A 144,179-nucleotide genomic window follows, 5' to 3' on the forward strand; every position below is an offset into this window, starting at 1 on the left:
TTTTGCCTAGTTGAAAAAGTTAAAATATATAAAATAAAGTTATTGATAATTAATTTATTATAATTCAATAACTTAAAAAGCATGAGGTGCTGCAAGAGTTGCGTAGACGGTGATCAGGGAAAAGCATAATAACTCATTTTATGAGCAGGAAGGCAGTATAGGGTAATTGGAAGGGTTGCCAGATTTAGCAAATAAAAATACAGGAGTTCATGTTACTTTCATGAATTTTAAAAGCAAAGAATAACTTTTTTAGTATAGGTATGCCCCATGCAATACTTTGGGCGTACTTATACTAAAAAATTCATGATTTATCTGAAATTCAAATTTAACTGGGTACCTGTATTTACCTGGTAACCCTAGGTAGCACTTATGAACATTGTCTCTGAGACCAGAAACCTGGGTTCCATTTCTGTGTCTTCCACCTCTTACCAATAAATTAGTTTATGAGTCTATTATGCAGTGATAGGGGAGTCTAGGGGAAAATGCTGACTAGTATCCACAGAATGTGTCATCCCATCTAGTTAATTATCAAATTATTATTAAAATCCTCCTCTGCTGAGGGAGATCTATTCACATACATCTTCCCTAGATGTTTTTGTCATTAATTTTCCAAGCTTCCATTGTTTAAGCCCCTGACCATTCCCCAAAACCACTGGCCACGGTACATGAATAGGTATATAATTGAACATCTGGCCATTTCTCCTTCTAAGCAAAATAAACAGCCAGGTGCACTGCTTGAAGTTCTGCTCACTGGGAAATTTTCCTTTCATCACTGTTCATCAGGGATGCCCCAGAAAGAGGCTTTGGCGCTGTAGCTGTTCACTTCCACGTGGTGCCTGAACATCACAGGACCATCAGTAAGCCAGACCTAAGCTTTTTTTCTTCTTCTGTCAGCTGATTGTAGGAAACTCCCCACGAGGCTATAGTGCAGGTGGGAGAGGGAAGGCAGTATAGATGAGGCACAGACCATGAGCTTTGGGGCCCCTTCTTTAAGTAATTGACTTGTGCTATAGGGCCTGTTCAAGTCCAGTCTGGTATATAGCACTTCCATTTGATGATGGAGTGCTACAGTGCACACACAACTTCATAATTTGGTGGGTCAAATAACACCCAGTTCACGACAGGTTTACTTCCCCTGTGGCTCAGTTTCTACAGTGTGGAATGGAGAAAATGGCACCTACATGTTAGGTTTTTTTTTTTTTTTTTTTAATTATTATTAAATTAGCACCTAGTATATTGCTTGACAATAATGATAAGCTAAAATAATTTTAAATATTGTAAAATGATTATATGAACTGAGCAATGTACAAATATAAGATGAATAATTGCCTAATGATTTATCTACTTTGTTGTTGCTGCTGAATCAGTACTGACTAGAGATGCACATATAGGCTGTGAAACTCTAAAGAAAATACAGAAAAATGGCTACCTTTAATGGGGCAGGAGGGGGCTGTAATGGTAAAGACACCTGCAGAAAGTGCTCCTAGGGCAATGGCACTATTCTCTTTCAGGATATAGTGTAACATTGGTGTTTGCTTTATAATTATTTAAAATTGCTTGTTAAACTCTACATTTATGTGTATATGTGTGTGTATATACCCACATTCATGTCACAAAAAATGTTAAAGCGTGCTCACCAAGTTCCTACTATTGTGTCAGGCACTGAACTTGTCCCTGGCAATAAAACCATTAATAAGACAGAGACATTCTGTGACCTCAGGGATCTTATGTGTTCTTGGAGGTATACTGGCATTGAAAAATAATTGCCCAATTAATTTCTTACCATTGCATATGTCCTACAGAGGACAATATATAGGGGGATGAGACTCAGAATGACGTGGTTGAGATTAAAGTCAGACTTTATGCCCTAATTAAATATCTAAATCTGGAACTGACAAAAAAATAGCTTAAATGTTCATCTCTCTCCATGACTTTACTTGATGTACACTTACACATAATTTTTTGACATATTACTATTTCTCTTTATGAAAAAAATACATTATGGAGACATTTAAGTGTTCAGAAATAGACCACAATGGATAAGCCAATAACGATAACTTTTCATAGAAACAAATAATATGATTCTGTTTAATACTCTATTTTATCATGGGAACAGACACTTTATATTTTCCTTAGGGCTAGATTATCGATATTAGAGATGGAAAAAACCAGAGTTTGCCACAAAATGTCAATTCTCTGTACTTAAGGAAATGTTTCAATCTCCAGGAGAGCCTTCCTGACCTCCTCATTTTGGTCCAGCATTTTAGATTGATTGCATCAGATTTCTAATTGTGTCGGGCAGAGATAAGCACTCCTAAGTGTACATGACAGGAGGTAGCCATGGTGGCATAGGCTCTTTGCAAAGCTGTGTGATTGTCTGGAGTACTTCTTTGGGCTGCCCAGCCACTGCTGCTCTGATTACTTCCTTCTCCACGTTTTCATCTTGAGTTCCTTTAGCTAAAAGTTAGCTTCATTTTTTGAAAGTCTCTGAACTCTTGATTTCTTAAATGAATGTAAGTGGCTTCAGTATCTACAACCTCATTATATGCCGTACCAAATCTATTAATAAATTAACCATAATTCAGTTTGCTTCTGTATAATGGAGTTTTTGCTGGAGGTGCTGTAATTAGAAGAACACCACCAATTGCTTGTTATTTAATCAAGTGATTTATACAGATTTTTTAAATGCATATAATAGGAAACCAATTAGCATTAGTTGGGAGATTTATTTCTCAACTTATTTTTGGACTCAAATAATTAAACACAGCTACCTGAAATAACTGGTAATGAGCTGCAACTAGATGAAACTGTAAGTTATTAATTGACTCATCAACTCATATGACACAAACTGTTCAGTTAACATTTTTAGGGATTAAACAAATTTCTTTGGGGGAGAAGGATAGACAGTGGTCCTAACCGTAGGCAAGAAACTATAATTTTCTCTTTCAGTATAAACTTTGTGAATAGTTTTAAGCTCAAAATATCTAAAATTCAAAAACCGACTTCGATAAGGGTGGCATGTGCTGGAAGCCTGTGGTGTTAACAATGCAGGGAGATTTTGTCAAGCCATGCGATTTGATCACAAAAGCTCATGTCTTGCAAAGGAGGGCAGGTTTCCACGTTTATCTTTGGGTCAGCTCTTTGCATTGTTGATTGATTCCCTGTAATGCTGTTGTCAGTATTTTATCAATAGTCAGATAGATCCCATGACTGGCATTTTGCCTTTTTAAAACCATCCTCTTTGCCATTACAGAGAATTGAAACCTCGAAGCCAGCTGGGAATAGCTAGCAGGCTTTTAATTATTATTTATGAATTCATCAGAAAGAAATATTGACTTCTAATTAAAGGCAGAAAATTACTCCTGGAATAAATTGATAAAGGTCAGTTTCTTTGCAAAGAACTTCTCTATGTGTCTCTATGTGTCTTGTGTTATCACTATTATAAATGAGGCAGCATTCAATCTGTCTGTAAGAATAGGTGAAGATAACTAATTGTTATATTAGTTCTTGCTTTTGGTATTGAATTTCAATTAAACTTTTCTATTGCATTTCCTTTTCTTAGTATTTTTCTCTTCTGAGGCTGAGAAAAACTGCTCTGTTTTAAAAACAATTAGAATGTACCTTTTTTTTTTTTTCCCTGAGAAAAATGATTTGTGTGTTTTTGGTCTAAGAGAATTAAAATGGTAAAAATGCTTTTGAATCCTATTTCCTAACAAAAGAGAAAGTCTTTCACCGATTATAGAAAGTTCTAGGAAAAGCACTGGTCTATTTTGGATTAGGAAACTCAAAGTAAATCAAAATACTACAATAATCAAAAGAAATAATCAAAGAAATAGCCTCATTTGAGATTTTGGCACAGTGGATAGATAGTTAAATATTTAACAACTCTTTTTATCTCTACCTGTTCACATGTCATACACAGGGAGTTGGAATGAAATAAAAAAGCTGCCTATTGACTTTGAAATTAAAGTAGGTATTATGCCCAGATTTTGAATAATTTCCCTTCTGTCTGTCAGAATGCTCTGCTCTCAGTTTTCCTGGGGTTAAATATTAATTGTGTGCCAAGGCAGTGTTTATTAAGTTGTATTGATGCTATATATGTTCACTCATATTTTTAGGCTATTGATCAAGTTTTGAAATCCATCAACCTTGAAAAAATTTCTCTGGGGTGATTTCTGGGACCTTGTTTATCAAATTTCATAAGAAATTTAAAAATCAAAATCTTTCTAAATTAAGCATTTAGATTGACGTTTGCAAACAGGGATGATTTTAGCAATGACTGAAGATGTTTTGGTTGTCACAAATGTGGAGGCAGGTGCTACTGATATCTCGTAGGCCCAGGATGCTACTAAACACCTTAAAAGCTACAAGGCCACCCTCAACAAGAAAAAATTATCTACCCTCAAATATTAATAATACAGGAGTCAGGAAACACTAATTTAGAGAAATATGATAAAGTGTTGCTCAATGGTAATGGTGACTCAACACTAAATCTTCACACTGGGAAAAAGAAATTAAAATAACAATGAGATGCCTTTTCCCCTCAGAGCGGCAAAAATGAAAGGAAGTGATAACATCCAGTTCTGGCTGAGATGGTAGGAAGTAAACACCTTCACTGGCCAAAGTAATCTGGCAATTTTTATTATCCATGTAACTTTGACTCAGCAGTCTCCCATTTAAAATATCAGTATACAAAGAGCTTTTTTATTGTGTTTTAAAAAATACTGAATGGCTGGGCAGAGGCTCATACCTATTATCTCAGCCCCTTTAGGAGACCCAGGCAGGAGGATTGCTTGAACCCAGGAGTTTAAGACTAGCTTGGGCAGCATAGCAAGACTCAGTCTCTAAAAAAATTTAAAAAAATTAGCCGAGTATGGCAGCACATGCCTGTAGTCCCAGCTACTTGGGAGGCTGAGGTGAGAGAATTGCTTGAGTCCAAGAGGTTGAGGCTGGACTGAGCCATGATTGTGCCATGGTACTCCAACACAGGTGATAAAGAAAGACCCAGTCTCTAATATATATGTGTATATATATATATATATATATATATATGTGGAAAAAACCTCAATTTTAATAAATTGGGGAATAGTTTGTGGGGGTTCTATAATATAGATTATTATGCATTTATTAAAGTGAGCTTGATCTATATCTAGTGACTGTGAAGGATATCTATGATGTTTTTCTGGGTGAAAAAAATCAGTTTCACAATAACATGTATATTTTAAGCTCATTTTTATAAAACGAACAGCAAACATTTCTGTATGTATGTGTATATATTATTGCATTTTTTTTTTTTTTGAGACAGAGTCTTGCTTTGTCTCCCAGGCTGGAGTGCAGTGGCTTGATCTTGGCTTACTGCAACCTCTGCCTCCTGGGTTCAAGTGATTCTGCTGCCTCAGCCTCCCAATTAGCTGGGATTAAAGGCACCCGCCATCATACCTGGCTAATTTTTGTATTTTTAGCAGAGATGAGATTTCACCATGTTGGCCAGGATGTTCTCAAACTCCTGACTCCAGATGATCCATCTACCTCGGCCTCCCAAAATGCTGGGATTACAGGCGTGAGCCACCGCGCCCAGCCACTATTGCATATTTTAAGTGAGCATGCAGAAGACAACTTGGCCGATGTTTAATTTGGTTACCTCATTGGAAGAGAAGAATGAAGATCACTGGGAGTTAATCATTAACATTTCTCTTTTTTGATTTCCTTTTCCATTTCCAATTTTACTTTTCTATATTATCTTTGTGTATACAAACAATGTAACAAAGAAAAGCTTAGGAAAAGTTTGTATCACTCTTGAGCACGTATTTTACGCTTAGTATTATTGTCTGTGAACCTCACAGAAATTTATACCTTGCTTAGTGTAATTACAAGAAGGGTAGTTAGGCTTTGGTTTTGGATTTGTTTTTCTCTTTGTTGGTGGATAACGCTAAAACTTTAGGTATTGAAAAACGTGTATCTATATGTACTTTGTAACATACATGGCATGTACTTTAGATATAGTGTACAAAATAGACTTCATATGGTAAAAATAGCTACGATGATGGCATAGAACAAAGAGATGCAATCAGACCTGCAGAGCCACTTCCTGGCATGTACTCATGACCATCCACTGAGAACTGCCCAGAGACCTGTTGAGGAAAGGACATTGTTGTTTTCCTTGATGTCAACCTTAAAGGTTAGGAACCTTTCCTGAATCTTTTATTATGTCCATGTTTTGGATAGTTTTGTTACCTCAATAATGTAGAAATTGGCGAAATTTATGAGAATAGTGATGAAATAATTTTATCTTGAAAATCACCTGTGAACACTTTGGTCCATAAATTATAGTTAAAATATGTCATGGGCTATGTCAGCAAAGGAAAAGAACAGTGAGAAAACTTAAGGGTCAGCAGTCTTTTCAGACTTTAATTAGGCTGGATACAGAAACCACAACAGAAAAGTGTTTACTGATCCTGTTATCTTGGCCCCAGCCTACCCCACAAAACCAGCCAGCATTACTGAGTCCAAATTATGTCTCTGATCTTACTCTGCTCAGTTCATGAAACTTGATTATTTTAGTCTTAATGACAACGAGAGTGTGCTATTTTTGTCCTTATTTTTTAAAAGAGAAAAGAGACACAGAGAGGCTAGGCAACTTGCCCAAAGTCACATAATTACCATGGGACAGCCAGAGCCAGAACTTCAGCCAAGGAAGATTGACTCCAGGAATGGCATAAGTAGAGTGAACATTTAATACTATGGAAATTGAAGCATCTTATTATTTTCTTCCATGAATGATTTTACAAAATAAACAAAAAGGCCTGGAACAGTGGCTCACACCTATAATCCCAGCACTTTGGGAGGCTGAGGTGGGCAGATCATCTGAGGTTGGGAGTTTGAGACCAGCCTGACCAACATGGAGAAACCCCATCTCTATTAAAAAATTAAAAAACTAGCTGGGCATGGTAGCACGTATCTGTAATCCCAACTACTCAGCAGCCTGAGGCAGGAGAATAGCTTGAACATGGGAGGTAGAGGTTGCAGTGAGCCAAGATCTTGCCATTGCACTCAGCCTGGGCAACAAAAGCAAAACTCCATTAAAAAAAAAAAAAAATTAGTGCATCCTAATTCAAAAAATTCTTGGCCTTAGTAATAGGTGAATTTGGTTAAGAGGACCGTTATGGATTAATTTAAGAATTGGTATCACCTACTATGATATTAACATTTGATGTTTATGTAGAAACTGCTCAGAATTCTAGATAATGTTGTTTATTTGGGCCCAGTAAATAAATAATATAATGTATTCAGCTTCTCCTCTTCTTTCAAATGAGTAGATGCATATGCATATGTTTGTGTAATTGATTTGGAGATTAGTTTATAGGCAACACAGTCTCCTATAAATAAAAATATTGAAAGTTTAAACCATTTGGGTCATAGACCTGCTTTACTGGCCTGATGATCTTGTGTCTGTGTTAATAATGAATGCAGGTCTATTACCATTTAATATCTCTTTCGACTGAATTGTGACACCAATACATCACAGAATGTAGGTTACTAGATGAATAAAAATAAATAGTTTGGAGTGCTTTCTCACATTTGAGGTTTAATTCTCTCTCTGCTGGGAGTGTTATATTGAGAAGGACATATTTTACAGATCTTACAGCCTTTGCAATTTCAGTCCTCAATTTCTGTACTTTTTCCCCTTTATAATTTCCATGTTCCTATGCAATTCTTCAGTCATAAAGCCTACCACTACATTACTGGCTTTGGGGGGTAAATTTTGTGTCTAAGTTTTCTTGTAACTAGTGAGTATTTTTTCCCTTCTCGTTTTATTACATAGATTTTTCACATAACACGTAAAGCATATGTCCTAAAGTGAAAACACTAGGTATAGTCCATTTTTAAGAATCTGACCCTCCCGTGCCCCCTGCTTTTTTGCCCCAGGGAGGAGAAAACTCAAGACATGAAAAACTGTAACAACTTATCCACTGGTTTTGATGAACAAACATTTGTACTGACAAGGTGAAAAAATATATAAGTGTGAAGATCTTTGACAAGAAGATTTCTGACAGTTGAGGTTATCTGAGCTGGGAATGAACAAAGGGGTGCGTGGGAGGGTGGGGAGGAAGAGAAGTGGTGGTGTCTTTCATTTCTAGAGAGGACAGTGACACGGCCAACTGCACTAAGGTCAGGCTCCCTAAGGGATAATTCTTCGTGATGGCACCTAGCTTGATGGAGGATGGGTGGAGTAATATCTGCTATTCCTTCTTCGTGCTTTCCTAAAAACAAAATCAAATAATGTAACTACCCTGACGAAAAATCAACACAACCGTATTAATTAATATATCATGGGGTTCTCTTTAAATGGGAGTGATAATTTTGGGCACAATGTATCCTATTGAACTAGCATACTTCCCTTTTGTTCATCATAACCATCTCTTAGCTACTAGATATGGTCTTTTGTAGAGGACAAAGTGAAATAAAAAATGGTTCCTGCCCCTAGGGATACATGATCAACCTATCATGTAGACAAGCATTCCCGGAACTTATCTAGAACAAGTCAGATTGAAGTAAGAGCTATTATAAAGTATATGAGTTATGTGAGATTGAAAAACAGACAATGAGAGATTAATTGTAATCAAGGATGAGAAATCTAGGAAGACTTCATGGAGGAGGTAGTATGTGAGCAGGGCTCTACAGAAAGGTTAGGACTTTGGCAGGAAAAAAGTGAGAGCTAAGTAGAAGGAACAAAGTCAGAAGAATGCAAATTGTGCCAACTGACTACTTCAAGATGGTTGAAGTGGAGGCTATCAGAGGGGCTGTAGTGAGATATATTGGGGATCTGGTTAAAGGGCTCTTAGCACTACTTTACAGACAACATGGAACTGCTGAAGATTCTTCAGGAAGGAAGTACATGATTGTATTTTGCTTTAGAATATAATTTTGTTTGCTCTCTAGAATAGGACATTAGAATCCAGATACAGCCTCTTCACTTTGGAATATAGCAACTATCATTTCTCTTAATTAACCCCTTGGTTAGTAGCCATTCCTTTTTAGCCTCCTTCATGAACTTCCCTTGCTCTGTCGGTGTCTGACATGTTTGTTTCTAAAGCTCTGTCCTTGGCCCTCTTCTTTTCATTGTTTTCTCTGGGTCAGTGAATATATCATAATATGCAATAGCTTCAGCTATTGCAACATGGCTTCAGCTACCATAATATGCTAATGCTTTCCCAAAACACATTTCCATGTCCCTTGCCTTTCAAATGCCCCAAACCTGTATTTCCAGTTTACTCTAGATGACTTGGTATTTTCAGCTGTGTCCCCAAATCTAAATTTGTATCTTTTTCCCAATACCTGTTCTTCTTTTGTGCATCTACACAAGTGGCATCATTGCCATCTACCCAGCTGTCCAGTGAAAATGTTGAAATATCCTCAATTTTGTTCCCGCCTATAGGTGACAATTGTATCCAATTAATCATCAGTCATAAAGTCTATCTGCTAAATATCTCTGATAGCCGTCTTCCTTCACATCCCCAAAACCATATCTGTAGTTTAGACCAGTGCTTCTCAGCCTTTAGCATGCATAGGATCACTTGGAAAGTTTATTAAAATGTACATCATGATTTTGTAAGTGTAGGGTGGGGCCTGAGAGCCAGCTTGCCTGCCTGTCTGCCTGCCTTCCTTCCTTCCTTCCTTCCTTCCTTCCTTCCTTCCTTCCTTCCTTCCTTCCTTCTTCCCTCCCTCCCTTCCTTCCTTCCTCTCTTCATCCCTTCCTCCCTTCCTGCCTTCCTTCCTTCCTTTCTTCCTTTTTTTTTTTTTGCCCATCTGCCACCTGAGAATGTACCTTTCTAACAAGCTCCCAGGTGGTGTTGGTACTTGTATTAGTTCGTTCTCACACTGCTATAAAGAACTGCCTGAGACTGGATAATTTATAAAGAAAAGAGGTTTAATTGACTCACAGTTCCTCATGGTTGGGAATGCCCCAGGAAACTTAAAATCATGGCGGAAGGGGAAGCAGGCATGTCTTACATGGCAGCAGGTGAGACAGAGCAAGTGAAGGGTGAAGAGCCCCTTATGAAACCATCAGACCTCATGAGAACTCACTCACTATTAGGAGAACAGCATGAGGGAAACTGCCCCCATGATCCAATCACCTCCAACCAGGTCCGGTCCTTGACATGTGGGGATTATGGAGATTATGGGGATTGCAATATGAGATGAGATTTGAGTGGGGACACAGAGCCAAACCATATCAGCACTGCTGTTCCCAGGTTCATACTTTGAGTTGCAGAGGTTTAGATAACATATAACTTTTGTCTGGGCTACTGAAATAGTTTCCAGTCTTTTTGGCTTCTGGCTCATTTCTGCAAATTGACAGATTCCTCCACTTCAGAATCTTAACGGTTTTTTGTTTTCTAAAGCAGGTGTTGACAAACTTTTTTGTGAAGGGTCAGATGATAAAGACTTTAAACTTTGTATAGCACATGGTCTTTGTAGCAACTACACAACACTGCTGTTGTAGGGACTAAGGAGCTATAAATGAATGAATTGGATTTTGCCCATTTGTTATAGTTTGCCTATCTTTTTCCCAGATGAGGTTTAAATTTCCTAATGTGACTTGCAAGTTCCTTTAATTGGCCCTAACCTAGAATCCAGCCTAATTGTCTCTCTTCCCCATGAAACTGTTGTTCTTTGCACAAAAAACACTCTGTGATGGGTCACATTTCCATGCCTTTGCAGGTGCTGTCCCATTTGCCTGGGATGCAACCTCAGAGTTTAAACTCTAGTTTCACCATCACCTCCAATCTGACAGCTTCCTTAACCGATGGAGTCTCTTCCTCCTTTGTAATCCTGAAGTACTCTGTGCATATCTTTATTTTGGCACTTGGTGCATTTCAATCATTTGCTTTCATTCTTACTTGAATCTGAGACTTCCTTAAGGGAAAGAAATATCTTTGCATAATGCATTGCCCAACACTGAAGAGATGCTTAATATATGTTTTTGAATAAATGATCAGTTCTCAGTAACCGAAAGAGTTAATTTCAATCTAGTGTATGCTTAAGTTTTTTTGGCAATAGTAACTTTCATCCACTGTCGTTGTGAATTTCCATCATTAATCCGGTTCTAGGCAGTATGGGTTCTGATTTTAAATCTTATGCAAAATGAAACATTGCTTTGTGACACAGCATTATGCACATGGTTGTAAATATAGAATGAGTGGCACTTAACTACAATGGGATTAACACAGACCTTCCATTTGTTTGGCCAATTTGAAGGAAACAAAACACTTCTGCATCCAGCAGTGCTACCCCCAAACACTATAACTCTTGGCATTTAAAAAAACTGATTACAGAAGCCTTGACTACTCCATCTTTTTCATCCTTTCCATCTTGGACATTGGATTGTAGGGGAGTCAGCCTTTGAATAAGGTGAAACAAATCACGTCAGAGTGATTGATGGAGGCTGTGTTTGGCACACCCCAGGTGATTGTGTTGGGTGGAAGAGTCATCAATTTGCTCCCCCAAAAGGATGTATGGTGGGGTCATAAATATTTCACAAAATGTGGGGTGACATCTGTTTTCTTGTTTACTGAGAACAATGCCTGCTAGAACATTCCTCCTCCAGACAGTTGTTCCAGTTCTGATCTATCAAAGACTAATTTACCTGCTGATGGGAAGTGTTGCTCTTCCTTACATTTTCCTTTGAGTTTTCATTTTGATTTTTGATAGCTGTATATTCTCCAGAGGCTGAGCTATTTTTTTATTATACATTTTGTGGGAGGCAAAAGAAAATCTACATTCTTGGTTACAGGTTTGAAATAGCAGCAGTTTCTAAAGGGCAGGGCCATTTGTCACTATTGGTATTTTGTGATTAGAGAAAAAGAAGCTGAGTTCTTATAACATTACAATCAAGAGAGAGATCAGCATGCACTTTGGAATTTTGGTTGAACTTCTGTTACTGCTTGTAAGTATTCATAACACTTTATATTTTGCAAGGTACTTTCATATGCATAACCTCCTATGATCATCACCAAAGCCCTGGAATCAGGGAAGAAAGTAAAAAAGAAAAAAATTTCAGAGAGGAATAAACAAAACCTCAGATAGGTTAAGACACTTGCCTGAGTCTATACAACTAGTTAGTAGCAGACCTGACATTAGAATAATGACTTTCTTTCAATAAAGTTCTTACATATGCATAAAAGGGTGTCTTCCAAATGGTACGTCTTTTTGTTCTGGCATATATGGACCATTCAAGAGTCAGTAAGGGTTTAAAATCATAGCTGGAAATAGATTTTATTTATGTTACTTTGCCCTCTTTGCTGTTAAGAGAAATTGGGCTGAGAGCAGGTGGAAGTGAGTGATTTGTTGAGGTCATGAAACAAGTCACTACAGTCACTATGGGGAAGTGACAAGACTCCATGATTTTGTAAGTTCAGCTCAGTCTGGTCATGTTGCCATTGAAGTCTCTTCCTCTTCATCCAGATAATGAAACTGCAAAGGTGACAGTGAATGTGTGATCATGCGGTGGGTCTATATATGAACTGCAGTGTCCTTTTCCCCTGCTGTCATTGTTATGTCCTGGAAATGCATCTCCCCCGCTTAGTGAAGGATTCCAGCCTTTGTTAAAAGTACTATAATCATCAGTTACTGAAAGGCCAGGCTGCATTCAGTGCTGCTTCCAGTAGAGGTAAGTTGCTATCAGGTTCCTGAGTGTACGCACTAGCAATTTGGTTTTTCTTTTAAAAAGTTCAAAATAAACACTGGAAATGGTTTTGAAATGTAACTTAATGAGATTTCCATGGTAGCTAAGCATCAAAATGGGCACAAATCTGAGGTTGTTTGATTTTAATATTGCCCCTACTTTTGGGGCAATATTAAAAGTACTAAAACAATAAACCCATCCAAAAGTGGGTGAAGGATATGAACAGACACTTTTCAAAGGAAGACATATATGAGGCCAACAAACATAAGAAAAATGCTCACCATCACTGGTCGTTAGAGAAATGCAAATCAAAACCACATTGAGATATCACCTCATGCCAGTTAGAATGGTGATTATTAAAAAACCTGGAGACAACAGATGCTGGAGAGGATGTGGAGAAATAGAAACACTTTTACACTGTTGGTGGGAATGTAAACTAGTTCAACCATTGTGGAAGACACTGTGGCACTTCCTCAAGGACCTAGAAATAGAAATTCCATTTGACCCAGCAATCCCATTACTGGCTATATACCCAAAGGATGATGAATCATTCTATTATAAAGACGCATGCACATGTATGTTCATAGTGGCACTGTTTATGATAGCAAAGACCTAGAACCAACCGAAATGTCCATTGACAATAGACTGGATAAGGAAAATGTGGCACATATACACCATGGAACACTATGCAGCCATAAAAAATGATGAATTTGTGCCCTTTGTAGGGAGATAGATGAATCTGGAAACCATAATTCTCAGCAAACTGACACAAGAATAGAAAATCAAACACTGCATATTCTCACTCATAGGCAGGTGTTGAACAATGAGAACAAATGGACACAGGGTGGACAGCATCACACACTGGGGTCTGTTGGGGGTGCCAAGGGAGGAACGGTGCAGGGGCGTGCAGAAGTCGGGGAGGGATAACATGGGGAGAAATGCCAGATGTATTTTGGGGGGATGGAGGCAGCAAACCACATTGCCTGCCATGTGTGTATCTATGCAACAATCCTGCATGATCTGCACATGTACCCCAGAACCTAAAGTACAACAAAAAAAAATTAAATTACTTTCATACATATAAACAAAATGCAGCTTATGGTGTTTTTTTTTAATTAAAAATTGAGAGGGGCATAATACTGAGAGGGGATAATGTAAAACATCATTCATGAAGTATAGATTTTAATTTTCTCTGCCTTTGTGGTTATAGGCATGTATCTGTCACCATTTACACTTTAAGAAGGTATTCAGTCATGTCAGTGTTTATTTCTGCTTGGATTGTTTTGTCTATGGTATTAATGGGGATGTATTCCAAGTCATAAATGGGACTTGGAGGATGAAGAGACAGTGCCAGCCAGAGAGGCTTATTCTTGAGGATAGCAAGAAAAAATAAGCCTAGACTAGGTTTGGATAACTTACCCATCTCTGCCCTCCCCATTCATCATTATAAAAATAAACCAGTGCACAGGCCAAGGTGTTGATGCCCCGAGGGACACTGCAGAGCTGAACAAAGAAACAAAGGCAAGTGTGTCCCAGTGCCAATGATTCCATAAAGCCACACCTGAAGCCAGAATTACCCATTGCTTCTCGTCGAAAGAAGCTGTTGGCATAACTTTCCCATTTTTTAAATCATTTGGGGTATATTTTATTGTCTTGTACTTGCTGATACCACTGATGACCGGAGTTCTTTCTGTGTCTGTCTATAATTGTGAAACTTACTAGGTGGTAACATTTCCCTACAAGAGGACATCTTTTTCTTTTTCCAGCTCTCTATTTCTGGTGCAAGAGAGAGTACATGGAGGTTGATGACTTGGCTGTTGACAGCTCTTGATGACTACTCTCCCCAAGATGTGATTCATTTCTCTGGGTTAATTTTGCAATTTGCATTTGAGTTAGTCAAGAAAAATAGTATTCTACCAACGGCCACTCACTTATTTCCTCCTTTTCTCTTAAAAGGACGCAATTTTCCTCAAGAGAACTAGGTTTCATGCTTCAGGATGTTGTAAACTCTTCTGAAAATACTTACCCCCACCTCTCACCCCAACACACTTTCGTCTTCCTCTCTAACAACCTATTCTCTGGCCTTTGGCAAAAACTACCTCTTGCACTAGGTTTGCTTGGTCCTACTTCCTATAATTCCTCTTTTCTTCTATTTTATATAGCATTGGTACGACAATAACATGTACCTGTACCTGTACATTGTTTTAGAAATTGGTTTAATTTTTATGGACTTACTGGAATATCCTTAAGATTGGTAGCTTTATCTTGTATTTACTTTATATTCCTTCCTTCCTTGTGTGGCAAAATCTTGACCTCAATTCATTAACAGCATTGATCATTTGAAATGAAAAAGTAAATAAAATTGTGTTTGTGTAGTGATTATGATTGCAGACTCTGGATCACCCCAGATAGCCTGAGTTCAAATTCTGGCTACTTGTTGACTCTATGACCCAAGACATATTATTTTTGCCTCTCTGGACCTCAGTGTTCTCACCTATAAAATGGGAATAATTGGCTGGGCACAGTGGTTCACGCCTGTAATCCCAGCATTTTGGGAGCCTGAGGTGGGTGGATCACCTGAGGTCGGGAGTTTGAGACTAGCCTGACAAACATTGAGAAACCCCATCTCTACTAGAACTACAAAATTTGCTGGGTGTGGTGGCACATGCCCGTAATATCAGCTACTTGGGGGGCTGAGGTGGAGAATCACTTGAACCCAGGAGGCAGAGATTGCGGTGAGCCGAGATCACACCATCGCATTCCGGCTTGGGCAATAAGAACGAAACTCCGTCTCAAAAAAAAAAAAAAAGAGAATATTTTTAGTATCCACATCAGAGGGTCGTGATGGGGGTGAAAGAGGTAAAAAGAGCAAGAGTATAAGAGTTCTACCTTATACCAACATATAAGCTAGAACAGTGCCTTATACATAATAATTGCTGAAGAAACAGGCTACTATTAATAATGTTCTGTGCTTGATTGACTTTCAACCAACTTTAAAGATTGTTAGAGGGCCTTTAAAATGTCTACTTCTTCAGTGGTTGCTAACCCTTGAAAAACAGAAACATTCCAAAATAAATGTTAAATGCTTTCTGTTTCAAGGACATCTCTTATCTTACATTCTTTTCACATTTATGTATATATGTACATACACATCTGCATACACAAATTGTTTTTATAGATCAAAGCTAAAAGACAGTCATCATATAGACTTTGCTCAATAAAATAATAGACATATACCATTCTTACACAAAGAAATGAGTTTGGAATGCATAATGTTGAAAGCCAGGGAACTAAAATTAAATATATTTTTGTTATTTTATTATGTTTAAAAACTGTACACTTTGATCATTTACGAATTATATGATTTTATTCTCCCCCAGAAAATATGTGAATAGCAAGTACTATATTTAATTTTTTTTCCCCCAGTGAAGAAACTGACGGATTAAAAAACCGGCATTGGGAGGAACTTGCCTAAGGTCCGATGTAAACAGCTGGCCTGGATGACTCCTATTCACTGCCCTTGTTCCCAACCACTTTGTGATTCTTACTTAGTTGGGTATTCTTGTTCACAATGCTTTTGTAGTATGGTTGGCCGAGTTTTCTCACACCTCCACAAAATCTAAACCAACTGAGACTATTCCAGGATTGGGGCCGATTAAAATTTTGAGGGCAAGAGAGGGCTCACCATGTAGGAAACTCCTATGAACCAGGCACTGTGTGGGACACACTTCATTCCTAATATGCACAGTACTCATGTGATGTAGGCATTATTACCTGTGTTTCACAAGGAAATGAGGAAACTGGAGTGCAGTATTGTAACATAATATATTTGAGGTTGAATAGCGAGCTGGTTTTTGACCCAGAGCTGGGATTTGAACTCCTTGTCAGTATCAAGCCTACCCCCTTTGTCTTGCACAATTCTGCTTCCAATGCCTATAAAAAAGGATCATGTAAGACCTATTCTCAGCATTCCCATACACTTCTAAGGGGTTAGGAGAGATTATGTAAAGAGATTTGGCAATTGTAAAATCTGATCCTACGCCATAGAGAGAGAGAAAAAAATTCCACCACAGAAACTATTTCTACTGCTTTTTAACCTGTATGCAATTTTAAAAATATAGTGGGCCAAAAAAGAGAGAAACTTTTCTAATATTCCTTTGAAATCTACATATTCAGCAAATTCTCTTTTAAGTAGAATATGATTAATTTAGCCTCTCAATCTGAGGAATTAAAAAGTGCCGTTTCTCTTGCTTGTTCAACATTCGTGAATAGCCAACAGCAAGTATGTTAAGGGCAGAAAAAAAAAAGTGACTGATCAGCCAGGTTCTTATTAAAGAGCAAGGAGCTTACTTGGATGATTCTGGAAAGAAGCCTGTGACATTTGCTCTGATGACTTATTTGGGCATATACCCCAGTTTTTAAAATCTCTACTTTATAGTTACTACTGCAGTCCAGTGGCTTAGGAAGCAAACGGGACTAAAACTTGTCGTATGACTGTGAACAAGTCATTTCTAGTCTCTGAAGACTTGTTTCTGCCTCTGAAATGACACATAATTATGCTCACAAAGGGCTTGGGGGAAGATTCATTAAGGAAATTACCAGTTATTTAGAAAATTGCTGCTCAAGTTCATAAAATGTTTCCCTTGTGGGCTGATTGAGCACATGGCCCTCCTCAAGGTGAATGAATCACTTCCGTTACTCTGAGGAGGGACTTTTCTTTTCTTCTAACCTCAATTCTTGACTCAGTGTGTCCAGGACTAACAATTTGGTTTTCTTAGGAAGAACATTGACCTATTTGCCCAATCTGTAAAAGGAGCTTTGTTTCTTTAAATCCATCTGGTTTGCTCTGAATATTTTCTTCCAGTTCATTCTAGAGTTATGAACATGGGGGATTTAGAAAATGGCCCACACAAAGCGGCATTAAGACAAGCCCCCTTGATGTTTCCACAGTCAGGAGTGATTATTCACTCCTGTAATTTTCAGATATGATTAGTCAGGAACTACTTTGTGCTGAATGGATTTATAAAGGCACATAAGAGTGGCACGCGAGACAGTTCAACAATCTCACCCACTGTTAAGAATTTTATAACCTCCTGCTCTCAAGTCATCAATGATGACTCGAAACAAAATGCCAATGACAGCCTGACTTGTTCAGTAATCAGGCGGGTAGTTGAAGATGGCTGGTCAAAATCCTCCATGAATATTTGACAGTATGAACAAAATGATGAAGTAGACATTGCTATTATATTGGAGCTGATGGATGGAAAGACCAGAACATTTGCAACTTGTCTTTTTTTTTTTTTTTTTTTTTTCCCTGTTCACTGATAACTTCAGGCTTCAACCATACTCCATTCCACATTCTCCTCTTGAAAGAGAAAACACATAAATTATTCTGATTGACTGGGAACGCTGGCTGATAGAATATTGTTCTTCTCTTCTATTTCTAGCTCTGCTTGTCCATCACATAATGATCACTGAAATCAAGGACTGGGCTGGCAAACACTGTAAGCAGAGACTCCTCCGGCGAAGCCTCTGTGTGATAAAAAATTTTGCCTTCATCTTTTCATTGATTTGGGAGCCCTCCTGCAGTTGGCTGGAGGCTCTCAGTAGGACCTATAAAACCAAACCCCAGGTGGCTTTGCACACCTGCAGAGTCAGCTTCTTAGGTATATTTTTCCTAATTTTAGCCTTTCTTGTGTTATATAAAATTCATAGGAGGCCATTGGTTTGGTCTGAGCTCCTGCACTAGGCCCAACAGACTAAACCAAAATGGACTTACGCATGCTAAAGTTCCATATCACGAAACTGAAACTAAGTTATTTATCTGATCTTCCAAGAAATCAAGGCGGGGGAAGAGAGAGACAGAGAGAGAGAGAGAGAGAGAATGAGAATAGCCAAATCCCCAATTTAGTCAGCTTGATAGGGAAGTCCCCTCTACTTTAACCTCTACACGGAAAGCCACTTTGAAACAACCGATGCACTTACTGTTTTTTGTTTCTGCTTTCCTCAGTCTTTCTCTATTTCTAAAACCAAACTCCTCTGCTCAGCTCATTATGTTCATCCGTTCTATTTTATAGGTGAGGTTTTGCCCAATTCTAGAACAAAAATAAAAGCCAGTTAAGATCTTTAGACTTAATGTCTTGTAATGTTGTCTTCTGACACTTGATATTTCTCTTATCATATTCCAAACTCAAATATGAGGAAATATGAGTCCATTTATTAATGCATCCCCAAAAGAGGGTTTCATTGACACTTTCTATATGGTGATATCTATATGACCCTGTCTGTATAATAAATATCTGTATTGATTGAGGGGAATGGAAAAGATGTGGTTTATGAGACCCAGTTCTTTCACTTCACTAAGAAGCAGAGTCACAGAGGGGTGTGTGTGTGTGTGTATGTGTGTGTGTGTGTGTGTGTGTTGGGAATGGGGGAGCAGGGACAGTGACCAAAGCCTTAGAGAGACATTGGGCAGTTTGTCTCTTCATTGAATAAATATTTGTTTTATGTATTGAAGAAATGATGGTGACAGGGTCTCTGCTGTCATTCTGCTTTCATTGAGTTGATAGTGTGAAAGGATAATAAATCTTGGGACCCCCAAATCACTAAGCTAAAGGGAAAAGTCAAGCTGGGAACTGCTTAAGGCAAACCTGCCTTCCATTCTATTCAGTCATCCCTCTGCTCTTTGAGATAAATGCCTATCTGACTGCTTCTTTGGAAAGGCTAATCAGAAACTCAAAAGAATGCCATTGTTTGTCTTCTATCTACCTATGACCTGGAAGCCACCTCCCTGCTTCGAGTTGTCACCCCTTTCCAGACTGAACCGTTGTACATCTTATATACATTGATTGATGTCTCATGTTTCCCTAAAATGTATAAAACCAAGCTATGCCCCAACCACTTTAGACACATGTCATCAGGACCTCCTGAGGCTGTGTCACAGGCACATCCTTAACTTTGGTGAAATAAACTTCCTAAATTGACTGAGACCTGTTACACATATTTTGAGTTCACAATAGATTGTTTGGAAAATTCTACTTTAGAAAATTTACTTAGGTTATTTCAGTGATATTCCCCTGCTTGATAAGTAATGGAGGTTCGTGAAGGTCTTGGATGGCTTGGAGACCAGGGAAGAGGGGAGAAAGAAGTAAAGACTAATTTATCCTGTGCCTCCTGCATGCCAGGACCCTGCCAGGTGCCTTCATTGCTGTCATCTAAAGGCTTCCACAACCGTGCAGGGTAGGTTGAATTCTGCATGATTTAGTGACAAGACATCCTCAGAGAAGTAATTTAGCTTCTGTGAAAGAGGAAGGAAAAGAAAGAGGAACTACCCACATCCCAAAAGGTATGTCATAATTTACAAGTGCTTCTGGATCTTGGCTGCACTTTAGAATCACCTGGGGAAACTTTAAAAATCCTTGATGTCTAACCGCATCCAGACCAATTAATTCAGACTCTGAGGGTGTAGCCCACCGTCAGTAGTTTCTAAAGCTTCCCAGGTGATTGTAGTTACAGCTAATGTTGAGAATGACTGTATTAGTAGTATTTAAGGTAAATTACAGTGTATATGCTGGCTTCGACGTTCAAAATCAAGGAATACTAAGGCAGGAAAGAACCCTAAAATCACCTAATCTAATTGCTTAATTATGTGAAGAAAGATACTATGGGTGAGATGAGTAAGGTGACTGACAAAATTTATATAGGCTAATCAGGACCAGAGCTGTGTGTCCTCCTTTAAATTTGACTTGCTGACTCAAGAAAGGCTAAAGAACATCCATAGAGTTAATCCAAGTGGTTTCTGTTGGAGCTTTATTACAAATTGCTCTTGAATTTTCTTTTTTACTTGTGGGAACTATTTCTGAACACACACCTATGTACTAATACTGTATCTTAGTATTTTAGTATCTGTTTTGATAGGATTTGGGGAGGTTGTTATTGTTATTATGATCTTTTCCACCCAAACAAAGAATGTCCAGAAGGCTATGGCTAGAAAAGTAATTTAAATTTTATCAAGTTTTTGCATAACTGGTGTATCTTTGCTGTCTCAGAAAAGGACTGGGGAATCAGAGGTCAACTTGAAGCTTCTCATTTATATGATAATTACCAGTAAGCAGTGGCCACTGATTCATGATACAAATCATTTGTACCTCTGGGACTTGTATGTTTACTGGGCAGGAAGTATGTGATTATGTCGTACTAATTAGTTTCTAGGTGACAGAGAGACTGTAGCACAATTGAGACTAAGTTTGGTAATTGTGTGCTGTTTAGTTTCTTTATTTACTTGTTATGGCAGGGTTTTTAATTTAATTTTTAATCCACAGGAAGTCTCCCAGTGAATACGCACCTGAATGACTAGATACTAACCTTTGTATTATCACTTTCATAGTTTATAACATGCTTTAATATGCTGATCTTATGTAATCTTAGCACCAGTCCTCGGAGGCACATATGATTATTGTTATAAAACTCCCTTTACATGCTAACAAACTGAAGGCAGAGATGTTGCAGTAAACTTGAAGATCCTACAGCTAGAAGTGTAGCACATAACTTGAAATTCACATCTCCTATGATTAATAATGATGAGGAATGGTAATGAACCACCAGAAATGAACTTGATTTTCCTGATTTTCTCAACTATTAGGAAAAAGGCTGTGAAGATAGAAGATAGTGGGAAACCTTTGTTTTAGGGGTGGGAAATAAAAATAACATAGATCTTGGTAGGAGGAGAATAAATTCAGAGGTCATGTTTTCACAACAAAGTAAAAGAGCCTCAGTGGGGGAAAGCTGAATGAAAAACAATGGAATGTTATTTGTAGTCTGGCAAAAAAGAGGTCTGAGAAAAAGGAGGAGGTGGTAAGAGCAGGCTTTAGAACAAAGCCCCACAAAGAACAATAACAAGGAATAGACAAGGAAGGACAGAAGAAAGTGAAAAATAATGAGCAAATGTAGTGAAAAAGAAGTCTGTCATTAAACCAAGGCAAGATGGGAAATTAGAATTAGATGAATCATAAGTTTGGTTTTTAGTGATTTTTTAAATGTTCCAGCAGTCCAGAAATACTTATTTAAAGAGTAGGCAGAAGTCATTATGATCTGTAATGAAACAAGGAGAATGGATAGGAACCACTTCTACCTACAGCATACTGTTCACTGCATTTGTCTTCCAGGCAAATGCTTCCTGAATATGTATGACAGAGCCTTTCTGACAATAATGCAGACAGTTATATTACCTGAAATACAGAAGAAACACTAGGTAGCATGGAATCCAAAGGCCCTCAGATATAGGTGATGTCGAAAGAATATTATCTCTGAGACAGCATATTTCGCTATGCTCATAAAAAGCCTTGGGCAAAATGTAGCTATTACAAGAATCCAAGATTATCATTCCATAGGTGAAGATTTCCACAATCTGATAGGCAAAATGTCGCTCCCATAGAGGAATAAAATTCACAAACTCAAAGAGCATCAAGTTTGATGTAATGCCTTTTTAAATCTCCAAATACTTTTCTGAAGAATATTTTCATAAATTCCCAGTCAAAAAATAATTTGGGCCAAAGGTATGCTATGTATTGCTACCTGCTAGGTCTCTATAAATAACCTTCCATCATCGTAGGCCCTGAGGTGGCTCATGATGAGGAAATCAGAAATCAGAAATAACTAGTGCATTAGTCAGGGCTTTCCAGAGAAGCAGAACCAACAGGAAGTGTGTGTGGATATAGACCTAGATCGATCTATCTATCTATCTATCTATCTATCTATCTATCTATCTATCTATCATCTATCTATCTATCTATCTATCTATCTATCTATCTATCTATCTATCTAGAGAGAGACAGAGAGAGAGAGAGAGATTTATTTTAAGGAATTGGCTCATGCAATTATGGAGGCTGGAAGGTCCCACATCTGCAGGGTGAGCTGGCAGGCTGGAGACTCGGGAAAAGCCAGCATTGCAATAAAACCTGAAGGCTGTCCAATGGCAGAATTCCCTCTTATACTGATAAAATGAGGCCCACTCACGTTGTGGCTCATCAAGTCCACTTTATTCAAAGTTTACTGATTGTCATAAAAATATCAAAACACCCTCAAAGAAATATCCAGATAATATTTGATCAAATATCTGGGCACTGTGGTCCAGTCAAGCTGACACATAAAATTAACCATCACAACTATACTGGTGAGATTTTATATTCATTGCCTCTTCCACTACCTGTATTCTCTTAGATTAGCTCTATAAGGGGTGTGCGTGTGTGTGTGATCACTTTATTCCCAAAAGAAAGAGAGACATTGACTGACAAGATAAATTAAAAGTAGAATTTGACTTTTTATTGGTGTGTCTGGAAGCCCTAGAATGAATATGAGGAGCAGGACACAACTTTTGACAACAGATCCCAGTAGCTTTGGATGAGGTTATCTATAGAAATTACTATACACACATGTAGCATAAAGATATGCATTCCCATTTCAACAGAACAATCTTCAGGCATGCATAATTATGGAGAGTTATAAAACTCAAAAGATGTTTCAAAGAATGGGACTTGAGTCAAAAGAGATGTACATTCTCACCATTGGCTTATGAAGTAATAACACTAATAATCATGGCTGAGTGCTTTACATGCATGTTCATTATCTAATACTCAAACAGCCATTCTTACAGATGAGGAAACTGAGACACAGAATAGCTGATGAATTTGCTCAAGGTCAAACTTCAGCAAGCGTTGGGAAAGTTTTTGGGTAAGGAGGGACTTTATCGATGGTGGGTTGCTCTTGAACCCAGTGCCCAAGTCCTTTTAAAAGACCTGGAAGATGGCCGACCTGCTTTTGTCCAACATCTACAGAGACTAGTTACTGTTTGTATCATTTTTGTAAATCAAGAAAGAACTGCACTGAGATGCTTGTTTGTGAGTGATGACCTACATTTCCTTCTAAATCCTCCAGCTACAGTTAGGCCCACCATGATACTTGGCCATCATGTTTCTCATCTCTGGCTGGGGGCTTTCCCCACTCCCTCAATTGCTATTTTGAACCTTCACCATGCTCCTCAAGGCACCTTGCTATCCTTGGTCAATCAAGGATAATGATTTATTCACTGACTGCCTCACTGATAATCTAGGGGCCAGTGGACCTTCAGTCTCAAGGCTTACCCCCTCTTCATCCCAAAATCGTCCCCAATTTTACTCATCATCCTTCTTTTCATTCCTTAGTCACTTAGGACCTTTACTCCATGCTGATCAGTTCAGGGCAATCCAGGATGCAGTTAGGTATTTCATATGGAGATGAGAGAAGGAATGCTCAGTGAATACTTTCTGCTCAAGCTAACTCTCTATTTTTTTAATTTTTGTTTTATTTTTTATTTTGTTGATAATACAAAGGCCTTGTCCTCCCAAAGTGTTGAGATTACATGTGTGAGCCGTAGTCCCTTATAAAGTCTTGAACTTTCCAATACACACTTTTCAAACTTTACCCACCCTATTTTTGTATTTCTTGATTTAAAACTATTTATCCTATTTATACTCATTCTTCAGATTTCATGCACAGGTTTTTGTTTTATTATAATTTTGGCTTCTTTCCAATCATAGTGATGACTTGCCTTCCAGAAATTCTTGTTAGAATATCTAGAATAGAATGTTGGCTACATAATAATAATAGTTAACACTTACTAAATGTTTACCATATGGCAGATACTATTTTAAGTGCTTTGCAGGATCTTCCTCATATAAACACACTTAACCTATTTTCTGTCACTAACTCCTTTGAGAATCTGGATCTTTCCCCCGACTCCCCCCCAAAAAAAATTGCTGTCAGGAGCACCCACATATTCTATGTTTTGTCATTTCTTACTGTGAAACAAACCATCAGATCCAAACGCAAAACAACAACAATGTTTTGTTTTGCTTTTTCTTAATTTACCATGATTTTCTGGGTTGACAGGTGATTCTTTTGCTTCATCTGGTTTCAGCGGGGACTCTGGGGCATTTGGAAATTCCTAAATGGCCTCACTTGCATGGCTGGCCATGGGTGCTGGCTGCTGGCTCTTGGCCAAGGGCTTCAGTTATCTTCTCCATGGGCCTCTCCATGTGGCTACTTGGACTTTCCAACAGCCTAGTGGTCTCAGAGTGGTTGGAGTTTTCACATGGCAGCTGGCCTTCCTCAGTGCATAAAATCTTAAGACTTGAGCCAGAACAAGGAGGAATCTACACATGGGCATGACTATTGAAAGCATGGTTCATTGCAGGCCACCAAAATTATAGCCTACCAAATACACAGGCAATTTTGTATAATTTCAAGAGGTATACACCCCATCAATGCAATGTAAGGATGCTAATAAGGATATAAACTTTAGGTTGAAAACTCATGACTGAGGATGAAGCTAGGGAAACCCTTTAGCTCAATAGGCATAGTATAGAGAACAGGGACCACCCTTACTGTAAAGGGAATTGCACACACATGAGTACATTGATGGGGCAGTACATGGCATGTTCCAGGGACAAAGAGAGATCAGTTATCTATAAGACTAAGAATGAGGACTGGAATCAGATTATGTAATATTTTAAAAGGCAGCCTGTGGAGCTTGAACTTCATTCAGTAGGCACTGGGGAGCAATTGCAAATTTTCTTTTAAAACAGGAGTAACAAACACAAATGCTGAAATAATTCAGGAGAATTACAAGAATTAAGAAATAAGGAGAATGGTGTAGAGGGAATTACGTTTGGGAGCTTCATGAGGTTGTGTAGTTTCAGCTCAGATACCGGTTTTAAAGTCAGGACTAACAAAATCAGGCTAATAAGGAATGAAAGCATAAACATCTACTGTAGCAAAGGGTGTTGTAGTGCATCATGCAACAAATATATAACAATATAGGAAGCATTATATACTAGTATCATTTTGTTTGATTGGAGTAACGAAGAGCTCTTTCAGCCTTTATGGCTTTAGCTGATATGAAAAAAAATTTCAAGCAGGGAATTTTTGGAATTACTTTCCACCCAGAGTTAATAGAGTTCTTGAGTATGATTATAAAGGATAGCGAGTCTAGAACTAAGACATTCTCATTTGGGTCTCTAAGAATTAAAAAGAAGCCTCTAGGCTCAGAGCCATTCCTGGATGTTAGCAGGTTACTTCGCACTGAGGGAGACTGTAAAAACCTACAGCAAAAATCCCAACGAGTGGAAAATCATAGTAATTGTCCAATTTCTGTTTGTTCTCCCACTTTCCCTAAAATGACAGCTGCAGTGGTATTTAGAGGATATATATCAGGGCTTGGGTGGGGGGGCATAAAAGCTCATGTTCACTTCAGGGGTAAATTGGTTTCTTGCTTTCTGAAGCCAAACTCTGTTGGTTTTCTTTCGCATTAGGCTTTTGACTCCCTTGGGACTTGGAATGGCTCTGCCAAGTGAAGGGATAAATCCTTGTTGGTCTGTGCACCTTGACATTGGAGCTTCATTAGGTCTACCGGCCACTATTGAGGGATTGTACGGGATGGAGCTGGGAGTACCATCTAGGGGTATGGAACTAATCAAAATCAATGAGGCCACAGGGATTTCTCAATACCAGCGGTTTCTCAAACTTAAGGAAAAAAAAAAGTATGTGCGTCTTACCCCAATAAATGTTCATTTAATTTACCTGGGATGCAGCCTCAGAATGAGAAATTTTAAAAGCCTGACCAGATGATTCTAATGGGCAGCTGCTATGAAGAACCACTGCTCGATACTCTTTGCTTGTTAGTATTAGGTTCTTACCTATGGTGCTAACCAGCCATGGTTCTTGATTTTATGAGTATTAAAATCACTTGAGATGAACTGTTCTCAAGCAACCATTAGGAAACGCTGGATGGCAATAATAAGTACTGTATCCATGACATCCAAAGTTATGGGTATGGGAAATGCAGATAACACTGAAACATTGTCTTAGAGGATTTTTAGCTTTCTGCTTTCCTAACAGGTTTCCGTGGTGGATGCCACACAAAAACCAACCGGGGAAATTCAGTGGCAATAACACTTGATCAAGAATAAAAGAGAATGAAGAGCAAAGCCCCCACAGCTGTCTGATTTTATACTTCATGTGCCCTAGGGTTGGTGGAGTTTATGTCTTGTCCTCTTGTGCATGCATGATTCAGGGAGTTCCAGCTTCTCGTCTCAGTGGTACATTATCACTTCTGGATTTTCATCCTCTCTTTAGCTGTTTGTAATTATCACTTCCTTATTGCAATGCATAGTTTCTGACCCTCAATCTGCTAATTGTACTTTTAAGCTCTTATTCCAGTTTGGCTGTTCTGCACTGAATCTCGCCTTTCACCCCTCAAATCTGTGTTCTCAACACCTCTCAGCTAGCATTGTAATCAACCAGTTTCTCCCTCAATCCCCTCCCCTTGATAATCCCATTTCATCTCCCCTTTTCTTCTGGCCACCTAAATACAACCTCTCAGGCAAAAGTCACATTCAATAACTTTATGTTTCTATTTTCTATATTAGGGAACACATTTTTTTTCTCATCTCAACAGCAATAGTCTCTATGCTGACATAGCAAGAAGTTTGTTCTCAGTATAGGAAGAGCTATAGGTAAATGTATGTGTCTGTATGCACAGACATACTGGGAGAGGGAAAGAGAGAAAGAGTTTATCAGCTGAAATATGGGAAAAGAGAACACAGTCTTTGCTGGGCTTGAAAACTAGTTGGACAATCTGTCTTGACTTTGGTTGAAAACTTTTCGTATTGAATTGCCCTCTTGGGGTTTGAATCTATTCAAATTGATCTTTTCTATGAGTAGGCACATCATTTTAGAAATATTTCTGTGAAGATGTGCTGTTTTCATGCTTAGGGAAGCACACTGCGTGCTGAGTGAGACCGAAGGAAATGCCAAATTAATTCATTCTTTCCGTGGCAATGTTCTTTTCCCAGGAAAGGGCTGCTTTAATAAGGCAGGTGGCTATGTGTGCCGTGGCATGCCTGCCTCTGTAGGAAGCTTGGTAATCCTCGCCCTGGAAAACACAGCCCTGGTGTTTGTTGTTTGAGGCTCTTGAATGTAATATTAGTTTACAGTCCCATTCCTGGCCATATTATATAAACAGTGGGAGAAGAATGACAATGGAAATTATGGCAGAGAATGCTTTATTTAAGCCTTTCAAAATGGACGTTGTTGCACATGGCTGTGGGTCTGTTGTCAGCACCCTGCCTGAATGAGTGAATGGTTGCTGCTTGCAGCCAAATGCAGGCGACAGTGGGGCCTCTTCAAACTATCAGTGCGACAATGTTATCAAGCGGCTGAGTCCCTGCTTCTTGTCAGTAAGCCATCATTATTCCTCATGAGCCAACTGCAGGAGAGGGCCACTGCGACAAATACACTATTATGTTGCATTTTAATGTGTGACAATCAGCTTAATTCTAGCCCTGACATTCCTCTCAGGTACTGCTCTTTTCTACCACAGCTGCCTGATTGCATCCTTCATTTACAGTTCCAGAAGTTTCTATAAGTGTGAATAGGCACTGTGAGCAGTCACCTCCAAAGAAATAGAAAGGAACTCAGCCCGTGGGATGGTTGAGCTTTTTCCAATTAAGCTTCATGATATATTTCAAAGTACTGTAAACCTTGGTGGCTGAACGATCCTCACGTTCACTGGTATATTTGGAGATCCAATACTAAGACATCTATCCACCCATAATGAACCTCCATTGTCAGAGTTTGCCAAAGAGTCTGTTGGTTTTTAGAGACTTTCAGGTCCTGTGAGGGCTTAATTTTGTTCTTTAGGGAGGGATGTAAAGTGTGGTTGTGATATTTGCCATCACTTGACATTTTAGGTTTGGATTTGGAGCCTCCAGAGATTGGTTATTTCCTCAGAGGTCTCATAACTTGATCTAAGGTGGCCACTGTGTGTGTAGTGGTGTGATACCTCTGGGTCCCAGCAACCTGCCTTCCTAGGAGAAGAGATATCTGGGTCGGTGATCCTAGCATTTCTGTCCAAACCATGACTGTTCTGTGGGGGAATGGAGAAGAATTTCATTAAAATGTCTGAGCCTGACAGTTACTATGTTTTAAAAGTCTGAATGTATACTTCAAAATAAGGCTGAAGGAAACACACAGACTCTGGTAAACTTATCTTTAGCTAGTGTCATTGATACATCTGGACTTTATAGAGAAACAATTCACCTTGAATTTCCTAAATGAGATAGGACTTCCTTGGGATATTCTAGGCAGTCTTCTGTCAAAAGTCTTTTAGGTCTTGCTCTACTGGGACGTCCCTTTAGCCCAGGGTTTTCAAATGGTGTGATGAACTACAAAGAAGAGAGAATAATATGGACAACATAGTGAACATTTCTTAAGAATAGCTTACTTGAAATTAAAGTTATGTTATTTAATTTTGAAATTATTATTTTTCTGTTGAGGTTGAGTTCTTTCTCTATAAAATATGATGATGGTATACAGTGATTTTTACTTGTTTATTTTATGTTCTTGCTTGGCAAAATAAAGTTTACTGTCTGTGGCAGTATATTCAATCTACCTATTCATTCAACTAGCTATTTTTGTTTTTGAATTTTCATTTTTCATGGTTCTTAACATCCGGAAGTCTAGTAGCTACTGTTTCACCAAATGAATCACAAATTCTTAAGAGATTTAAAATGTCTACAGCCTCCTTCAACTGCCAAATAGAAACAAAACAAAACAGTGAGCCAATTAGGTAGTAATACAAGATGCAAACCTGCAGAAGAGTCAGATTTTTTTTTTTCTTAATTAGCAACCTCTGTTCACTGGCTTCTCAATCTCTTCAGTCTTCTCTCTTATTAAGTATCTAGCTAATAGAGTTCACCAATTAATATGCATCAAATACAATTCTCATACTTAGGCCTGAAATGATCATCATAGTGTTGTATGTAGCTTTAGCAACTCTTAAAATATGTGGGCTTTGACAGAGACATCTGACATAGACTCTTAAGAAGTGATCAAATTCCAAGCCTATTTTAGATTTTAGTCTTTGAATGCTGGGGCCAAGGTTTTAAACAAAATTATAATGAGTTTTTAAATGATGACTATCTATACTTTTAAACTTCTACCAGATGTCACATAAGACATTTTTAATGTCTCCAGCATTATTACATGAGCTTCCATGGCAAGTGAGAGCCCACAGTGAATATTTCGATTACAAGGGTAATTCTTTTGACTGTTACATCTTAATGTCAGCCATTGAAAGTCTCATAAAAATACTTCTTTAACATCCCATGTATGTTATCCATTGCTATCTAACAAATAACTAAAACTTAGTGGCTGGAGACAACATACGTCATCTCACAGTTTCTTTGGGTCAGAAACTTTGCTGGCTTTGCTAGGTCCTCTGCTTCAGAATCTCTCACAGGGCTGCCATCCAGGTTTCAATCAGGGCTGGATCTCATCTGAAGGCTCAACAGGAGAAGGATCTGCTTCCAAGCTCATTTGTTTGTTGGCAGAACTCCATGTCTGCAGGGCTATGGGACTGAGGGCCTCAGCTCCTAGATTACTGTTGGCTGAAGGCTACCCTAGTTCTTTGCCATGTGGGCCTCTCCAAAATGACCACTTGCTTTCTCAAAGCCTGCAAGCCGAGAAGGCAAAAGAGAATCAGGAAGTAAGACAGAGTTCCAATCATATATAATATAATTATGGAAGTGACATCCTATCCCTGTGCCATAGTCTACTGGTTAGAGGCAGATCACTAGTCCTGTCTACAGTCAAGGGACCAGGAGTAAACAAAGGCATGGATGTCAAAAGTCAGGGATAATTGGGGCAGCCTTAGAGCCTGTATGCCACACACACTTCTAGACTTTGGGAATTTGAAACCTCAGAGTTAAGCTTAGTTCTTCACTTCCATCCCTTCTTGGAGAAAAGAAGCCTTTGAGATCATTTGAGGAAAGGTAGTCTGAAATGGTGAAAGATTGTAATTGTAGAATAATATAAAAATGCAATTGTGCTGCTTATTGTAGAGAATATCTTAAAATGAATGCAAATAAAGTATTATCAAGGAAAGGTCCTATGTGGCTTTCTTTAAAAACTGTATTATATCCATTTATAATCATCATTTTGTTTTCGTTCTAAGCAATAATTGAGGAAGCATGTCATGTGTTTCTAGTGCATAATAAATGTGGCAGGGAATGTAAATTAATATTAAGACAAGGTTTGTTCTCTTAAGAGATTTATATTTAGAAGCAAGGGTGGTGAGCGAAGTACAAAACATACACAATTGTAACAGGGAACAAAATAAAATTATACAATGAAGTGCTAAATGCATTTAATTACACCCTCAACTCTGGTACAGAAAAGAGAGAGAGGGATCAATGTTGGATGAAGTTACTAAAAGCCTCAGGGGAAGTAGAACTTGAAAGATAAGTGAAGGTAGGATGAGAAGTGAGAGAGAAAGTTAGGAGAATATAAACAGAAAATAAAAGAAGGCAGAAAGAGTCTGGAATGCATAGAAAAGAATAAAGAGGCTGTCTTCAGTGAAGGGAATGGAGAGCAACAAAAAGTTAACATTAGCAGCCAGGCGGCACGGTGGCTCATGCCTGTAATCCCAGCGCTTTGGGAGGCCAAGGCAGGCAGATCACTTGAGGTCAGGAGTTTCAGCCTGGCCAACATGGTGAAAATCACCTGTCTTTACTAAGAATACAAAATATTATCCAGGTGTAGTGGTATGTACCTATAGTACTAGCTACTCAGGAGGCTGAGGCAGGAGAATTGTTTGAACCTGGGAGGCAAACGATGCAATGAGCTGGGGTCACACCACTGCACTTCCAGCCTGGGTGACAGAGCGAGACTCTTTCTTGGGGAAAGAAAAGGTAATATTAGATGGATATGGCTTTTGGAGGGTATTCAATGCTGGGCTGAATATAGTGACTTGATAGGCAATGGAGAACCATTCTAGATTCTTCAACAGAGGATAAATGTATTTGGGAAAATATGTTCTGGTGGGTATGTGCATGTTAGATAATAAAAAGAGGTCTTAGAAGAGAGTGTCTTGGAGTGACAAAAATCTGGGCTAGGCTGGTAGTAGTGGAAATGATACACTGGAAAATATTTATAATGAAGAATCAACAGTGTGGAGAGACTGACTGGATATCCCAATAGCAGCAGAGTGTCTGCTCATTCCTTTGTCTCCATTTGAAATGGGCAGCAACAAGGTACTATTGGTTTAGGTGGGATTCCCATTGATCAGCTGGCTGCACTACCTATTTGATATCTCTTGGCTTTAAATGTTTAATTCTTGGAATATTTGTTTATTGATAAAGGCCTCAAAAGTTTAACTTATGAACTACAGTGTATATGTAGATGACACCCAAATGCTTATATGCCAAGCAAAACTATTATAAAACTTATGTAAGAGCTGTTGAGGTTTTAGGTATTACGACAAGGATCAGAAGGGACCTTTATATATCCCTTAAATCAGCCAGACATGTGATCACATGTCACTGCAACTGTGCTTTCTAAGGTGCTCCTCCAGAGTTCCATAATATTTAACTGTTTTTTTTTTTGAAAACAAAACAAAAAAAAAACAAAATTGTATGTATGCTGTGAAAAAGTCCATGGTCAAATAAATTTGGGAAACCCTTGGGTTAAAAATTTAAAAACTCAAGTTCCAATGTTAGTGAACCACCAAGTGGAGTGTGGGAGGAGGTATAATCAAAAGTGTTTCCCAAACCTTTTTACTCTTTGATGATGAAACCTGTGTGTGTGTGTGTGTGTGAGTGTGTGTGTGTGTGTGTGTGTGTGTGTGTGTGTAGTGTGTATGCACACCATCTTTAGAACTATTTGCCCATTACTCTTAGACAAATACCATTGTTAAAAAATAATGCATTTCAGTGAAGGACGTAGTAAGTCAGGAATTCATTTTTTGGCTTGTGGATCATCAGTTTTCTTGTCAGAACTTTCTTTGATGTTTTATAAAACTGCATTTTAAAGCTATTTCCTTTCCAGTAGTACCTGTGGCAGAAATTGGGCAAGAAAAAAAAAAAAAAAAAAGAAACACAGACCAACTCTTCTGCTTGATGTTTCTTGTGTTTTAAGAAAAGGGTATAGAAAGGGAATAATCCAAGCTAAGGCTGCTACTCGCCTGGGATATCAAGCTGTCCAACTTCCAAAGTATCTTTGCTTTCTTCCACCTTCCCATACTCAATGGACAAACCTGGTTTAAGTATTGCCTTGATTATTCTCCAGCTGTGGGTTGCTGGATAAGTTACCTAACCTCTTTATTCCTTCTATCTTTTTCTGTTTTTTTTTTTTTTTTTAACATTAATTTATCCTTTTCTACTTTGTGAACTTTGCTTTTTAGAAGACAGGTTTCTTAGAAAGGGCAAATAACCCTGTAAGCCCATAATTTGGAATGTACTTAAAGTTTTAGAAACTTTAGCTATTTATAGTCTTACTAAATTTGGGTTCCAGATTATTTTATTAGTTCTAGAATGCTATCTATGAGAAACAGTTATGAGAATGGGTGGTTGGTAAATAGATTGATGTTGGCCTAAAGTGCTCAATGGGCTTATTTTATTAAATATATTCTTATCTGCTTTTGTCATTCAAAATGTACTATTTTGTTTTGCAAGGTTGGTGTCATAGTCAAACATGCTTTTTATGCCTGTGTCACATCATGTTTGTGCTTCATCACAAGATTTGCAAGGTTTCTAACATGATTTAGGTTATTTGACTCCTTTGTATGTGTCTAGATAACATGTACAGAGAAAGAGAGACAGAGAAAGACAGAGAGAGAGGAGAAACTGCTATTGGTAGAATACTAAAATATTTGTGACTTACGGTTCTAATTTCCATGTCCTACACAAAAACTCAGTGAATGCTATATAACAAAATACATAGCAAAATATTGCTAAAATTTTTCTACAAAATTCTCCCTGCAAAACCTACATAATGTGTGTTACCACAGTCACTGGAATTAATTTATTTTCATCATTTGGATGTTCCATAAATATTTAAAAAAAGGAGAGCTCATCAGTGGTGTTCCTATAATAGTTTTGCTTGGGACATAAGCATTTGGAGGTCATCTACAATTACGTTGTACTTAAAACCATGAGGAGAAAGAAGTTGCCCAAGGAGAGTGTGTACTTGCATGTTGAATATAAGTTCTGGGAATATTAGTTTTCTATGACATTCCTGGTTCAAGATTTTTTAGTTAGCCATATTTGTTAATACCATGAGAGAGCAATCCTGACACACGAAATCTGAGCTCAAGAAATAATAGCTTTTATCATCATAATTTATTGAGCACCTTCTAGATGCAAGGTGATGAGAATGCAACTGAGAACAAAGGCACTAGATACAATAACACTGGTCTAGGTCCGAGAACAAGGCGGGAATGCTGTTTCCTCAAAGACACACACACGAGATTCTTACTCATCTTTAAAATGCTGACTTTCAAGGCATCTAGCTACCCAAGCCCTAAGGTTGACTCTGCAGGACTCTGTCTTCCCATGATAGAAGTTCTTTAATTATAAGCCACTGAAAGGACAATGTACTTTATCCATTTCTTTTTGAGTGCCCTTTCCTCTCGCAATTCCTCCTGATTGTGGAATTAGCTACTAATGAGAATTAGCTGCCTGTTAAAATTCTCTAGTTTAAGGTTTCTGTGTGCCTCCCATTCCGAGCCTTTTAATTTTGGTTAAAATGCACCTTAACCTTTACATTTCTAATTGACACAGTTCAAATTGTGTCATTTTATGATACTGCCTGTGTGAAATTTTCACTGACCTTGCACCCACCACAGATGGAGCCAGCGACTCTCTCCACTGTTCTCTGTCTCTATTATACCCCTATTACATGATGTTTAGATGTTTAGCTCCTGGAACACAGAAAATATACCTTAATGATCTCTGTGTTACTATCACCTAGCACAGAATCTAGATCATAATTATTAGTTGAATTGAACTGAACAGGCACCAAAAAATAACACTGCCATGGATCACAGGTAGGAATGAGTTTCTGGTCAACCTTTACCTTACCTCCGGGGAACCATATTCATAGGTGGGGAGGGAACCAGGTAAGTGAAAACATATTCAAGAAATTCCAGTGAGTGTAGCCATGGCTATTAGAAGAGAGAATGTTCTTTTCTTGCTTCTTTTGGTAAACACTTATGAGAAAACCTTAACAGGCATCAGTTTCCAAGGGCTCAACAAAGGTAAGGCATTTTAAATACACTTAGTGGCTTGTAAATATTTATTTTTAAAGGACATGAAGACAGAAGTGGAATCTGAATGTGTATGCTAAGGAAGTGGAGAATTTGCTCTCTGACAACCTGCTATAAATATTAACAATATTTGAAATATTTTGTTGCTAATTAGCCAATTTGATATTTGGCTGCTGCCTTAGGGACTTTACAATGACCTGTCAACAATTTAACACTAGGCCAATTAGGTAAAGACTTCAGCTTCCTAGAAATGCCTAAGTATGTGACAGAAGGAAAGAATGACACCATGCTTAGGTAGTTGGAGATTAACCAGTCCCACATAGGAGGTCTGAATAAGCTTCCCAAGGACCACAATTCCATGACTCATTGTGCATTTCTGTCCTCCATCTGGCTGGGAGTGATGGTGGAGGAATGGGAGTAGAGGGGAATGGTAGGGGTGGGCTTACTTGTTTCTGCAACTCTTTCTTTCTTCTTCCACCTACCACTCCCACAGTCACTCATGCTGCCAATCCAAACTGCATGCAGCCCAATTTCTTCCTTGGCTTCTTAAAATGTCTACTTGTACTTGAGTTTAGTAACTTTATCAAAGAGTCAGAGAATGGGGTACGGAATAAATAAAAGGTTAAGTCATAGGCGATATGTCTTGGTCTGTTCAGAAAACTATAACAAAATGCCATAATTTGTGTGGCTTACAAACAACAAAAATTTACTTCTCACAGTTATGGAGACAGGGAAGTCCAAGAACTAGATGCCAACAGATTCGGGGTCTGCTAGAGGCCCCTTTCCTGGTTCACATATGGAGACTTCTTGCTGCGTCCTCAGGTGGTGGCTCTCTGGAACCTTTTTGATAAGGGCACTAATCTCATTCATGAGGGTTCCACCCCCATGATCTAATAACCTACAAAAGTCCCATCTCCTAATCCTATCACCTTGGGGGTTAGGATTTCCACATACAAATTTTTGGTGACATGCACATTCAGATCATAGCAAAATGTGAATATCTGCCTTCTCATTACCACCCCCTGCCACTTGTTGACCTCTGTTACATCTTCATTACAACTGAGTATTTCCCTTTCCCTCACAAGAAAAGTCCTATCAACATTCAGAACTCATATCTACTCTAAGGTGGCTCATCAAAGTCTCTTCCCAACAATGATAAGGCTTTTCTGGAAATGAGTTCAAGAAACAGTGGTTACATTTTTTCCCATATTGTTATTCCTATAGTATTTTAAAAATAAGTTTGTGTTGGTCTAGTTTTTTTTTTTTTTTTTCATTGTACTCTCAGGTATTTGTGTCTTATACCATTTGCCTTGCTTTGTGTTGGCCTAGTTTAAAAGCTATAACTTGCACTTTGGGAGGCAGAGGTGGGTGGATCACGAGGTCAAGTTATCGAGACCATCCTGGTCAACATGGTGAAACCCCGTCTCTACTAAAAATACAAAAAACTAGCTGGGCATGGTGGCGCATGCCTGTAATCCCAGCTACTCAGGAGGCTGAGGCAGGAGAATTGCCTGAACCCAGGAGGTGGAGGTTGCGGTGAGCTGAGATCGGGCCATTGCACTCCAGCCTGGGTAACAAGAGCGAAACTCCGTCTCAAAAAAAAAAAAAGCTATACCTTGGATTTTCTTGCACTTGTAAGTCATTTGGGGTAGGGCTGACGTAGGGGGATTACTCAAGTTCTGCAATCAGCATTGCTCTGAGCTCCATACTACCCAATGAAGTATCTTTTTTTTTTTTTTTTTATCTTTTTGACAAACCATTTATGAGTACCACTGGATGGCATGTGTCAGTCAGGACTCAACCGGAGAAGAACCAGTATATATATCTTATATATATTTAATAAATCTCCTCATATATATATTAAGAGATTTATTTCAAGGAATTGGCTTACATGAATGTGGGGGCTGACTAAGCAATCTGAAATCTGTGAAGCTGAAACTCACAGGTATGGGCCAAAGCTTTTATTCACAGACAGACTGTCTTCTCCTTTTGGGACAAGCTTCAGCCTCACTTTTTAAGTATTCTCACTGATTGAATCAGTCCTACCCATAATATCCAAATATAAATCCTGATTTTTTTTTTTAGACTTAGCAAATTCAACTGGTTGTGGACTGAATTACATCTGCAAAATGTCATCACAGAAACACCTGGATTATCATTTAATTGAGTAACTGGGGGCTATAGCCTAGCCAAGTTAACATATCAAAGAAAGTCATTGCAGATGCGTGAGTTGAATAAAATTTTTACCAAAGATGATGTTTAGCATGCATTTCAACAAAATGTTCAATATTTAATTTCAAAAAAGGAAATATACATACCTACAAACTTCCTCCCTACTGTATTAAACTTTCCACCAAAGCATTTTCTGAATGAAACATTTAAAGGTATTGATGACAATTGTATAAATAAAAGGGTTATTCTGATTAGTATTGAGAGAAATAATGCTCATTTTATTTATTACACTTGGAGAGCTCTAAATAAGTTTGTAATTATGGCCTGAGAAAGAAAAAAGCATTAATTTCCTTTTTAAATGGACAATTAAGATTTTTTCATAATATTGAACTCATTAGGCCAAAAAATGCATTCATTTGAGCTTATTTAAATGAGTTAATTCATTCAACAGATATATAATTGAAACATGGTATATGGAAGACATTGTGCTAGATTCTGAGGATAAAATGGTGAATAAAACCAAAACTGACCCTGCCTTCAGTAGTTTTATGATTTAATCATGGAAAAAATACATTAATCAAATACAGACACAAAAAATTTTCACAAACTGACATAGTTGCAATGAGTCTGTGTTCAATGATTCTTGACTTTTTCTGTGTGTCAGAAAGCTTATCTGAGGAGCTGGGATTTAAAGAATGAGCAGAAGGTACTTGAGTAAAGAACAAGAGGAAGATATTTCCAGGCAATGGAAGAAGCTTACCAAGGCCAGGGAGGCTAGAACACAGAAAGTGACAGGGAACATGGCAAAAGACTATGCTAAAGTAGTTGGCAGGAGCTAACACTCTGAAAACCACATTAAGAACTCTCTTTGGTTTTTATCCTAAGAGCAATGGGAGGTATTAAAGGATTTTAAGGTTTTGAGCAAAGGAGTGACATAATCAATATATAACTTCTAGTAGGACTTTGCCAGATAGAAGTTCTACGTTAGCCACTAAGGCAGAGATAGCAAAAATTCAGCATCAGAATCAGTGAGTCTTTGTGCCTTGTCCGTGGCAGACATCACTAATCAATCATGGCCATTTTTTTTTTTTCCCTGACTGAACCAGACTTGACAGTCTCATAACATCTCTGACAGCCAATACCGATCTAATTTGGCACTTAAGACAAACTCTGTGTCACCAGATTTTTTCACTTTTCCCAATAAAATACAACATTGCTTGAAATGCAGCTGCCAGATAGAATTTGGGACATCCAATTAAATTTGAATTTCAAATGAACAAATAATTTTTTTAGTATAAGCATATCTCATGTAATATTTGAAACATGCACTAAAACTTATTTGTTGTTTAGATAAAATTCGTATTTAACTGGTTATTTGCTAGACCTGGCAACCCTAGTTTGGGGGAATTTACTGAAGTATCAAAGGTTAAAAAAGCCCACAGCACAGCATCATGATAAAGACATGTCAGTGTATAAGACGAACCAAACAACTCACAATAAACTACCTTGATAAAGGAAAAAAAACACCAAATAGTTATTTTAAATTCAAAATGTATAATACTAGCTATTCAAATCATGACCAACTCAAGAAAATTTCTAATACAATGAAAACAAATCACCCCTCCAGAATTTTGTGGGATTTTCAGTGCTCCTATGCAATAGAAGTTTTTCATCCCTGCCAAGCACCATGCAGTAGACATCTTAGAAGAGTACTGAATCATATTCCTCAACAAATCCTAGGAGCTGCCTAGTTTTAGTTCATGATCACCAAATTTCAGTAACCATTAACAACTAGTTTAGGAATTTACCAGAAAATAAACCTTGGCTGTTTATATAAACTAAAGCCTATGGATTTATGCATAATTCACCCAAAAGAACCAATGCAGACAGTTGCAATTACAGATCAGCCTGAGGGTCATTAAGTGGCCCCATGTAGTCCACGCTTTGAAAATTACTCCTCTGGGCAGAGATGGTATCTTTTTCTGACATTTGAATGCTGAACTAGGTGGTAGATATTACAATATCTTGATTTATAAATGTATGTAAATCTTATGTAACAGAAACAATAACTTAAGCCTTCTAATTTTATCACCAGGCATTGGGGAAAATATGGGTTAGTAAAACATTCCAGGGCACTTGAACCTATTGGGTCCGAAATACACTATAAAGGCACATTATCTGTTTTATCTCTAATTAATTGTAATATCTTAGTGTCTCTAAGTTGGCTAGAATCAGCATTCCCTTTCTTTTGAAATAATTTATATTATAAGCTTAACTACCATCTTTCTTCATGGGATTTGTCCTTGGTTGACCATATTCATATTATATTTAAGATGGATATTCTTCTAGCTCCTTTGTGGGCTCGCCCAGATCCTTTTCAATAAGGGTCCTGTAATTAAGGTTGGAAGGCGTGGTTGTTGACTGAGTACCCTGCAGATTGCTCATTAACATGCCATCTGAACAATTTAATAACCTTTTTAATTAATCTAAAATTGGCATGTCCCTCTTCAGGCTACAGTGCAGCTTTTGCAAATGTTGGTCTCTTGGTAGTTCTCAATTTAGCTTATTATTTGAAACCTAAATCTGCCCAGGCTAATAAGCATGACCAATTCCTCTTACCAAAACCACGTAGGAATCTCCATCTGTACTTCACTAAAGGATGAGAGGAACAGATGTCTTCGGGTGGTATTCTTGTTCTTGGCTTTTAAAAGAAATTCCTCTCAGTCTAGAAATGAAAGAAAATAATTTAGAGTGACTGAAAGCTTACTTTTTGCTTTCACCTTCTTTTTAAAGAAATTATTATTACTATTTACTTTCAATTTTGATGCTTTAGAACCTTCATTCTCAATTTGTTATTCAAACTTCGGTGCTAGACATAATATGAAAAAATTTAATAGTTTTTAGTAATCTGATATTGTGTACCTTAGTATTCCTAAATAAAATGGCTATCATCATGGATTTAAAATCTATTACATTTTGGGCAAGGTTGAGCTTGTACTTATTTATTTACTTATTTAACTTGTAAAGACAGGAGTAAGGAGCATTCATGCTTTAAAGCTGAAAAAGATTGTGTGTGTGTGTGCACATGTGTGTGTATGTGAACGTGTGTGTGTGTGTGTGTGTGTGTGTGTGTGTGTGTGTGTGTATTTCACCTGGCCACAGTCTCCAATGCTTGAACAACTTTCACCGGCACACACAGACTACCCCTAGTTGTTTCTGGGGACCCAAAAAGAAATGCTTCCCATAGGTCTCCTCTCTGGCCTGTCAGTTTCATTCCTTATGCTCTATGCACTCTCTTTTTTTCCACTTTCAGACTTACTTACTTCTGCCTGAGACAGAAGCTCCCAGCTGCCATTGCTGAGAATCCCAACCATTCATTCTCACCACAAACATTAGTTGGGTACTAATATATGCAGGCACAATGCTAGGAATTCGTGAAAATCCAGAGTCTTTGCCTAGGCTGTTATTTCCATACATTTACCAAAAGCCTCTCCTTGAGGTAGGGTCGTGGAGCTGCAGTCCATATAGAGAGATAGAATGTCCTCTTCCCAATCTGATGGTCCCTGTTGATACCAGAACTTTAAAGCAGGTTGGCACTTGCTGGCACACACATAAAAGTCTCTTAAAAATAGCACCCACTCCTTGCAAAACAAAGGAAGTTTTGAAATACACGTTTTCCAAGTTATACTCCCTCCTTCAAAGGCTCTGAGATTTAAGTATGAGCGTTGCCTCCCTTTAAGCTTCAGGCATCTTCCTGGGCAGCCATCTATGTGAGAAGAAAACTTATCAGGAACACTGCCAGGAAATGGAAGCTTAACCCTGTGATATGGAAGTGGGAGGTCTGCTTCTCTGACTCATATCAATTAACTTGAATATAAAATATTTTGCATCTGGAAGTGCCAAGTTCTATCAGAGTTTGCCCTGGTCTAGTCATGCACTGTTACATTTCGCTCAACAGGATCAACAATGGAGAAGGTAGCTGTCCTGGCTCTGGTGGTTGGCCATTTCACTCTTTCAGCATATGGAGGTCCCAGCCACCATAATGCCTGGATTTCTGTTTCCAAGTACAAGTGTGGATGCATTTCACAGAAGGTGAATGAAGACCAAGCTCAGCTATTGGTGAACTGGGTGGTGGAGCTTACCGCTACTCAGAAATGGGAGGTTGGAGCTTGATTCCACCTGAACCCTACTGAAGCTTGGAGTATCTGTTTTATGTTATGTGAGATTATTTTCTTGGTGCTTGAAAACCCTGAAGAGGAAACTGCCACTCTTAAAAATATATCAAATGGACTCACAGGCCAACAGATTGCCTGTATTTCACATCAGCTCCAAGTGAAGAACCACATTTCTTTCAGCCACACTCCACACTGCTCATTGCCACTTCCATGCGTGTCGTATTAATATGAATGAGGGGCTCCGTCCCATCATTGGGGGACTTCTTGTAAAATGTTGCTGTGGGGTGGTTCTCCTTTCTGGTGAATTCCTCTATTCTGTCTGTGAATGGAGAGTGAGCCATGTAACTGACAGCAGAAAGCGCTAAAGGGTGTGTTCTGTAAAAAAGATAAATATACAGAAGAGATCCTTTTGGCATATCTTTTTAATTAGAAGGAAAGGTAGGCTTTTGAGTGACCATATTTGCTAGCTGTTTCTAAATACAGCAGCTTTAAAAAGCCAGAGAGGCAACAGGTATATGGAAAAACGTATGGGCGTTGAATCTTTAGTACATAAGATTTGTCCTTGGCTGAAATATTTAAGCTCTGATTCACAGCAGCTCCATCTATAACAATAAGAGCATTGGTCTGTTGAAGAATTAATTATGATAAAGTACATGATTCATAAGAAATACAGTTCCCTTCTTCCTTCATCCTTTAAATGCTAGAAAGAGAAGGAAAGAAAACGTACGACAAAGGGCTTACCATTGATCTCCATGACTCCTGCACAAGAATTTGTGCATAGAAATGTTTTCTAAATTGTGCATGGTGAGAAGATCTGTGCTTTTTCTCTTTCAATCCTTTCCTCACTGCCCCCTCTCAGAAACTTATTGATTAAAATCTACTTCTTGGTGTGGGAGAGGAGACAGGAGGGGCCGCACTTGGCAGAATGTCAAGCTGACTTCTGTGCCCCTGTTTTTGTCGGCAGAAGCTCCGCTTGGGCAAGCTCCACTCTGCGGAGTGTTTTTCTGTCATTTTTAAAAGGAGAACAGCAAAGATGCAAATTGTCGAGCCTACTCCAGGAGACGGGCACACAAAGAGCCAATTCAGGCGGACAAGCGTGCAGGGAGGGCGGGTGGCAGAGCGGGGAGCATGCAGAGGCGGCATGACTCTGGACACTGGCCTGCAAGGAGGGGGGGCAGAGGCAGGGCACATTCTTCAGGTCCTTTCTTCCAGTCTTTGTTAGCAGATTTATTGGACTTGTTAAGAACTAAGGAAACCCTGTGAGGCTCGGTGGCCTCTGAGCCTGGGAGGCCGTTCACAATTCCAGACTCCAGGCATCTTGGGGCTCTTCCCCTCTGGGATCCCCTGAGAATGCTAGAGATGGGCTCTGTAGAAATGCAGAGATGAATAACACCTTTGCCTAAGGTGGCAGGAATATGGCACTGTACATTACACAGGCAGGTGAAAGTCACATCCTCCTAGCGGCTGAGACAGCCACTCCTAACCCTGCCATCCCCCGCTCTGTCCCTCCCCATTCCCATCCCAGACTTCTTTCTCAGCTCTTGGCCTCCTCCTGAAACTGGACTGTGCCTCCTGAAAGAAATTCCCACCCAAGCTGCTCAGAGTAAAAACACAATTCTTGCCATAGCCTTTTTTTCCCCTTCACCTGACCTTAAGTGCATGCCCTCTGGCGGGTGGGTTTTGATTCTAGCAGAGGCAGAGCACTGTGGTGGCCTGAGATCTGGGTTCCAGTCCCATCCCTAATTGGCATTGTAACTGGGAGCTCTCCCCCTCCGGGCCTCAGTTGCCTCTTCTGTAAAATGAGGGGGTTGGGCGAGGGGGTCTTCAGAGCCCTGTCCTGCTCTGACAGTCTCAAACTCAGGGGCTCTAATTGCCTCATTAGAACACCAGGGAATGCCTTTCTAGTAATTGTCTTCCTGGCTCCTGTCTCACCCACTCCCTACTGGGTTCTGCCTCTAAGGAAACAAAAGCAGCTGCTCTCTCCTCTGGGCTTTCCTCCGCATCCGCGAGCCCTTCTTGATAGCATATGTGGACAGGCATTCTCTGTCTATCTTCCCTACTCAGTCTGAGGCCTATTTCTGAGGGCCAGGGAGGGCAGGTGGTGCCTCTTTCAAGCCCGACTCCTTTCTTTTCTGATTGTTTTGCTAGCGTGGCTGGCCTCTATCCCAGGTGAGATTAAAGTTTCATTTGTGACTTGCCACCCCACCCCTGGATTTGGTGAGAGCACTTTACAAGCAACCATGTGTATTGTGGCTGTGATCAAAGCGCTCAGAATCCAGGGGAAGGCTGAGAGGTCTCCAGAGCAAATGGCAGTGAACGGATGGAGAAGGTTAATCTCACATAACTGTCTCTGAAGAAATACACATTCAGGGATTTGACAGCTGCCCTTTAGAGATGGCCTCTTTGCTATGAGCCAGGAGATTTCATTTCCTGTGTATTAAAAAGCAGGCACAATCAGAGTTGATAATGCAGCTTAAAAATTAGCCAAACGAGCTCTCTCTTACGAAACTCTTAATATGTTTAGGAGTGTGTTGGGCTTCTCAGGAGTCAGGAAACAATTTCTGTGCACTCATCTGGGCATGCACAATGCTGACCAGGCAAGAGATCAGACATGTGGGAGAGACCTGGTAGAAAACTCAGGTCTAGTCAGAAACCAAAGAAATAAAGTCTGGAGGGATCCAGAATGTCAGAGGTCTAAACACGGAGAGACTGAGACAGCCACAGAGGGAAGGGTCAAGCATGATTGGGGAGGTCTTGGCAGGTGGCATCTAGGGACCAGCAAGGCAGAGACTGTGGCCCCAGCAGACAGGAGACACTGTAGTGATCTCTGATCCTGGAGAAGAGCAATTGCTGTCTACCCTTCTCAACTTCCCTATGGCAGGTGGGTGGTCATGGTTGGTGGGTTTGTATTCAAAGTCAGAGCTTTGTGGGTTATAGCTGCTCCTGACTTATTCAATAGCCTTTGTTCAGCCCTGTCATGTAAAGTTGAAGAGCATGGGTTCTGGCATTAGAAGGAAGGGTTCAAATCCCTGATCTGCCAATTTGCTAGACGTTACCCTGTTCCTCAATTTCCTCATCTGGAAATAACAACTGCCTCCAATGGTGATGGAGAGGATTAAAAGTGCCTGTAGTATTCCTAATGCATTGGGGGATTCAACAATTATCAAATACCGTTAATTTATTTGGCATTTATTTATTAAGATATGGAATAAAAGCCAGAGGACAGAAAGATTCTTGACGTTCTTTAGCAGGCCTGAGAATCACCTGGAGGACTTGTTCAAACACAGATTGCTGGGCCCCAGCCCCAGAGTTTCTAATACACTGGATGTGGGATGAGGTCTGTGGAACATACTTTGAGAACCACTGCTGTATATCCTATACACAAGACATGTGTATAAAAAAGAGGCCATTATTTATTTAACAAGCACGTAACTAGCACATACCCTGTGCCAGACTTTGAACATCCACACAATATATACTAATAGAAATATCGACTCATTTACTTCTTAGAGCAACCCTATCAGGCAGTTCCTATTATGCCCACTTTATAGAAGAGAAAACTGAGGCACAGAGAGATTAAACAATTTGCCCAGACACTCTCACATGGCAAGTGAGTATGTTATAAAACTAAATAAATGCCACCAGAGATACAGACCCTTTGATGGGAAGCACAGAGATTTCAGGGTTTCCAGGCAGTGTCAGTCTCCCGGGTTTCAGATTTGAACAGCTAACCTCTGCACACTGGCTTAGGTCCTAATCAAACCCCCTGTTTAAGGTTCAGTAAAAGGAGCAGAGACTCTGGAGCCAAAACAGATTAGATTCCCAGTGCTACCCTGTGAGAGCTGTGTGCCTTAAGCAGGAGGATTCAGCTTTCTGTGCCACATCCGTTAACTAAAAGAAGAGAAAAGGATGAAAATAGTAACTTCTCACTACCAGAGGTTTTGCCAGGAACAAAATGAGGAAGCTCAGACTAAGTCCTTGAAAGAGAGCAGATGCTTATGGAAAGAAGGTTAGTCTTTTTCATGTTTTTCTCAACTCACTGGCCCATCATCTTCTGTGCCATCAATAAAGGCTTTTGGTTGATGGTGACAAGTATTAATTTCACCCAGATTATCTTGTCCTCTACCTGATTTCAGTGTCTCTGTATCAATTTAAAGCATCTTAGGATGTTGGAATTCAAAAATATCTTAGATCATTTATTCCTGGCTGTGTATCCAAGTCACCTGGGGTAAAAAAAATTACCATTTTTTGGCATCCTGTGGTAGAATGGATTATTCTTCAAAAATATTCACTCCTTTCTACTAACTTCCTTGGGAAGAACATACTTCCTCCCTCTAATATTAGCTTAGGCACTGTTTTGGCCAACTGGATGTTAAGACATGATGTAGTAGAGGCATGCAATGAGCTCGTGAATTAAAGCTGGCTCTTTTGCACCTCCACTGTTGCCATGAGAAGATGTGCCCAATCTAGCATGTTGGTCCCTACAGTAGGGTAAGATACATATATTTGAGTGGAGCTACTCCAGCAGAACCCAGCTCTCATCAGACAACAACTGACCCCTAGATGATTGAGCCAGCCAAGACCAGCAGAGCCACCTGGCCCAGGCAAGGTGAGTAGATGTCTGCAAGTCCACAGACTTGTGGCCTAAATGCTTGTGGATGTAGGCCACTATGATATTGTGGCTTTTCGTTAAGGGCTTGATGTTGGCTCCATCCTTAGATATTCTGAGTAACGGGTTGGAAACCCAGAAATCTGTTTCTCTAAAAGTTCCCCAGGCTTCTAATATTCAGCTAGATTTGGAAACCGCTGATGTCATTGAATGCCCTCCTTTTTTAGAGGGAGAATCTTAGCTCCAGAGAAGGAAATTGACTTGCCCAAAGTCTGCAATACCTGGCAGGGTTAGTATTAGATCCTTGATATCTGTCCTTGATATTTTGGATTAGTTCTCTTAGATTCAATATTTCCTTGATATTTTAGATTAGTTCTGTTTCTGCTATATCACACTGTTCCCATTAAAAAAATTAACATGTAAGAAGGAACTTTTTATGTTCCTATAACTTAGATGCTTTGGGTAGGATCATTTCAACCCCACACTGATGCCAACACTTTGAAACCCATTGATGAAAGGAAATGTGTGACAAAGTATATAGACTTTGGTTGTAATTGTATTTACTATGCCAAACGATTCAGCTGAAGTGAAAATGCGGTCACTAGATCATGATCTTTAGAGGGAATTTAAAGTACAGTATTCTTTTTCAACTTGGGAAAGTTTATGCTACTTCTAGGCAATTATTTCCTGTAGGAATGAGAATATGTGTTACTCTTTCATCCTCTTCCTCTTGCCGCAGTTTCTCCTCATTAGTGGCCTCTTCCTCTGGAGCTGCAGTAATACCCTCAAAGTACTGAATCTATTATAGCTGAAGTTTGTCTTATAGACCTGACAGAAATACAGATCGGGAAGCTGAAATGTCTATCTCGATTCAGACTCAGATTCAGACTAATATTTGTTGAGCACCTGCTATGTGCCCAGCTCTATGGAAACTGCTTTCACGTACATTATTTTATTAAATCTCCAGGAATTGCAAGGAGTGGGTGGATATATGCAGACCGTGCAGAAGGAAAAGACAAGAAAAGAGACACCAGTGGCTTGAGGCTGTTATTGCAGACTCCTTTTGTGACATTTCTCTATTTGCCAACACTCTCTTGTTTAATCTCCCCCATCTGTTAAGTAGTGAAGACTCATCTCTTTCTCATATCAGCCCTCTAGCCTAAACATCACCTTTTCCTACTCTGTTTACTATCCCAGGGACTACTTAAGTAAATAAAGCCAGAAAAGGTGCGAAATATTTCTTGGCTGAGCCAGGCAGGAACAGGGATTCTCCTGCTTCCTGTGTGGGTCATTACCCTGTCCTCCCCACTCTTCTTGCTACCTGTTTCTCTCCTGCATAATCTCTCTTACCCAATTCAGCTTTAAAAATGCCGTATCCCCAGGACCACAGCTCTTGAGGGGAGTCATTCACTGTTTATCCTTTACTGAATTTCCAGACTCTCACAAAACTCCCCCACTGTGCTCTGAACAATGCTTCAGTTGCTCCTGTCTTATTTTTCCTTCCTGACTGGGACTACACACACACACACACATATACACACACAGATGTGTGTGTGCACACGGTCCCACACACCCACACATGTCATGGTAATCCCTGCTTTCATGCCTTTCCTCATGCTTTCTTCCCTAAGTCCACATTTAGATGGGTGTGAGCGCTAGGGAATGGTGGGGAGCATGACAAACTGGAGATGGCACGTGAGGCCTAAATGGTATGGCCACCTCCAGGCCCTTGTGATTGGACACTGCCATGTCACAGGGTGGCCCAGTCTTGGTATATCTTCTGCATTTTTAGATGCTAGGAATCCAGATTTTATGTAAACTGCCTAAATCTTTTAAGGCTGTGGAAGAAAATTAAAATAAAAGCCAAGAAAAACTTTGTGTATCAAATAAGACAAATCCTGCTGTGTACGTTTTGCCATTCAAATCCTACCAAACCATAGCGCCCAGCCTAGGCCTCATGTCTCCCTGAAACCTTCCTTGATTAACCTGACTGCTGTGTTCTTCCCTAATTCCTCCAAAAAGAGATAGTTGGATGGTTATAAGCACAGGGTCTGGAAGCAGAGCACCTGGAAGCAAAACCACCTACTTGCTGTGTAGCCTTAGGCAAGCTAATTAACCTCTCTGAGCTCAATGTTCTTATCTCCAAAAGAGTGATTAGCTATAATATCTATTTCACAGACATATATTAAAGATCAAAAGAGATTAGGGATATAAAGTATTCAGCATGATGCCTGACACATAGTAAGCTCCCCAATGAAAGTTAGCTATATTTATTTATGCTCTGTAGCCACAGGCATCATCGCAAAATGGTTAAAAGAGAGGGTTCTAGAGCCTGTATTCCAAGGTTAAAAACCAAGTTTCACCATTTTACAGCTTTTGATTGAAGGCAAGTTACTTAACCTCTCTGTGACTTAGTTATATCATCTGTAAAATGTGGACAAGAAGACCTACTGACTAATTATGAGGACTAAGTTAGTAAAAGTTAGTAAATATTTGTAAGTCCTAGAATAGTGTCTGGCACATATTACCTTGTAAATGATAAAGTAAACAAAATGTATTCAGTTGGTACAAAAGTTACTGCAGTTTTTACCATTAAAAATGCTAATTGTGATAGACTGGAAAAAGAAAATGTGGCACATATATACCTTGGAATACTGTGCACCCATAAAAAATGATGAGTTTGTGTCCTTTGTAGGGACATGGATGAATCTGGAAACCATCATTTTCCGCAAACTGACACAAGAACAGAAAACCAAATACCACATGTTCTCGCTCATAGGCAGGTGTTGAACAATGAGAACACATGAGCACAGGGAGGGGAACATCACATACTGGGGCCTGTCAGGGGTTTCTAGAGGAGGGACAGTGTGGGGGTGGGAAGATTGGGGAGGGATAACATGGGGAGAAATGCCAGATATAGGTGACGGGGATGGAGGCAGCAAACCACCTTGCCATGTGTGTACCTATGCAACAATCCTCCATGATCTGCATGTGTACTCCAGAACCTAAAATACAATAAAAAAAGAAAGAAAAAAGAAAAATGCTAATAATAACATCATGCATTGCTCTGGAACTGCTTCCTGTGTATCAGTTTTGTTTATACCAGTGGCCTATACACTACAGCTTTCAGAGCAAATTTGGCCCTTTGCTTGTTTTTGTAAATAAAGTTTTACTGGGACACAATATCTATTTGTTTAGATATTGTCTATGGCTGCTTTTGCACTTTAGTGGTAGAGAAGTGTGACAAAGAATGACCTGCAAAGCCTAAAAATGCCCTATATGGTCCAGAGCAGAAAGGGTTTGCTGACCCCTGGTCCATGCTACTGGAGTGTGAGTTTTCAGAGGTAGAGATGTGAAATAGTCTGTTTATATTCCTCAAAGTATCAATGAGAGGGATGAATAGAAAGGACAATTATAGAATCTTATAGTTGGTAATAAACTTGAAGTCATGTGGTCAACATTTCTGCCCAAAGCAAGAATATGTTCAGCAGTTTTCTCTCACAGGTTAATAGGTATATAGGTTTACTATTGTCAAACTAGGCAAACCTCAGTGGTTTAAACAACATTCTCATGCATGAGTTTGGAGGTTGGCTAGGTGGCTCTGGTTCACATATCTCTTATGCTCCTGTTGGGACCCGTGGGCTAATCAAGGCTTTTTCTTCCCATGGAGATGACAGAAATACAAAAGGGTACAGCCAGCCATGCAAGCACAATTCAAGCCCAAGCAGAAGTTGTCTTACATTTACCAGCTTCCAACTGGCCAAAGAAAGTCACATAATTAGGCCCAAATTCAAGAAGCAGGGAAGTAACTCTGTTCAATATGAGGTCATGGCTGGAAGGCAAATGCAGTGTTGGGTAAAGAACTGGGGTCGATTATGCATTCTGCTGTGTTAGGTCATGGCAGAATGACCTAGTCAATTACGTCAATTATGGAGGATACCATCTTGGCCTTATTTCTAGCATTTTAGCTGCATCCATGTAGCAGCATCTTCTCTTGGAGTGTCAGGGACACATTTTAGCTCAAATACTTTCTCTCATCATTTGCTCTGCCTGACAGCTATATGTGATATCTACCCTTCATTGAGCACCCACTAATTTTAAGGTACCATGCTTAGTGTTTTGTATAATATATTGCTTGTAAAACTTGCAACCAGCCTTCAAGGTAGATATTATTAATCCTACTTCTACCTGACAAAAGTGAGATTCAGAGAGGCAAAGTTACTTACCCAGTTACACCACTTAAAAGTGGCAGAGCCTGAACTCTAAGTCTGTTTAACTCCAAAGCCATCATACCATGTTGTCAATGTCATATATTGGTGAGGATTTTATCAAGGGAAGGATGGTTATATGTGGAATATGGAAAGACAAGCTATAGTTTATCAAGAGAAGAACACTCCAATGTCATGTGTTCCACTTTGTAGTCTTTGAGCCTGGGTACCCTACCTTGTACCCAGTAGGTGCTTAATTATAAGTTCAGACCTCTGAAGGATTACATCTGTCTTGGAAAATTCTGTGCCTCTTGAGTCATTTTTATTCAGCTCCAGTTGCATTTTTTTTTCTTCTTTTAAAGTGTCTCACTCTGTCACCCAGGCTGGAGTACAGTGGTGTGATCTCGGCTTACTGCAACCTCTACCTCCTTGGTTCAAACGATTCTCCTGCCTTAGCCTCCTGAGTAGCTGGAATTACAGGCATGCACTGCCACAGCTTGCTAATTTTTATATTTTTAGTAGAGTTGGGGTTTCACCATATTGGCCAGGCTGGTCTTGAACTCCTGGCTTCAAGCCATCCACCCTCCTCGGCCTCCCAAAGTGCTTGGATTACAGGCATGAGCCACTGTGTCTGGACTAGTTAAAATTCTGCTCTTTCTAACCTTGTGTCGGTTATCAGTGTATTGGCTGCCAGCTCCAATTTCAGCCTTCTGTTTCTCTTCTGACATTATGGACTGGGGCACTATTTCTCCTTTTCAGAGAGCATGATGTTAACCTTTGCCCGTAGAGGGTGCTGGAGGGACCCTGTGGGAGGAGGGGGCTTCTGGTTCTGGTAAGTCTCTTCCTTCTTACCGCTTGCTGATGCATGGCTGATCAGCAGTGGTGTAGGGGCGGGAGTGGGATTGGTGGTTTGGGGTACATATGTAGTTCAGCTCTGTCCTAACTAGCCATGTGTGCCCAGAGTGTGCAGTTTGTTGGCCAACTTGTAGCCCTGGCTTGGGCCTGGTAACCACCTTGCTGTGGCCCTCCCAATGTAACTTTGTCCACTTAAGGCTCATATTGGGTGCCCTACCTACCTCTGTGTGCCTGCCCCAAGTATCAACTCACCTGCTCCCTGGAGGGTTGTGTCCTGCTTAATCCACAACTGTGAGCCAACTCTGACCCTTGGAACCCAGCAGAACTTCTTGACATTCATTTCTTCCAGTGAGATTCATTCCCGCCGTGGGCACCCTCCCTCAGCCCTAGGTATGGTACCCTTCAGAGTGCTCTTTACATCTTTGTATTTACTCTCTTATCAGTAGTTTAATCATTTTTATATTAAACTTTTTGTTTAAATTACTATGCAATTTCTGTCTCCTCATTAAACCCAGACTGTTACATACCTTGAGTCTAAACCTCCTCTTTGGTAACTCAGATATTCTGGTTATGTTGTTTTCTCTGTCTCTCTCTCTCTCTCTCTCTCTCTCTCTCTCTCTCTCTCTCTATATATATATATATATATATATATATACACATATATATATACACATTATATTTGTTTCCTTTCCTATCAACATGCCATTTGGCATTTAAGAAGTACTTGTTGAGATGACTTGAGATCACAGACAGCCTGGATAGATGTGTGTTTGCAAAGCCTTTTTACTTAAAGAAATTATGTGGGTTGTGAACTAGACTGTTGCTTCTCAACATGCTATATGTGCGAAAGGATCCTTTTTTAAATCTAATTTCTAAATCTGTCATAACCAATGGCTTTGTAATCATAATAAAAATAAAGTGCAAGAAAAATGGAATTTTAAAATGACATAGAACAGCAGCTCATTTCTTTTTCTTTTTTTTTAGTATTAGACTCAACAAACATATAATTACTCTATCAAACTGCTATACAAGTTCCTAAATGTTTACCCTCAGTTTCTGTACTCATGTTGCCATGGGCTGGTAATACAGTGTGTGGACAACACCTTCTACAGCACCCATCAGGGCTGTCCCACCAATGCCAGGAGTCATACTGTGTTCTACACCCTGATTCTCAAATCTAATCCTCTTGTTGCACCTTGCTTGCCAATGGAGGGGTTGCTTTACAACTTCACAGAGACAGTGACAGGAGTCTCAACCATCCTTGGGTCTGTCCACACACCTTCTCCATCCAGCACATGCTTCTGCTAAGCATTACTTCCATGAGTCCATCCTAGCCTATTGTAGTGTGGGTCTCTTTCTCATACCCACAGTCCTTCTTCCATAGATCAGAAAGTAGTAGTGGTGGCAATGAAGTGTTTCCATATTTCCCTGGGCTCCAGGCCACTAAATTCAGAAATAAACACACGACCACTCTCCCTCCCTGCTGTCCACCCACTATGTTTGCAGCTGATAAGAGCTAGAAGCTGAGGGTTATTTGCATATGTAACTTGTCTTGATAGCATGGGTTGCACCTACTGGTAGAGCCAAAAGCCGTGTGTCAAAGCTTGAATTCAGCCAATCAGACAAGAAAATACAAATGAACTAGCTGTGAGGTCCAGCAAAAACACCATAATTGTAGCTTTGAATGTTGAAATAGAGGTGAGCTGTAGTTTCTAATCTCTCTGTCCTTTTATTCTGATGTGGGCAGAGCATACTCCTGTCTCTTAATTATTATCATTATTCCAGTCCATCTAAAACTATATTTGTAAAATCCACAGTAATTCCACCAAGTTGATTTCCTCATCTTTTCTCTGGGTTTATGTCCTGCCTTCCCAGCTCAGTTTGGCAGCCAAAGATTTATTCTGTATTCAGTAGAGCTTCCATCCCATTGTTGGTGTTCACTAGATTGTAATAGAAATGCCATGCCACTGAATTGTGAAGTGAAGGTGTATTACATTGATACTGCCCCAATTTTACAGAGGCTGCTTAGTGCCAAAGAGCTTTAATAAAATGCCCAAGGTCACAGAGCAAATCCAATGTAGAATCAGGGATGCAACCAGCTGTTGTGAATTTTGAGCCCACATCTCTTTTCAGGGTATGACTGCCTCTCAGAGCCACAAGAGATACTCTTATCAAAGTTGTTTGGTAGGTGTTCAGTTCACTGCAGTCGATACTGCCAAATGAAATCTTCAAATGCCAGAAGTATGCTGTCAGACACTCTTCACCTTTATGAACTTTAGCGTTATAAGCAGCAGCAGCACAGACACAGCCAGGAAATCTATAGCCACAGTTAGTGCTGATTGTTAAAAGTGCATCTGCTTGGAAGTTGTTCTTGCCTGACAATGATCGATGCTAACATTCATTAAAACGACAGGGACAAAAATAACAAAAACCACAACCCACCTGAAACAAAATCTAAGCTATCAGAAAGGTGGTCCATGGCTCCTATAGGGAATCTGGAAATCGTGTTCCAAATAATCTAATACAAAATGATGGTTGAATATGCTGTTTCTAAACACTTCTTCTTTCCTCCTTCCCTTTTCCTTCCTCTTTTCCCCAGAATAGTGTGATCACTTGCCCCTCACTCTATCCTCCAGCCATTGGTGTTGGGTCAAGGCCTGTTGAAGTAGGAGTATGGAGACCTGGATAAAAAATAATTTAATGTAAATTGCCAGCATGCATTCTAGCATTTAAAATATACTAACTACTCAGGGCAAATACTGTGATGGATGTTTTAGCTTCCTTCACTCTAATTCTTATACCACTCTTGCAAGGTAAATTTTATTCTCTCCATTTTATACATGAGGAAACCAAATCTCAGAGAAGGTAACTTGCTCATCATCTAGATGGTAAGTGGCTGGGTTTCAAACTTGAGTCTTTCTGGCTCTCAATCTTATCCTTTCTCTGCCCTACTCTTCACTTTCCCTTTAAGAAATGGTAAGTTACATTAATTAGTGGTGGTAGTGGCTTATTTATATTTAACACCAACTATTAATGTTTGGTTGGGGTTGCAATAATAATCAATGTAGACTGGCCAAAATGTGAGCAAACCCTGGGTACTGAAAGCAGAACAAGTTCAAATACTTAAAAGTCAGTATTCTGACTCTGATGTATAGGTTGTTTTTTTTTTTTTTTTTTTAAATTACCAGTAGCTAATCATAAAGTCAAAGGAAAATGATAAGAAAAGAATCATAACTTTCCTGGCATTTCAGGTCATTCGTTTTTCCCTCCTTTAAAGCTTGCCTATTGAGGACATGAGAAGTAATTTGGGCTGGGGAGGCTTTCTTGGTACGATTGGGAAGCTTTCCTTGTTCTGCCCTCTTCCCGTATTCGCCCCTCAATTCCATCGTGCATAAAATCCCAAATCTGTTCACTTTTTTGACTAAATTAGACTTAGCAAAACAGATTTGGGGATTCACCTTGTTCAAGGGCTTAGTGGATGTTTTTGTCTGGGGATAATTTAATATAATGCAGAAACAGTCATAGTTACAAGGATATCTTGAATATGTTTGATTTCTTTATTTCTATGAGACCATGATATTATTCACAGAATATATCAACACTTAATTTTTTTAGAATCAGTAGGCAGCAGTTAATAACTTCATTTTGCAGATGGCAAGACTGAGGCATATGGCCACATTAAAAGGCCTGCCTGAGGAAATGCAGTCAATGATGGGGAACATGAGCCAAGATCTGGAACTTCTTAATTCTTCATTTGATGTCAACTTAACAATGCATTAGACTTGTAGCTATTCCTCGTATTCTCTTCATTGCAACCATTTTAATTTCATAACAAATTTCTGGCTGAAATCTGTAGAAGTACCATTGAAACAACATTTCTATTATGCAATTCTAACTGTGAGTGAGGTATATTCTGCTCCATTGGTAATGAATATGTAAGAATATTCTAAATGATGCCAAACTGAGTTTTAGCTTCTGTGAGGACACTAGGGAAATATGAGACGTGATCCTACCTTAAAAATATTCAGGCTCTGATATGAGAAGATAATTCCACTCTCATGAAGTATTCACAGCACAAAATACGTGACGCTGACAAAAATAGCAAAAGGGATCAAGGGAACACAGAGACTGCCTAGGAGGTGGAGGGTCCATGGAAATAATAGTTGTTGAATCTTAAAGGGTAGAAACATTTCAACAAGGAAAAAAAGAGAGAAAGGAAGAACATCCCATTCAACATTTGTGTTGTACTTTTTAGTTGGCAAAGTACATTCATGTTCATCATGGGACTCATCCCTGTAAGAACTCTGTAGAAGATATGATGCTTATTCTGCATTTACTGATGAGGAATCTGGAAGCTCAGAGAGGTTAAGCAGGCTTTCTAAGATGACACAGCTTGTAAAGGGTAGATCTGAGAGTCAGACCTGCATCTGTTATGGTCTACTTAACAATCTCCTTGGTGCCAGATCCTTGGAGGGTCATAAAGCCAGGCAAAGGGGAGTTAGTGTTCTGCTTAGACCAGGAGCAAAATATGATGACAATGAAATCCAAGAGTGTTGGAGAGACAGGAGACAGGGAGATAAGCCAAGGATCTCCCCAAGCCACCAAAGCATTCGTTCTATTTCTGTAATGTATGCATTATACTTGTTAGTTCTAACCTGTCCATTCAGGTCTGTCTGTTGGAGCTCCTGACAGAACTTCACCCTTTGTATCAGTCAGATCCAACACAATACTCATCTCACAGGAGATGCTAATAATATTTTGAATGAATGAATGAAGTAGCCATGGCTTTGATCTTGGCATAGAATAAAGATAATCTGATGACAATAATGGAATCAGAACAGTAAAGGCGAAACTAAGGGAACCAGTAAAGTAAGAAGTAATAGGATTATCAAGAAGGAGCCCTTAGGGACATTTAAAGACCTCCTAATATTCTATTTCATAACCTGGATGGATAGATCTATCATTATTATTTACTAAACTGGACCCACACATTTATACATTTTTATTTCAAAAATAAAATGGAAAAAAACTGAAAATAGAAAATATAACTAATATTTGGTGAGAAGTTTGATATGAAAGATAAAGGAAAACAAAATAACAAAATAACCTCAAGTTTATTAGTTTGGGTATTAGTCTGTTTTCACGCTGCTGATAAAGACATACCCAAAACTGGGAAGAAAAAGAGGTTTAATTGGACTTACAGTTCCACATGGCTGGGGAGGCCTCAGAATCATGGCAAGAGATGAAAGGCATTTCTTACATTGTGGCAGGCAAGAGAAAATGAAGAAGGAACAAAAGCAGAAACCCCTGATAAACGCATCAGATCTCATGAGACTTAACCACTATCATGAGAATAGCATGGGAAAGACTGGCCCCTATGATTCAATTACCTCCCCCTGGGTCCCTTCCACAACTCATGGAAAGGCTGCTTGCTACTTATGCAAATTTCTGCAGCCTGCTTGAATTTCTTCCCAGAATATGGGTTTTTCTTTTTTATCAAATAGGCTACAAATTTTCCAAACTTTTATGCTCTGCTTCCCTTATAAAACTGAATACCTTTAACAGTAGCAAAGTCACCTTTTGAATGCCTTGCTACTTAGAAATTTCATTAACCAGATACCCTAAATTATCTCTCTTAAGTTCAAAGTTTCACAAATCTCTAGGGCAGGGGCAAAATGCCACCAGTCTCTTTGCTAAAACATAATAAAAGTCACCTTTACTCTAATTCCCAACAAGTTCCTCATCTTCATCTGAGACCACCTCAGGCTGGACCTTACTGTCCATATCGCTATCAGCATTTTGGGCAAAGCCATTCAACAAGTCTCTAGGAAGTTCCAAACTTTCCCTCATGTTCCTGTCTTCTTCTGAGCCCTTCAAAGTGTTGCAACCTCTGCCTGTTACCCAGTTCCAAAGTCTCTCCCACATTTTTGGGTATCTTTTTAGTAGCGCCCCACTCTACTGATACCGATTTACTGTATTAGTGTGTTTTCAATGCTGCTGATAAATACATACCTGAAACTGGACCCAAAAAGAAGTTTAATTGGACTTACAGTTCCCGATGGCTGGGGAGGCCCCAGAATCATGGTGGGAGGCAAAAGTCACTTCTTTTTTGATTTTATTTTTTTTGAAACAGAGTCCCATTCTGTTGTGCAGACTGGAGTGCAGTGGTGCGATTCTGGCTCACTGCAACCCCCACCTCCTGCGATTCTCGTGCCTCCACCTTCTGAGTAGCTGGGACTACAAGCGTGCACCACCATGCCTGCTAATTTTTACATTTTTAGTAGAGATGAGGTTTCACCATGTTAATCAGGCTGGTCTCTAACTCCTGTCCTCAAGTGATTCACCAGCCTGGACCTCCCAAGTGCTGGGATTACAGGTGTGAGCCATGGCCCCTGGCCAAGGCACTTCTTACCTTGCAACAGCAAGAGAAAATGAGGAAGAAGCAAAAGTGGAAACCTCTGATAAACCCATCAGATCTCATGAGACTTAATCACTAATCACAAGAATAGCAAGGGAAAGACCGGGCCCCATGATTCAGTTACCTCCCTCTGGGTCCCTCCCACAATACCTGGGAATTCTGGGAGATACAATTCAAGTTGAGATTTGGATGGAGACATAGCCAAACCATATCAGCCTCACACACTTAAAGAATACTGCCCTGCCAGAAATGAGGTACTTGGAGGCAGAGGTGACAAGGTCAGTTCTGGACATTTTTAGGGAGCTGTGCACTTGCAGGTCAAATGTTGGAGCCACTTTATCCTGGGAATTCTCTTATTCCCTTTGCTTCTAGATCCCATTCCCTGAGGATTTGACTGTCTTCTTTTAAGTATTAGCATCTGCTTGAGTTAGAGGGTTGCTTCTCTCCAAAAACAAACTTGGTAGTTGAATGATTCTTTTTAGACCTTCTCTTCATTAACATTCCCCCAAATAAACTCATAGAGACTTTCATTTAGAAATTTTATTGCTGACATCTGTGGAAGTATAGTTAAGAGTGAGCAAGATAAGTGCTTGAGGAGTTAAATGTTTGCAGAAATCTTACAAACTTCTGTAACAGTTCCAAATTAGAGTTTCTGTCTCCTTTTCCTAGATAGTTCTCAAAAGTTTCTCTTAGCTGGTCCTGGGAGACTTTCTTAGATTATGCTAAGTGATAGTCTAAGCTCTTCCTATATACAACTAATCCTGGTTATGTGCTTATGATGTGCCAAGCAGTATTCTAAACACATTACAAATATTATCACATTTACGCCTCAACAACCAGCTATTGATAGCCCCATTTTACAGATAAGGATATTGAGCATAGAAAATGTAAACACCGAGCCCCTAGTAACATGGCTAATTTTTGACAAAGTTGAGATTTGAGGCCAGGTAGCCTGATTTTAGAGCCTGTGCCTACTTGTCTTTTAGTGTGTTCACTGTTCAGACATAGCCCATGAAGGGCTGAGGCTAGAAGCTTCTTGAAGTTTGCTGGAATCTGTGGTTCCTTTCTGAGTCTTTCATTCCAAGACAGACAACTTGGGTTCAGGTTGCCATTCCTACCCTTACACGTTCCTCTCCTAGACTGTTGTGCAGCAGTATCAAAGATGCCTCCCTGACCTCTCCTCTGGCTGGCCCCTAGAAATCTAGCTCTTGTCTCAGGCTTGCACTCTCTCTTTCATGGAAAATCCCTTCAATATTCAGTTTCCCCAGATTTTTCCCCTGGGTTTTAAAATCATTCTGCATAGACTTACAATTGTCTCTCCTTCATCCTTCATTCACTTATTCATTCAACAAAATGTTCAACAAGTTATTATGTGCCAAGTAAGATGCTAAGACTCCAGAGAATACACAGATAAATAATTCATCACCCACATCCTCCAAGGTATTCACAGTCTTACAGGATATGTAGGCATGAAAACAAATTCAATTCACTGTAGTAAATGCTAGGGAGACGGTATGTGCAAACAGTGATGGGAACATATTTGGAGGGGAACCATGTTAGGGAGTCAGTGAAAGTTTGCAGTAGAGTTCACTTTGGATGGGTGGAACATTTCTGGACTCATCAGGATAAAGGCAGGTCATTCCAAAGAGAGAAAAGAGCACATGCATAATATACAATGGCAGATAACCATGAATGTAAATATTTAAATCAGCGATTCACTTACTCATCCACAAATATTTATTGTTTACTTTGTGCAAAGCCTCATGCTAGATGCTCGTGATGCCACATAAATGTAGAGCTCCTTGCCCTCATGGAACTTTCTATCAAGCTATTACTCTCAATGGAGAAAGGCACTGCCACCTTAGTAGGTATCTGGAAATGTGAGGGTGTTGTCACAATAACTATAGGCATTTAGTATCTAGTTATTAGAGCTGCTAAACATCCTGCAAGACACTTGGGATTTCCACACATTCAAGAACTACCCTTTCCCAAATTCCAAGACTGCCCCTGTTGAGGAATGCTATGAAGAGCAGAAATTGCACACACATATATGCACATACAAAGATATGGAGGCACATATGTGTGTACATGCACATGCAGGCATGTATGTGCACACATGTATACAAATACAGATGTACCCACAGGATGAACTGGGATTCCCAGTTTAGTCAGCCAAGGATAGAGAACATACCAGAAGCAGATGGAGCAAATCTTGAGTTGGTTTTTGTTGCCCCTTTGTCCACTATAGTGTGTGTTGCTGGGGAGACACAGTTTGCATGGGTTTGAACACATTCTCTAGTGGCATAAGTTACCATTCTGTGACACCCGATGGCAATAAACTGCCACCTTCCTTTAAAAAAATTATAAAAATTGGGTTCTCCTGGGCCTTGAAGAAACCCCTCAGCTTCTGCAAGTCCACATGCTAATGAAGGAGAAAGCAGAGACAATAGCTACATTTCCCTGCAATATCTCTCTCCCTTGAGCTATTCTGTATTCTGAAAAACCCCATTTTCCTGCACAACCCTAGAAAAAACTAGAAAGACAAGTTGGGAAAAATTATGAATTACTTGGATTCAGTGCTGAGGATATCAAACTTTACCTTGAGAGCTATGGGGAGCCATTGAAGACTTCTACTTAGAGGAGAAAGGTTTTCAAAACTAAACATTGGGTATCTTAGAGAAGACTTTTGGGATTTATATTTTTAGAAAAACAAATAACTCTAGCTGGGTTGAAGTGGCAGGATGAGAGAAAGGGAAAGACTGCAAGTAGGGATACTAGTGAGGAGACTTAGATTCTTCTGGGCATGAGATGATGAGGGCTTGAACTTTTGTTTAAGCAATAGTTCTGAGAATGGATTTGAAATAAATATATGAGAAAGGGGAAGTAGGTTTAGCTGATGATCAGCAGGTGAGAGAGAAAGAGGAGTTGAAGTTTATGGGGAAGTAAAAGTTGTGCCAGGCTCTGTTTATAAATTAATTCAGTTCTCACAGCAACAATGAGATGTACATATTTTCCCCATTTATAGATGAGGCAACAATCTCAGAGTAATTCAATAACTGACCATTTAACTCAATAATATGTGTAATGTGACTCACCTCTACTAGGTGTTGAGTTTACAAAGATGGGCTAAAAAGTAGGAGTCATCCTACATTTATTTCTTATTTTCATTGCTTGGTTCCTAGACTTATATATTCTATTTATTGAAGCCACAGAACCACATATTAGCCATTGATTTAGAATGTTGTGTTAGTTTCCTATTGCTGCTGTAAGCAATTATCACAACACAAATGTGGCTTAAAACACAAATTTATTATATTGCTGTTCTGGAGATGAAAAGTTCGAAATGACTCTCACTGGGATAAAATCAAGGTGTCAGCAGAGATTTGTCCTTTTCAAGGCACTAGGGAAGATCTATTTATTTGACTTTCCAGCATCTACAGGCCACTTCTATGTCTTGGCTCATAGCCCCTTCCTCCATTTTCAACAGCAGCAGTGTAACATCTTTCAATCTCTCCCTGACTCTCCTCCATGCTCTGTCACTCATTTCTTTATCCACCTCTTCTGCCTCTCCCTCCTTCACTCATAAGGACCCTGTTATTACATTGATCTCACCTGGATAATCCAGAGTAATTTTCTCTTTCCAAAATCTCTTTTGCCATATAGGGTAAATTATTCATAGGTTCCAGGAATTTAGATATAGACATCTTGGGGGTAGGAAGGTTCCAATTCTGTCTACAAAAGATGTATCCTATGTCCTGGAGAATAGCCCACGTCCTTGCAGGATGACATGCTAAGCTGTTTTCTTAGCTGTGCCTCCCGAGGGCCTTTCCATAGCTTTATCAGATTGGCAGCTTCTGGTGGGTGGGATGTAATAGGGAATGGATCCCATGGTTTCATGCTGACTGATGAAAGAGGCCAGCGCATGTCAATTGGTCAAGTTGGTTGTTTGACAGATGCATTTTACATCATGGATGTTCCCATAGGTCTGTTTACATGAGTTCTTCCAATAACTTCTTGTCCCTGATTTTCAGATCTTTTTACTTCCAGGGCCCTGATCAACTAGCCAAGCTATTCACAACTGTCCAAGAGCCTATACATTCTTTTACCTTGAACCACTTTTTAGTCCTCACAAAGCAGATGGCCAGGTATACCATTCAAAGTTTCATCTGATGAGAGGATTTTCCCTTTTTGCTGTCTTCAGGGCTGCAGAAGTCCATTTTGGTTTGTATTCACACACTGAACCAATTCATTTGGAAACTGAGCTTAGTCTTTTTTGCTCTTTCATCAGCTAGTTATAAGGAACCCCACCATGGCCCCATAGGTGTAAGCTGAGAAGGAGGTAATGGTGCAACAGTGGTGACATGGGGGTCTGGGTCACATGCTTTTGCAGAGTATTTGTGACCTATGACCCCACTTGTGCATTGCCCCAGATGCACTATTTCCATCTTATGATTGTCATTGGGCTAGTCCAACCTTATTATTCAGGGTATGTATACCAGCGGCAACTCCTGAGGGGGAGTTTCTGCTTCCTGGTCACATGATTCCTATGCTCAGACACTCAGTCTCCAAGGCCTAGCAGCATGCTAGGAATTGTTTTCTGAATAGTACATGACATGGTTTGGCTGTGTCCCCATCCAAATCTCACCTTGAATTGTAATTATCCCCATGTGTCAAAGGTGGGGCCAGGTAGAGATAATCGAATCAGGGGAGCAATATCACCCATACTGTTCTCATGATAGTGAATAAGTCTCATGAGATCTGATAGTTTTATAAATAGGAGTTCCCTGCACAAGCTCTCTCTTGCCTGCTGCCATGTAAGACATGTCTTTCTTTCCCTTTGCTTTCTACCATGATTTTGAGGCCTCCCCAGCCATGTGGAACTGTGAGTCAATTAAACCTCTTTCCTTTATGAATTACCCGGTCCCAGGTATGTCTTCATTAGCAGCATGAGAAAAAGCTAGTACAGTATATAATTATCCACTGCAGATGGCATGGCTTTGCTTAAGAATCCTAAGGGGTCTACATTGGAGATCTCTTATTGGGCCTTGCTCAGTAGCTCCATGTGAAGAGTTTAAGCCAACTAAAAAGTTAGAGTAAATAGTTCCCACAAGACTGTTCTCACTTTTGACACCAACTGAGTGTTTGAAGGGTTGCCAAAACTACCCTCAGTTTTGATAATTCAGTAGAGGAACTCACAGAACATACTGAAAGTGATTACACTCGTAGTTATGGTTCATTAAAGTGAAAGAATGCAGATTAAAATCAGCCAAGGAAAAAAGTACATAGGGCAGAATCTGGGGAAGTACCGAATGTGGAGCTTCTGTTATCCTCACCCTGTGGAGTCAGGACACATTGCTTTCCTGGCATTTGTGTGTGATAATGCCTACAGACCATTGCCTATCAAGGATGCCCACTCAACCTCGATGTTCAGAGTTTTTGTTGGGCTCCATTATTTTTGGCATGTTTGATTGATCTTAGTCTCCAGATCAGATTGATCTGATACCATGTGACTCAAAGTTTTCACTCTAATTCACAATGTTGTTCTTCCTGGCATAACCAGCCTTGACCCTAAAGTGTCATTAGCCCTATCTGAAATCACGTTATTACTGTCTGGCAAACCCAAAATCTCCGTACAAACAGATATTATCTCTCAGGAGCCAAGGACAAAGGCCAGAGCTTGTTTTGGGCAAGGTTAAATTATTTGCTGCATATTACACGTGTTGTTTTTTTCCCCTATCACCAATATCTCTATTACCACAGGAACTGGCAGATTGTAAGGCCCAAACAGCAGGACTGCTTCCACTGCAACCTGGACCTGCTCTGGCAGCTTGCGGTGTCACTTAGTGAATGGACTGGAACAGAATATCCAAGTGGAATATGCTGACTCTGGAACCCAAAGGCGTATATGAGATGTTTTGTTCCCTTTCTTGTGCAGGAGGCATGCAATGCCTTAATTCTCCCTTTATTCTGGAGGGAGATGTTCTGGTATGTCCCAGGCTACCGGACCCCTTAAATCTTCACTAGGGCTTGGGACCCTTGAATCCTTATGGAGTTACTAATGCCTCTTGCTAACTTGCCACATACTGCTCATAGCTGATTAACATAATGTCACTGATATAACCAACCAATGATGTTCTGAAGAATGTCTAGATGGTCTAGGTCCTTTCATGTGATATGATAACAAAGGGTTGGGGAATTTACCTAACTCTGAGATAGCATCATAAGTGTATACTGTTTTTTGTACTATGTGAATTCAAATGCATCGATCCAGATGTCCGTATCCTAGGTTTTAGGTTCCACTCCTTCCCAATTAAAGGTCTCTGATCTTGATATAGCAGACTTGCTGAGGTTGACAATTTAACCTTCACTGGAGCACTTGTATCTTATACTTAAGTCCTGATCTGATTCTCAGCTTTTTTCTGCCCTCTGGCTTTATGTGCTGCCAAGTAGGCCTCTGGCTTTCATGATTCACCCTAAATTGGAGATAAACCATCCTTAGACCTTCATTGTCTTTCTCTAATGCATTGATGTCACCCAATAGAAGCCACCCATTCCATAGTCCTTCTAATGGTCATTTCCCCCACACCTCTCAAGCTCTTTAGATGTTGTATCTGCCAGTGAATTTTCTTTCACTAGTATCCCATCATGTTTTACCAACAATTAAAAGTTTAAAAATTGTACCACTGAAGCCTGCTAAGGAATATCTGTACTTCAACCACCAAAAGTGTTGGTATTTTTCTTGCCATGCTGACACTCAGGTGGTCCATCTCCAAAATCCCATTTTGGAATTGGCTTACTGGGCCAATTAGGAAATACCAACTCTCTGAGGTCTAATTCCCTAAGAAACAGACTGTGAGGCAGAAAATTTCTTGCTAGCATTCTATTGATAAGCATTCTCAGGAATACCACCTGTAAAGGGTGAGGGAAACAGGATTGGATAAGGGGAGATGAACTGACGTGAGGTTGTGTTGTAACAGAAGACTTGGCCAATCCTTTATGAAGCTCGGGTATTGGATGGCCCTTCTGAGTTGTTCTTATTTGAGACAAGAGATTTGAGTCTTTATGGCTCACACCAGCCTGTTATTAGATCCAGGCTGCCCTGGGGTTGGGACATGCCCTTGTGAATGGCACCTTTCTTTGGCTGAGGGCAATAAAGGGTTTCAGCTATAAGTTTTCAGCAGTCTACATCTTGGCCTCTGGGACAATCAGCACCCTAGTCCTGAATGAGAAGTCTTTGAGGTGAACCACAGCACCCTCTATACTCAGCTATGTGATCAGTAACATTCTAGATGTGAAGTTTCTATCAGCCTAGGTCTTGGAGTGACCATGTGTATCTGACCTATGTTAGACAGCTTTCTCTGTAAGAGAGAAACCTTTGTTAAGCCTTTAGATTTTGGCATTCATTTATGGTCTTAGTATATTCTGGCCTTTTATAGGCAATATATCCTATATGGTAACTATTATTATTAATATTTTTATTATTATTTATAATCAATATATTCTATATGATAGTTATGATTTTCAAATGGCACACAGAGAAGTTAAATGACTTGATTAGCATTAAAAAACAATTGATAAAACCAGGATCCAAGCTCAGGTCTGCATGACTGGAGAGCTCCACATTCTTTTTTGCAATATCACATACTCTAATGTATTGGAGTACTTCATTAAAATGTACTCTGTGAAAACTGAAGATGTCCTTGAGATGGGTTATGTACTTTATCTTATCAGCCAATAATACCCATAAATGTGTTTATCCATACTTCTCTGAAAACAATTGAGAACAGATATTGATACAGTATGAGGAATAAGACCTGCCAGTGCTTAATAATCAAGGGAAATGGAAAACAATCACGTGGGGCATACAGGACAAGAGGAGAGGGGAGGAGCAGCCAAAGCCCCACACAGCAGATGAGAGCCATCTGCTCTTCCCTTGGTTCTCAACTTGTGATAAAGTGGAGGGGTATGTTTGTGATCTCAGGGTAGGCAAGAAATTCTTAAAAAAACAAACAAACCCTAATCACAAACCCTTAGATTGATGGATTTGATGATATAAAAATCAGCTGGGCGCAGTGGCTCACACTTGTAATCCCAGCACTTTGGGGGTCCAAGGTGGGTGGATCATGAGATCAAGAGATCGAGACCATCCTGGCCAACATGGTGAAACCCCATTTCTACTAAAAATACAAAAATAAGTTGGGCATGGTGGCATGCGCCTGTAGTCCCAGCTACTTGGGAGGCTGAGGCAGGAGAACTGCTTGAACCTGGGAGGCGGAGGTTGCAGTGAGCCGAGATTTTGCTACTGCACTCCAGCCTGGCGCCTGGTGACAGAGCGAGACTCTGTCAAAAAAAAAAAAAAAAAAAAAATCAAAGATTTCTCTTCAACACAGGATATCTAGGCAACATTAACAGTGGAAAGAGAAATCTGTATGTTCATAATCAGCAAAAGGTTATTATCTTGAATTTTGAAAGAACATTGTAAATCAACAATAAAAAATAGAAAAAATGGGAAATAGAGATAAATAGGAAAAGGAGTAAATCTGGTTGTTTAATAAATAAATAACAAAATATTCAATCTCAGTAATCAAAAATATAAATTAAAGCAACAATGGGATATCACTTTATATGCAACAGATGGAAAAAAATTAGAAAGTCAAATCATATCAACTGTTGGCAAAGATGTGGGGATGTAGGCATCCTTCATGCACTGCAGAGTGAAGTATAGTCTGAACAGCTGTTCTGGAGGGAACATGGCTATGTGTAATACACTTAAGCAGGTGCACAGGTCATAACCTAGAAATCCAGCTCCTGACAATAGACCTCTGACAAGCTGGCTTAGACCCATATGCAGGTAATTATGAAGATATTCATTGTAATTGTGTTTGTGGGATACTAGGAACACAGGGTCAACCTCGTGATATGATGTGTTTGTTGTCAATCAATAAGTAAAACCAAGGCAAACACAACTGAAAACAATGTTCCTACATCTCTGTGTGTCTCTCTACACATGAGTGTGTGCACTCACAGGTACACAGCCATGGAAGGTGAAATGGAAGAACATATGCTGAATTCTTTAGAGTAGAGGTGAAGGAAGATGTGGGTGATTAAACTTTATTCATTTGAAGTCTTTAAAAAGAGGAAAAAAAAGAAAAGCTAATAAAAGATTAGCTATAAAATTGGTTTAGAACAGTGGCCTTTGTTATTAATCCATTAACTAATAATTCTTATTATTTAGAGTTACATAGAGAATTTCTTCTGATTCCCACTTTTATTAGTCAGGATTCTCTTGAGAGACAGAACTAATAGGATATATGTATATATGAAAGGAAGTTTATTAAGGAGAACTGACTCACACGATCACTAGCTAAAGTCGCAGGATAGGCCATCTACAAGTTGAGGAGCAAGGAAGCCAGTGGTGGATTAGTCCACGTTCCTGAACCTCAAAAGTAGGGAAGACAACAGTGCAGCTTTCAGTCTGTGGCCAAAGCCCCAACGGCCCTTGGTAAACCACTAGTGTAAACCCAAGGGTCCAAAAGCTGAAGAGCTTGGCGTCTGATGTTCGAGGGCAGAAAGCATTCAGCACAGGAGAAAGATGAAGGCCAGAAGACTCAGCAAGTCTGCTCTTCCATCTTCTCCTGCCTGCTTTATTCTAGTCGTGCTGACAGCTGATTAGATGGTGGGTGGGTCTGCCTGTCCCAGTCCACTGACTCAAATGTTAATCTCCTTTGGCAACATCCTCAGAGACACACCTAGGAATAATACTTTGCATCCTTCAATCCAATCAAGTTGACATTCAATATTAACCATCATACCACTCATAATTCCATCCAGCGTTTGGGGACTCTCTTTTACCAAGACTTTAATTAGCACTTTCTTAAGGGTTTTGCTCACATGGTGACACTCATGGCAGACCGATGAGGAATAGAGTTCATTTTATAGTTGAAGGGAAGAGGCTCAGAGAGGTTGAGCAATGGCAGTGTGTCAGAGGATTTGGAATTAAGGTGGATCCAACTTGAACAATTGCCTTCTTCCCTCATCACCTGGTTTACCTCAAGTCTCTGTAGAATATTATATAAAAGCAGTGGTAATTCTTAGAGCTTTAGAGTGCTTATGTTGCCAATAGAAAAAAAAAGCTGATTTTTTTTTTTTCACAAATTTCAACCTTCCACTGAGTTTGGAGTCTTTTTGAGGCTCAAATATCCAATGAACCACACCTGGCAAGGTTCAGACTAGATGTGAGGAAAGTGATTTTCTCTTTGAAAAGTGCTACGGTTGGCCTCTCAGCTTCTTTAGCTGATTTCTCTTCTCAGGAGCTCTCTATTAAGAATTAACTTGCTGGCATAGAGAAATATGATCTTTATGATCTCCCCAGCGTCTAGTGCTGTTGTCTCTGTCTCCTTTTTATGTCCTTTGTACTTTCCTCAAAACACAGATAGAATCAAACTTGGCTAGTGATTATCAGATACTGTTACAGGGACAACAGTGATCTGTCTAGTGCTTTAAGGTTTGCAAAATACTCCACTCACATTATGTCACTGCATCCTTGAAACAGTCCCCAGAGGTTTCAGTTTCTCCATTATGCACAAGAAGAAATGAGAATTCTAAGACATCATTTGGTTCACCTGAGGAGTGCAGCATGAAAATTGAATCTCACTCTAAACCCGATGCTCTTTTCTTTAACCATGTTTCCTCTCATAAAATCCCCAAAATAGTCTTTGTCACTTCCAAAGCCCGTTCCCATACTCACTCATTATTCCTGTCTTAGGGCAACATATCAATGCTTGTACAGTTCACCCTTGAACAACACAAATTTGAACTGTTTGGATCCAATTATATGCAGATGTTTTTCAACCAAACGCAGTGTTTTCAGGACGCAAACCCTGCAAATATGGAAAGCCAAACTTTTGTATATGCAGGTTGACCGTGGAACTTTGAGTATACACAGATTCTGTTATGGGAGTTGGGAGTCTGTGTCCTGGAACCAATCCCCTGCATATGTTGAGCATGACTGCACAGATTGGATGACATGCGCAGCATTAGACCATTAGCTGGGTTGGGAGGGCAGGATCTGAAACTGGGGGCTGTGTCTTCATGCCCCCACCATTACAGAAAATTATACTCTTCCAGTTTCGTGCTTGGTCTCTCTAATGTGAATCCAAGATTGTGCCAATAAAATAATGCTTCAAGGTGATAAAGGGCATTACCCCTTCTGTGAGACTCTGAGGGTGAAGTAGACTTTTCAAAAGAGAAAAGAACCTGTTGTAAGGCTCAGCCTGTTTCTCAGTGACCCTTAACCTGGGCAAGAAGACTGGGAGTAAGTCTTAAGCTGGGAGTAAGTCGTGGGCTCTGAGATGGAGGAGCCTTAATGAAGGTTCTCACAGAGCTTGATAAGACAATTGAGATGTGAAAGATGGTCCAAGGGATCTGAATGAGTCAGGAGAGGATGAGTCAGTGGTGCTTCCTAACAGCTAGCATTGGTTCTCCACCTCCCTCTGGGCCTGCATTCCCTTCCACATTTTCGTGAACCATTAGCACTTCCAAGGAGGGTGCTGGAGGAAATGACTGCTAGGACAGTTGATTCACTGCTTGAGTGAGTGTAGATTTGGGGGTGTCTAGGAGTTCTTCCTCAGGCCTCTCAAGTCAATATCCCCTTGTCTCCAGACTGTGGAGAAGAGTGTTTTGCAAATTAGCCTCTGATTTGTGAATTAAAGCTGGGTCCTCCCAGAAAAGACCTGGCCTGAAAGTCAGGAATCAGAGGAGAAATGGAAAGTGAAGTAGAAGAAGCATTAGTCACCAATGATGCCCTGGGTCACAGGGCAACTTGGTAGATGGAGTTTTGATAACTCAGGGCCTCTGCTGTCAACCCTGGTGGCTAAACAACACTGAGCTCACATTCTGCTCACACTCTCATGGCTTTATCTCTGTAAGTTACAAGACAACTCTGCCATATCACTACAGTATAAACCAATTAGCAGATCAGTCTCACAGATGGAACCTCTGCAGTGTCCCTGGAAACTGTCCTCTCCTCCCTGTTTCAACAGCCGCCACACTAATTCAGATCCTTCTAAACAGGCTACACGCACCAGCTCTTACATGTTCCCCTACCCCCTGCCTCTATCCCTTGCATCGACCCAGCCCAAGGCGCTCAGATTCTCTTTCCATGGCATGGCTTTCCATGTGCCACTTATGGGCAATGACTCTTTCAGGAATCTAAATAGCTGCATCCCTGCCTCCTCTGGCCTTTCAGAATATTTTGTTTTTACTGTGTTACATAAAGACTTTCATCTTGCATCCTTTTCAAGCTGTGTTATAAAAATGAGTGAGCACGTGGGTCTCTCCCCTTAGATAATGAGCTGCCCCTTGGGCAAGTCCAGTTTTCTTCATCTTTTATGTTCCATAACCCTAGCTGGGTGCATGGCCCCTAGGTGGGACCCAACATATGGCTGCTGAATCCAAATATTTTGTGTGAATGGAAGTTATATATATATATCTACACACGTGTTCTGTAACTTCTTCTAGAGTAGGGTGTGGCAAACTACAGCCAATCAGCAACCAACTACAACCAAAAACAAATGCCTGTTTTTGTAAATAAAGTTTTATTGTAACACAGCCGTGTTCATTCATTTACATATTGACCATGGCTTATTTTGTATTACATCAGTGGTCCCCAACCTTTTTGGCACCAGGGATGGGTTTTGTGGAAGACAATTTTTCCGTGGGCAGGGGGTGGGGAGATGGTTTGAGACTGAAACTGTTCCACCTGAGATCATCAGGTATTAGATGAGCAGGCAACCTAGATCCTTCACATGTGCAGTTCACAACAGGGTTTGTGCTTCTATGAGAAGCTAATGCTGCCACTGATCCAACAAGAGCCAGAGGTCAGGCAATAACGCTCACTCATCCTCCACTCACCTCCTGCTGCGCTGCCTGGTTCCTAACAGGCCATGGGCCAATAGCAGTCCATGGCCCAGGGGTTGAGGACCCCTGTTCTACACAATAGAATTGAGTAGTTGCAAAAGAGATTGGCCTGCAAAGTTGGAAATTTTTACTGTCTGGAACTTTACAGAATCTAAAGTATAAGCACTCTGAGGACACGGGCTGTGCTTTGTTTATTTTTCTAGTCTACTCAGCAGGAAGCACAGTATACACCTATTGAATACATTAATTGGTGAATTAATATTTGACGAAGAAATATAATTCAAAAATTTGGTCTTGTTGTAGATAAATTATGCTGGTTAACTACCTGATAAGTATCTATTCTTTTCAGTCATTCATTCAATGATTATTTATTGAGCATCTATTATGTGTCAGTTATTATCCTTGGTGTTGTGACAAATGGTGAGCAAAGCTGACACAGTCCCTACTCTTAAGGAATTTTGAGTCTTTGGAGGGGAACATACATCATTCAAATGCCAAGTATATAGTATTCATTGTAGAAAAGGGAGAGAGGTATATGGGCTGCTGAGAGCCTGTTCCATTGGGATTAGCTCCAGCAGAGAGGTCAGAGAAGATTTCTCTGAGAAAGTGGCTTTGGAGTAATGTGTATGGGTTAGTTTGGCCAAGAGTTAAGGGAAGAATGCTCCATGATGAAGGAATGGCATGTAGAATTCCCTGTGACAGAAGGGAGCCTGGAGACTATGAGGAATGGCAGAGCAGAGTAGTGAAAGCCCAGAAAAGGGCCATGAGATAGGGCTGAAGGAGAAGATAGTGGTCTGGTAGAAAGCCTTCAACGAATTCTCTCTTCGCTGTTGGAACAAAGGAGGACCACTGAAGGGCGAGCAGGGAAGTGCTGCTAGTGGAAGTGGGGTGGGAAGAGGTGGATTTTAAGACAATTGAAGTTCACAAAGATTATACATTTTTTGGAGGTAGATTTTTTGGCGACAGCTGCTTTCAATGGTTGATTGCATATTTCTTAATAAATGAAACTCAGGAAAATAACAGTTATGTTCATCTTAAATATTGTGACAGTAATACCTTGCACTTGTTTAGCTTTAAAAACAACCCCTCTGTTTTCACACTGAATGCTATCTTTTAATAAGTATTGCATATATGGTAGCACAAGCTAGAACATTTTAGCACAATCTACTGTGTCACCCTCCTAGTGAACTGCACACAAGAACACATTAATGGAAGCCTTTGGGCACGGGGCTGATGTTTCTGGATCTTTCAGACTGAAATCTCCCAGCCCAGCCTAGCTGCTTAAAGAAAGAATAGGCTTAAAGACCTTGGCACCAAACCCTCCAGAGCTTGGAACAGTCCCAGTAATGGCACCTTGCTGCTGCATTTCATTCTCAGAGTTAGAAAACTAGTGCTTTTTCCTAGCTCTAGTAATTTCCTTTTTGCTAATTGTTCTGTATCTAGGCACTCTTTCCCCTCCCTGGCCTTTCTTTTTTCTTTTTTGCCTTTTACCTTTACTTCATCATTAAAATTTCTTTCTGTTGTCTTGCCATTCTTTTTCCTAAAAATGTCCCTTTACTTCGTAGCTGCAGGAGATGCCTGCCTTTCTTTTCTGGGAATGGCGAAGATGGCTCATGAAGTATAAGGTTGGGGCACAGCTGCTAGAAGCACAGGATAAGCCAGGACAGAAAATCAGGACAGAGACCCCGGTCTTTATTTGTTTATTTGTTTTCCCTTTAATTGAACCAGGGTGGCTAGATACGTGGGCATGTCACATAAAACCATGAGAAATCACATTGGTAAACTGGCTCTCCCGACAGTCAGCAGTAGGAGATCTGAGAGTGCTGCTGGAATAAGGAAACCGCTTGGCCAATGTGCGCCTTTTTGAGGCAGCTGGATAATTATGAGGAATGTCATGGTTTTCTCGTTGGTGTCATCCTATTTCACATCATTTATTTTTTATTTGATTAAGACATTTGAATGAAACTGCAGCCATTATTCAGAAAGAGAGGGGTGTCATTCACTTCTGAATCTGATTGTCCTTGCAAAACTCACTTCAGCTCAGACTTGAGCTTATCTAACTTAGAATCTGTTTTAGCATTTTAATTGCAATTAAATATGAAACTTGAAAATGATGTCAATAAAATGCTGTAAAAACATATTTTCTGTTTGAAAGATTCCCTTTGGGATTAAACTGTCTCTTTGGAGGTTTTCTTTCCTGTTTTTTTTTTTTTTTTTTCATTATTTGTAAATGTATATGATGCTGAAATTTGATCACCAGATCTATACTTCTATTCACCTTTCTTCATAGGCATATTTGTCTCTCTTTATATTTTTTCTTTGAAATTTATTTACTCATTTATCATTCTTTGGTTCACTAGGTTCTTTTTCACTCTAGCCATGATTTCATTAATCTCTTGGTCCAGAATGAAATAGTAGAGGGAGAAAGGAGAGAAAAACAGATTCAATTTGGGAGCTACCCTGATGATCAAAGAAGAGATGAGATCTGTGAACCATGAAAGATAAGAACTCAAAGAAGTCTGATATTCGTGACTTTGCTCTATGCTAAGTGTCTAGAACGTCGTAGTTAGTAAAATTACAGTACACACTGTCCTGATCAAAACAAAACAAAAAATAGATTGAAGGAAAATACTATTCTGTAAATTAGATTACAAGGTTTTGATTAAGACTAAAACTATTTAAGAGACTCAGATTTTTCTATCTTTCTCTAAGCAGAGCTAATCTTGAATTGATTACATTCCCAATGTTTCTCAGTGCTGGTGAAATAAAAACAAAGCTGCAATTTATTTTCATTTAGGATGCCATCTAATACAAGACGATTTTTGGTTACATAAAAATATAATTCTACCTGTTTGGTTCTGGAATGCCCTGTGGACAGAATACGTTATTCCATTTTTTATTTCAGGAGTGGTAATGCCGATTAGCTATGTACTATTAAGTAAACCACAGATGAAACGCTGCAACCCTACCCCAGCCAGTGGGATAGAAAGTGAGACAAAGAGCTTTTTCCACCTTCAAGTTGGTTGGGATCAGCTGTTTGAATTATCTCACAGAGGAGTTAGAGTAACCGACTGATTCACACGGTAAAAAAAAAAAAAAAAAAAAAAAGAATAGTAGCGAATCCTTGGAGGATGCCATATGTTCTGTGCATTGTGGCAAGCTGCTGACAGCATACAATTACAGACCTGAGATGCAGCACCACCCCAAAATCCAGTGGACAGGAATCTCTAGGCTTTTTAATCACTAATGGGGGTACACTCCTTCATTTCTGATACTTACCAGAAAGTGAATTAGTTAAAATGCAAATTCTTTCTGCCTGAAGACGTCTGTATGTGGACTGAATTAATAAAAAACGATTTTAAAAATACTGTGTTGAAGTTACAGTCAGAATCCTTCTTTCCTCTCTGCCATTATGGCCTGGAGATTCTAACATTCTAGGCCCTTTCAACCTAACCCATTTGACTGCAGTCCTAGTCTGAAATGAAGTTGTTGTTCCAGAAACTTCTTTATAAATATTCATCACAAAAGGCAAGGGTAACAGTGTTATAACAGGACACTTTTGCATACAAAGCAAGTGTATGAGGCCTGTATTGTTAAAGGTGCTTTCACTTCCTTTTCTGTGGACTGGAAATTCTCGTGCCTGTAATAACTGGCTAGTAACATTGCTCCTGCAACGTGGAGCAATTGGCCTATTGTACATGCAATGATGGATGTGTACCATGTGCTGGCAGAAGGAGCATCTCCTTTAACAGGCGTGGTTTGCTGCATATTTATTATGTATTATTATAGTCTTCATTGTAAGCTAACCCAGAGTGAAGACTGCAGTGTGATTTCCATTGTAATTTCTTATTTCCATTGACTCTCAGCTTTGGGAAATCAGGTGAGTTAGTTCATGAGGGCATTAGAGAACGCTATTGCTGTACCATGGCTATTCACCTGTCTCTATCTGACCCACAGAACATAACTAGAAGGATGCTAATATATATTTCTGAAAAATTGGGAGACAAATTCATGAGTCAATGATATTTTGTCATAGCTTTTGCATTCTATTCACTCTTCTTCTCTTTTTTCTTTTTTTTTTTTTTTCTTGAGATGGAGTCTCACTCTGTTACCCAGGCTGGAGTGCAGTGGCATGATCTCAGCTCACTGCAACCTCCGCCTCCCCAGTTCAAGCAATTCTTCTGCCTCAACCTCCCAAGTAGCTGGGACTACAGGCATGTGCCACCATGCCGAGCTAATTTTTGTATTTTTAGTAGAAACAGGGTTTCACTATATTGGCCAGGCTGGTCTTGAACTCCTGACCTTGTGATCTGCCTGCCTTGGCCTCCCAAAGTGGTGGGATTAGGGCATGAGCCACTGCACCCGGCCTCTCCTTTTTTTTTTCTTTTTTTTCCTACTGACAGTTCTCTCTGTTAGCAAGAAATTTGTAGCATAGCACAGCACAGCACAGCATCTCATTGAACGCTCACTCAAAATCTGGTCTGCCTGCTAGTGACTGGACAAAACAATGGGCCAAAGAAAGGAGAACAGCAAGGCCAGGCTGAAGTGGGTGAGGACTTTTCTGGCCATTTACAACAGAATTCTTTTTTGATCATTGCTTCAGTTACTCTCTTTATGTCCTTAGGATTTTTGTCCTTTTCTATTAATTCCACGTTTCAGAAAATTTAACTTGGTTATACAGCTGTTGAGCCTGATATAAAGAATGCACAGCAAAAAGCAAGGTACTATCTGGATGGACGGAAAGGGATAACGTAACCAGGAAGACATTAAATTAACACTCAGATGGCCAGGCACCACCTGGCTCACACCTGTAATCTCAGCACTTTGGGAGGCTGAGGCAGGTGGATCACCTGAGTTTGAGACCAGCCTGGCCAACATGGTAAAGCCCTGACTCTACAAAAATACAAAAATTAGCTGGGCTTGGTGGCACACACCTGTATTCCCAGCTACTTGTGAGGCTGAAGCAGGAGAACTGCTTGAATCTGGGAAGCAGAGGTTCCTCAGCCAAGATTGTGCCACTGCATTCCAGCCTGAGCAACAGTGAGACTGCATCTCAAAACAAACACACACACACACACACACACACACACACACACACACACACACACACTGAGATAAGGGCAGACAAATGGGATGAAACAGGACACGATTAAAATATGAACAGAATAACACCATTTTTAGTATGAGTTATAGCTAATTGGAATGTGGCTTTTTGAACTCTCAGATGAAGCATTTGTCCTCTGTATCTGAAGCTGGTGCAGTGTTGCTGGGCTTCTGGAATTCAGGCTCTGGTGGACAATAGTGGTTCTCAAAGTATGATCCCTAGACCACTGATCAGCAGCATCCCCTGAGATCCAGTTAGAACTATAAATTATTAGACCCCACTCCCGACTCAGAAACTCTGGGGGTAGAACCTGCAATCTGTGTTTTAACAAGTCTTCCAAGAAAATTTGATACAGAACAATTGCTTCCAAAATGCTTGCAAGCCATTGGCCTAGGGCCTAGACACCATCATTTCAATCTTTTTTTTTTTCCCATTTATTTATTTTATTGCATTTTAGGTTTTGGGGTACATGTGAAGAACATGCAAAATTGTTGCATAGGAACACACATGGCAGTGTGATTTGCTGCCTTCCTCCCCATCACCTACATCTGGCATTTCTTCCCTTGCTATCTCTCCCCAGCTTCAATCTTAAGATGTTAAGAGCTGCTTAGAATGTAGTGCCCTTGACTTGAATTCTTAATTTATGATTGTAATGTTTTGTTACCAGCAATTGGTCAAACCAAAGGTGGAGAACCTCAAATACCAGGGTTCTTTTGGTTGTACTATCAGGCAAATGAGTGACTGTTAGTACAGCCTAGATCAACAGTCAGATGGCTATTACCTAATATGATTATTTTGATGGTTGTATTATCACTAGAAGAAGATGATAATTTTCCCCTCTAGTTTTCTAAGGGAATTATCTCTTGGTTACTCAGGTATTGTTAACTAGACAACTAGTAGACTCTTCCTTAGGATACCAGTTTCCTTTTGTCTCGCTTTGTCACCTAGGCTGGGGTGCAGTGGCACTATCATGGTTCACTGCAGCCTCAACCTCCCAGGCTCAAGTGATCCTCCTACCTCAGCCTCCTGAGTAGCTGGGACTACAGACACATACCACCACACCTGGATAATTAAAAAAAAAAAATTTGCAGAGAATGTCTCACTATATTGCCCAGGCCAGTCTCAAACTCCTGGCCTCAAGCGATGGCTTCCCAAAATGCTGGGATTACAGGCATGAGCCACCATGCATAGCCAATTTCCTTCTGTTTGTGCGTATGCAAGTGGAAGACCAATAAACACTGACTTTCTGATTTTTTAAAATCCAGTACGTGTGTGTAGAGAGCAAGTGTGTAATGCCTCAAAGGATGCATGGCATTATTGGTTATTTTGTACAATTACCACACAGCACAAAATTTAGGTAAAGCTGCTTTCTCCTTTAGTTCTTTTGCATTAATTAAAATTTGGTAATCTAGTGTACCTATTATTAGAGACCTCTGCTGTCCAGAGGCAGTACTACAACCGTACAAATGGGAATTAGATATTTTCCTACCTTGCAAGAAATAAATGGATTTATTGAAGTTATATAGAAGGAAAAGTGGCATGGATTACTGAAAAATTGTTTGGCTCTATGCAAATAAAAATTCATCGCAGTGATGTCTGATCTGTCTTGAGGAAAATTATATTGTTTTTCTTCCATTGTCGACTTACCAAATGTCACTTTTGATGGCACTCTTCAATAGGAGAGAGGATTTTTTAGAATTAGGAAGTGAGTATGCTATTCTAACTACAAGGATAATTCTCAGTCTTTAATATGTGACATCATTACCTATTACTAGCTCATTTCTGATCATCTGAAATTAATACCTTATAACTCTCAAAATAAAATAAAATAAAATAAAAATTATTTTATCTACCTTAAAGTATTTTATCACAAATGGTGATATGGGGAAACTAAGGTGATCAATATTTGTTCAATGAATATCTAAGTGTTACAAAGTTAAGATGCTATTTTGCAGCATCTAAGACAATCTTGTTTGCCTCTCTGAAATGCAGGATCTGACTGGTAATTAAAAGACTGCCATTCAAATAATGGTATTTCCTTTTTTCTTGATGTGTAAGCTTTGTCAGTGAGTTAAGAACTTTAGGGACAAGTATTAATTATTATGTGTTCCTTGGCTAATATTTTGTAAACTAAGCCATAGGATGCTACTGCTATGCTAACAAATTTTGAAGTGTTTGTTGAATACTTTTAAGGTACCTAAGCGTATAGTATAGTAGGACAAGGATGAGCTTTGGAATCAAGCCGACCTTAGCACTGATACAGGCTCTTTTACTTTTATTTTCAGCCACAGGCAGGAAACTTCACTACTCTGAACCTCACCTTCCACTTCTGTAAAATGGAATAAATAATACCTTCTATTAAAGAAAATTTCCAAAGCAGGAAATAAGGCAGGAAGAAGATAAAGTTATCTTTTAATGCTGTGCTAATAACGTTTTCAACAAAGCCCACTTAAAAGTCGTCTATTTAGAGAAATGTAAATTTGCATAACTGATTAGGTTCCAGATATTTTACAATTCTGTATAACTGCTAAGATGTGATAACATCTATTTCTGGCCAGTGGAGAAGATAGCCCCTGTTAAGTAAAATTTGTAGAAGACCATTCATTGGTTTGGACTGAGTTCTGTACTAGGCCCAACAAATCAAATCAAAATGGTATCACTCATGCTGGAGTTCCCTGCTGACATGACAAAACTAAGATCCTTATCTGGCCGTCCCACAAATCAGGAGAGAGAGAGAGAGAGAGCGAGCGCGCGCGAGAGAGAGAGTCCCTGTGTGCGTGAGAGAAGTAATAGCCAAATCTCCAAACAAGCCAGTTTTAGGCAACACAATAAGAAAATCTCCTCTGCTTTAAACTTTACAGGAAAGGTAACTTTGAAATGACCCATCTGATTTTTTCTCCCTATTGCTGCTTTTCTCAGCCCTTTCCTGTCTATAAAACCAACCCTCTCTGCTGGGCTCACCAAATACTTATTCTGCTTTATAGAATGAGATGTTTCCTGACTCTAGAATTGTAAATAAAGGCCAATTCAGATTTGCAAGGTAAATTTATTTTAATTTTTGTCTTTTGATTTCCCCCAAATTATGGGTTTATTGCCTTGTAGGACATTAACTAATTTTGCAACTGACTTAGCAATGATCATTCAGCATTCCTTTCCCCCTCCCCTGCCTGCTGCCCTATCATTCTTGTTTTTCCTAATTCTTTTGAACCGAGTTTGTCATCCTGCTAGTTTTCTTAATAGTTATATAAAATTCAATACATGCTCACTATATATTTGTATAAGAAGTATGTTTTGAACATTTTGAAAATTATGCTATGAGAAACTACCTCAAGAGTTTTTGTCAGAAGTGACCGAGAACACATCAGGGAAACCTCCTAGCTCAGTAGCTGGCACAGAATATGATTATTTCTTTTGCTCTTTCCTAAGTTAAAGATGTTTATACATGGTTCTTGCCTGTGAAGAAGTAAAGCTCTAGCTAGGAAAACAAAATGATCACTTGATGGGGTTCAGAACATACTACCCCAAAATATGGCACCTTGGCATTTGAGAAAATGGCAGAAGTGGAAAGGTCACTCTGCTGTTCCCCTGCTCTTTCCCCTCTGAAGAAGGTCATAAGACCCTCATTCAAGAGGTACTCTTTCTACTAGAGAGGAAAAGAATATCCTTATCCTCAAAGACAGACACAGATATGCTTCAAAGAATCTGAATAAAAAGGCTGGGTGTGGTGGCTCACACCTGTAATCTCAACACTTTGGGAGGCCAAGGCTAGCAGATCACTTGAGGTCAGGAGTTTGAGATAAGCCTGGCCAACATGGCGAAACCCTGTCTCTACAAAAAGTACAAAAATTAGCTGGGTGTGAGGCAGGAGAATTGCTTGAACCTGGGAGGTGGAGGCTGCAGTGAGCCGAGATTATGCCACTGCACTGCAGTCTGGATGCCTGGATGACAGAATGAGACTGTCTCAAAAAAAAAAAAAATAAAAAAAAAAAAAGAAAAAAAAAAAGAGAGAGAGTAAAAATAGAACCTGAATAAAAAGTCCTTGCTAAGTTCCCCCCAGTTTATTACCATATCATACCTACTTTGTCCAATCATACTTCCCCATGACTGTTCACTCTTCATCAAACCTATCATAGAAATACACAGGCTTCCCTGTTTTGGGAGTAGGGTCTTTATTTCTGAAGACTCCCATGTTATGTAAACTTACATTAAATACATTTGTATGCTTTTCTCCGCTCAATCTGTCCTTTGTTATTGGTGTCTCAGCCATGAACATAAGATTGGATGATGTTAAAATAAAAGTGTTAGGAATTAGATTTAACAGAATTTTAAGTGAGCAAAAGCAATTTGAGAATTGGGCAGCCCCAGACCAGACTACGTTCAGAGTGACTCCAGAAAACAAAACGATCACCTGCCGATGGGGTTCGGAACATACTACCCCAAAATATGGCACCTTGGCATTTGAGAAAATGGCAGAAGTAGGTGCCATTGGTCAGATCACATTTATGGACAGAAAAAGGAAAGTGATGTACATACAGAACACAAAAGTGAGGTGCAGAAACAGCTGGAAGGCTTATAGCTAGGTGTTTGCCTTATTTGAACTTGGCTTGAATAGGTAGCTGCCCGAGGTTGACTTAAGTTTGGCTGCTGTGATTGGCCGAGACTCAGCATTACAAGAATAGGTTACAGGCTGTTTATATGTCATTATAGGTTACAGTTCACTATGTACGGAGAAACCTACATAGACCCCCCCAAAGCATTAGTGGGAGGAGGTGGCTGGACTTTTGATTGGTGCCGTTATCTGCCAGGACTGGCATCTGCTGAGTTCGAAGTTGGTTTTCATTTTCGGTCTCCTTAACCACTAGGGGTCTACAAACATCTCAGAGGTTGGTGAGTGATTTTCAGTATTTCCCAATGTTTCCTTACCAGGTGTCAATCTCCCATTGGTTTCTACCAGCTGAACCTTTTTTTTCCTCAATAATCCAGGCTCTATCCGAGTTCTTAACTCAGGTCTTCCTACAAAGACTCAGGGAATCTGAGTTTGGTTTTCCTTTGAAATGTAGATGTATCTTCTGGCAGTCCTTTGAGAGCTCAAAGACCTAAGATCAGCATCTCTGAGTGGCTTTTTCTTTTCTGCATTTTAAAGGGAAGGCTTCACCTGGGGCTGGTGCAAATGTCTTCTTAGGTGGGGGTAGGGTTTACTTTAGTGGATGCAGAGTTTTTCTTTTCTTTTCACTTTCACTGCCCTCCAATGTAAAAGATTTAAAAGACAAACAAACATTAGAAGTAAGTGGAATAGAATGAGGAAAGTCAGGCAAAATGGCTTACCCTGGGGCCAGGAGAATTCTTGGGGGAAGAATAGCTTTTGGTAACATTTTAAATAAAAAGGATCCTGGCTACTAGCATTTCAAACTTTTTCTCCTTTCACTCCTTCCTAACCCTTATCTCCATAAATGTCTATCTTTGCTGTACAATTTAACTTCAGAGGTACTGTTCCCACTTTGCTTCTTGTTCTTGTCCAGCTGGTAGAGGCCTTATTCTTCATCCAGGGCCTATTAATGCAGAGTACTGTGTAGGAAAGCGGGCCCCCTGAGGTCCTCATAGCTGGGGTAAGTGGGACAGGTGGAAGGACCTCCTGTCCCTGACAACTGAAGAATCACAAGGTTCACAAATTTGGACAGGAGAGCTTTATTTCTTATAAAGGGTTGTAGATTGCAGGGTGGCTATCCTGCAGGCTGGGAAGTGTGGCCTCAGACAGAAACTAGAAGGAGGCATTTCAAGGGAGGGAACAGTGAGACAGGAATTTATGCTGAATGGATTGACAAAGGAGACACATCCAACAGGTTCTATGAGGAGCTATTAATATTCACAAAAGATGCATGCTTACATGCATAGTAAGCAAACATGTATTTTACATATGTCCCATGTTTACTTTGTGGTATAGATGTAACATTTAAATACATTAGAATAGACACATTATAAAGTGAGGCAGAGGACATAGAGGCATCCTATGTCCTGCCTCTATAAACGTCCAGAACGAGTCCATGATGGTGGTCTGTTGTCGGAAAGCAATGCTGGTCAGTTGTTTTGAAACCACAAAAAGGGAGGGGAGATTGGCTGGTCTGGTTGCTGTTTAACTCTTAGGAAAGAAAGTTCCGTATCAGTTAGCAATTAAGCAGGTGTAACAAATAAGGTATATCTAATGTCCCATCTCACCATGGCTGGGAACTCTGTAAGATTTATCCAGAGTCCCCTTAGCCATGAGAACTGATTAGTTGATTGGGATGCCTAAGATTTTATTTTTATTTCTCACTCCCCCTTTGATGGACTGCTCTGACTTGATTATGATAAGAGAATCCTGATCCAATTTTATGTAAAGAGAAATGTTGCGAGCCTCCCAAGTTGGGATTCTGGTTGCATTTTTCTGTGGCAACTTCGAAGCTTCACAGATGCTATAACTTCTCCCTGAAATGCCCTTTCCCACTTTAATTCTCTGGGATATTCCTAAGGCCCCTCTGTGAGCCTTCTCTGCTATATGTCAGGGTGTCTATCTACCCCTTCCCAGTAGAACCATCCCTATCGACTTTACAACATCTTCACACCTTGAGAACATTTCTGCTCAAGGCTTTATCTTTCTTATTGCAAATCTTTATGTATTTCAAGATATGTTCATTAAGTCGCTGCAAAGAGGTAGTGAGACTATTAGAGCATCCTGGCTTTGCAGTCAGACTCCCTGAATTTGGGTCTCAGTTTTGCCTCTTATTACTTGTATGATCTCAAGCAAGTTGCTTAATTTGTCTGTCTTATCCTCCGTAAAATGGATCTAACCCAGAGGATTACTATGTGTTAAATGATTTAATATGAGTAAAGTGTGTGTGAAGTTCTTAACCTGCAGTGATGTTTAATAAATGCTATTTATTACCCTATGTCAAATATTTTGTTTGAAATTGTGTGCTTTTTGAAAAACTATATCTTACTCTTGTTCACACCACTGATTCCTAATACAGTTATCTATCTATCTATGTATCTATCTATCTCTGGTAAATAAATGAATCAGTGACAAACATTTACATATCATAATCCCCTAGTCTCCTAAAAAAATCATTTTATGCTTTACATATTCATTCTATGATCACTGCTTTTCAGACAAATGGGATGACTGTTTGGAACTATTTTTTGAAAAAATGATTGTCTTACAGACCCATCATTATTAAATCTCATAAGTTAGCAGCTGCTTATCAATGCATCAACAATATCATAATTATCATTATCAATGCTATTGACTTACTATAGGAAAGAGGGTGGCTCATGGCTGCCACCCTTATAGCAGAAGACAGATTAACAAAATAAAAGCATAACAAATTTACTTAACCAAATTTTTCCATGACATGGTAAACTCTAGAAATGAAGACCCGAAGACCCAGGGAAAGCTGTGTATTTTTATGAAAAGTCATTTAGGGGAGTGACTGGAGGACAGAAGGACACGATCTAATGGTGATAAACTGGGGAGAACTCTGCAAGTTCTGTTTGCTCAGATACTCCTTGGCATCTTTGCACCTTCATTTCTGCCTTCTAGGTGTTTGGCAGGACACCTGTCACATGAGAGTCTAAAAACCTACCTTCAGGGTATAGAGAATTTCTCTATGGCAATGTTTCAAGAGAGAAAGTCAGAGAATGACCCTTCTGCTTTTGCAGTTTTTCTCAGTTTCCTTAGGTTTTAATGCCAGAATGCCAAGGTGCCATATTTTGAAATAGTGTTCCCTGCACCCCATCATTACTATATGCCAAACACTATGCCAAGCCCTTTATGCAAATTATCTCATTTAATCCCCACAACAACCCCAAGAAGCACTTATACTTTTCAGGTCCACCATACAGATAAAGAAGAGTAGAGTAACTTGTCCCCAGTCACACAGCCAGGGAAGGCCACGTCACTGTTTAGATCCACATGCCTGACTTCCAAGACAGTATTCTTAATTGCTTTACTCAACTAACTGTCTGTAGGTAGATACTATTACGTTGTTTGTTCAAATAAGTAAAGTCGTTGGCATCAAGCCACCAGTGACTGGAGAAAGTTAGTGAGGGAAGAAAGAGCAGAAAGAGTGAGCTCCTTGAATTGCCTTGAAATTTTCATGGAGTAGAATATTCAAAGGTGTTTCACAGCCAGTGGATAGGTGGCACAGGATTTGCAGGGACATTTGGGCTCAAGTCCTTTTTCTTCTATGTCTAAATATGCGGCTTCGAGCTAAGTTATTTAACCTCTCAAGCCTTGACTGTGATGGGATTCAGGACAGGCAACCTCAAAATATGGGACACTGGCACTTGAGAAAACAGCAGAAGTGGGAAGGTCACTCCCTGATCTTCTCCTGCCCTTCTTCCTGAAGTAGGTCATAAGATTCTTTTTCAAAGTGTCCTCCATATGCCTGGAAAAAAAACCCAGAATTCCCCCCAAAAAGCCATCTTTATCTGTGAAAATACAGGGACGCAGAGAAGAATCTGAACAGACAGGTGTGGAGTTCCCCCAACTCATCACCATTCTCATACCCCTTTTGTTCTATCATATTTCTCCACAACTCTTCATTTTTTCACCAAACTTAGCATAAAAATACACAGGTTTTCCTGTTTTTTTGAAGTCTTCATTTCTGAAGGCTCCCATGTCATGTCAGGCTCATTAAATAAATTTGTATGCTCTTCTCTTGTTAATCTCTTTCCTTTTTTTTTTTTTATTGTTTTGTTTTGTGGTTTTTGTCAGCCAGGAACCTAGAGGTGGAAAGAAGATGGTTCATTTCCCTACAACGTTTTCATCTGTAAAATGGGAGTGACAAGAAACTACCCCCCAGGGTTGTGTTGAGACAACATTGAAATGAAAGTATGGTAAAGGGCTATCTGCAAAGACTTGTTTGCAGAGCTATTTTGTATTCTATTTTTACTTTCCATTTCTACTTCATTAAAAATTATCCATGGGAATCGCTATAGGGGAGGACTTTTGAGCATGTTAATTGTTAGTTGGCTTTGGACACCTATAGCATCCAACCCAAGGAATTTCCCATATTTGAGGCATCATGGGCTCCAAATAACCTTCGATGTCATGGAAGCTGCCTCCAAAATGCCATTTGGTTTATATGTAACTTTAAAATTAGAGTGTTGTCACTGAGTTTATGGGAAAAGAACAACATTGAGCTAAAAACCAGATATCTGGATTCTTTTCCTAGCTCAGCCAGTCATTATCTCGTTGGCAGACAAATCATTTAGCTACTTTGGTTTTCCATTTTTTAATCCAAAAATGGAGTCCTATTTCTCTTAGTGAAGCTTCATGTTTACTGGGGGGAATAAAATGAGTAAGGGTTTTTGAAGCAGAAAAAAAAAGCACTATGTAAATTAATGTAAGGTTGGAAATATTCCTTGCTGTTCAACCAAGATTAAAATCATGTATTCACTTATTCCTGTGACAAGTCTTTCAATATCTGCAATGTAAACATCATCCTAGACATTAGAAGGGCACAATTCCAATTGCAATTTGCTGCCTGGTAAAGAGCGGGGGGATAGGTACATAATAACTATGAAATTAGGCAGACTGGTTCAATGCCTTCTGAAGGTGTCAGGCACAAGATATGGAGAAGAAGAAATCAAGGAAGGTCCAAATGGCCTTAGGGCTTAATCTGAAAAGCGAATAAGATTTCTATACTTGGAGGTAAGAGAAGCTGAGAAAGGACTTGAATTAAGGAAGAAATTGCATGGCCAGACCATGGATATAGCAGGAGTAATTTCCATACCCTGGAATCACTGGTGAAACAGCTAGCCACAGAAGAAGGGGAGAATGGTTAGGAAATTTATGATGTGAATTTTCTTTTTCTAGTCCAGAGATTTTGAGAAGTGTTTCAAAATGTGCTTATCCCTTCTGCTCCTTGTCAGTGGACAGATACATGCTACTGAAAGGCTAAATCAGCTACGCTGTTTTGGCTTTGAGGTCCTTATGTGCCGTACCTAGGCCATGATGCCCTTAAAAGGAATCTTTGTGGGTGATTTTGTCCCCCAGAAATGGTGTTTGTTGTTATTGAATGTCAGCATTTATAAACAGTATTAGTGCAAGTGGGCTCAAAAGAAATTATGATGAAAGATTTTCTGTTATGAGGGTAAAGAGGGAGATGTATATCAAAAGGATAGATCCCTTAATATTCTGGGAAGGATTTATTAGCTCACTTCTTTTCCTATCTGTTGCCTTAATAAGAGGGCATTAAAATGAGAACATAATGGGGGACAAGCAGGACGTAAACATGTGTCCGTTTGGCTGGTTATAACAAGAGGGAGATAATAAGGCATGCCAGGAATCTCAGTGGGCCTAGTCATCTAGGCCAAGTGGCTGTAACTTAGATGCAGATGATTATTGCCACTCAGAAATGCAGGCTTACTTACCAGATGTGGGAGTATGACTGCAACTTCTCATACTTCCCAATATCCACTCCCTTTTGCAAGGACACTTTGCAGCTCCTCTCATCAAGGGGTGAAATCTGCTTCTCCATCTTTTAAACCCAGAATGGCCTTGTGAATTACCTTGAAAAGATAATGAAGTGGAAATGACAAGATCTGCTTGTGTGAAGTTCATGTATGCTTCCTTTTACTTCCTTGGCCCTCTGACCAACGCCATCTGAACAAGCCCAGGCTAGCCCTACTGGAGGACGAAAGACCATATGGACCAGAGTTGAATTAGCTCAGTTTTAGTCTAGAGATGGGATGGTGCCCAGCCAAGATCATCAAAGCCACCTACCCAACCTGTAGCTGACATAGAAAGAAGCCCAGCCAAGACTGGGAAAACCACCCAGCTAAGCCCAGCCCAAACTGCCAGTCAGAGGAATTTTAAGCTAAATAAATTGTTCAAGTCAAATAAAACATGTCAGCAAATTGAACTCAACTTTCAGGCTACCCATTTGTATCTATGGTCTACCCTTGAATATTCTCTCCAAACTGTCTACAGATGTGGTTAGAATCCAGTTAGACTAACAGTTTGCCATTCTTCCTTTCTCTTGGGAAATGATCACTTTCTAACTATTTCATAATCACCCCTCTTATTCTTCCACTTCCATTGCGCTGGGCTTTCCCACTTTGTTTCCTAATCTGAGACCATCTCCAGTTATTGAATCCCTAATACCCACTCTAATGCAGGACTTGTCTTCCAAATCCAGCTCCCTGCAGTTCATCTCCCCATCCACCTCTGAGGCTGAGCATGTTGGGGCCATAGATATCATCATCTTGTAAATAACAACTGGGATGAAAAGTACATGGATAAATAGGGTTATCATCATTGAAATGCTCCTCTCAACAAACCCAGGAATCTTTTTGCATGGTGATAGAGCACCAGTAAAATGTGCATCAGTTTCGAAATCGTTCTTGATAACCACTTTAGATAAAACGGCTGTTGTCATTCAGAGAATAGACAATTTAGACATTTCGTACTGTATCATCCTGTGTCTTTTCTTCCTTACACTTTCTCTCCTGTTTTCTTGGCTATCAAGCCCTTACTTGGTGTGTATGAGTTGTACAAACTCGTGTCTCTTTTCCTAGTTTAACATTACATAGTTTTCACATGTTCTGCTAAAAAAAAAATCCTTTCTCCACATAATCTTTGTTTGCTTTGGTTTTGTAAAATATATCCCAGCATCTGTGATAGAATAGTTTTTAAGTAAAGGCGATGTGTGTGTTTGTGTGCGTGTGTATGAATGTACAGAATAAAATAAAGTCTCAGTTTTAGATGTCCCCTTATTGGCTTTCTGGACAGTGTTTCTGTGGAAAATTACATTTTATATTGAATTTGAGAGTGAGTTCACTTGTGTTCCAAAATTCACGCCACTCTTCAAGTAGTTCTTCCTGTTGATTTGTAGGACAAACCATTAAATATTTGAATTTCTTTTTAAAGGCACATTACCTTAACATGGTATTACAGTATTCTCTCTTCTTTGGTGGCTGACTAAAATAAAATTCAGATTGTAGCTGAAGAAATATTAGGGTTGTGTTAGCTGATTACTTACATATTGAGACATGGCTCAAATTAGAAATTATATGACAGCAGTCCTGATTCTCATTAATGTACCAAACCTGTTCCCAGGATGCATTTGCAGAGATGTCATGATGGTGGAAGATGACCCACTCTGTTACTTATATTCTGATCTTTATTAACAAAGGGTTGTTTTCATATGTTCATGCTAAAATATTGGTTTATTTACTTTCCCAAACCCAAGCTTTTGTATTTGAGTTTTGCTCTTTTCTCTCTCTCTCTTTTTTTTTTTTTTTTTTTTTTTTGAGATGGAGTCTTGCTCTGTCGCCCAGGCTGGAGTGCAGTGGCACGATCTCGGCTCACTGCAACCTCCACCTCCCAAGTTCAAGCAATTCTCCTGCTTCAGCCCCCTGAGTGGCTGGGATTATAGGCACCTGCCACCACACCCGGCTAATTTTTGTATTGTTTTGTAGTTTTAGTACAGACGGGGTTTCACCATGTTGGCCAGACTAGTCTTTAACTCCTGACTTCAGGTGATCCACCCACCTGAGCTTCCCAAAGTGCTGGGATTACAGGTGTGAGGCACTGCGCTTGGCCGCTTTTCTCTTTTTTAAGGCTTTCCTTTCAGTTTTGTGAACCTAAAAAAATAAAATAAAATAGGATTGCTGGCAGTGTGTGAGGCTTTCCCCTAGTGCTTTCCAAAGATGATATCACTGTCATCATCTGTGTTTAACTCACTCATCCTCAGCTAAGAAGCACCTCTTCTCTCCCAATAGAGGAAAAGTGCCATGTTCTTGGGCTAGGTCAGAAAGGAGAGGTATAAACATTCAATTCTAGAAAAGCTCAGATGAATGTTTGTAATGTGATTTTAAAGAGAGCAGCCCTCTCCTTTTAAGTTAGATCTTAGAGGAGAAAATATTTCCTGCACTGTGTATAGATGTAACTGAAAAAGGGCCACAGAAGCAGGTGAATATGCACAGTGGGAGGGCTGTGAAATGATGACCTGTGATTGAGTTGGAGCTTGTGTTGTTTAGGGTGAGGGGAGACGATAGCAGGTTGTCATGCATGTCAGCCGGAACATGGATTTTTAGATATCATTTTTCCAAGCCTTTCCATTCGTGGGATTAGCCCTGTTTCCAACAGTTCTGGGAAAATGGGAGAGTTATTTTGGCTGCATGCTTTATTGACTAGAGACCAAATGGGGCCACAGATGTCATAACTTCCCTGTTATCACTTTGCTGAGTGCTTCCTGGCCCCCCTTCATTATCTTGCTCCACATTCACACTTGTAAGTAGCTTCTTTATAGGATCCAAATGCTGTTCACTCCCTTTGGCAGTGCTTCTGCTTGTGGGGACCCAGTGGGAGGACACACAGGAGCACAGCTTCTCTGGGCTTCCAAATTGGTTAACGTGGAACATTGTGCTCACCTCTCTTCCCAGCTTGAGGAACATTTCCTTCCTCATAATAGTAAGGCAACTATCTCAGTCATTTGTTTTCCCTGGGCCAGAAGAGAAAGGCATAAACATTGAAAAGTGAAAGGCACAGAGAGGGCTGTGTGTGTCCTAATAGGAAAGGTTATTACAGACTACATGCAGCCCTTGGGTGGGAGGGAAATGCAGCCCACGATGGCTTCCCAGGTGCATGGGGATGGCAGCACCATGTGGTCTGCAGAGCAGGTCAGGCAATCGGTGTTGTGTTTATACTCTGAGTTTGAGTAATTACTGGCAGGCTTTTCTTCTCTGAGACTTATTAAACAGGGGCTTAGAAAGTTATTCTTTCATAAAGGAGGCTTTCCCTGGCACCGGAGGCAGAAAATTCAAAACATGGATTTCTGACAGAATCCTTGATGACCATGGTACCGATTTCGTTATTCTCTTCATGCCATGTATGGCTGAGTTCTCTGGAAATTAATGAGGGTGATCCTAGCTTCCTTTTCCTCTGATCATTGCTGGTAATGTGGGTTGTGCGTATCTGTGAGCAATCTTTTGCTCTAAATGGTAAAATTTCTGCACTCTTAGCACAAAGGCCCATGAAATTCAGAACCTAGAACAGTGCCAGTCTGACAGTCAAGCCTCAAAAATAAATAGGTGCTGAATGTATAGAGGGGGGAGAGAAATATATTTTCCTTATTCATCACTAGGTTCATGCTAAGGTGCCTATAAGAAAAACATTAACGAGACAAAATCACATACATTTACTTAGGTTTTACATGACACAGAAGACTTCAGAGTCACAACCCAAACACATGTCTTTTTCTTGCTAATCTAAATTTGGAAAGGAAGGAACAAGGAGAAATCTTTACCTTCTTCTCTTTACCAAGCACTGCAGACAGACATCCAGGAGATCTGACCTTGGTAAGAATTCTTACCTTTCATTGGCTTTTTGTCAGTTATTTTAGGATTTATCTGCATGCTCCAAAGTGAGTAGAGTCTTTAGCTGTCTCTTCATGGTTGCCAGAAACTGCAAGGGGGGAGGAAGATTTTCCTCAACCCTTTTGGGGTCCATGGCTGTCTGGAAATAAAACTGACAAAGACAGATGATAGGAAAAAGATATACACATATTTAATAAGCTGACTATGACTTGGGGGCCTTCATAAAGAAATGACTCAAAGAAACAAGTAAACTTGTATATTTTTATGCTTAGGTTTGATAAAGAGGTAGACTGTCATGGAGAAATATCACTGGAGAAAAAATAGGTATTATTTAATGGTAATAAAATGGGGAGAACTTAGCAAGGCCTGTTGGTCCTGCTTCTACTCTCTGTTCCCTGGGTCTTCAGAGAGGAGGACATTTCTTTCCTCTGGGTATAGGGAGGGAATTTCTCCCATGAGGTTTTATGACCTGCTTCAGGGGAGAAGATCAGAGATTTTCCAACCTGCTTCGGAGGAGAAAGGTGAGAATAAGCTGGAGATTCCTTCCTTTTTCTGCAGTTTTTCTCAAATTCCTTCAACTTAAAATACTCAGTATGCCAAGGTGCCATGTTTTATGGTGGCCTACTTTGAGCCCTGTCAAATGGATGAGTGAATAAACCTGACTCCACCATGCGCCAGCTAGGTAAGTCCCAAATTCCTCATCTGTCTGAGCGTGGATCAGCATAGCAACTTCACATGGCTGCCGTGAGCATTAAATGAGATCCCATATATAGAAGCCCTTAAGGGGCCCTAGCTTGTAGTAGTTAGTCATATAAAGTTCTATGTGTGAATGTGTGCTTTCCTTTTGTTTTCTATTCCTTCCTCCTGGGTTTGTTATAAGCTGCTAAGGGAATAACAGGTGCAAATGTTCCGAAAGGTCTATGCAAATACACTGTGGCTTCATTATCATCATCTGGTGGGCCCAGGTGGAGAAAGGCAGAACCACAGCAGCTACTAACAGAACATATTTGAAAGGCTTCCCATCCTCTGACAGGCAAATGAGTGAGAGAAACACAATAAAGTCTGCTTCATGGCACTTTGTCAAGGCAGTGGGACAAAGAGAAGGGGAGCTCAGCATGTTCGGGGGTTAGCTGGGGAGCCTTACATTCTGTGCCACCTGCATTGCTTATGATGTTTCCTTAAAAAAACGTATTGAGTGGCCACAAGGAGCAATCAGGACTGAAGAGGTGTGACCTGCCTCTTAGGTAGAAATTGATAGTCTGCGGGTGATAAACCAGCAAGCAAATAGAGAGCAAGCAAGTTTGAATAGAGTTGCATTTTTTAAAAGCTCTGGAGAAGAAGACTATATTCATTTTCATCTACTTCCTATTGGCATGATCACAGAATATTTACAGTAGAGAAATATTTGTATGCATGTGTTTGTGTGTGTTTATGGGGAGTAAACAGCAAAATAAGGAGAAAACTTCATTCATTACAGGGGGGAAAAAAGGAGAAAACCTGACCACAGACTGTGGACAGGTAAGAAAGGGCAGAGGGAGGCTGAGAGCGTGCATGGAGACTGAGAAAAAAAACGCTCCAGCTTTTAGGAAAGAAGTCAAGATGAGGACTTACTGAAAGAGAAAGTGGTGGTGGACACATGAACAGCAGGAGAGGAGATAGAAAGGCATGGTGGTTGCACACAGCAGGGGGCACGTCATAGCCTCCTGGGGGAGAGCAGGAGTCTGTAACCAAGAACTGAGAACTGTCCTCTGCACGGGGAGGGAAGTGTGAGTGGGAGACAGACAGCAGATGCACGCAGCAGGGAGCAGAGAGGCATCACAGATCAGGGGAAGCAAAGAAATTAGGGAAGAAAATGGCCTGTTGGGTCATTCCTGGGCTCCTCACTGATGCTAGTGCCTCTGAATTCTTTTGTCTAGCATATATTTTTAAATGTCTCCTGGATTATCGTACCCACTCTTTTCTCCTCCAAATGTTTTGCCAGAGGATGAGGTTTCTTTCCACAACCTCTAGTTAGCTGAATATACACACAGAATATCTAAAAAAAAAGACCAGTTGGAAAAAATGGAAGAATCCTGAATCCAGAAACACACACCTGTGTGGTAGCCATTAAGTGAGCGCAGTGCGCTGGGAGGTACGTGCTGTGCTGCCTGAGCCAGGTACTGCTGTTTTCTCCTGAGGGCCCTGTCTACAAAGAGAACTATCCCAGGTTTCCAAAATGCAATTTAGGGAGTTCATTTGGCCTTTATTTTGTGGGGAGGGTGAGGATAAGAGAGAAGGTATGAGAGAGAAAATAATGTGAGAAGGGGAAGAGATGGAGGATGAGAAGGAAGGAGCAGGGTGGGAAGTGAGGATTTTACTTCTTCAAGGGGTTCGGAGTGAAAAATGGGGGTAGAGCAGAAGCGTGAGAGAATATAAAATTTCATCCTGTAATTTGGTGGCTTTCAAAATGTTGAGACCATGATCTGTTGTCAGTAGCATTTCATAATCCGTGAAGAGGTTGACATTTGTCAGTGTTTGGAGACATTTGTAGTTGTGGCAGCCGAAGTGTGGGGAGATGCTGTGGGCATCTGATGGAGGCCAGGAATGCTGCTAACAAACTATGGGGCCAGGACAGCTCCCCCACGACAAAGAATTGTTAGGCCCAGAGCATACATGCAGCTGAGATTGAGAAGCCCTGAACTCATAAACACATGTGTGCCCTCATATGTAAATCGCAGATTTCAGAAGTAATAACCCTTACTCCATGCAATGCCTTATGTTTTTTTTGAGAGAGTCTCACCCTGTCACCCAGGCTGGAGTGCAGTGGCGCGATCTCAGTTCACTGCAACCTCCGCCTCCCAGGTTCAAGTGCTTCTCCTGCTTCAGCCTCCAGTGTAGCTGGAATTACATACATGTACCACCACGCCCAGTTAATTTTTGTACTTTTATTAGAGATGGGTTTTCACTATGTTGGCAAGGCTGGTCTCGAACCCCTGACCTCTCAAACATCCCCCTCAGCCTCTCAGAATGCTGGGATTACAGGCGTGAGCCACAGTGTCCAGCCAATATTTTCTATTCTAGCTAATTCTGTCATTACACAATGTTGCTCACAATTCCTAAATAGATACCTTGATACACTGTTTGAAAAATACCGTGGAAAGTGAGAGAAGCAACAGAAAATCCATGGCTCCTTGAAGAGTGGCTTGTGTGGTAGTAGGTGCTCAATTATATCCCAAGGCCCTATTTTTTTCCTGCTCACTCCCTGCCTCACTGGTGGGCTCCAGGAATACTGACTTCTTCTGCCTCTGGCCTTGGTTCTCTGTTTGGGATGTGCCTCTTCTGGCTCTGGGTGTGTCTGGGTCTTTCTCAGCATTGGGATCTTACCTGTAAATTTTATATCTCTCCCCCACCAGGGTGAAGATTCTGGAGAATAAGAATCATGCCTCTCTTCTTTGACATTTTATTTCAAGTGCTTAGCACAGTAGTTGAAACACAGCAGTCATTCAACAAATACTTGCTGGAAGCTTCTGGATGATTGAATGATAAAATACCCACAGGAAGACACTAGGGAGAGAGTAGAGTCAAACTCTGTAATGCAGTATTCCAAGGGGAATTTGTAGATCAGAATATTTCTGCCTGCGTAGAATATGACCAAAGTGGATCCAAGGGGCATGGTTAATATCTCTTGTTTGCTTTTTCACCATCTCTTTGTGAAGCACACACTTTGAGCACTGCTCTTTAAAGAAAACGATAGCCCGTTCTTTTCTAGAAGTACCTGAAGGGCATTGGCCTTTGCAGAGGTTTTTATCCCACATAGTAGTGTCATGATGTGAGCATAATTCATGGCTCCACCTGACCCATTTCTAATTAGTAAAATGAGAAATCCTTTCTTCCTCCAGGATGGATTTAGACAAGACTTATTTTAGACATTTGCCGTGACTAGTGTCTCCTTCTAAGTAGACAGTGGCAAATAATCTCTTGAGTAATGCAAGGAGGGCACTGTTATGCATTTTTATTTCTTTATTTTACTTTTATCATTGAATTATTGAACTTAAAGTGGAGGAATGGTCCGAGTCTTTTGGAAATTTTTCCTTAAAACACTCTTATTTGGAAACTACGGTGATGCTAAAACATATCTCATGTAAGAAAGTTTTAAATTCATGTTGAAAAGTGACAACAAATAGGGAAGTCATTACAAAGTTTAAGTGTGGACTTGGATTGTGCTGAACAAGTAATAAACCTAAGGGACATAAACAAAACAAAATCCTCCCTCAAGGCGCAAGGCTCTTGAAGTCATCATACAGTCTAGCTTGGCTTTGACCCTTTTCACTCAGCTTGATAATTTTCAAATTAGCAACAGTTAATTCTAATTTAGAAAAGGCAGACAGTCCTGGGTGGAATTCTTAAATGGAAACTTGGTGTATTCTTTTTCTCCTCTCTCAATTTTCTCAAAAGTGGGGCCATATTTACATCTGGCTCTCTCACTAGCTAACCCCGACTTACAGAATGACTTTGCAGATGCCTGGAAAAAACACTAGCACACAACATGCACTAGCCCTGTTTGTTGATGTGATTCAGAACACTGCAACCTTCCCTTCTGCTACCTGGGCAGGTCAGGAAACTTTCCAATCTTTACCTTTTGAGAGGACCATCCCATTTTACAGATTGCCTGCTGATCTTTGAAACCAAATAAGGTGAAATGGCTGCACCTCTTTCAAACTGGCAAAGAGATGAGTGCCTTGAAACCGTATGGGAAGTGTGGTAAAGGGAAGGACAACAGGCACCAGGCGGAAAGTGAGACATGAGGTTTCAGTTTATAATTAGGTGACCATAGAATAGCATGGAATGCTTCTGGGCATTTAAGGAAGACAGGGCTGGATTTAAATTCTGCACCTCCACATGAGTGGGTGAATTTGGCCTGTCTTTTAACTTCTTTGAGCACCTGCTTCCTTACATGTGAAATGAAAGCTATTGGGCCTTCATAGAGCTGTGAGGGTAAAATGAGATCATCCATGAATATTACCTATACAGCGCCTGGTATACAAGGAACACTCAACAGATACTAGGTTTTCCATATTCACATTCGTCTTTGTACCCTAGATTACTCTCCTCTCCCAGGTCTCTTAGAGTGAACACTTGTATTAAATAGGTATTTTGTATTTAATACCTATTTAATAAACCTTGTTCAGGTTTATTACTGAATACGTAATAAACCTAAGGGCACATACATGAAACAAAATTCCCTCTCGAGGTGCAAGGGCTCTTGAAGTCAGCACATGGTGCAGTTTCCCTCTGACCCTTGCCACTCAGCTTGATGATTTTCACATTAGCAACTGTTAACACTAATTTAGAAAAGGTAGAAGGTCCTGGATGGAATTCTTAAAACGAAAACTTTTTATGTTCTTCTCCTCTCTCAGTTCTCTCAAAAGTGTGGGGCCATGTTTATGTCTTGCTGTCTCAGATGTGATGCTATATGGTGTGGTTACAAGGGCCTGAAATGAGAAAAATTGAAGGAGATTTAGGAGGTGGGGGCAGGCTGTGAGTTTAATTTGGGACGTGTCAATACTGAAATGCCTTTGAGTCTTTCAAGAGGAGAAGTAACAGTCAAAACTTCTGGAAAGATATCAGTTTGGAAGTTGTTAACAACTGGTAACAGGTGGTAACTTGTTAACAGGTGGTAGTAATTGAAGGGACTAAAAGTAGCTCCTTGAACTCTAAGGAGTGCCGTTTTTAATAGGGCCAATCTAAAAACGAGGTGCTCTGGGAGACTGAGACAAATGGTACAAGAGACCCAAGAGAGATTGTGGGCACAGGTGACAAAGGAAGAGAGAATTTCAAGTAGCACAGAGTCATTAACACTGCCAGGTACAGCAGAATAGCCTGGAAAGACAATAAAAACTATCCCTTAAAATTTGTTACATGTGGAGCTCATTGGTGAACCTGATGGAAGGCTTTCCAATGAAACAGCAGGATCAGGAACCACATTGCTGTGGGGAGAAAGAAAGGTGAGGGGGTGGAGGCAGTGAGTGCCATTGCTCTTGCAATAAAGAGGGTCACGGTGTGAGAGGGCGGCAGGGTCAAGGGTGGATTTTCTATTCTGAAGGCAGAGGCTTGAACATGCTCATAGCCTGCTGGGAAGAGAACTGAGAGAGGAAGAGGTTGAAGACATTAGAAAAGGAGGGTAATTTGGGGCAAAATGGAAGGAAAAGGGAAGTAATTAAGAGAGAGAGGAAGGGTTGCCCTTAAACAAGAGGAGGATGCCTCACGCCATGGGACTGGAGAAAAGGTGGTAAGTGCTGCTGTGAGATGAAAAGGCGTGGTGGGGCAATGGACTCATCACTAAGCATTCATTTTATCTTTACTCATCAAGTGTGGTGAAACTGTGGAGTGGCCAATGAAGGGTTTTTAAAGACTTAAGGTTTTTGAGGTTTCTAAGGTGTTGTCTTAGCTCTAGACCCCTTGCTCATATTGTAGTTGCCCTGCAAGTTTATGGTAGGTCTCCGTAATGCTTGTATCTTGTTGAGGCTATGGCTCATGTCTCTAACCTATGGCTTCTGCGTCCTTTACCTGTTGTTTGTTTGTTTTTTAAATCTGTTTATTTACTTATTGGCCATATGTTAGCATTAAGGGATGTAAGCTCCACTGGTTTTTCAAGAACAACATTCATTCAACAGCAACTTTGCGAGCCCTGTTTTTTGGTTAAGTTAGTTGCTGAAATTACAGACTCAATCCTCCCTGAGCTTCTGTTCTGGTGAGGGTAATAACAAAGCTATAAATTACAAAGGATGGTAAGGCTTGTGAAAGTAAAGCACAGGGTATGATGATAGGGGTCTCCAATGGTCTGCAAAGTCAGAAAAGGTTTCCTTGAGATTTGATCAGAGAATTAGGGAGTAACTAGGCAGAGGGTGGTAGGGTGGGCCGTGTGGTGGGGCTCCAGGGAGGCATTCTGGACAGGGGGAACAAGTTGAAAAGTTGTCCAAAGGAAACACAGAGAATGGTGCTTTTTTTCAAACAAACCTAAACCTTTGAGCTAAAGATAGAGAAAAGAGCATGAAATAAATTGGGAGAAGGAGACATAGGGCTGATCATGCTGAGCCTTGTCAGCTGTATCAGCCCTGTGGACTTTATAAAGGTACAATGGGAGGCCACAAAATAATTTTAAGCTGTACATGCAGAGGGACCATGTGATCAGATTTGCTTTTTTTTTTTTTTTTTGGTAATTTTGTTTTCTTTTTTAAAAATAGTCAATAGGCAGATTTCAACAGATTTGCTTTTTAAAAAGAAAAAAATTATTTGATGGCTTTGTGCAAGAGTGGAAGGAAAAATAGGGAGACCAGCTGGAGACTCTGCAATTGTCCAAGTGACGGAGAATAGAAGTTTGGATGAGGGAACTGGCAGGGACGAGGCAGAACAGAGGAATGACTTCAGATCTTTTTTTGGTGGTAGAGCCAACCAGGCTTGGATGTTGGCATAACATAGAGGAGAAGGAGCTGTCATGGATGACCCTCAGGATTCTGGCTCTATTGAGTTCAACTGATCTTGAACTAGATAATATCTTGAGGTACCAGTGTCTCAAAATTCCCTCCAGTGTTTCCAGATGAGAAAATTAGTTTCTACCTAGGCTTCATGTTATATTAGAAAATACATGGTCTTTATACTAGACTCATACTTAGTCTAGGAAGATTTTTACACTAGAAGGGGCCCTTGGGGGAACTGAAAACCAAAGAGCAGCAGGTCTGGTTGTGCCACATCACACTCAAGTGGATGCTCTTCCATTAGAATGGAGGGCAGAAGCACCTGCACTATGCAAATGCCTGATTTCCCTCTTTGTAATTTGTTTTGTATCGCTGATATAGTTGACTATATAGTGTCATAATATGGTATCCTTGACTTATAAATCTATTGCTCATGAATCCATTTCTGGGTTCAATTGCATTTACCACCTGAATTACTGTTATCTTTAAAAAAAAAATTTATATCTTCCAGTATGTTCTCTCATTCTGGAATGTAAAGCTGAAGGAAAGTACCCATTTGAATTGGGCAAAACTGGCTTGTTTTGCCCAGACTTAGACAACTCAAGATCACAAGATCATGCCAATTCTTGTGATCTTAAATTGTTTCATTTTTGTGTGACCTTAAACAAGTCATTTAGACACTCCAGGCTTAGTATCTTTACCTATAAAGATAAAAATTCCTGGATAAAAATTTCAGGGCTCTACTGAGGTTTAATTGAGGTCATATAATAAAGTTGCTTCTTATGAGGAGGTTATATTCCAAAGTCAATACTTGGATTGCTTATGAAGTATTAATATGATCAAGTAATAGATTTAATGTCTTGCTTACAGGAAAGTCAGGGGACACTGCAACATATTTGTGTTAAGAAATGCTCAGGTTGGCTGGGTGTGATGGCTTATGCCTATAATTCTAGCACTTTGGGAGGCTAAGGCAGAAGGATCACTTGAGCCCAGGAGTTCAAGACCAGCCTGGGCAATATAATGAAACTTCTGTCTTTAAATACAAAAACTAGCTGGGTGAGGTGGTGTATGCCTGTAGTCCTAGCTACTTGGGAGGCTGAGGTGGGAGGATTGACTGAGCTGAGGAGGTCAAGGCTGCAGAGAGCTGTGACTGTGTCACTGCACTCCAGCCTGGATGACAGAATTAGATTTATTCTCAAAAAAAAAAAAAAATGAGAGAAAGAGACAGGAAGAGAGAGAAAGAGAGAGAGAGGTAAGAAAGGAAGAAAAAAAAGAAAGAAGAAAGAACAAAAGAAAGAACTAAAGGAAGAATGAACATACAAATGCACAAAAAAAGAAAGAGAGAAAAAATCAGATAAATTCAGAATGTGGACTATTCTATAAGATATCAAGCCTGGTCCTAGAAACAGTCAATATCATGGAGCTAAATGGAGTAAAAAGACGTTAACTAAATGTAATACATAAAACGTAATCAAATCTTGGTTTGGAAAAAACTAACTCTCAAAGTTATGCTCAAGAAAATTGAAGAAATTTAAATATGGATTGTGTGGACCATATAAGAGAGTTGCTGTTACTTTTTAAGGCATTACAGCAGTGTCACAGTTATGTAGGAGTCTTTTTTTTAGGAGCTACATTTTGTAGCATTAAGGGTGAAATGATATGTCTGTGACATTGTAATAGTTTAATTTAAAAATGGATATGAGGATAGAGAGATGAAGCAAATGTGGCAACATGTGAACACTTGCTCTACATACTTGATAAATGGGTTTTCATTGTCCTTTTCTTCTTTATATACTTGAACAATCTCACATTGAAAAGTCAGCACAAAGGCAAAAATAGCAATATGAACCAAATTCCCTTCAGCATTGCCAGATGAGAAAATTGGTTTCTATTTAGGCTTCATATTGTATAAAAAATATATGTCCTTAAACACTAGACTCATACTTAGCCTAGGAAGATGCTGACACTAGAAGGGGCCTGTGGGAAACTAAGAACCAAAGAGCAGCAGATCTGGGTGTGCCACATCACACAGAGGTGGATGCTCATGAACTAGAATGGAGGGCAGAAACACCTGCACCATGCAAATTGCTGATTTCCCTCTTCGTAATTAGTTTTGCCTAGCTGATATAGTTGATGCTACTATGTATTCAAGACATTCATGTTGCAACTATAATATAATTTTTTTGGAAACTTCACACCACTGTGTATATACAATTTAATAAACATTATTTAAATAATGTAGCTCCTCGTTTTTTCAGATAAGTAAGTCCCTGTCTTTGTATTGTTTTCATTTGAATTTCGGAGGAAGGTGGAATTTTAAGCATATGACTGCTTTGTAGGGAAAGTCCTTATGGGCCAATGCTTATGAGTTTCCTGAAGCAGGGGTGGATTCAGGTGGGAGTTGAAGCTTATACAGTTTTGAGGGTGTCCTTAAAAGAATACAAGATTTCAGGTACAAAAATAGACATGATAGTGAATGTTTAGAATGAAAAAAATAAATTGCAACAAATTAAAGCTTTTAAAAAATCTGTCAAAGTCTGTAAACATAAGATTCAGGAAAATAAATATTTAAAAAAATAACTTTCTGATACATACTTATAGTATTTTTACTTACAGTTTTTGTGGTGCATTCTTTAACTCTTCATCTGACAACAATCTTGGAAAATTATTTTCTGTATAGAAAAGAAAAAGATAATCTCATCTTTCCTCTGGCACAGGTGATTTATTAATTATCAAAAGCTTTGAAAAATCTCCCACATCTTTGCTATTGGTCATGTCATATATATTATTGAAATTATTGTTGAATTTGGGAAAGTTTCTACAGTGTCTTTCACAGATGTAAGACCTCAGGTCATTGCAAGTTTTCATATGGAGTAACTAATCACAAATTCTCTTTGAATCAACATTTATTAACCAGTTTCTCACCAACATTATTATGACTTTTTAGTCAGTCCTGAAATTTCATGTCACTAGCCTGAGTCAGGGGAGTGGGTAATACTTCTGCAAGCCATTCCTTGCCCAGGACAACTAGCAATCACTTAGGTTTGCACATAAATGACAGTAAAGCACATGAATATAGTCTATAAACTAAAACTAAATGTATCTCCAATTCAACTCCTTCTTTTTTGGAGCCCCAAATATTCCTGATTATTTGATACCACCAGGCACAGGGAAATGTGTGTTGGGAAAGCGAGCAGGGAAAGAGAGCAGCAGATAAACTATATGATTTTTGCATTTTTTGTTTTTTTGATGCAGAGCTTTACTCTTGTTGCCCAGGCTGGAGTGCAATGGCATGATCTTGGCTCACTGTAACCTCTGCCTCCCAGGTTCAAGCGATTCTCCTGCCTCAGCCTGCCAAATAGCTGGATTACAGGCACCTGCCACCACACCCAGCTAGATTTTTGCAAATTTTGTAAAAGCTATGAAAATATCAACACATTCCGAGGGTCTCTCTCATGGCCTTGGAAGGGGGCTGTGCAAATGAAGGCCCTGGAGTTTAACTCAGTGACTTTCTGGTAAATCCTACTGTGCTTGAGGTAAGCTTTTCTCTATTTCACATAAATTTACAGTACTAGCAGAGTGTCTTGTTTACAATGAGCTCTTGCTAGTTGTTAAAATTAGCTTCAGTTTAAGTTGCTCTCTTTGGTAATATTTTATATAGTATGATATATGTTATTTAAGACCTTCAAATAAAATAAGCCATGAAGAAAATGTTTTTCAAATATTATTATTCAAAATTCTCTTTGTATAACTCATATATCTCCAAAGAATTTTCTGGTGCTGTAGTTTTTAAGCCTGGCTGCACACTAGAATCTCTTGGAATACTTTAAAAGAAAAAAAACGCATATGACATGTGCATTTGTATTTTTTAAAAACTCTCTAGGTGATTCTAATGTTTAGCCAGAAATTGATATCTACTGTTCTAATGGTTGAAATTCCTTTTATTTTTTACTTTTTAGTTTAAATGTCAAAATATTATTTTAGTTCTCTCTGGGCTCTTTTGAATGAAATATAAGGATATGAGATATGGTATGCATGTATAGCACCGTAGGCACTATGTAAAATATATCTTTGCTAAAAAGGAATTATCCAGGTAAAAATTCCTATTTATGTAGAATGCAGTATCATCGTGTACTGACAGGACCAGATATGAACCAGATAATGTGAACAGCTTCTAATTAAACATAAAATTAATTTTCTACCAAGCATCCTCTGTTGTTCTTGAAGGCAAATGCAATTTTGTTTGTATAACAAAGGGTGCCTTAAAGGGATCAGCTATGAGAATGTTTCAAACAGGATAGTGTCCAGCATGATAAATCCATTTGAGTTCATCAGACACCCATGTGTTCTCTCTGTGGTTCAGGTAACCTACTGAATTAGGCAGAACAGTCAACTGGCTGCTGATCTCTCATCTCCTCTCAAAGTGGACTGTACTTTACACATGATTAATTTCAGCCTGTACACTGAGCGTATTGTCCTTATTTCTGTAACAGTAGCTAAGGTGGAGAATAAATATAGCCATTTTTAAGGTGATGAAAGAAAATTAGAATTAAGAATGTTTTGTGAGATTTTTTTTAATGTTTCACAAGTTATTCAATATTGAAATACAGACTTAATCTCAATCTTTTCATGGAGACTTTTTTAGATTAAGAAAATACTACATGCCTCTCTTTTACAGTTATTTCACTCAAATCTTTCATGTTTATCAATAAGAGCATTTTTATATGTTCATTGTGGCCTTCCATACCCAAGGGTTCTGCACTTACAGATTTAACCATTCAATCATCAATCAAAAATATTTTCTAAAAAATGAACAGTTGTGTCTATACTGAATATGTATAGCCTTCTTGTTTTTGTCATTATTCCTTAATACAGTATGACAACTATTTACACAGAATTTGCACTGTGTTAAGTATTATAAATAATCTAGAGATGATTTCAAGTATGCAGCAGGATGTGCATAGGTTGTATGCAAATACTACACCATTTTATGACAAAGAATTGAACATCCTTTGATTTTGGTATTTTCAGGGATCCTGGAACTGATCCCCCAAGGAGGGACAATTACATATAGTATATGTATACAGTTTTCTCTAACCCTGAGAAGTAATGTTGGTCTAACATAAAGAACATATTTTTCTATAACTTCAATGTGAAACCAGCTCATAATGGCCCGGTTTCATAGGCTCATTGCTGAGCTGCTTAGGTACTGAAGTATTTGGAAGTCGTTTGTAGCCCAAGAAGGATTTATAAAATGGTAAAAGAAAACAATAACATAAAGAATATCAGACTGAAATAAATTTCTTAACATAAAAACCCAAACATATGTACCTGCTCTATGCCAGAACCAAAGCATTTCTTTCTGTTTTGTTCTCTCAAAACTCATTGGGCCAACAGATCTTAAAGCTGTGATGACAGCATCTCACATCAGCTCTGTATTCTAAGGAGCAGGCAATAGGGCTGTGAAGTATGTTCTTAGGCTACCAAGAGGGAAAGGCTTCTCAAGTCAGGGAAGGAAAGAGAAGGTAGAAGTACAACTTAATGTATCCACAGCAAATATTCTAAGAACGCAGCAAGAAAAAATGGGCTTGGGTTAAAGCAAGAGGAATTTTGGTTAGTTGTAAGAAAGGATAATTGCTGAGTTCTGGTTAACTTGCCAGTTACTGAGAGCAGGAGGTGGCCTGCTCAAGTCAGGCTCTCAACTTCTCCATCATGGGCAGGAGAAGTCTTCCTGAAACATGAAACCTTGTCATGTTAGACTTCTGCTTAAAACACTACAGTGATATCTCCTAACTTTTCGAATCAAATAAATGAAATGCAAGATTTTTAAAAAATATAAGCCCATTGCATTCATCTCCAATTTTGTTTTCTCCCACTCCTTCTTTGACACATTAAAGTATTTGCAGTGCCTGCGTGTATACACACACACACACACACACACACACACGCGCACACACACGCACACGCACAGACATGCATCATGGTTCTCCAGGTGTCTCTCCCTTTGCACATTCTGTTAGCTTTACCCAGTCCATTTGACAAACTCCTCCTCTTCCATGGAAACAAAGCATAAGTATTGTCTCTCCGTGAAGTTTCCTATGAGCTTGCACTGGCAAGATGAGTCACATCCATATCAGTAAGTCTTCTGAATTTCTAAAATTTCATAAATTTTTCTGCATGTTTATAATTCAGTTCTACTGTTGAATTCACTTTACTCTTACAGAGTATGAGCATCTTAGGGGAAGGGACTATTTTGCTTTTTGGAATTCCCTAGCATATACTAGAAATCAGTATAAGAAAATACTCAACAATTATTTGTTCAACTGCAGAGAAAGCTAAATTTATATTTTCCATTCACCTTCACTCATTCTGTTCTGTTACATTAGGTGAGCCCCAGGATCACATAAGAGCAAACATTTCTCACTGAAGCCCATTAGCTTATTTGTAATTCTACCCACATACAAATATAGGCACATCAGTTATTACTTGATTCTAAATCCTAACTGGGTATATCTATCATTGGTTTTATCATATTATTCCCCTCAAAGCTTGCTCACCAAGACTACTGTAGACTGTGGTGGATTTAAAAAGGCCACAGATTCTTTCCCACCCTTTCTATTAAGATGGGAAGTCTAATTCTTTGCCTTCGTGTTCTGGACTGGACTTAGTGACTTTTAAAAAATCACTAGAATACAGAGGAAGTGACATTCTGGGACTCTGAGGCTAGATCATGTCTTGCAGCTTCTTTCTGCTCCCCTTGAGGCACTCTAAGAGCCCTGAACTATCATGTAACAAGTCCAGTGGCCCTGAGACCCTATATACTGGAAAGCCCACATATTGGTGTTCTGATTGACAGCCCCACTTGATCCTCACCCTTCCAACCACTCTGTCAAGGGGCCAACATGTGAATGTATCCTTCTTCAACCCACCAGAGCACTTTGCCAGATAAATGCTACCTAGTGGCCTTTGTTGATGCCATATGGAACAGAAGAATCACCCAGCTGAAACCTGCCTAAATCCCTGACCTATAAATGTGTGCAATAAAAATAATGTGGTTATTGATAACTGGAACACAGACTCTTCTCCTCCACTTCCACTTCTTTGCTCAGCACCCTTATCAGCTGGGTCTATATAAATATAGAAGTATTCCTACTTTGAGTCCTTAAATTATGGAATTAATTTACTTCAGCAGATCCCTTCTCTCTATCTCTGGTGAGGTGTACTTTCTGTTCCTTTTTCAGATAATGAACTCTAAGTCTGACTTATTCCTCAAAATTTGCAACCGTTTCTAATCTTGTCATTTCTTTTTTCCTTCTATTTCATTGTACTCCCACTCCTACTCCTGGTATTTCATTGTTATAGACATCGGTAATCCCTGAATCTTCTTTCCTTTCTTCTCAAGAGAGCTCTATAGCATTATCCAGCAGCCAAAGTGTTAAGTATTTGAAAAGATAATGAGAATATGCTGGAGACTCTATATCCCTAGAGTCTTTAAAATAGGATAAGCAACGGATAATCACCTATCAGATTGGGTGGTTTAAATATTTCTCATCATAGGATCAGAGGGCCTGGATTGAATAATCCCCAGTGATTCCTTTTCTGTCAGAAGATTCTATGTTAAATTCAGATGCATAGAGCCAGGCAAAGGCTTGAAACATATGAGCTCACAAATTCTCTATAGCATAGTTTGATTACAAATAAATAACTGCTTGAATCATGTGCTTGATATACATTTGAATAATTTAATTTTTTGGGACATGTCTGATTGTTTAAAAAACTCTTCCAACTCTAATCAATGTTTATCACTACATTCGTTTCCTTTCCGGTATTTTGTATTCTCTTGCAATTTTTTCTTCCAAGAATACTACCAAATTTTATCTGCTATTTTCTACTTCTTGCGCATTCAATTGTTGCTCAAATGTGGCTTTTTAAAAGCTACCTTGTGTATAAAGTAAAAAGAGAGAAAAAGCTACTTTACATTTTTGCTATGGTGACTAACCCATGCACTTCAGAAATGAGTAAGCTTCATTTACGCAGTTGATGAAAAGATGATCATCTTAGAATGCGGGGAAGATATGAAATTCTGTTTATATCTTCAAACCAAGTGAGGAGAAGCAGCACTGTCAAGTAAAAGAATTTAATAGTTTGTTGTGGTAATCTTTCAAATGTGCCCAGAAAACATTTCTGGGCCAAAGTGGTCAAGATTTCCAGCTGTTCTGTATTCCCCACTGAAAACCAATGGGTATAAAGAGCATGTGATATGTTGAACAGTAAAAAGACAACTGTGGGTTGATCCATATCTTAAAGCAGCAGAATGAAAGGAGGGCATGGGGTGGGGATGGAGGGAGGCATGCTGTAGAAAGCATGATACTTGTATCACCTGCCAATTCTTGCCAATATGGCAAAATGTACTTGCTGTAACTGAGAGACCACACAGCTATAAAGTTCTTACTTTCAAGTCTGATTCAAGGTAAGGTTAGAATCTGGTTGGAACAGACTCACAGAGAGATTTTTCTCCCTCAAAATGTTAACAGGGAGGAAAGGCAATATCACATGGAGTCTAAGAGCCAAAGGAATCACATGAGGACAGCTATGCAGCAATGCACTGCAGAACTCAGAAGAGTAGAAAAGTCCCAAGGATTGGAGATTCCCAAACGGAAAGGGGAAACAAAGACTGCCTTATGATGCGAGTATGTCCCCAGGTGAGGAAGCCGAGCTAGACAGAGAGGCCACAAAACACATCAGCTTAAGAAAGAGAAGACAGTGTGGTGATTCCTCAAGGACCTAGAAATAGAAATTCCATTTGACCCAGCAATCCCATTACTGGGTATATATCCAAAGGATTACAAATCGTTCTACTATAAGGACACGTGCACACGAATGATCATTGCAGCACTGTTTCCAATAGCAAAGACCTGGAACCAACCCAAATGCCCATCGATGATAGACTGGATAGGGAAAATGTGGCATATATACACCATGGAATATTATGCAGCCATCAAAAACGATGAGTTTGGGTCCTTTGTAGGGACATGGATGAACCTGGAAACCATCATTCTCAGCAAACTGACAGAAAAGCAGAAGATCAAACACCGCATGTTCTCACTCATAGGCGGGTGTTGAACAATGAGAACACATGGACACAGGGAGGGGAGCACTACACACTGGGGTCAGTTGGGGGGAAATAGGGGAGGGACAGTGGGGGGTGGGGAGCTGGGGAGAGATAGCAAGGGGAGAAATGCCAGATGTAGGTGATGGGGAGGAAGCAGCAAATCGCACTGTCATGTGTGTACCTATGCAACAATTTTGCATGTTCTTCACATGTACCCCAAAACCTAAAATGCAATAAAATAAATAAATGGGAAAAAAAAAAGGAAAGAGAAGAGCAAGACAGCAGTGCTACTCCTGTAGCTGTACTTAAAAAAAAAAAAACTGTAAGTTATTAATCCCTCCATAACTCGGTTTCCTCTCTGTAAAAAGATAATAGATTCTAAGAATATTGTGGTATATTAAATACATTTATTTTTATAGTTCTAAGAATACAAAGTACTCAATAAGTGCTTATTTTTATATTATTAAAATTTCCTGTGTCCTCCTTGCTATTTATATTTTTTTCTGTACACGTTTTATACTCAGTTATTTAGTGGATAATGTTGCTTTATCAGCCAAGATAACTCTAAAGTTAAAAGTTAAAATTAATCAAATTTGCTTATATTAACTGGGATAGAAACTACCCGACAACTTCGTTGTTTCTGTCTACCAAATGGCCTGATAGGTGAAACCATAGAGGTGAAACAGAAACAAGAGAAAGCTGAAATAAACTTTCTAAAGGGTACGCTTCTGCTCTTTCAACCTTCTAAACAGTAGAACAAATAAAACTCTAGATATATAGTTCTCCTAAAGTTAATAGGTAGCAGTTAAGACTAGAGGCAAAATGTTTTTTCCCCAGAATACTTAAAAAAAATAGTAGCTGCTTCTTTCCATCTAAACTGTCAAAATCATGAAAGCAGAAATAGGGTCTTACTCCATACACACAAGGCCAAAGACAGAATAGGTATTTATTGGTTGACATTCTTTTATCTCAGTTAATATTTATTGAGGGTCTATTATATATTATGCAGAGAGCTCAGCAGTTAATAAAACTTAAAACTTATACATACAGGCTTTCTACATGAAGATGATATTTCAATGGAGAAGATAGATAGATAAGTAGATGATATAATAGATTAGATAGATAGAAGATAGAAATGGATAGATAGATGATAGATAGATGTTTAATGTAATGTCAGATAATGATGATTGCTGTGAATTAAAATAAAGCAGGGCCAGTAGAGACAGAGTGATGGAGGCTGCTGTCTTAGATTAGACATGATTGTTGATAAATGACCTATGTGAATTCAGGGAAAGAGAAAAGACATATCTGGGAAAGAGTTTCTCAGTAGAGGAAATGGCTAATGCAATGACCCTGTAGAGGAAGCTTAGCTGGTGTGTTTGAACAGTAGTGAGGTTGGGGTGAAATGAGGAGCCATTGGAAGGCTATGAGCAAGGGAGTGAAATAGTCTTTCTTGAAAAGGTTCATACTGCATCCACTTTCAGGGGAATGAATGACTGGATGGATGAATGGCAGAGTCAGAGAGTAGCTCAGCAGATCTGGAAGAATACTATTAGATACCTTGTTACCAAGTTCTTCCAGAGCCAGAGGTGCAAAAAGAGGAGGAAGTAGACTTTTTATGAGAAATCTGCTAACTTCTTTTCTAGGTGTTGTGGACCTTGGAGCTTATAATTATCTTCTAGTTTCCATACAACTTTTCAGGTATTTTTCTTGAATTTACTGTTAGCATATTTTAACATTCATCTGGTAATGAACTCATTTGTATACATTTATTTTTTATTTTTATTTTTACTTTTTTGAGATGGCATTTTGCTCTTGTTGCCTGGGCTGGAATGCAATGGCACAATCTCGGCTCACTGCAACCTCCACCTCCCAGGATCAAGAGGTTCCAGTGATTTTCCTGCCTCAGCCTCCCAAGTAGCTGGGATTACAGGCATGGGCCGCCACACTCAGCTAATTCTTCGTATTTAGTAGAGATGGGCTTTCACCACATTGACCAGGCTAATGTTGAACTCCTGACCTCAGGAACTCCTGATCCACCTGCCTTGGCCTCCCAAAGTGCTGGGATTACAGGTGTGTGCCATCATGCCCAGCCTCATTTGTATAACAATTAAATCAACTTTTTGGTAAAATTGCTGGGCTCTAATATGTAGAAAAAGTCAAAAATCTGTTTAGTTAAATACCATATTTGCATAAAAGTTGTTATTACTTACCACTCACCTCCTAAAACAATTGTCAAAATTGCTTAACTAGGAGGTAGAGAAATGGATCTGATGGGAGAAATTTGAATGCAGTTTAACATTAAAAAGACTGAGATTGCTTCCCCCTAACTTACTAGATACATTAACTACTCTATAGGAGTGTGGGGTATATGTTTGGGACTAAATTAAGTAGTGAAGGAAATGAATATACCAGACTTCCATGTATCTTCTTTTTGGCCTAGGTCTATCTGTGAACAAGAAACATCCAGAAATAGAAGGATGTATCCAAGTGACTGAAATCAGTTATTTTATAAGCTGAGTACATCCTGGCAAAGTAGGAAAACACAGGTTGAATGAAGGCTAACTTATATGGTATTACATAAATTACTAAACTCGGTTTTTTCATCTTTAAAATGGAAATAATAATACTGACCCTGTCTACCTCAATCAACATGTGCTGAAGGCTGTGTCTTTGAACCAAGCACTTTGCTAGACTCTGAGGATATCTAGTAAAATGATTTAAAAACATATGTGTCTGTTAAGAAGAAGGTAAGTCAACCCAGACTTTTATTGAAGGTTACTTATGTTGAAAAGGTTGCTCTGAGAGCACAGAGAAGGCGGCCAGGGATGGGAATGAGGAAGCTCTTGGAATGGGTAATATTTGAGATGAGTGTTTAAAGCAGAGATAAAAGAGGTTAGAAATAAGTAGGAGAAAGGCATCTTCAGCACACCAGCATGAAACAAAGGGAAACACAAGAGTTCTATCATGACAATGACATAGGGGAAAGAAAGAGAGAAAGCGAGAGAGAGAAGAAAGGAAGACCCAAAATAACAGAGGCTTAACCAAGATAGAGGTTCTTTTCTTTCTCATGTAACCATTGGCCCCAGGGCTACTTTGGCACTTCGTGGTATAAGGGTCACGTGTCTCTTTCATTTTGTTCTGCCACATGTGGCCTTATTCTCAAAGTCACCTTAAAGTCCAAGACAGCAGCTTTAACCCCAGCCACAAAAGCCACATTCCCATAAGTAGGAAAGAGCAAAGGAAGGAAGTCACTCTTCCTAATTTTCCATATGGTATTTACCTATTCAATTTATATTCTGGGATCACTTCTAGATGAAAGCAAAATCTAGAAATATAGTCTTTGTTCTGAGCAGCCATGTGCCCAGATGCATGTGGTGATAGCTCTTACTAAAACAAGGAAAATGATCACTGGGAGACACTTCTGAGAGTATGTGGTATGTGCATGTGTGTATATGCATTTGTGCCCAGGAATGTGTATGTGGCTGTGCCCATGCTTCAGAGGCAAGGGGAAGCAGCACAGATTGAATGAAAAGATACCAAATCAGAAGTTACATTGTTGTAAAAAGTTATATTGCAAATGGATAAAGCATGTTATAAAATTAAGGACTTATTCTAGGACAAATAGATATTTTAGTGGTTACATATTTAATCTTAAAAAACCAGCCCAGGTTTATAACACATTGACATATGCATATACAAACTAAATAGAATTGCTTACTTCCTCATTTATGTTCCTATAACACCTTACATCAATATTGTTATATAACATTTTTTCTATTAATATTTTATGTCTTTGTTTCTCTAGACCATAAATTTTCCAGATTATAAATAATGTTTTTGGTGGGGGAAAAACTGATTCCACTGTGTAATGTTTCCTTCTATGTGGAGAGAAATCTGTCAGTGTAATAATTCTGGAATCTCTCTACTCCTTTAGACATAGCTGGGGCTGAGGAAATGAACAGCTTAACAGAGAGAATTTGGGATGAGAAAAAGCTATACACCTTCCTCTCTCCACTCTCTTTGGGAATGCCTGTCCCCAAATACCATGTATTCTGCCCTCCTCCTTTACTATTATAATTTATTTATTTATTTTGAGACAGGGTCTCCCTCTGTCACCCAGGCTGGAATGCAGTGGCACAATCTCATCTCACTGCAACCTCCACCTCCCAGGTTCAAGAGATTTTCCCACCTCAACCTCTCAAGTAGCGGGGACTACAGGCCCATGCCCAGCTTTTGTGTGTGTTTATGTGTGTGTGTGTGTGTGTGTGTGTGTATGTGTGTGTTTGTGTGTATTTTTTGTAGAGATGGGGTTTTGCCATGTTGCTATGTGGCTGGTCTTGAACTTCTGAGCTCCAGCAATCCACTTGCCTCGGCCTCCCATGGTGCTGGAATTGTAGGTGTGAGCCACCATGCCTGGCCACTGCCTTCCTCTTTTAAACAAAAGTTTTAAAATTTAGAGAATTAATCAACATGTTGCAAAGGCAGGGAAGACTGAAGAAAAAAACAAAAAGATTAAGTTTTGGGAAGAATATATATATGTAGAGTGTCTGAGGTAGACAGATTGAAGCCTTGGTGAGGAGGATTCCAGCAGCCTATGGTACTTTGCACCCAGGACTATTTCTATTTGTTCTTTCACCATGTAAATATTTACTGAGTGTCTACTAGGTACTAAATGCTCTTTCAGGCACGGGAGATGGTCCTAGCAGTGAACAGAGCAATTAAAAAGCCCGACCCTCCTAGAACTCACATTGTGGCTGGGGAGATAGTCAATACAGAAATATGTTTATATTTTTTAAAATTGCAAAATGACATGTCAAGTGGAAATCTGTGCTTTGTAAAAAATAAAGCAGGGAAAGAGAATGAGGGGTGCTGAGGTGGTTAGGGGCTTTCCAATTTAAACTGTGTGGTCAGGAAAAGCCTCACTGAGAAGGTGAAATTCGAGTGAAAACCTGGAGAGGAACGGGTGAGCCATGTCAAAATCTGAGGGAACAGCAAGTGTAGGCTCAGCTGCTATATGGCTGTGCCCCATTTTGGAACCTTCTGGAGTAAATGTTTCTAAGATCATCTGCAAAGGAGCAGTGTGTGCTGGGTACAGGGCATGGGGGGGTGGTCTCCATGCATGCAGGAACCTATGTCCAGGCAGTAATGATCTCTTCCTGCAGAGGAGACCCACATCCCCAGTTAATAGTGAAGCCAACTGGGTTAAGAGAATAAACCCCTGGGAGATGTTGTGATGGAAAGAGGCACTTATGCTCCCCTCCCAATATTTCCATCCACATGAAGAGGCACGGCTGAGTGATACTCGTGGCTTCGTTCCAGCTCCTCACTCACTTTGGGGAAAAAAGTAATTTGTTCGATTATGGACTTGGGCATAAGAACTTGGATGTATGTGCATAGCTCTGCTCCTTCTTCCTCATTGTCTCTTAGGATCTGGTCTGTGAGTTTGTGTTCTTGATTGTCTTTGGTCATGTGGTAAGCCTTGCAACTCATAGGAGAGGGCTATAGTGGTTTGGAGCCACCTGTGTCTGGATGATAGCACTCCTTATGTTTGGTGTTACACATTAAGAAGTCCTCTTGTTTGCACATATAAGACACAGTTGTGTTTTTGTTTTTTTTTTTTTTTTTTTTTTTTTTTTTACCAGTTTTAACAGAAAGAAATAATAAAAATAATAACTTGATCTTTATTATTACTTTATCATCATCATCTTCTTTTTTTTTTTTTTCAGACAGAGTCTCGCTCTGTCTCCCAGGCCCAGGCTGGAGTGTAGTGGCACAATCTCGGCTCACTGCCACCTCCGCCTCCTGGGTTCAAGAAATTCTCCTGCCTCAGCCTCCTGAGTAGCTGAGATTACAGGTGCCTACCACCATGCCCACCTATTTTTTATATTTTTAGTAGAGATGGGGTTTCACCATGTTGGCCAGGCTGGTCTCGAACTCCTGACCTCAAGTGATCTGCTCACCTCAGCCTCCTAAAGTGTTGGGATTACAGGTGTGAGCCACCGCTCCCAGTCTATTACTACTTTTGTCTTATTTTTCAATGGGTCAGAATTTTGGTAGGGATGGAGAGTGCTATGGATTGGGAGCCTTCAAACCCCAAATTGTCTGTCTGTCTGTCTATCTATCTATCTATCTATCTATCTATCTATCTATCTAATCTGTTATTCATGTAATGAATAATGAATGAATGAGCAGCTGGATGACAGTGTTAAAGTGAGTTTGTGCTCTTATGATTGACCTTGATAACTTTTGGAACTCATTCATTTAATAAAAGGGTAATATAATGTAGATAAAAATAGGCAAAGTTCAGATTGATAGCTACATTAAGAAAAAGACACCAAAGACATAGCAGTATAGAACCAGATTTTTTTAGTTGTAAAGGGTGAGGCTTTATATTCACCAATATACTCACTTGGTGGGATTTAAATTTGAAAGGGTCGATCTGATTGAAATTGTTGTGAATGTATTTTTTACGTATCCTAGATTCTCCCAGGGGGAAAAATCACATTCTTGGTCTTCGACGTCTTTGAAAGCTTCGTTCAGTCAGACCAGTGTTCTTAAAATGAGAATAATAAATGTGGTTACTGTTTCTGCCTGACACCATCACTTCAGAACTCGGTTTGTCCTGAAACCAGAGATGAGGCTTTGCTCGTACCTTAGAAATATCCCTTGGAGGGAGAAAAGGAGGAAGTACCTGGCTATTGTGAAAAATAGTGAATGGTATGATTAGTAGGAGGCGTTTTCTAAGCTACATAATGATGGGAACATTTGTGAAACTGCAGAGTTTTGAGCGACTGCTGAGAGGTCTGAATGTCTGAGGAAGGGTGCTGCTGTAGAGATAGTCAGAATTAATCGCATCCATGTGTTGTCTTACCACCATCTCTGGGGTTCTTCACCTTTGAGTCCGATGCCAATCATAATCCCGAAAGACACAATTTCAAATGCCATAATCTTGAATGTCGACATCCCAAAAGATCAAAACCCCTAGTCAAATATTTCTAACATCCAAAATCCCCCAAATCACATTTCTGAAAGATTAAAATCCAGAATGTTGAAATTGTCTAAAGCTGAACTCTACGAACGTGATTAGTGAATTTTTGGTGCGTGCAGGATAGTTGCTTCATGAGAGTTACTTCATGTGTGTTGCATCATGTTAGGAAGAACTATTACCTTGTTATTATTTTTATTTGGAAATTATGGCTTAAGGAGATATATTTGGGTGCCAAGTTGGCAAAGGGTGGATTTGTGGACTTTAGTTGTCAACTTTACTGGATTAAGGAATACCTAGAAACCTAGCAAAGTATTGTTTTGGGTGTGTCCGTTAGAGTGTTTCCATAGATTAGTGTGTGAGTCTGGGTAGACTAGGCGGCAAAGATCTGCCGTCAGTGTTGGTAAGCACCATCTGATCAGCAGGGCCATGGAGAAAACAAATAGAGTAAGCCAATTAGTTTCTCTCTGACAGCCAACACAGACTTTTCTTTCACTGCCTTGAACATCAGAACTCCAGTCTCACGGGCCTTTGGATTCCAGGACTAACAGTCCACTTTCCTGTGTCCTAAGGCTTTCCACTTCAAACTGAGAGTTACACCATTGGCTTCCCTGGTTTGAGGACCTCAGACTTGTCCCGAACCACTCTCTCAGCATCTGACGGTCTCCAGCTTACAGACAGCCTGTTGCGGAACTTATCAGCCACCATAATCCCATGAGTCAATTCCCCTTAAAAAAAAATCCGCTCTCATGTATCTATATACATATCCTATAGGTTTTGTATCTCTAGAGAATCGTGACTATACTATTTGGTACTGGGGAAGGCAAATATCATTCATTTTTTTTTTTTTTAAGATGGGGTTTCACCATGCTGGCCAGGTTGGTCTCAAACTCCTGACCTCAAGTGATCCGCCCACCTCGGCCTCCCAAAATGCTGGGATTACAGGTGTGACCCACCACACCTGGCCAGTATCATTCATTTTTACTGTATTTCTTACAATACAGTGGAAGAGATTTGTGAAATTGTTCCTTTGCAAAAAGACTGTGATAAGTATATGAGTGTACTTAATGGTAAAAGATAAAAATTTAAAAGCTAATTATTATTGGTGCTTCAAAAGCAGAAAATTGCTTAAGTGCAAGAGCCAAGCAATAACTAGACTTTCAAATGAGCAGCATATACTTACAAAATTAGTAGATCCCAACAGCTCTCCAAATACAAGTACAGCGAGTGTTTCATAGATCGTAGAAGTGAAAATGCAGCCACAAAATATAAGAACCCTCCTCTGTCAAATTATTTAATTGTGAATGACTTCTGTCACTTCACACATTAGCACCAATTCACCATGCTATGTACTTCATCTTCACATCATTTCCAATACTGGAGATATAAATTATGTAAAAACTTTTAGAGAGTTCTCATTTGTTTTATACATTTTTTTTGTATATTTGATTCCACAAACGTGCGTTATTACAATATTGACTTTGAGACAATGTGTGTGAGCATTGCACATGTATGTTAAAACACTGAAACTTCCTTCATAAATGAAGAGATGTCTTTTCTCTACATTGGCATCTGTGAAAGAGAAAACTCAAAATCTCAGCACTTTGGGCAAATGCATATGTGGTGGTGACCCACGGGTTTTTGATCGATCTCATCAAGACCTAGGTTGTTCATCACTGTATTTCAGATGACTGAAGTTATACACACAATTATGAACCATAGTGATATGGTGTATACATTTTGCTTTTTGACCTATTTACTTAGAGTATGGCTCACTTGCCCATAACTGCTATAACTGTGCAGCTGTTGTTTGTATACTTTAGTGCTTGTGTTTGTAAAAATATGTGTTATTATTGCTTATTTTATTGTGTAAAGTGGCCTATGAAGTGTTCAGTCTTTTTTTTTTTTTTTTTTGAGCTGAAGTTTTGCTGTTCTTACCCAGGCTGGAGTGCAGTGGCGTGATCTTGACCCACTGCAACCTCCGCCTCCCAGGTTCATGTGATTCTCCTTCCTCAGACTCCCTAGTAGATGGAATTACAGGTATGTGCCACTAGACCTGGCTATTTTTTTTTTATTTGGTAGAAATGAAGTTTCACCATGTTGGTCAGGCTAGTCTCGAACTCCTGACCTCAGATAATCCATCCACCTTGGCTTCCCAAAGTGCTGGGATTATAGACATGAGCCACTGCACCTGGCCTCAGTCATGTTTTTATACATCTCTCAAATCCCTCTTTTAAAACATTAGTAAATCATTTTAAATAATTATTTTTATTATTTTTTCCAGAATTATATATTTGGGATTTTGGTCTTTGGGGATTGTTATTTTTGGGATTTTTAGACTTTAGGAACTTTGATCTTTCAGGATTTCAACATTTAGGATTATGACATTTGGGATTGTGTCTTTCAGGATTATAGCCTAAATCTCTTTGGATTGCTTAATGACTATTTAAGTGTTTTTTGTTGTTTTTTTCTCTTTTTATGTAGTTACTGATGAGCCTAAGGGCTCAGACACTGATGAGAAAGTCAAAATAAGAATCACGAAAAAACCATGTTGCTTTTCTTTTGTATTTGCTGAGCATTAGAATAATGTTCCTGTTTTTAAGTAGAAATTGTAGCATAAAGAGATTCCATAATCCACATTTTGGTTCATTTGGGTGGTTTAATTTGGGTGTAATGTGATTTGCTTATATTCTACTCAGTGATAAATGTGACACCATAAACCAGCCTGGAGCTTTCTTGTGTAAACAAAAGACCAGAGAAATTAGCATTAGGATGAACAGCATTTATAAAACACGATTAGCTTTTGAAGTAGATTTAGATCCTATTCTCTAAATTGTAAAAATCCTCCACTTCTGTCCCTTTTCGGTTCTGTGATCTGCTGAATTCAATGCCGTAAACACAAAAGTGCTCCATAAATATACTCTGGTAATGACAGACTTGGATACAAAAGCAAAATGGTACTTAAAATTGCTCAAGTAAGTTGGTTATAGTTAGATTTTTTTAAAGGCCATGGTGGTATACTTTGGTAGAATCCCCAGCTTCCTTTAAATGATGACAAAAAGTAGCCAGTGCTGTCTCTGTTATGCCTCTGAGTGTCTAATATAAAAATGAATTAGGAGAAAAGGGCCAGGAGACCGAGCAGAGAGCTTTGTTATGGCAGGATATAGGGTGGAATAATTCTGAAATTCTCCATGAGGAATCATATCCATTGCTAAGCTATCATACCCTCCTCAAAAAGGGCACAGGTAGGACTGTATTAACTTGCTGTGTGAAGTAATAAATTACCTTGTCCCATCTGGCACATTATAACTGAGTTGGTGGGTTTTAGCAACATCCCTTCCTTGAGAACTCAACTTGAATGCTTTATGAATGATGACCAACCTCTGAGACTCATCACAACCTTTCTTATATAAAGTTGGTAACCCATACAACTATCATTCCTTTAAAAAATGACAATTTTGAACAGATTTGTAAGAAAGGGAATCTTTACTTTTGTGAGATCATATTAATGTGAGTAGGGAGAAGGTTGGAAGGGAAATCATACTGAAATATTACTATCTCAATGCCGTTTGAAAACTAAAACTAGGAATAATTATACCTAACACATTCTTTAGGGATTCTTTAGTTTCATAGAAATTTTGCTTAAACTAAGAACCCAGAGAGGATTTTCCAAGTTGCATTTAGAGGTTGTTTGACTATTCATCAAAAGGCACAAGGTTGGTTTATTGGCAGTTTATGTTTGGATTTTCATAGCAAGCATAAAATAATTGGCATGGCAAGTGATGTGTGCATGTGTGTGATGGGTGGGAGTAGGGAGCGATATATTGTTCTCTCTAGCAATTTACAAATCCACCTGCCTGTGCAAAACCACTTCTCTCTGTGCGGGATGACTATATATATCTGTATTTTTAGTATTTTGGCCTCCTTTATTAATTCACTTTTGTCTCCAATAAGAGTGTTTCTTGCAATCCTTCTGTCTTTACATGTGCTTTGTAAATCAATGGAGAGTCAGAGCAAAATGAGTAAATATCTCAATTGCAAACTGTTCAGCTTCCCCGCCCCCACCTTTTTTTTTTTTTGAGACTGAGTCTCATTCTGCTGCCTAGGCTGGAGTGTAGTGGTGCAATTTTGGCTCACTGCAACCTCCACTTCCCGGGTTCAAGTGATTCTCCTGCCCCAGCCTCCTGAGTAGCTGGAATTGCAGGCGTACGCCACCATGTCTGGCTAATATTTGTATTTTTGGTAGAGACAGGGTTTCATCATGTTGGTCAGGCTGGTCTTGAACTGCTGTCATCATGATCGACCCACCTCAGCCTCCCAAAGTGCTGAGATTACAGGCGTGAGCCACTGGGACCTTTCACTTCTTACATTCTATACAGTTTGGAGACCTCTTAACCCTTGGAGCCAGTCCTAGGTTTGCTGCATGCTTTAGCTGTTCCCCTTACCTTTCACAATAAAGCCTCTTTGTTCTTTTTATTCATGCAGCTTTATGCTAATGATTATTTGCTATGCAAATATTTCAATTTAGTACTTATGGTAGAGAAAGCACTGACCAGCAGACCTGAAATTGAAGCTTAGCTCAGCTCTTAACTGTGGGACTTCATGTGTTTTACTTAAGCTCTCTGGGACATAGTTTTCACATCTGTAGAATGAAGATTCTAGTAATTGTCTCTTAGATCTGTGATGATGATTCTGTAATTGAAAAGCTTAATAGTCTGAAACCTCATAGTCTGAAACCTCATACAGGAATTAGGCATGTAGCAGAGACTGAGCTACATCCACCCCAGTTCTCTTCTATCTTCTTCCCTAGTAATGGAATTCTGTCTGGATCCAGACAGGGCCTATATTTTGTGGCCTCTCTTGCAGCTAGATGTGACCTTGTGTTTAGGCTCTTGCCAGAGGAATAATTTATTTTCATTTACCTTGTAAGCTATCTCTTACCCTGGTCTTCAGCTTTTCTTGTCTTCTTTCTGATGGACTGACTGGAAGGGCTATTAGTACAGTGACCTTGGAGGCCAAATATCTTTAGATCAGTTCCCTGAATTGAATTGTAGAGCAGAGCTGTCAGCTGACCTAGAACACCTGTCCTGAGCCACTGGGTGAAAAAAAAAAAAAGATTTCTATTTTGTTTGGGCCTTTGCACTTTGAGATCTATTTGTAACAGCAGTTTAGCTTACCATGGCTAATGCCAGCATTGTTCTTGAGTCCATGCTGATAGACATTCAGAGAGTCATAGAACTGGAAGGAGTCCTAGAGGTCATCTTGCAAACCAACAAACAAAAAAAGGCTTGGATTGAAGATAACTTTTACTTGGCCATAAAACAAATTAATTACACAGTTGGAATAAAGCTAATTTTCATTACACAGCATTGTTTCTTTGTAGAGTGAGTGATAAACATGGAATCTAATTCCTAAGAGATGGAATATGCAGAACATATGAGTAGATTTCAGAAGTGCCTCTGTAAACTTTTTATAATTCCTGTAGGAACAGCACATTAGAGAAGCACATAGAGTCTTACCCAACCTTTTACATAGATTAGAGTGGATAAGCAGGTACTTGTAGAAAACAAACTTTGGGGTTTCTTCTTCAGCAGTCCCTGAGCTGAAGGGTCCATGTATCAGATGAAGGGGTACATCCCGTTGGTTCTGTGTGAGAACCAGCCTCAGGGAAAAATGACCAATCTAGCAGTCGTGCTGGGTATGTTTTAGTCACAGCTTCTGAAGCTTGTGTGCTCAAAAAGATTGATCTAAAATGGCTTCTCGAAACATAATCCAACAAGAGAGAGACAAGATTATGTTTTTAGCATTTGAACCTGAACACACTCACTCTGTTTTAAAAGGTCTTATGGGACTGAAAAAGCCCAGGGAAACAGAAGTTGCTGTTCTCATTAAAGGAGAGAGGTATTTTTATTCATTGTTTTTATTCACATCAGTTAATTTAACATGCCTTGAAGGGCCTCTTCCAGGGTAGCAATATTAAAGTAGCAGCTTACTCACTGATTATAAACAAACATTAGTCAAGTTTACTTACAAAAGTTGGTACACGGATAAAAAGCAAAAGAATTACCTCCTACCTGACAGATGGAATGAGTCCCAAAGGTCTCTTCTGGTCTTGTGACAATATGCTATGCAAGAAACTTGGAATGAAATCTAAACTCTTTAACCATGACTTGTAAATCTCTCCATGATCTGGTCTGTACCCACCCTCATCTCATGACCCCCTTATCCTCGGCTTGCTGCTGAGATGCATCATCCCAGCAGTCGTTCCGTTCTACAACCACAACCTCTTTCATGCTGCAGGGCTTTGCACATGCTATTCGTACAGCCAGCTACTTCTCTTCTTGGGTCTCAGCTTAAGCATCACCTCCCTTAGAGATGTCTTTCTTGACCACCTACAGAAGGAAGTCTCACTCCGTTTTTCCTATGCTTGAGCTTATTCTCTTCAAATCATTTATAGAAATTAATTTATGTGTCTGCTTATTTATTCTGCTAGCATTAATCTCTTCCCCTGGATGGTGACTTAATTAGCTAATTAAGCCATTTTGACCATAAAAGGGGCAAAGTTTAATCCAGTGACGGTCTGAAAACTCTATGTTGAAGCAAAGCCAGAGGTTAGGTAGGGAGAAATTGAAACTGAGAGACTAGGAATGCAGAGTGGGATTCGTGACAGGAACAGGGTCGTTTTTGGAATGGCAGACAGGCTGAGGTGGACTCCCAAATACAGATCAGTCTTGAAGGAGGGTTGGATAAGAAGACTTAAAAGGCCCAGAACCTGAGAAGAAGCTAGTAAAGTAAAAGCCAAGGCAAGGAAAGAGGCGAAACCTGACAGACTGACTGAGACTCATGTCTACGTTCAACTCTTCAGCGAGCATCTCAGCACTTGCCTGGATAGCCATGCCCAAGACTATTCTCAGTATCTCTTAGGGTGATCGTAGCGGATGTTGGTCCTCCAGGCAAGTGACTTCACTTCCCTTGGAAGGCGATGTGATTTGTCATTGGGTCAGACAGCTGGAAAGAGATTCTTTTGTCTCTCTACTATTACCCTAACCAGTTCTTAACTCTGTGCCTATACCCCAACAAAAAGATGTTTTCCTTTAGCCCTTGCTAGCTGATTTCCCTGACAGCAGTTTTGTACCTTTGGCCTAGAATCAGTTTATAAATCCTGAGCTGCCCTTTGCCTTCCTCAAATTCTGAGCACTCTGCCCCATCCATACACCAAAACCCTGTTCAAGCTTTGTTTCTTTTCACCAAAATTTACCCTTGCCTCCTTGAAAAGGAACCCAGGAATCCTGCTGGTTTGCAGTCTGCCCTCCAGTGAAGACGATTCTCTGTAGACACTGCCTTTCTGTTGTTATAGTAACGGCAGATGTGCCTTCTGGAATGTTATGTTTCCTGGGAACACTGTTGGGAAGATCAAAAGTAAATCTTTACTTCGTCCCAATTCTATTTCAAATTAAAAAAAAATTTGCACCCACAACTGTATTTGTTTTCCTGCCTTACAGAAGCCAGGAGAAATTGACAGAGTAGTAGAACCAAATCTTGACAAGAAGCAGGACATGGAACACGATGAAATCTGATATCTAGCATGTTATACTTTGCTAAAGAAAACACAATGCTCATAATTTAGCTGTACTTTGATTATGAGGATAAATTGTGCAATAAAATATATGGTTATAATGGAAACTTCAAATGTGACAAATAGATGATAAATGATATAGAAGTAGATTATTGTACTTAGCTTCAATTTAATGCTTGTAAAATGAATGAAACAATGTGTTTATATGCAGAAAGTCATATTATCATGAATATATTTGCTAAAAGAGGAAGCATAAATTGTGGTTAAATTTAGTAATGTCTGATGGTATGCTTGAATGTTTCTTTGTGATTAAACGTGAACAATTGCTCCTTTAAGGTAAAGGTCTGTGTATATGTGATTAATCAGATTGAAATGAAAGTGTAGACAGCTCACGCATGCCTAGTTATCAAAATGATTGATTTTAGTCTGTACTTGTAGGTGAAAAAATATCTGTTAATAACCCCAGCAGCCAAACCCCTGATGTCACTGATAGCTCAATGATTTGTGCACATTCTGCATTATAGAGCTCATTTGCAGGTTTAGGGGCTACACAATGATCCATTGGATCACAAAATTATAACATGAAAAAAGTGACATCCAGATTTATGCAAGCGTTATGACTGCAAAGTGCATTTCGTCAGTGAGAAGTTTAAAATTGCTGCTGTTGTAGCTGTCACAGGCATCTTATTTTCTTTGGTTTGTGTGTAGGCAAGACTGTCAAGCTTTTATCACACAAACTGGTGTTTTTGTCTACTATCGCTCTCCTCCTGCTGGTGACAGCCAGTCTCTGAACCGAGTTGTTATTAAGTCTTCAGCTTTAAGATAGTACTTTACCAACTTGTTTGAATTACACTTGATCATAAACACCTTAATGTTTTCCTGGGTATAAAAGGTTCAGAACAAAATAGGAAAAGAGCTGTGTAGTAAGGATTGGTGGATTGCTGGTGTTGCTCTTCATCATGGTAGGGAAAACGACGTTTAACTTGGAATTCTCAGTTCTGGGTCTTCTCAAAAGGAAGCACTGGGGTTAGCAGATTTTGCATGCAAGACTTGGATGTCTTCCCCATGCTGTTAATCCTGATTTTCTAGAGCTGACCACTGTATTGTCAGATTGTCAGACACTCTGCTCTGCATCTTTCTGCCAAGAAACTTGCTCTTTCTCACAGCTACTGAGATGTTTGTTTCTAGAGGCATGTTGGTCCAAAATGTCTAGGGGAATGAACTTATTTCTACTGACCTTCTTTCAGATTAATTTTTTGCCCTTACTCTTAATTGTGTTTGGTTCCTTGCTCTAAAGAAACTAGGAAAAATGAACAGAGTAATAGAGGCAAGTGTTGGCAAGAAAGCTGTGGGATATTTGCATGATGAAATCTCATACCTAATATGTTCTACCTTTGCACAAGGAAATGTAATGCTAGTCATTTACCTGTACTTTGAGGTATACTTTGAGGTAAAGTATGGATATGGATAGAAAATATGGGTAGAAGGGAAATGTCAAATGCTGCAAATAACAGAGCTAAATGGATTTATTTATTTAGCTTCAATTCTAATACTTGTTAAATGAGTAAACCATTATGTTCAGAATCCCTTCCTTAAAAGATCCCATATAATTGTGTCTGGCACAATACCCGGCCCACAACAGGCACTCCATAAATAGGAGTCATTATTGTTATTACTGTTATTGTCATTATAGGCAAAAATGAATACAGTTATAATATGCACATTTATCCGGTGAATACAGTCCAGAATAAGGCCACCAAAGTAAATGAGTGTCCCCAAAGAAAACCACACCTACGGCACCAGTGGACTCCTCCCCAAGCTTACCTGGCTTGGCTCTTAAATAGCTTCTGTTAAGCCTGACCCAAATCTCTGGGACTATGTAATCCAGTGCAGTAGCTACTAGCCACATGTGGTATTTATATTTAATGAAAATGTAGAAAAATTAAAAATTCATTTTCTCAGTTGCATGAGCCACGTTCCAAGTGCTCATTAGCCACATGTGGGTAGTGGCTACCATGCTGGACGCACAAAATATTTCTATGAGAAAGAGTTGTATTGGGCAGTGCTGCTCTAGTGTAAGCCTTGCAAAGAACCCAGAATTTGGAACCTGGAGTCTGCAAAATGCAAAAAAAAAAAAAAAGAAAAAAAAAAAAAAGCAACTGGGCAATCAAGTGAGTACCAGAGCTGTTTGTGGAAAACAATTAGCAAGGAATTGAAGAAGAACAAATTGAGCCCTGTAGATGCATTTTAAAGTCCTTGGCTTCTCTTGAGTGAATCCCATGGTTGGTAGAAATGGGCAGGCTAACTGGGAGCTTTATCCATTACCATTCAGCATTGCTCTCAGCATCCCACAGAGAAAGCCATGGGTCCCAGGAAGCTGCAATGGAAGGAAAAACAAAAGCAAAAACAAAAACGGGGGTTATCCAAGAGAAAAGTAGTTTGTGGCAGAATGAACTTGGAGCTATATGTTTTATTTTTCAAAAAGTGTCCTTTTCAAACACAATGTGATTTGTTGGTTTCTTTAATGCTTCTGAATTTAAAAGTGCTTAGAAGGTGAGCAAACTCCTTCCTGCTCCTTCTAAGTTCCCAATTATCCATCATATCATCGTCATGCATTGTGATACATTTATTAATGATACTCAATCCCAAGAGAGGCAGGAACTGACATCTGAGTCTGCACAATGGCTAAAAATGCAACTGATGCCATTGCCTTCAGAATAAGTCACTAGAATTCAATACACATAATAGTATGTTGGCATTCTGTCACAGAACCAATGTGAAAATATAGGTGGCTTTTAAAGATAATTTTCCTTCCTAAAAGTTTCTTAACTTTCTTCTTAATTTTTCAAACAATTTAAGTCACTTCAGTTAGGGAACATTGTAGCGTTCTTGCCTTGAAAGATTCCTTCATGTGTAGCCTCCCAGGGAATTTAAATATAGTAAATTTTGCTGAATTTCACTAAATTGAAAACTGAAATTGTCACTTACTGGAGAATGAAGTAGATTGTGTGGTACTGTCAGCATATTAAATCTTGGGTGAATGTTATAAATATTATTGATTGTTTTTAAATCAGACAAGTGTCTGCACTTTCAATATCAATTCTAGTTCAATTTTTAGAAATCAAGAAATATATTAGAATCATAATGCTGACAGGGACCTCAAAGAACAATCTTATCTTTCCACTTAGACTCTTAAGTCATGCTGGATAAAAGTGATCCTGGGGGCCGGGCACGATGTCTCATATTTGTAATCCCAGCACTTTGGGAGGCTGAGGTGAGCAGATTGCTGGAGCTCAGAAGTTCAAGACCAGCCTGGGCAACATGGTGAAACCCCATATCTACAAAAAATACAAAAATTAGCCGGGTGTGGTGTTATGTGCCTATAGTCTCAGCTATTTGGGGATGCTGAAAGTGGAAAGATTGCTTGAGCCTGGGAGGTCAAGCCTGCAGTGAGCTGTGATCGTGCCACTGCACTCCAGCCTGGGCGACAGAGCAAGACCTTGTCTCAAAAGAAAAAAAAAAAAAAAAAAAAAAAGATCCTGGGAAGCTTGCTGTGAGCAGGAAGGTAAGATGGTGGAAAGTTCACTGATTATGGAGCCTGTGATCTATGCCTTCATCCCAGATTTGCCACAATTTTCCCCCAAATCCCTCAATGTTTCTGGGTCTCAGTTTCTTTATTGATAAAATGAGGGAAATGGACAACATAGTTTGATGGCACTTTCCAACTCTACCAGTTTCTACTGCTACATATAATTGTGGTATTATAAATTACCACAAATTAATGGCTTGAAACGATTCCCATGAGGACTCAGTTGGGTTCCCTGTGTAGGGTCCTTGAAGGCCAGAATCAAGATGTTGGCTGGGCTGGCCTCTTACCTGAAGACTCTGGAGAATAATCTGTTTCCAAACTCATTTGTGTTGTTGTTAGGATTTGGCTCCTCATTGCTGTAGGACTGAGTTTGCTAATTTCTTGCTGCTTGTGAGTTAGGGGACACTGTCAGCTTCTAGGGGACACTGTCAGCTTCTAGAAGCCACTGACTCCCTCATCTTGTGGCCTTCTCCATCTTCAAGCCAGCAACACCAGGTGAAATTCTTCTCATGCTTCTAACCCCTCTAACTTTTTCTCCTGTTACTAGCCCAAGAAAATACAATGTTTTTAAAGGACTCGTGTAATGAGGCTGGGCTCACCCAGATAATTTCCTTCCTGTTTAACTAAAAGTCAATTGATTAGTAACTTAATGACATCTGTGAAATCCCTTCTGCCATGTCATGTAACACAATCAGGGGCATGATGTCTCATCACAGTCACTGCTGAAGGAATTAGGAATATCTTAAGGAACCGTTATGGATTTTGCCTACCATGTTAACTCCAAAAATCTTAGATCCTACATCTTCCAGGCCTGCAGAGAATGCTTTTCTCTAAAGCTCTTTGCTTCTCTCTCTTCCATCTGGCAATCCTTTCCTGGTAACTAATGTTAGTTTTTCTTGCTGCAATTTAAACTCACTGTTGCCAGTCCTGTCTGTATTCTTCTGTTTTCTATTCTTGTGTATTCTTCTGATCTTCTGAAAGTTTCTGAAATTATGTTTTATCTTAGAGCACTCCTCAGTGCAGGAGACGTAGGACATTTCTAGAGCCTGTTGCTCATCGCGGCAAAGAACCAGTGCTTGCTTAGTGACATAGACAAAAGAGGCTGACCTGGTACAATGGAGAGCAGTGGTTTAAACTGGTAGATGCTTAGATGGACTGCTGTCTAAGAAGAGGCAATGACCTTTTCCCATGCACTTGACAGTGTGCCACAGATGAAAGGCACTGCGATGGTGCAATCCTGCCATATTGCTTAGTATCACCCTTTCTTCTGTTGAGGACATTTGCAAGAAGCCATTTTAAATGAGGTTGGCCTTTCCTGCATCCAGCCCCTTTGTGGGGATTTCAAGTGACTTAGATGGTTCTGAAAATACTTTTTTATGATGATGTTTGTTATATAAATAAATGAAATAAAATCTGTACTTTCGGATTTTATTTCATTTATTTATATGACAAACATCATCCAGTAGATAAAAATGAAAATCACCTCAATCTTATAACCCAGGGGACAACACCATTAATATTGGCTTGTATATCTTTCTAGATAGCATTCTATAGAATGTCCACAAATTAAGTTTTAAAGTGATATTGTGCAACACTTACAATTTATAATGTAAACTTTTCATGTTGATGGAGATATTTTTTAAAAAGTTACAAACACAGATTTTATTATGAGTAATACAGTAAAACAAACAAACATTTTAAAAATAGGAAAAGAAAGAAAAAAACTATATTCTCACCTAACACACAGATTTACTTACATTTTGATGATGTTTCAGTTTGCCTAAGCATTTAAAAAAAACGCAACTTGACAAAGATATTTTTATGACATTATTTTTATATGGCTGGCTTCTAATATTTGATCTTATGAATATACTGGTATTTCTTTAATTATTTTCGCTGAACATTTAGTTGTTTCCATTTCTCACTGTTGTAAAAAATTGTTTCAGGGAATATCTATGTAGCTAGATTTTTTAGCATAGTCTTAGTTACTCTGGATAAGTTTCTAGAAGTGAAATTGTTTGGGCAGAGTATATGAACATATTGAAATCCTTTAAAATATATTGGCGATGCTTTCCAATTGTATAACGCCAATTAGCTAATATGGTATTGTGGAAAGGACATGGTTTTTGGTGGAAAGATGGGCTAGAACTGCTCTTTCATTATATAATTTCGATCAAATCAATTTTCCTGACCATTAGTAGCTTCACCTGTGAAATGGGACTAATAATATTCACTCTACCTACTGCCAAGAATTATTATGCAGGTAGAGAGGGATGGTCTATGGGGAAAGGACTTTGAAAATTATAAAGTGACTTAAAAAAATAAGTCATTCATTTATCACTCACACTAAACAGAGACAGTGGTCTTCATGTAAATAGTCTACCAACTCCCATGGAATTACACCTCTTTTGAGAATGTTAGATTAATCTAACATCCTCTAAAAGTGCACTGTGGATTTGATGACACTCCAGTGGGTACATCACTGGCCCTAGTCCTGTTCCCAAAGTGCACTCCCAAACTTGCCTGCCTGTTTCTTTTCTTTCACATGAAGGTCTGTGACTTGGGAAGTCTATTCTGTATGGTTATTGTATTTATTTGGCTTTTTTTATCACCTTGTTTTTTCAGGTTGGCTATTCACTCATTCCCCTGCTGATCTATTATGTTCGCTATGAGATTGTCTTTATTGGTACTCATAGGTGGCACTTAGCACTCATATGGCACTTTTCATCTTGAAAGCACTTTACAGACATTAGCTAATTAATTTTCACATCACAGCGTGATAGGTAGGTAGGGAGCTAATCTAAGCATTTGAGCTATGGCGATGAAAGTTGTGTTACAAATACAATAAATTATTTTTTTATTATTCTTTGGAGGAGGGATAGATGGTTATGTAATTTGTCCCAAATCACAAAAGGCATTTACATCAGTGTTGAAATTCAAGCCTAGTCTGATGAAGTTAGTCATATCACAGGCCCCCTTAGGGGTTCTGATTAGCTTGCTCACAAAGATGGTATTATGGGAAGGAAACCGACCAGCTGGCTTTCCTCTCTCCTCTGCACGGGTAGCAGGATTATTGGCACTTGAGCCCCTTTCTTCTTTCTTTTTGGAATGCTGGTACTTACTGAAATGAACCTGATGGGAAGTTTGAAAATATTTCAGAGAAGTCTTCAAGTTCATGAGGGAGAAGGAGGCTCTACCCCCAGAGATGGCAAATATGGTTAGTTTATAATTTCCTTTTGAAATCTAAGGGTGTTTCTAGTTTGTAGGTTGAAAATATCACCCTTGCTTGGGAAGATGGGAAAATAGAAGGGGTAAAAAACCCTTGGTGTGGCTTTTATGAGTTGTACCATTAGGGACCCTAGAGTGGAGAGGGAGGGCAGGAGGCACAGCATTCAAAGGATTGGCCTTGAAATTTGCTCTTGTCCTAGCTTCCCTAGAGCTAAAAGAGATTGCCTAACTTCCCTGGATCTTGGGGATGCCAATCAGAGTCTCCAGAACTGATTTTAGAAAGGGGAGAATACTAGAAAATCTGGTTATGACAAAGAAAAGGAGCTTGGTCAGGATTCTCCAGAATTCTCCTTCCCATAAAGTCCATGGATGGAACTCAGGCAAGGATGGGCTCTGAACCCCCAGGCATTCTCTCTTCCATGACATCATTGAAGGTACTTTGAGGATCAAATTCTTGTGGGAAAATATCTGATTCCATTCCTGTGCCCTGAAATGTGGTCAAGACTTGCAACTTTGAGACTGCAATTTGCTGGTTATGGTGATGGTGGTGGATGATAATGGAGGAAGAAGCCATCAAGAACAAGTTCTGATGTTTGATCCATTTGGCAATAGCTCTTCTCTGATAGTCAGATTTCCCTGGTATCTATAATTTCTCATGCCAGTGGGTGTCAATCTGAACACCTAAGCAGATGGCCTAAATAAGAGGGGAGATTTGACATTTAGCTATTAATTTATTTTACGACATGGGCTGTCATGTATTATACATGAGGTAAATAAAAGTGATGGACTAATTGTGGAAACATGTACTGCCTTCCAATTACTCTTGGATTATATGTTTAATATTTTGAAGTATTCCAATTACAGGGAGATTTGTCACTGCAGAAAACATTTTTTTATTTGTAGAATTCCAACATCCTCTGCAGGGAAGCTCAGCTGATTTTTTTCTGTTAAGTTAATGAACACCCTAGACTTTTCAACACATTTGGGATTTTTTTTTAACGGTTGAATCATATTTTAAATGTATATTTTTGACAACCTATTTCACAGTTGAGTGACCTCCTCCTCCCTATCTGGGATTCTGGTCCACTTTCAAATAGTAGATTTACATTTGTTGTCATAAAAGGGCAATTTTGGCCAGGTGCAGTGACTCCCATCTGTAATCCCAGCACTATGGGAGGCCAAGGTGGGCTGACTGCTTGAGGTCAGGAGTTCAAGACCAGCCTGGCTAACATGTTGAAACCTTGTCTCTACTAAAAATACAAAAATTAGCTGGGTGTGGTGGCATGCATCTGTAATCCCAGCTACTCAGGAGGGTAAGACAGGAGAATCACTTGAACCCGGGAGGCGGAGGTTGCAGTAAGCAGAGATCATGCCACTGCGCTCCAGCCGGGTTAAAGAGTGATACTCTGTCCCCCCCAAAAAAGGGTAATCTTGTCATTTTAAAAAGATCACTTTTGGTTAATTCGATATCTTTAACTTGTTTTGGTCTATTAACTTTACCATAGTTCTTTCAAGAGCCATTTGATTTGTAGAGGAATGGATCAACACAGCAAAATGGTATAACATTATTCAAAGGTCTGGTTAAAAATTATATATTTAAAAGAAAAACAGAAGCAACTAAGTTCTTTAAAGTTTAATTCACAGTTATGAGGAATACTGGCAATGTTTGGAAACTAAAGGATTGTTATACTTTGGGCCTAAAGACAATAAAACTACCTTTTGTTTTGTTTTGAACTAATAAGCTAATTTATGTTAATGACATGAAAAGAGACATTTTTCTCAATTGTATAAAAATTTGAAGTTTTATCTAGATGGAAAATTTTTGTTTGTTTGCTTTTTAGTTTAAAGTAATTATTGTCTAACACAGAGCTGACAAATTTTATTTTGCAAAAAGTGGTTTTCGCACAATGGAGCATCGTAGCTCTATTACTAAAGCAAATGCTATGCATTTTGTGGTTTGAGCATTATATTCATAAATGGTGACATTTGTTTTATATGCTTGTCTCTAACCTCGTTCCCAAAAATCACTTGAGACAGCTTATATGAATAATAAACCAAAATGGGCAAATTATAAATGAGTAATTTTTTCAGAAACAGGGAACCATAGAAATAGAAAGTTAAAACTTGAGGAAGAGTGTGAACATACAGAAGGGTACGCAGTGGCCAAAGGTAAGCCACAAATTGGCCCCACCTGTTTTGGTGTCCCAGTGAAAAAGCGAAACAAGATCAGTTCTTTAAGACAAATGATCTACAAGGAACAGATGGCTGTTCCTTAGGGCAACCAAAGCTTCTTTCCTGCTAATTCAGTTGTTTATATCAGTATAAAATAATATTACTATATTTGTATACTTTTTAAAAAAACTCTATTTTTTTTTGTGTTACTTTTGTTCTATCACAAAACCCAAGTGTGGTGACTTACAGTAACAAACATTTATTATTTCTCTCTATTCCATGGATTGGCTGGGAGGTTCTTTTGGTCGGGGCTGGTTTGGCTGGGGCTGGATGGTCTAAGATAGTATCACTGAGAATTCTAAAAAAAGTGGATCCTATGTCTGTATGCTCTCTCATCCTCCAGAAAGGCTTAATCTAGGCTCTTTCACATGGTGGCAGGAAAGTTCCCAGTAGCAAGAGAAAGCAAACTCCAATAAGCAAGCACTTTCCAAGTCTCCGCTTATATCATATTTGCCAATGCCCTCTTGGCCAAAGCAAGGCACATGGAATGCAGAAAGACATTGTCCCTCTTGATGGCAAGCACTGCAAAGTCACATTACAAAGGGACATGAATGGAGAGAGGGGAAGAATTACTGTGGCTATTTTTGCAGACAATCTGCCACAATTGGGAAGGTTGGGAAATGATCTTTCTCTTCAGCATGCCCCGTTGATGATTAAAGCTGAGCCTAGGCCTGGAGTGGGGAAGAAGGACATTGTGTCAGCTGTCAGTTTTTTGCTTCTCGCCTATAAATATACCCTTCTATATATATGCTCTGTGATAACCAGTGAAATTCCTTTAAGCGTTTATTCTTAAAGTGAGCAGGATGGTAAGCTTTCTCAGCAGAGGGCACTGGAGGGATGTCGCATGGGAAAGAGGTTTCCTACAATTTCTACCAGGCCCAGAGGTCAGCAGTGTGGGTATAAGGACACTCCATAGATCCTGTACTAACCATATGTCTTGAACATATTCACTCTGTGACTTTGCCTTCTTGGCCTGGTAATAATTTCTCCTCAGCCCTCTCTACATGGAAACCAGAAACTTATACAATCTGCAAAAAAACTGCATGGGGGCCCAGAGATACAACCTGCAAAAAACTGCATGGAGGCCCAGAGAGTCACACACTGAGCTGTTCCTTCTGCAAGCAACCATTCCTCTCGCCACCCTGTGCAGCCCACACATTCTGAAGTCCTCTGGCCCTGTCCCTCCAGCACCCAGACTCCCACAGCACACCCATGTTTCTGGTTGCTGATTGTCTGTTCTGCCTTCCACAGCATTTCCTGGTGTTTGCCCAGCAACTCCAGACCAGCTCTGGCCTGGCTAAGCCAGTGAGCTTCTCTGCTAGGCAGGCACAGAAGCACACTTTCTACAGTGAAGTCTGAACCCCTTCCAAGTTTATCCTTCCTTAGGTAGTCTCTCTCAGCACTAGGGTATCATAGAGAGTTTCCTTTTATTGGTTAATCGTAGACACTAATTCTTACATTTAATTTCCTGTTTAGCCTACTATGTGGTTTCCATCTCCTGATTGGACCAGACTGCTGCAGACGTGATAGAGATAAAACAATAAGAATAACACAATGGACTCTGGGGACTCAGGGGGAAAGGGTGGGAAGGGGGTGAGGGATAAATGACCACAAATGGGGTACAGTGTATACTGCTTGGGTGATGGGTGCAGCAAGGTCTCACAAATCACCACTGAGGAACTTACTCGTGTAACCAAACACTACCTGTTCCTTCAATAATCTATGGAAATAATTTTTTAAAAAGGATTCGATTGGGCTGTGAGTTGCAGAAAAACCAAAAATAGCAGTGGCTTAAACAAGATGAAATTGTTTCTCTTTCATATAAAAAGAAGTATGAAGTTGAGCCCTGTAGGACGAATAGGGCAGCTCTGCCTGTGTTGCTAGGCTCTGTCTATATGGTTGCTCTGCTGTGCTCTACAAGTGGCTTTTACTGTAAAATTGCTGCTTAAACATCAGCCATCATATCCACATTCTAGCAAGACACAGAAGGAGAGGGTGAAGTGCACATCCTCTTAGTGATTCTTAGTGATATCACTCAAGTCTTTTCTGAAAACTATTAAAGAAAAATTATCTCTCTTGTAACTGGATCTAGGGTTGTGAGGCTAATGAGTACAACTTCCTTGCCATGATGGGGAGAAAGCCTGTCTCAGAATGGAACCATCCCAGAAAAAGCAGCACTCTTATATCCAGGAAAAAAAACTGGGTTTTTGTGATATCATTTCATCCCCTTGCATCAAACTATAGCCAAAGCAAGAAGTACCATTGGATTTTTAAAATTACATGAGTGATTATAAATTTAGGCTTTGACAAAGAAAGACAAACATCATATGTTCTCATTTATTTCTGGGACCTAAAAATTGAAACAATTGAAGTCATGGAGATAGAGGATAGAAGGATGGTTACCAGAGGCTGGAAGGATAGTAAAAGGCAGAGATGGTGGGGAGATGGGGATGGTTAATGGGTACCAAAAAAACAGAAAGAATGAATAAGACCAGTATTTGATAGCATAATAGGAGGACTGTGGTCTATAATAATTGTACATTTAAAAATAACTAAAAGAGTATAATTAGATTGTTTGTAACATAAAGGATAAATGCTTGAGGGGGCGGTTGGATACCCAATTTTCCATGATGTGATTATTATGCCTTGCATCCCTGTACCAAAATATCTGATGTACCCTATAAACATATACACCTATGATGTACCCACAAAAGTTAAGAAATAACTTATTTTTTAAAAAGAGAGAGAAAACAGACAAGCTGGAGACTGCCCTCCTTCCTCCTCGTGAAGAAGTGGGCAATTCAGGCAGATAGAAAGGCAAGGGAGGAAGAAGGAAAATGGGGGTAAAGGAAGGTGATCATTTCTTTTCTCCTTTTTCCCAGGGCAGAAGCTGGGGGAGAGGTTTGGGTCATCAAGCTGCTTGGTCAATGTGCAATAAATGGAACTCTCATACATTGTTGTCAAGAGTGTGTCATGGCAAAAACTCTTGGACAAATGTCTGGCAGGTTTTTTTTTTTTTTTAATGAAGCTACAAATACGAATATTTATGACCCAGGAGAAGTTCATCCAGAGAGAAATGAAGACATGTCTACAAAAAGGTTTGCCTAGGAATGTTTGTAGGAGCATTTTCATAATCAGCCTAAACTAGAAATAGCCCAAGTTGCCATCGGTAGGAATATTAACAAAAGGTGGCGTGTTCATACACTTAAATGCTGTTTAGTAATAAAACGGGACAGACTCTTAGTATATGCAACAACATGGAGAAATCTCACACACACTTACCCTCCCCCATCCACTCATGTTATTTTTGATGTATTTCAAAGTAATTTACAGACTTAAATACTCATGATTAGTTAGACTTATTCTTCATTATGTGAAAGAAAGCTTATGAAAAAGAACATGTAGAGTATTATGTCATATGAAGTTCTAGAGAAGGCAAAACTAACCCATGTTGGCTAAAAATCAAAACATTGGTTACCTCTGGGGAGCTGGAGCTGGTGATTGAGGAGGAGGGGACATGAGGGAGTTTTCTGTGGTGGTCATGGTCATGAGGTTTTGGTATCTTGATTGATAGAAATTTGGGTAACACAAAGGCATGCACATATAAGCATTTGTCAGCACCCATAAATGTATGCTTTAGATTAGAATATTTCATTACATATTATTTCTTACATAAAAACAAATATAGCTAGATAATGAAAAGTATGCTGAAGCATTTAGGGAGTGGTGTACAGATATCTGCAATTTACTTTTTGAAATACGTGAAAGTAAGAGATTGATAGATAATGAGTTGGATAGAAGGATAGATTAGATGATAAAAAAAAAAGTATTCTTAAATGTTGATGGCAGTAACTGACTGGCAGGTATATATAGATATTCAATGTAAAATTTTCCAACTTTGATACATGTTTAAGTTTTTCATAAGAGAAAATCTTTTCAAAATGTCCAGTTAGTTATGGGGTGCTACAGAGCACACATTCTAAAAGCATGCTTTCCCCTGCTACTTGGGGAAGGCTGTGGGTCATTAGGACAAGCGACTTGCACAGCTGTTTCAGCATGATATAAGTTGTGGGTGTTCACTAGCCCCAGAAAATGCAGAAAATGGAAGTGGGTAGAGTGCTCTAAGGCAGTGCTCCTGGGGCGTCATGCTTTGAGTGTGACATGCTTATTATAGAGAATTTTTCAGGTGCCCCAGGATGGAGACTTTGGGGGGACAATGGAGGTGCTGAAGTTGCCTGTGAATGACAGAGATCTGGAGTCAGGCTGAACAGGCCATCATGAGTGGCAATTAAACTGGGAGCAAAAGGCCAAGGCTTGGGACAAAAGGCCCCAGCGGTGGGTGTTAATATGATGTTTAAGAGCTAAGGATGAGACAGTTCTCAGGGGTCACGTAACCATTCACTCACTCATTCAGTAACTATTTCTTGAGCAGTTACTATGTGCTAAACAGTGCTCTCGGTTCGGAAGATACAGTAGTTACCAAAATAGGTATTCGAAAAGTCCTGGCCAGGCGTGGTGGCTCATACTTGTAATCGCAGCACTTTGGGATGCCAAGGCGGGTGGATCACCTGAAGTCAGGAGTTCGAGGCCAGCCTGGCCAACATGGTGAAAACCCCATCTCTACTAAAAATATAAAAATTAGCCAGGCGTGGTGGTGCACACCTGTAATCCCAGCTACTCAGAAGGGAGGAGAATCACTTGAACCTGGGAGATGGAGGTTGCAGTGAGCCAAGATCCGGCCATTGCATTCCAGCCTGGGTGACAAGAGCAAAATTCTGTCTCAAAAGAAAACAAAAAAAGCAAAAAATAACCCAAAAAGTCCCGATGAGGGAGAGAGGAACGACAAACAAATAAGTAAATAGGAAATATGTCAGATGATGATAGATACTCTAGAAAAAAATTAAGCAAGAGAAGGTAAAAGGGAGTATCAGAATAGAAGGATTAGTATTATATATAGAATGATCTGGGAAGAACTCATACATGAGGTGATACTTAAGCAAAGACCTAAAACATGTAAAGGGGTATTTCCTATAGCTATGTTAGGAAGCTATCTTACTTCAGGGTTAAAGCAGCAAGTGCAAAGTCCCCAGGGTAGAAGTTTGCTTGCCATCTTTGTAGAAGAGTTGGGAGATCAGTTTGACCTGAATCAACATGAAGAAGGTGATAGGAGATCAGAGAGGTTGTAGGGAACCAGTGATGATAAGGACTTAAAGACTTTTACTTCGAGTAAGATGGAATGGCATTGGAGCATTTGAGCAGGGGCATGAACATCAGAAATAACATTATTTGCAATTTTTAAAATTTGTAAATAGACCGAAGGGCAAGGGTGAAGGCAGGAAGGCCAATTATGAGCCTTTGATTAATCCAGATAAGAAAGGATGAGGGTTTGGGCAAGGTAGAAGAACAGATAAGAATCAGTCAGGTTCTGAACACATTTGAAGGCAGAGCCAATAGGATTTACTTACCAGTAGAAGTGGGATGAGAGAGAAAGAAAGGGGTTGAGAATGACATCAAGGTTTATGGCCTGGGCTCCTGGAATGAAAGATGTAAATGCTATGGCAAGGATATAGGTCAAGAATTTAGGATTAGACATGTTGAGTCTGAGATGACTCTTAGTCATCTAATTAAAATTGTCAGGTAGGGCACTGAACAAATGTGTCTGGAATTCAGAGGCGAGGTCTGGTATTCAGATACAAGTTTGAGAGTGACTGTATGTAGATGTCATTTAAAGCCATGAAGCTGGTAAGACCAGTTAGGGAGCAAGTGAGATTAGCAGCAACCAGCCAAAGAGACTGGGGAGGGTAAGCAAGTGAGGAGAACTGCAAAGAATGGCCAGATGCCACATGAGGGAAGTGCTCGAAGGATGAGAGGGTCATCAATCATGTCAAATGCTGCCAGTGGTCCAGGGAGCAGAGTGCAGCCTTGTCCAGACACTCTGCAACGACCAAGAAGGATCCATCCTGGGGACACAGTGTGTATCCAGGACAACTTATGTAAAATACTCCCTCTCTCAGCTCTCCAATTCCAGTCACCCCTTGGAAGGAGCATGACAAAGTTGAAAAGCTGAAATACCAAAACCCAGTGTTTAGTGAAAAGGACTGCTTAAATCATTTTATTGGATTAGCTTTACCTGTTTGATTAAGGTTTCTACCTAGCAAGAGGGAGCTCAGAGGAAGGGTGATATATCAAAAAATAAATAAATAAGTAAATGGGGCTATATTTTCTTTACACATCTGCATGTGTGATAAGTAATTAAGTTACCTCACCCCATTAAAAAAGAGTCACACTCCAAAAGGTCTATAGCTTTTTTGTTTGTTTGTTTTGTTTTTTGACAGAGTCTTGCTCTATTGCCCAGGCTGAAGTGCAATGGTGCAATCTTGGCTCACTGCAACCTCCACCTTCCAGGTTCAGGCGATTCTCCTGCCTTAGCCTCCCAAGTAGCTGGGATTGCAGGCATGCATGCCCAGCTAATTTTTTGTATTTAGTGGGGACAGAGTTTCGCAATGTTGGTTAGGCTGGTCTCAAACTCCTGACCTCAGGTGATCTGCCCGCCTCAGCCTCCCAAAATGCTGGGATTATAGGCGTGAGCCACCGTGTCCAGCCTGGAGTTCTCTACTTCTTATTAGTCCATCCCTTCTTACTACAATCCTCTGCTACAGTTACTACTTCTTTTTGTTAAAATTTTCCTGTTACAATCACTATATAATTTTGGTCTCCTAGTTGGACCAAGACTCATGTGGCATACCCCTACAACCCCCCCAAATTCATAATGATTTCCCCAGAGGCCATGGCTGAGCTGCAGACTACACTCCTTTGCCTTTCCTTCATACCAACCACTTGATTTTAGTGGAGGCCATCCATCTTGGTTCTCAACTTCCTTCTGATTGGTTCACAGAGAAATTATTGGCCCAAAGCTTACTAGTCTTTGGTGTGTGTGTGTGTGTGTGTGTGTGTGTGTGTGTGTGTGTGTGTGTGTTTTAACTTGAGCTGGGGTGAAAGAAACATTCTATATTAAGGTTGCAGTAGTGGCTATGCATGGAGGTATAAATTTGTCAATGCTCACTGAAATGTACACTTATAATGGGCGAATTTTAAGCTCCCTATATCTCAATATAGGTACTTAAAAAACAAAACAAAACCTTGTGCTCTGGGATTAAAACTAAGGATACAAACTTCCTGGGGCAGCTAGCCTGGTGGGGAAGGCCAGACGGAGAGAAGGAAGCTGAGATGCACAGGGGTAAAGATGAGGGCAAGTTTGTGGGGTCTGGTCTCTGGTTCCTTTTATATTCTAAGAGTAGATTTACCCTTTTCTTTTTGATATTTGTTCTTCTATGCTAATACATTCTCTGTTTTTGCATAAACTAGCTCAATTTGAGTTTCTGTTACTTGTAACAGAAACTAAACATATCTAATACAGATAGAAAAGGTCATTGTAGGCTGAGCTAATCAGGGTGGGCAGACTTTATTTTAGAGCTGGATCTCATAGGGTATACAGAGCAGAGGCAGAAAGACCCTGTAGGTAACAATGTTAAGAAAGCACAGTAGGGAATAAGGATAAATTTGACATTTGTGGGGTTAGGCAGAATATGGCAGTTCAGAGCAGGGACTATGAAATCAGATGGACTTGGATTTAAATCTTAGCTTTGCGTTTTTACAAACCAGCATCCTGGGGATTAGAGACTAACCCAAGGTCTCTGAGCATCAGATAGTTGTCATGAAATTTAAATGAGATTAAGTATTTAAACCATCAGAATGACTGGCATAGTAATAAAAACGATGGTGAAAATAATAATGGTACTTATTCATGCTTATGATGATTGGGAAATAATACTTTAAAAACACAAATATTTAACTCCAAAATAATAACTGGTAAAATTGACCTCAATGCCCTAGGAAAATTCTTAACCAAATTGTGATCCCTTAGAAAAGAAGTAGGTGATTTCTGAGATCAGCAAGGGCTCACCAAGAACAGGTTGTGCCAACTTAACTTCCTATCTCTTTTGTTAGTTTTATAAAACAGAGGGAATAGGGGGGTGCTATTGACATGGTCTGTCCATTTTAGAAAGACAGAGGATGAGGTGATCATATAGCCTGACTTGGATACTTCAGCCAGGAGAACTTCCTCTTTTTATAGAATATAGCAAACTTTTTATTAGCTATGTCCAGTGTTTAGAAAGCCTTTCCTTATCTTGACCTGAAATTTCTATATTGGTATTTTAGTTCTACTGTTTGGAAGTGTGCAAAAATATTGGTTCTTCTTTCTTTTAGTATTTGAAGATTAAGATTCCTCTTCGTCTTCCTTCAGATATTTTCTCCTCTATTGTATCAATCCTCAGTTCCTCACATTGCTCTTCATTTAAAACAATTTCTAAACATGTCTAATGTCTTCCCTTCTGTATTAGTCTGTTCTCATGCTGCTAATAAAGTTATACCCTAGACTGGGTAATTTATAAAGGAAAAAGATTTTATTGACTCACCATTCCACATGGCTTGGGAGACCTCACACTCGTGGTAAAAGACGAAGGAAGAACAAAGGGATGTCTTACATGGCAGTAGGCAAAGAGAGAGCTTGTGCAAGGGAATTTCCATTTATAAAACCATCAGATCCGGTGAGACTTACTCACTATCATGAGAACAACATGGGAAAGACCCACCCCCGTGATTCAATTACTTCCCACCAGGTCTCTCCCATGACATGTAGAAATCATGGGAGCTACAATTTAAGATGAGATTTGGGTGAGGACACAGCCAAACCGTATCATCTTCAGTGCTTTATTGTACCATGGCCCTTTTAGAATTGGTAGTGATATTTCTCATGTTTTTTAGACCTAAGCACATTGCAGAAGGACTGACACCTGGGATGCAGTAATATTTTCATCTTTTGTTTTTAATGCTATAAACATTTTTAATGAGCTATGTAACATTTTTAACTCATTTTGAACTTGAGAAGAACAAAATTCAACTTCATCCTTTAAAATATACCTTTAGCTGTGCTTTACCTATTGATTTTTTAAAATATAAAATGTAAGGCTTTACCATTATCCTTCTTGTTAGTTTCAACACAGTAACCTAACCTGTCAAAATCTTGATCCTGTCATCTGTCATATTAGTTATCTCTCCTGGCTTCATTTTATCCCCAAATTGGATTTGCATGATCCTACATTATAAGCCACTGACAGAGGTGTTGAATAGGACAGAACCAAGTTTGGAGCCCTGAAGCATGTCATGAAGACTTCCTTCTGCATTGATATTGTTTTACTAATTGGTCCTCTTTCAGTAAAATGTTTCAACCAGCTAAACATTTTCTTCTTTGCACTCTGGCCGTCTCATGTGTCTGTCAAGAAATACTTCGATGTTATAAGAAGAGCCTAGATTCTAGATGTATTTGTCAGGGTTCTTCCGAGAAACAGAAGCAACAGGATAGGTGGGGGGTGTGTGGGTGTGTGTGGAGAGAAAGAGAAAGAGAGAGAGAGAGAGAGAGAGAGAGAGAGAGAGAGAGAGAGAGAGAGAGAGGGTTTTTTTTTTTTTAAATTGGTTTATTTGATTGTGGAGACTTGGTAAGTCCAAAATCTGGAGTAGTCGGGCAGGCTAGAGATGCAGGAAAGAGTTGCAGGTTGAGTCCAAAGGCCACCTACTGGCAGAATTCCTTCTTGCTTGGGGAGGTCACTCTGTTTATTCAGACCTTGAACTCACTGGAGGACTGACCACCTCCTCCATTATGCAGGATAATCTGCTTTACTAAAAGTCCACGGATTTATATATACCCCCTACCCCCAAAAAGCCCATAAAAAAACTAGAAGAATATTTGATAGAATATCTGCACTGTGGCTGTTAGGAACTGAATGTGTGTGTCCCCCTCAAAATTCGTATGTAAAAATTCTAACCCCCAAGGTAATGGTATTTGGAGATAGGGCCTTTGGGAAATAATCAGGTTTAGATACAGTCATGAGGTAAGACCCCATGATGGAATTAGTGTCCATATAAGAAGACTGAATGGCAAAAGCTGTCCTTCCTCACCTCACCATATGAGGACACAATGAGAAGGCAGCTGTCTGCAAGCCAGGATGAGAGCCATCACCAGAGGTAAGCATGGGAGGACTCTGACCTTGGACTTCCCAACCTGTAGAACTGTGAGAAATAAATTTCTGTTTACTAAGCCACTCAGTCTGTGGTATTTTGTTATGCTGGCCCAGGCTAACTAAGATAGTGGCCCTGCTAAGTTGACACATAGCATTAACTGTTGCAATGAGGTTAGACACATGTGGCCTGCCAGGAAGATTTTTTTCAGGCTGCCCCCTTCACAAAGGCACTATGCTGAGGAGCGGTGGGCACTGGAGTCAGTGTACCAGGTACCCAGTCATGCACTTTGGACTACAGCAACATCTCCCTGCAGGAACGGGATACTTTGTTTAAATTAGTACACAGACAGATGTGTCTGTGCACTAAGCCACATACAATTGGCCACATTTGTCCATTTTGCACAAAGCCTTAGTATAGGCAAGTTTTAGTCTTGCATCTGACTTCTAATTCTGACTCAGCTTCTTAGTAGCTGTATGTCCTTGGGCAAAATCATTCATTTCTATGAAGCCAATTCTTCTCATCTATAAAATGGGCATATGTACCTGCTTCTGAAATTTAGCTCAGATGAGTTAACATGTATGAAATCCCTGGCACATAGCAGTGTGGTAGTCAGGTGATAATGTGGTACATTTTCTGACCTACAACCTAGTATTCTCTCCAGAAATAATCCGTTAGCATGCTCTTAATTGCAAATATTCCTTCCTTTCTTGACTTAACTTCGGATTCCACTTAGAAACCTTGACTGATATGGATATCACAAGGGCTGCTTTCCAAATGTTTAAAAAGCAAGAGATTGAGATATTGAAATTCTTTGTCTTGCTTAGGCAAGGACAGTCAGAGTCAGGGGACAGTGAGACAGGCCTATGAGTTCCTATTGCCTGGAGCAAACAGCTGGCAAGTCTAATTTCAAGTCCTTGCTGAAGTCCCTTTTGATGCTCATAAATGTAGAATATCCTTTTATCAAAACAGTGAATTCTAGAGAGACGTGAAACAGATGACAGCCACGCAGCCTTCCCAAGCAGAGCAGAACACATGGTCATTAATAATGTTTGTAAATAAATGAATAAATTGTACAGAGAAATGCAGGATTGGGAATGGATAAAGCACAAGACTTTTTTTTCCCCCCTCTTAATTAAAAGGACTTGGCTGACTTAAAACACCAAAGCTTAGTTTGCCTTTGTGAAGGGAGGATTTGGAATCCAATGTTAAATCTCTGCTGGTAATTCCATGGCTGCTTAAAGTCTCAAACACATAAAGGTTTTTAGTTTGACACCTCACTCCAAAAAAGGGATAATGCTTAGTGTAAATCAATCATAAATGGCTAGAAAATGAGAAACCCTCTTACATGGCTTGATTTTTTATAAAAGTCACAGTTTGGAAAGTATATGAGAATGTGATTCCTTTATAGAGGATGTCCCTAATTCCAACAGATTCTGTCCCAGATGTATTTTAAAATTTTCCTAACAGAGCATGTCAGCATCCTTACCATCCTTCTTCTTGTCCCTCTCTTCCTCTTCTCTACAGAAAAGCAGAATTGACAGTGAGAGTGGTGTCTGTGGACGCCTGGCAGAAAGAAACCAGAGGTTCATAGGAGGATGAAGGCTGTTTTCTTTTCAGTAATTCCTCTGTGTGCTGGGCTTTCTCCCCCTCCACCCATAGCCAGATATCCCTGTGTATATGAAGGAAGGACAGTAGGAAAGAGAGAGAGAGAGTGGGAAAGAGAGAAAAGGGAAAAGGAACAAAAGAGACAGAGATTAGTGGTAGACCTAACAGCAGGATAAAAGGGAAAGGGAAGGAGTTATCTTGATGGGTTCCTTGGCCTCTTGCTGGTGTCTGGTGAGTGAGTCTGATTCTGTGGTAATGTATCAAGAGGTAGAAAGAACTTTGTGCTTTGGATGAGATTTCTGCTTCTGTTGCTTTAATTGGCCCTTGGCTCCTGAGACTCTCCATTGAGTCAATTCATTCTAAACCATAGATAATAGAATCACAGACTCAAAAAAAAAAAAAAAAAAAAAAAACAACCAACAAACAAAAAAAAAACCTTTGATGTTGCCCAGTTCATTTTGTGGAGAAAAGGACAAAGGCCTTGTTAGGGATGACTCAGCTAAGGTCATTCAACCAGCTGTGGCTGCAGCTGTGCTAGAATCCATTTCCTGAAATCAGTGAAGAGCTTTTGCTTTTGTCACTGCTGTATGCAAATGCTCTGCACACAGCTCACCATTCCCGTGATCTGTAGTTTGAGGTCACTTTGAGCTTTCCTGAAAATATGACAAATGCCAATTGGCTTGTACCTTAATTTACTTTCTTTATGTCTTTCCAGGAGGCTGAGGAAATAGGCAGTCGTATTAATTCTAAATACCTTAACGTAGCATAAAATATTCTCCACTATCATCATCCTCTACAGTCCTCCCAAGATTCAGGCCTCAGTGACCCTAATCTACCTACTGAATGGTCCTTGCAAACATTCAGTACTACCTTTGTGTCCTTGTACAAACCACACTTACTGCCTGAAAAACTATGACAGTAGCAACAATGGGCGTTTATTGGTTACACACTGACCAGCAAGTGTTGATTGGTAAATTGCTAGAATTAATCACCTAATGAGCTTGAACATTGGTATATTGACTTACCAGGCAGGGATATTAAGAAACCATAGCACAGTTATCCATTGCTGTTGGGTCTAAAGGGAATATTCAATTGTGTTACCCAGAGAATATCACCATATATTAAGCAAGGCTCAGACAGGAAAACAAACCATTCTAGGTATTTCTAGAAGAAAGGGCTTTAAAATAGAGGACTGGAGGCATATAAAACCACTGATGAACCAGATGGATTCTGAAAGGTCAGAAAAAGGCTCTGCTAGCTCTCATGTTCCCTCTGAAGTTCACAGATGTCATGACTGCCTGGAACACCGCATTAGGTGATTTTCAGAGACCACTGCAGAACCTTTTATCCACTTGCCAAAGCTCATACAGTTGTCTGCCTCTTTTGGAAGATCACTAATATCACCTTGTTTCTCCTCTACCTTCTATATATCATGAGAGTTCCTTTTATTGGTGCAATATAGCCTGGAAACATATTGATAAGGACTTCTTGTAAATGTAGTTTCTAGGCCTTTCGCCTATGAGATGTAGGGGATAGTATAGAGTATGGTGCCATATTGTCAACAGACTCTCAGGCACAGATGGCATTTATGTCTCTTCATATAGTGGTGAGAAAAATGAGAAGAAAATCCTTTTTTTAGGGCTTTCATTTCCATTCTAAGTAGGCAGTGACTTTTCTTATCTAAAGAATTTTAAGCTTCCTCCTCTCATCACCATAGCACGCAGAGGAATACTGACTGTAAAGAAAATAAAGGTATGAAGACATTGTAAACACACACATAAAAACAAATGTTCTAAGGGCTGCAGTCATTTTCAGGTTAATAATCAAGGTCAGAGGTCAAGAAACTTTTTCTATAAAGGGATAGATCGTAAATATTTTAGACTTTGCAGGTGCTGTGGTCTCAGTTGCAATTGCAGGCATACCTCAGAGATATTGCAGGTTCAGTTCAGAGCACAGCAATAAAGTAAATATTGTATTAAAATGAGTCACAAATTTTTCTTTGTGTCTCAATGTGTATAAAAGTTATGTTTACACTATACTGTAATCTAATAAGTATACAATAGCATTATGTCTAAAAAGGTACCTACCTTCATTTAAAAATATTTTATTGCTAAAAATTGTGGACAATCATCTGAGCCTTTGGTGAGTCATTATCTTGTCGCTGGTCGAGGGCCTTGCGTTGATACTGATGGCTGCTAACTAATCAGAGTGGTGGTTGCTGAATGTTGGGGTGACTATGGCAATTTTATAAAATAAAACAACAATGATGTTTTCTGCATTGATTTACTTTTTCTTTCATGAAAGAGTTCTCTGTTGCCTGTAATGGTGTTTGATAGCATTTCAATCTCCATAGGGTTTCCTTCAAACTTGGAGATAATCCTCTTAAAGCTTGCTGTTGCTTTATCAACTAAATTTATTTAATATTCTAAACCTTTTATTGTCATTTAAGACCTCCATCAGGAGGAGATTCCATCTCAAGGACTGCTTTCTTTGCTTATCAGTAAGAAGCAACTTCTCATCCATTCAAGTTTTATCATGAGATTATAGAAATTCAGTCAAATCTTCAGGCTCTACTTCTAATTCTAGTTCTCTTGCCATTTATGTCACATCTGTAGTTACTCTCTCCACAAACGTCTTCAACCCCTTGAAATCATCCATGATAGTTGGAATCAACT

Source organism: Sapajus apella, unplaced genomic scaffold (assembly GCF_009761245.1).
Source record: "Sapajus apella isolate SASKATOON/1434 unplaced genomic scaffold, GSC_monkey_1.0 scaffold2, whole genome shotgun sequence".
Classification (NCBI taxonomy): Eukaryota; Metazoa; Chordata; class Mammalia; order Primates; family Cebidae; genus Sapajus; species Sapajus apella.